The sequence below is a fragment of the Perna viridis genome, chromosome 9, assembly GCF_037379345.1.
Source record: "Perna viridis isolate PV_CMFRI_1.1 ecotype Kerala chromosome 9, ASM3737934v1, whole genome shotgun sequence".
Taxonomy (NCBI): domain Eukaryota; kingdom Metazoa; phylum Mollusca; class Bivalvia; order Mytilida; family Mytilidae; genus Perna; species Perna viridis.
This window is the reverse complement of record NC_142453.1, coordinates 39,875,525-40,019,703: the sequence shown is the minus strand read 5'-3', so window position 1 is coordinate 40,019,703 and position 144,179 is coordinate 39,875,525. Positions and strand designations below refer to the sequence as shown.

At 32.6% G+C, this 144,179-nt stretch overlaps 5 protein-coding genes and 2 long non-coding RNA genes across 12 annotated transcripts; 4 read left to right on the top strand and 3 right to left on the bottom strand.

Moving 5' to 3' along the window:
- The first annotated feature begins 15,587 nt into the window (after positions 1 to 15,587).
- LOC148608489 (uncharacterized) lies at positions 15,588 to 20,161 on the top strand. The gene is made up of 6 exons (XM_088545469.1): positions 15,588 to 15,843; positions 16,110 to 16,249; positions 16,834 to 16,918; positions 17,167 to 17,332; positions 18,419 to 18,554; positions 20,041 to 20,161. The coding sequence occupies exons 2-6, from the start codon at positions 16,201 to 16,203 to the stop codon at positions 20,100 to 20,102; spliced, it is 498 nt and encodes a 165-aa protein (XP_088401595.1). The 5' UTR covers positions 15,588 to 15,843; positions 16,110 to 16,200; the 3' UTR covers positions 20,103 to 20,161.
- Positions 17,357 to 25,264, bottom strand: LOC148608487 (uncharacterized). Its single transcript, XR_015915234.1, has 2 exons — positions 24,957 to 25,264; positions 17,357 to 18,628 (listed from the first exon to the last, which is right to left on the bottom strand). It is a non-coding gene; the product is annotated as an uncharacterized LOC148608487 (long non-coding RNA).
- Positions 21,568 to 23,465, bottom strand: LOC148608488 (uncharacterized). Of its 2 annotated transcripts, none has more exons than XM_088545468.1 (2): positions 23,429 to 23,465; positions 21,568 to 23,044 (listed from the first exon to the last, which is right to left on the bottom strand). In XM_088545468.1, exon 2 carries the CDS (start codon positions 22,891 to 22,893, stop codon positions 21,613 to 21,615), a length of 1,281 nt encoding a protein of 426 aa, XP_088401594.1. In that variant the 5' UTR covers positions 22,894 to 23,044; positions 23,429 to 23,465; the 3' UTR covers positions 21,568 to 21,612. The 2 variants fall into 2 exon arrangements, with proteins under 2 accessions (XP_088401594.1, XP_088401593.1); XM_088545467.1 differs by lacking the exon at positions 23,429 to 23,465 and adding an exon at positions 23,227 to 23,315.
- Positions 25,265 to 29,301: 4,037 nt separating the features above from the next.
- On the bottom strand, positions 29,302 to 34,751 carry LOC148608486 (uncharacterized). The gene is made up of 2 exons (XM_088546690.1): positions 34,695 to 34,751; positions 29,302 to 33,843 (listed from the first exon to the last, which is right to left on the bottom strand). Exon 2 carries the CDS (start codon positions 30,872 to 30,874, stop codon positions 29,453 to 29,455), a length of 1,422 nt encoding a protein of 473 aa, XP_088402816.1. The 5' UTR covers positions 30,875 to 33,843; positions 34,695 to 34,751; the 3' UTR covers positions 29,302 to 29,452.
- Positions 34,752 to 55,281: 20,530 nt separating this feature from the next.
- LOC148608485 (cyclic nucleotide-gated channel rod photoreceptor subunit alpha-like) lies at positions 55,282 to 94,279 on the top strand. 4 transcript variants are annotated; one of them, XM_088544568.1, is made up of 14 exons: positions 55,282 to 55,409; positions 55,792 to 55,984; positions 64,141 to 66,066; positions 74,916 to 74,974; positions 80,191 to 80,252; positions 80,749 to 80,837; positions 83,537 to 83,636; positions 86,781 to 86,935; positions 88,517 to 88,603; positions 89,012 to 89,108; positions 89,912 to 90,447; positions 91,311 to 91,458; positions 92,177 to 92,281; positions 92,726 to 94,279. In XM_088544568.1, exons 3-14 carry the CDS (start codon positions 65,045 to 65,047, stop codon positions 92,807 to 92,809), a joined length of 2,544 nt encoding a protein of 847 aa, XP_088400694.1. In that variant the 5' UTR covers positions 55,282 to 55,409; positions 55,792 to 55,984; positions 64,141 to 65,044; the 3' UTR covers positions 92,810 to 94,279. The 4 variants fall into 4 exon arrangements, with proteins under 4 accessions (XP_088400694.1, XP_088400695.1, XP_088400693.1 ...); XM_088544569.1 differs by lacking the exon at positions 55,792 to 55,984 and having other exon boundaries at positions 55,290 to 55,409; XM_088544567.1 differs by lacking the exons at positions 55,282 to 55,409; positions 55,792 to 55,984 and adding an exon at positions 61,405 to 61,728.
- Positions 94,280 to 97,007: 2,728 nt separating this feature from the next.
- Positions 97,008 to 120,890, top strand: LOC148608484 (uncharacterized). The gene is made up of 13 exons (XM_088543591.1): positions 97,008 to 97,225; positions 98,388 to 98,470; positions 98,764 to 98,928; positions 100,516 to 100,641; positions 100,845 to 101,353; positions 103,436 to 103,491; positions 104,927 to 105,050; positions 117,025 to 117,137; positions 117,359 to 117,441; positions 117,664 to 117,828; positions 118,322 to 118,450; positions 119,499 to 119,642; positions 120,255 to 120,890. The coding sequence occupies exons 1-13, from the start codon at positions 97,128 to 97,130 to the stop codon at positions 120,530 to 120,532; spliced, it is 2,073 nt and encodes a 690-aa protein (XP_088399717.1). The 5' UTR covers positions 97,008 to 97,127; the 3' UTR covers positions 120,533 to 120,890.
- A 12,982-nt stretch (positions 120,891 to 133,872) lies between these two features.
- Positions 133,873 to 135,518, top strand: LOC148608483 (uncharacterized). Of its 2 annotated transcripts, XR_015915539.1 has the most exons (4): positions 133,873 to 134,005; positions 134,238 to 134,402; positions 134,927 to 135,086; positions 135,247 to 135,518. It is a non-coding gene; the product is annotated as an uncharacterized LOC148608483 (long non-coding RNA). The 2 variants fall into 2 exon arrangements; XR_015915540.1 differs by lacking the exon at positions 135,247 to 135,518 and having other exon boundaries at positions 134,927 to 135,095.
- The last annotated feature ends 8,661 nt before the right edge of the window (positions 135,519 to 144,179 follow it).

The window sequence follows — 144,179 nt, the reverse complement described above, 5'->3', positions numbered from 1 at the left end:
AAGGTTTTTTTCATGTCGTTTGTTTGTTTATTCGTTTGTTTTGCGTTTTATGCATTGCCATGATTGTGTTACACGCATACTGTCACTTATTCTATGGTCTATGGGTTTTAAACTTTATTGGGCTCTTCGAATAGATAACGCAGACCACTGACGACTTTAACATATGCATGTGTTACAATGGACAGGGAGGAAACATTGAATATTATTATAGTCGTTTAAGAAAAAACTAGAACAATAGAAGAAAAGTTTAACTCAAACTATCAGTTAACATTTATCTTAACTAACTAGAAAAATAGAAAAAAAAAGGTTAACTCATACTATCAGTTAACATTTATCCTAACTATTTATTTAATTGCTAAGCTGCTAATATTAAAATTCGCTTATGAAGTCGAGTTGCAATTTACTAAGCTTTCAAACGTATTTGACCAAATTGCGTCCTGGGCTCGCATTGGGACTGTAACTGAAATACAATGTTGCTTTATATTTGTATCTATGTCGCAAAGCGTGTTGTCTATACCGTTAACCGTAGAGGAGAAATTCACGTAGTGCCTGTATGTTGAAAATGATATTAAGATCCATTCATTCAGTTAAGATCTTGTTATTGCATTGTTACAAACATGATCTAATGAATGTCTTTTGTGACATTTACATTTCTACATGTTCTGACAATCAGTAAATATTGCACATTATAATAGAATATCATCTCAAAAGGTAATACATGTATTGATAAATTTATTAAAAAAAATAACTCAATAAGCCAGAATCACCTATCACCATATTATATGCTTAAAAACTACACAGGAAAGAATAGCAAGCATTGAATATGTCTTCAATAAAAAAAAACCTTCCTGCTCATTTCGCCATAATTTTAAGACATAAAGTTCGTGCTAAACATGTATCAGAACCAGGAATTACTTAAGCAGCTAAACGACGATGACAACTTTACTAATGGTTGGTACTACACTCGGCTTGTTTACGAAACAGATGAAAGTGGTAATCGATACAAATCCGACATATACGATGACATAAACAAATGCATATGTTCTAAGCCGTGAGATGAAGGTCGAAAACTGTTGAGGACAAATGTAAAATATTCAGTTGTTACATCAAATTCACTTGAGTGTTGTTGAGTCCATTTTTTTTTCATAATGCGCAGTATTTGTGTTTTGTTTTCTGTTTTTTTTTCTTTATTATTTTTTTCTTTTTCATTTATTGTTGTTTTCTTCTCTGTACTTAATCGACTTTTATATTATACTTCCGGAAAATTGTAGTACTGTTCCGCACTCTATATGTTTTAGGTGTTTCATTGTACTTCTAACTTAGCATTTTTCGTTTTTTATAAACTAAACAAATACACCATAAATATTGTCTCAACGATTTTCGGCTAAAGTGTATTGTTTTCTGTGTTAATAGTATTTTATATTCCATATCTGGAAACAAAATTCTATACATGATAAAGACATGTTTCAGGTGTCTCGTATGCTTTTCAGTTAAATTTTGATAAAAGGTCAACTGATTTCTATATATTTTTGGATAATATTTAACCTATAAACCAACCAATTGCCTCACAATTAAATATTTAAACTTGTATGACCTTTTACATGATCACTTTAAACAGTCTATGACAAAAGTGCGAAAGTTATGTTCATAGACAAAATTGTAAACATCACACACAGTGTATTACATGCATAATGTACTTGCATATTAGTCATCTAACAGTCTAATATTAAAAAATTATATTTAAAGTAATATTTGTAGATTTTAGTTTTAAAGGAGCAAATGTACTAGATTCACTCAAAAACAGTGATGTGTCTGGAAAGGTGTCCTTTAGGGTTACTATTACTATGTTAAAAGTGGGGCTTGGGGTATGAATTATATGTGAACCATGATCCGCATAGTATCAAATCGTATTAAATAATATACCGATTACAATTATGAATGCCTTTAACTGTAATCATACAGTAAGATTAAAAATCAAGAAGTGGAAACAATTTAATGGGCGTGGAATTATTTTCAAAGTCAAATAACTATGATAATATCTCCTGGATAAAAAAAAGTGAAGTAATATCCACGAGATAAAATTGCATCCGGATGATATTATGTCTTCTTACAACCCTTTTTACATTCTTTTTGATTTCCTTGATTACTCGTTATCGCTATGATTAATTGTTAGGGCATTATACATGAAGGTATCTCGGATGAATTGTCAACTACTATCACCTCGTTAAAAAAAGCAGATTTGTTCTGGTCTTTCTTTTTAAAACCAATAATAAGAGCCAGGGACGACTAGATATACTACTTTATATTTAATCAAGTCTTGGTGGTCACATAAAAAAATAGAAATAAAACATGTAGAAAGCTATCTTCATTACTTGGCACAGATAACCAAAATCGAGGAAATTGATTGAATAACTAAAAATACCTTTTGTTTTTGTTTTATTTTATTTCATTGGTAATACCTGTATAGGACAGTGACAGGTATGAATTGCACATATATACGCATTCAAATTTACTCAGCAACCAGGTACAAAAACACATGTGATATGTTATGTGTTTAATATTATATATTTGTGTGATAATAACAAACTTTTGCAATCTAACATATATTTCATCTTTAACTATTGGAACTTCGAATAAGATTTAGAGAAATGATACATTCTAACTATGCAGAGAAAAATGGGATATTTCAATTTTGCTTGATACACATGGTTTAAGATTATCAAGTCAAGTTCAAAATAGATATTACATCACCGAAGCAGCTAGTACCGCAATAGTCCTGACTTGGTACAGGCATTTCAAACAAAATCATGGAATTAATCTATTTTTACAGCATGCTAAACTTCCCACTTCCAAATGAGGTTGACTCTTATTTGTTTTTAGAATATATATAATAAGCTTCAGTTTCATGATAACGTATCTATTATTATTGTAGGGACAGGGATGTGGTCCAACATTATGATATAAACAACCACGCTGTAAAAAAACAAAACTTGAAAAATTTTAAGTCACCCGGTACTGACAGCTTTACAGTAGAATTATATAAGTTTTACTGGATAACTACTAAGTATTTTCTCTTAAGGCCTGAATAGAGGTCTGCTAACAGTTTTCAATTAGTCAGAGACAATTTGTTATAAACTGCCTAGCGCTGAAAGAAAAAGCAAAGCAGTTCATGAAAAGCAGCTAGCTATTACCTTACTATGAATCAGCATAGCTTTCACGTGTATAGCAAATAAAATGAAGCTAGTATTACAACATATAATTAGCCAAACACAAAAGGATTTTTTAAAGGTAAATATTTTGGTGAATGTGTCCGACTAGTCTCTGATCTTTTGAAGAAGCTAGAAGATGATACATCTGGTTTGTTACTGCTAACTATTTCAGAAAGCTTTAGATATGGATGAATGGTCTTTCATAAAAAGTGATCTCAAGCTCTGTGGTTTTGGCTAGTCTTTCTATAATTGAGTCAAATCATTTCATACTAAAATTACAAGTGGTGTAACAAACAATGGCCATATGTCTGAATATTTGTATCTAGATAGAGGTGTGATGCATTGAAATCCTTTATCACCCTATCATATTTTTTCTTGTGTCAGAATTACTGGGGCATCGTTGAAACTGATCCCTATGTCACTGGTGTCAAGAAAGATTAAACTGAGTACTTACTAAACAATACGCTGAAGACTCAAAGCTAATTCTTGACGAAATGCTCTGTTCATTATCGATATATAAGTGCTTAATCTAAAATCCTTGTATGACAGATCAAGAAAATATATAATAAATCATTGTTGACATTGCTAAGGAATTATGACTTGAAAGTTTACAGACTTTTCGAAGTGTTTGTCTAATCTTATAAAACTACTTAACAATATTAATGTAACCTAGAAATTTATCGTTTTCAATAAACTTTATTTTGTAGCTACATTCAGATACTTGTGTAACCAGTATGGAAACCACCGCTCGCCAGCTCGCCAAATACGAGTAGACGTGTAAATCTCATGCTTACACTCGTGAATTTGGCGACCGTTATTTGATTGGCGACTTCAAAGGAAAGTTAACCAGCCAACATGTTATTTAGTTAAACATCCCTTTACATCATACATCGTTTACGATATGCCATTTCAATTTCCGGTAAATGGGATGTGTCAAAACCTACGCGACAGTTCCGATCTCGTATTAGTAGTCAAACGAAATTATCTTGGTAATTTTTGAAATGTTACCTTGCAAATTAGTTGTTTATTGTCAAAATAAAAATGAACAAGAAGCAAATGATAAACATTTTTTTGTTCATAATGATGAATCTGTTGAAATATACTTATATATAAGTACTTGAAAAACTTCAACGGGAGAGAGTATTGAAAAACGGGAAAAGTTTTTGATAAATGTAGAAACAAATGAAAAGATAGTTAAAGGAAGGAAAGGAAAGGCAGAAAAGAGTCAAACCCAGGAGATAACAGATAATAGCACAGACAGAAAAAAAAACAACAGCAAAATTGGCTAGTTGAATTTCTATATTGGCTAGCAAGATCAATATTCCACTAGCCAGTATGGCAAGTTGGGAAAAAAATAGTTTCCTACACTGTGTAACGGTTTTTAAACAGCATTCCAGGGTGTCATACGGATGTGTATTTCAATCAGAACACATGGGTATATCGTCTAAACATATATTTTTTTTATTTTCATTGTTGAAGACTGCAACTCTTGGGAGAACTTGGGTGGGTTGAATGAGAATAAAGAATGACCATAACGTTCTTCTCTGTCACAACCTTTGACCCTCTTTATTTAAATGCAGGCGTATACTTAGATAAGCACGTATGCAGTGTCTAAAAGTAGAATTTTACGAAATTAATATCGATCTTATAGGCGGTTTAATGCCAATTGTGACTACCGAACAGGATACATCTTTATTTAAAAGTATTTTCAATTTCGCAAAAGAAGAAACAGATTTTCCTTCGTTTGATTCCTATAACTCCGTATAATATTATGAAAAAAACACAGACACATCAAAATGTACCTGCCCCGTGCAGGTCCGGGTGTTAAAAGAATAGGCCTGCAGCAGCTCTAAGCTTGTCGTAAAAGGCGACAAAATAGTGCTCAGAAACCTAACGGGGGGTTAGGCGCTCTGCCCACAGAGCAACTGGGATGTGTGCACCGGGTGGTGGAATGGGGTACCCCTGGCGTGTTACATGCTTGGGTTGTCAGGCGATGATACGGAAAACCTGACCGCAAACCATAGTGGTGCACCGTGTTGGGAAAGATGCCACGTTGCTCGCACGTTAAAGAACCCTGCTGTGGTATTCGATAGGAGTAGGAACCTTTGCGCTCCGCCACAGGAGGCTAAATTGCCCGACCTTACCCATCCCTCTTTTTCCAGTGGCAATCACAGTTTGTCGACCCTATTATCCTAGTGACCCATCCTTATTTTTTCATTTCATGTTTATTTCATCATCAATTTCATGTTCATATTCTGATTATAGCTGAAATATTGCTGCTCGGACGTTAAACCCCAACAAACAAACAAACATCAAAATGTACCTTCCTTATCTATCTTTACCTCTCGACCTGATATGGTAAAACGTAACAAATACACCGGCATATAACACAAATTCAAAATAGAAATTACTTTAAAAGATCACCTTTGCTAAAAAGTCTTTACTAGGTTTCAACACGTCTTTATTAATTAGTTCTGGGAGGCCAAGACAACATAAGTAATACAATACTCAGTAAATAAGGGTAACAACAAAATTACCGAACAATAATCTGATTCATAATCGAGTACAATTCATAATAAATATGGCAAAATAGATATTACACCACTAGAGCAGTTAGTACCACAATGCTCCTGACTTGGTTGATGCATTTCAAACGAAATAGTGGGTAAAATCTAAATCTACAGCGCATTAAATCCCTCTTCCATTGTCCAACAAGTCTATTGTTAAAAAATAATTCCGACACTCTGATTATATTGTTTATATTTCAGGCAAAAATTATGTCCACTCAAAAGAAACAGTGGCATATTTATTAAAAACCTTTATTATTACGTGGTTTATCAAAGGTTAAAATACCGTTTTTGCGATGTAAATATGTCCACATCTTTTAACCAAAATTTACAATTTTCATCATTTTTTGCTAAATGACATATTATTGTGACCAATGAACAAAGGCCACAAAAGACTTATTTCTTTATTATATTGATTTATTTTGCTACGCTTGAAATTATGCTTATGTTATAACAACAACGTTTGTTGTTGTGTTTAAAATACGTTCAACGCACGTTTTACTGACGATTCAGAATATACGTTAAACGAACCAACATTTTGCTGGAATTAAATCCTTAGCGAAGTTCTCGTGAAATTCTTCTCATGAATTTCATATTAACTTCCCATGAATTTCCGGTGGAGTAACATACTAAAGAATCTGTTCTTGCTATCTTTGTGTTATGGGATTTCTAAATTGAAAAGCAGAGGTATCTTCAAAAAAAAGTTTATGTAATGCCTTTAACCCAGTGTTTGAAGAATATCGGGTTCCTAAACTAACTAACCGATAGTTGAGAACTATTAAAGAAAGATTCTATAGAATTTTATCATTCCAAATGTCATAGTTGCATTGATTAGACATTCATTTCAATTCAAGGAATGTCAGGGAATGGTGAACAATGTGTATAGTCGTATATACATATTTTTAATAAAAAGACGTCAGTACACTACACTTCCAATTGATCTCACAAAACAATAAATCAAATGTCTTATTAGATTGGCCTTTGATAAATCGGTATGTGAATACATTTGATCGAATTCTTTTAAATCATTTTGTAGTAAAGAAAAGCATAAAGACTAATTGGACTTGTTTTGATATGCTTCCAGCACTCACATTCCTTTAAGACTCATTTTCGTTCGTTTTTGCGATATCGTTTATCGTCCAGTTATTGGTACTCCCATAGGGACCAATTTGGTATTGTCGCTAGAAGTATTACGTTACAGAAATATGATCTACCTTATTCAACTGGGCACATCTTCAGGTGAATTGAACATAATTTTAATTTGTTTGTAGATAGGGACAATTGAAATAAACTTAGGTCCAATTCATTTACAAATAGAATCATTCGACTTTTTTGTAACTGGGTACAAATGATTTTAAGAAAGGTATTAATCTTGAAATGAATTGAACATATCTTATTATGTTGAATTTCTATTTTCATAACATTAGCGATTAGGAACCAGAGTTGTCTTTCTTACAACTCATATTGTGTAAATTGATCGGTGCCTAACATTGGGCGGTACTTACAGGACGTTTCGACACTTTCATCAGCCAATAATAAAATCCTTACGGAATAATCATAAACAAAGATCCGCCATATTTGTTTCTACGGGACCTATGTGTTAATAATGTTCATAACATTTCGGAGATCGGAGTTTTTTTCCGCCAAAACGGAAGTAAACAAACAACTTAGTGTTGACCTAGTATGCAATTGCTAACATTCACTGGAGGTTTTTGCTTTAAAAGAAAATTGATGGTCAAAATAAAAAAAAAAAAGAATTTCTTGACAGAACCACAATTACAGGCTAGGTCTATAACAGAACAGACATGTCTTGGTCTGGAAGTTCTGATAACGCGGTGTTTATATTTGTTTTCTTTGCAGGAGAGTGTGGACTGTGATATTTGGTTGATTTTTATAAGCATTTTTCTCCCGGGAGTAAAATTAAAGAATCAGCAATGGGCGAAATTTATTGTATCAGTGTGTAGATGTTTTAAAACATATTTACTATATATTTGACTAAGTAATTTTCTAAACCCCCTCTTTCTACAAAACTGGATGGTATGTTATTCCCTTCCCAGAGCTCCAGAAGTCGGACCCCTACCAGAAATTCTGTTTGAACAGGGACTATATAATAATAACATAAAGTATCTGTTTATTAGTACAAATTCTAGTTCATTGATACCAATAACTAAAAACAGAGTGGATATTTAAGTGGCGGTTCCGGCATTTTCTCTGAAAATATATTTAATCTATCTTTAAAAAAAGCCTGTTTTCAAAATCATTTTCAACTATACAGGAAGAAAGTATGAATGTAAATTCAATATGAGATTTTGCATTGACACAAGTACAATGTGTCATAACATTTGTAGTTCATATAAAACATTTTACCATACAAGTGCCTGCTCGAACAAAAAAAAAAAGAAAAAAAAAAAATGCAGATGTATATGTATGTTCTGTTCATGTGAAATACATGTAGACATTACTTATTAGACCTTAATCTAGATCTACAAAGTACGACATATCTTTTATTTATTTAATACCCTTTTGTGTATAAACGATGCATAAGGTGGAAAGGGGCAGGTGTTAAAAAATCCCTGCCTCATATTAAAATTTTACAGATTTTATTTGAGTTTAGAGTTCATTTATGCTGTCTACAATGTGTGCATGATTATGGTTACGAATTGATTATGGCAATTAAAATGCTCATACGTATATATTTTAGATTATCTGTCAGAGGTATTTACTCCGATGTGTGCATTTAATCAACACTGAATAATCTATCTGCCTGCTTTTAATGAAAATTGCTGAGCCAACTTTTATGTAAACTGATTTTCCTTATTCCCAGTTTGATGCTGTTTTAAAAATGGTACAAACAATCATACCATCATTGATGTACATGTACATCATTTAAGTGTGAAATCATGAAATACCTACACTAGTCTCAATAATGGAAATTAGTTGGTTACTGTGTTATCTTGTTACAATCTAATCCCATAGTATATAGCAATGAACAAAACTGCATACGCCGTATGTTAATCAGTCTACCTACATGTATCCCGTGTTCTGACTGTAAAGTTTTTGTCTATCAAGATCGGTTCAATTTCATGTGGTACACAACCGCGATATAATTCCAAGTACCAGAGTGGGGATCACCTGCACATCCACCCACCCCTTTTCGAGAAGAAGATTGTCAGTGCCTTTTATCAAATAATGTCATTGCAAATTAGAATTGTTTGTCTTATTTGTACATGTAGGAGTTCCGTTGATGAAATGTGAACTGTTCATGTTTGTACATACATACACTCAGACTTCTGTTTCTATTTTTTGTTTGTTTTATTGCTTGAGGAGTCACTAAAACTTTTCATAATAAACTGTCTGTATACTTAACTGTTGGAGAGGAGGCTTTATCTTTTAGTGCACATGGTCCATGTTTTCATGGTATACTTGAGTCTGGGTTTCTGAATTACTTCTGTCTCTTTGTTATCTTATTTGGTATGTAATGTTTTTTTTTTGTATCTATTTTCTCTGCCTAGTCTTTTTCCTAGGAATAAATGATTTTAATTCCTGCAGAATCTTGGTTTCCTTGCTTTATATTTTAGTTTGAATTTACAGCCAAACTATTATTTGCAAATATTTTTTGAATATGATGAAATTTTTTTTTTAACCTTATCCTTTTTACATGTAAATTAAAGAATTGAAAGCATCAGATATAAAAATGATATAATTAAAGAATGGCAAATATTTAACAATAGCAAGGTAGAATGAAAGTACATGCAGTATAAATACATGTACACAAATAATTGAAGATGCAATGATAACACAATAACTGTCATTAACTTACTGTTATAAAAACTTTGTTTTACAATATCTAACATTATATTAAGATATCACGGGAACAAAGCTGTGAACAAACAGTATAATATAACAATCTACCATTTTAGATCGATTTCATTAATAAAAACTATAATTATATCGAAATCTAAATACATTCACGAACAGTATCACAGATGTTGCTTTGAATCACAGTCATGTATCGCATGAAATAATATCACATATCTTAATATCACAGATTCAAGTGTGTTACTGTAACCCATGAACCCCTGTGCACTTTGGGATGATGTAGCTGTCCAAAACGTTACTTCCCAAGCAGTAACTGATAATTAGACAAAAAGTGTGTTGAGAAGAATGATCTAGAGATGTATAAAAATCCAAAACTGTAAGCATGTCAAAACTGCAAAACTGAAGAGTATAATAAGACATGTTATACATACATGTACAAATATACGAAATGCAGTGAAGTTTAGCATGAATAAGAAAAAAGTGTTTGAAATTCACTATCAGGGGTAAGATCAAACTTTAGACTTCCACTTTCTGTTTATTATTTTCTTCTAGAATTTTGTATTAACACATAATGTGGAATAAATGGTATTTAGTTAGCATGTACATGCACAAAAACAAGCTTATTCAACTTCAAGAAGGACATTACTGTTCAGTATCTTCTTGTGGCAAAATCAGTGGTTGACTGAGCTCCCGGTGGTAAAGAAATGAAAAGCACCGAAAACATACATTTCTTGCAGGGGTAGGGTTTGTACTGCATTTGTAATGCAGCAACCGATGAAACATTTCACAATGTAACCTATCAATGTGCGTGTCCTTCCGAATGTTCCGCGGTTGCTCGACGTTGTAACAGGTTCTGCACAAGATCTCACCAGCTGGATCAATGTCATTAGAGATATAGTCACTGTAATTTTCCAGGTCATCACCCTGCCACAGCCTTTTTTTCATTTTTTTTTCATCATAATGAACATGGTCCTTTTAAAGCCATGCCGTGATATCGGACATTTTGGATCTTTGTGTTGGCACTCTAAAGTCAGGATCAAAGTGACAATGATACAGAGAATTATCTATTACGATCACAATCTGAAGGGCAATCTTGATAGGAGGGTGTTTTTGAACCACTTTGCAAAGCGCTCCTTATTTATCTTGCCATGATAATCCTGACAATTGTTTTGTTTTGGATTCAATGTTCAGACTACACCCAAGGATTTTGACTTGACCTTTGTAACCAGCATCAAGGATTATCAATATTGAACATTTACCGGTAGGTATCTTACGAGAACTACCTTAACAGTGTATCCAAAAACTGACATCGAAGTACAGAAAACACCCAGTCAATCTCCCTTGATAATACGATTTGTATTCAGCCAAGACTCATCCGAGTATGATATTGCAATGTAGCGTAAACATACGTATCTTGCAAAGGTAACGCGACTTCACAGGACGCATTGAATTGAATCTTCTTTCTAATGCATTCTTATAGAACCTGAAAATTTAGATGCATTTGAAAAAAATGTATTATTCATGTAAATATCCAGTTTGAAAAATGTTGGCTTCTTAGATTAAAAAAATAATTTTAATTTTTTTAAGGTTACAGTGCAATAAATTGTACGCCACATAACAAAGTAACTATAATGTCTTTTACCGAAGTCCTTTAATCTCGAGTAAATGGTTACTACCAATAAAATCTTGGATTAGATTGACTTTCTGACAAGTAAGGCAAGAGAGACCATTTTTATTGTGTAGTAGAAGTATTAAAGTGTTTTGAAGGAATGCAAATTTTGCCATATTTTGTTTCTTCAAATATCCACGCACATTGATAGTTTTTACTTTAAAACTGTACATATCTACAAATAAGTAACAACTTCATTTTTTTCAATATTTATATTCCATAGATATAGTAAGAAAGATGGTCTATTTGAAGCAAAAAAGGTATGATTTTTCATGTCTGATAAAACGACCGTACAATGAGCCAACTTTGTTTATTCAGACACGAGATAAAATTCAGAATACTACGTGATTTAAAAACTGATACTACGAGCTTCATTTTGAACCCAAATTTTTGAAACAAATAAGGGCATTATTACGTTGTTGATTGGTGGGAAAGTCCTTCATTTCCAATTGTAGGCGATTTCTAAAATCACCTCTAATGGTATTTATCAAGCTTTCCCTTCAAAATCTCAATTAACTTGATTATTATCATATTTAGTTACGAAGATATGTGGATACTAGAGGCAGTGAGTCGGATGAAGTTTATTGTTTTGGTTTTAAAACAGACAATTGCTATGGTTATGAGGCCAGAAACACGACTAGTTTAAGCTCCATTACATGCGATGTCGCAAACAGACAATAAAACTGCAGAATTCTGACATGTAACGGTTTTACGATATCTAATTGATTTATATTGAACGAGTTTAATCATGAAGCAAACCTGAAAAGATTCAAACAATTGGTTTAAGAGTAATCAAGGGAACCAAGGTTATAGCGGTAATCAAAAGAATGTAATCCAGGGACAAAGACCCGACATGGAAAACAGACATACACAACAAAGAACATAAAGTAACTAAAATCATACATACAAAGTAACAAAAGTAAATGAGCAACTCGGACTCCACTAAAAACTGGGAGCATGGACCAGGTGCACCGGTAGGGTAAGCGTCCTCTGCTTTTCTAGAAACACCCACTGAGTTGCTCATAAAAAGTCAAGTCCGGGGTAGACAAACTAGGAAAGAAAACCATGACTCGTTGAATAAATCAGTTTTTATGGTGCTGATGGATACACTATAACAATCCACGAGTTTATGATGACAACCATAAAACTTCTGTAGTGATGACTTCAATCTTTTAGCAACATAGCCCTGTTCCAGAAGCCTATTTGTTAGAGTTCTAGCGCGATACAAAAAGTCTACGTAGAAAGCTTATTTCATTTACACAAATATTAGTCAATAAAGAAGTATTTATTTGCACATATTAAAAGCTAAAATTTGGAATAATTAAAGAAGAACAATTAAACTATTTTTAAAAAAATCCAAGTTGAATACATGTTACTATCAATAAGTTAAGTTTCGCAGTGGTTAATATTAATGTCAAGATTGAACACATCATTGAGTCTGCTAAACTTTATACGAAAAACAATATATTTTACGTTAAATACATGTAACAACCTACACAAGGCCGGATTTAAAAATGAGACTTTTAATATTTTTTTCGTATATTTTTATATATTTTCATGAAACGGAGCCTTTTTCTTTATAAACTAATTTGGTATCTGTGTTATCTATATTGTGGTTAACACATTTCTTCCCCTTTATTTAAAATCAACAAGATAACAAGATTGTCACTATAGAAGTACATGAAGGACGTGTTAATTTGCCAAAGTTTACATTCATATTAAATATTCAAGTAGATACTTTGTTTGCACTTATTAGTCAAGGGCATTTTTGTCTGATAAATTATTATGTAAACTATAGATTAACTAGTTTAATTTCAGCGGTAATTTTGTTATTCGTTCAATTTACTTGGATTGAAAACGATGCAGACTTTAATATAAATAGCCTTTTTATACAAAAAAATCAATGACAAATTCAAATTATTTGTCACATAAAGAAAAAAACATTATTGTCTTTACCGGAGCAAAGAACTACTTACGTACAATCATCATGCCTCTGATATAACTTTATCACTTCTTGAAACACGTTTAGAGACTATAAAACTTACAGTAATAATATAACATTTTTTTCTGTTTTGTTATTTGTGGAACAAATGGGTCGATGACACTTGTGGTGGACCTGACTGTCCCTAGTCATAAACCTATCAATCATACAATTACGTGAGGAATTATATCAGATGGTGTTTACCAAGTTTACAAAAAATCAAAATTTCTTTCCCTCTTAAACTGTAATGCTTCCGTGTATTACACGTGGTAGAACGTCTTGAGGCTAGATTTGCTTTTCTATGTCGATTGATATCTGGATGTCTTTTATGCTTTGAACTTGATTCGTATGATGCTGATGCAAAATAATTCCACGAAACACGTGTACATCATTTGGAAACTTACAATATATATATATAAAAGATGTTTTTACCTGCATTATGAAACTAGTGGCTCGATGTCTGTATTGCTGGACAATAGTCTCTCGAGGATATTAAACAAACCAGTCATTAATTTTTTCTGACTTCAATTGCATGTATATCAAATATTGTTTACAAAAAATCAGTAGTATAAAATAGAATTCCGATAAGAACCACTGATTTATTCCACGTATTTTACATTTTTGGCGTTTTGATTTCTATTTCGATTTCTTTGGTTATGAATATTTTATTACTGATGTTTAGTTGTGTATCAGAATGTACACAAATTTCCACTTTTGTAATTGTATTAGAATAACAGTAATAGATTAATTAACATTGAAGACAATTGGAATTATTTCACTAAACAAATTATTCGATCGTTAGTACGGAAATGTCAACTTTCCTTTCATCTGAGGCAAAATCCCTTCAGCACTTGCGTATGGACTGTTCATATCACAACTCATACGTAATGCCAGAGCTAGCCGAACTTACGCAGACGTTTTGTATCGTGCTAGATTTCTAACAAATAGGCCTTTGGAACAGGTTTATGTTACTACAAGATTGAAGTCATCACTAAAGACATTTATGGTCGTCAGCATGAAGTCGTGGGTCGCAACGATGTATCCATCTGCGTATGGACCCCAAATAAAACCTAATTATTGTTCAGCAGGTAAATACTTCTTCACACGATTTCCCTTCATATTGACGTGACAAACAGAATTTAAAATCTTATTTTTGGAATGCTAGTTTTATGACGGATGTGATATATGGAGATGTACAGATTTTCTGTCGATGTCAACCCATGCTTATTTTATGTTTGGGTTGTTATATTCTTTTTTATAGAGACCGGCCTCTTTTGAATTAAGTTGCATATACAAATTTGCAGATGGCAAATAAATCTAACATAAAATTCAATTTCTGCTACTTTGTACGTATTATTGTGGATATCTAATGTTATTTGTTGTATGTGTCTGTTTAGCCTGTTCGGTCCTTGTCCCTGGATTACATTCTTTTCGCTAGAATCTTGATTCCCTTGATTATTCTTTTAACTGTAACTACAATATTGATGTACATTAAAACGTGTTGTTTATAAAACAATTTGTTCCATCATAGGTTCTTTCTAAAAATCAGAACTCTCTATCAAACAGTATATAGAGAATTCACAAACCAGAAAAAAAAACAAAATGGGAGAACTTTAAACTGATTCATTTATGCTCAAATTGAATATGATAATAGAATTATAATTCAAATTACACATCAACAATACAGTTGTAGTATTTACCGTATAACCTAAATGAGTGACAACAAGAACATATTTAATAAATATTTAAGAATAGAAGTAGTCGTTATATTAATATATATATATATATATATATTTTTTTTGGTCGTTCCCTCCACGGGACTCGAACTCGCACCGCTGTGACATCTATGGCAACACCGCCTGCACTAAATCCAGCGCCAGCTAGGCTATGTATAGCATATGTATATGCATTGAACATTTGACAGTTCTAACATCGTTGGGAATTTTTGAGACCCTTCTATAAGTTTACGTTATCTTTCCTGTATCAATTTGATCCGATGGAGCAGTGTAGCGAATAGAGTCGTCACATATATATATATATATATAATTAATCGTCCAAATAATAGTCAACAACACTCTAACGGGGTGATGGATCGTTAAAAACGATGCGAAACATAACAATAAATTAAATAAACGTCTAAATATGTTTAACATCACCAGATTATTATAAAATTTAAATTGAATATTTCGGATAACAGATATCCTTCCTCAGCATAAAACTCATGAATTTTATGCTGAGGAAGGATATATGTTATCCGAAATATTCAATTTAAATTTTACCATCATCTGGTGATGTTAAACATATTTAGACGTTTATATATAATATTATATATATATAATATATAATATTAAGAGTAAACTATGTGGACTGACAATACAAAATGGCGGAATTCGTTTTAGCTCATTACATACAATGTCGGTACACACCATATACAATGCAGAAATTGTTTTAGCACAACAAAACGATTCACGTACTATACAATCCAGTTGAAAACAACACTGGTATTATTGGTGGGCGGAATGCATACTTTTATGAACTGAAGTGTTTAGAAAAGAAAGAGTATGATGCTAATGCCACAGCCTTATTAACAATTGAAAGGTAAGTACTTATCGTTTCTGATGTTAACAAAAAAAAAAAAAAAAAAAAAAAAAAAAAACAATCACCGTGTCATTTTACCATCCGTTAATCAACTTGTTCGACTATAATCTTCGAGTTAGATCAGATTTTTTCAAACTTCGTTTCGTTTTAGTGTTCTGCAAAAAGGCTAAGTAGATGCAATTTGATACAACATGTGATTTAAATGCTAATTAAATACAAAACAAAAATGTATTATAGCAACTGAGGCTAAATACATATTTTTACAGTGTAACAAGGACTTATATACAACAAACTATTGAACCAACAAAGCCTAGTACATTACTGACTTTGAAAATAGGAGGCAATATAAGCCAAAACATGAAGTTCCATTTGGGCGACGAATTGAATATGACTTTAACTGGTCCGGGTAAGTTTAAATCAGAAAAAAAAACTTGAATAGACTATAATATGAATCCAGCCTTCCAGATGGTTGAAGTTTAACATTAGTCAAAGGCTCTGTATGTATATTTTTAACAGGAAATCATAAGGTCTGAACCTGAACTGGTTTCTGCCAGGATAGTTGTAATTGTCAGAAACTTGTTTTGATGACCTTTGATTCCAAATAAGGACAAAAAATAAAACGTCATCAAAAAGTTTTTGGAGGTTAGACGAATGAGCATGTCATTTAAGACAATTTAAAGGACGGTAGGTGTCAATAAAGTCGTAGAAAATATTTTTATTCAAATTTTAACTGTATGTTATTTATGTGACGCCGAGTATACAGAGGATTGATTTTACAATACAAATGCCGATATTACCTTGTGGAAATTCAACCAACTTTATTTGCATTAGATCTAGATTTGCATAATGAGTTGAAGATTCACAAGGTAAATATAGTGCAATATCCATTGTGATTAGTATGTTCATGATTTTATTGTTTTATTTCGTACTAAACTTTTCTATACTACAACGTCTTGTTCTTGCTGCAAAGATTTTTTTTACAATTTGCAGAGGGTTATACTGTCCAGCCAAAATCATGTGCAGCGTACCCTGGATCGATTGCGAATGGTCAAAATGCCTATGATCTATGGAAAAGGTGATGTAAAAGATGGAAATAGGTTTGAGTTTGAATGAAGTAGAAACTTAACATTACTTTGATAGGTTTTTAATAGGCGTTCTATATAAATAATATAGATAAATAACATACATAGGGTATAAGTGTGTGTAACATATAGGAAAGCATATTTAAACAATGTATATTTCTTACATTTTGATGTTTTCATTGATAGGAACTATCTATGTGTATAATTCATGAAATGACGTAACTTTGTATATTCGTTAAAGTGATGATTGTAAATCAAAGGACAGTGCTGTAATTGAAGACGCTTGGTCAACAAAAGACAACACTGCATCAGTAAAGCTGTTTGCCTTCAGATTTGTACAGAATGAACAAGTAACCATTGTCTGTACAGCGCATTTATGTCCATCATCGAAATCATGTGCATATAATGTGCGTATAAGAAATATAAATATATGTGTGTGTATACAGTTTTATTTCTAATACTCACTTGAAACGATAAAAATAGATTTTAACTGGATATCAATCACATCGTTACTTCATTTTTGTTCTAATTGATTTTATAGCTTTTCCATAATTTCCTAATCTACTAATTTTCCGTTTCCTACTCCCAATACTTCATTTTCCGATTCCAAAGAAGTACTGATTAAATCAACCAACTTTTATTCTCCAGTTCCAACATTTCATTTTCAATTCATATTCATAAAAAAACATATCACGGTTAAAACACATAACGAAATTAACTGATTTATTGTTATTATTATTTATCGCTATTTTGTTAAAAATCCCTCTGAACTTGCTTTACGATAATTTTCAATCTCACGCCAGTCGAATGAGAATGAAAATAATCGCTAGTTTCTATGTCCTTGCGTGACATACAAGCAACAATGTAGGAATATTTTACGACCCAAATAACCGTCTGTTTGTTTACTGTGTATGAAATAATGCCGAATTTGTGGTAATATTTTCTAGTCTACAATGGAAAATGATAAAATAAACTAAATTATCCGATTAGAATGAATAAATCCCAGAATTAATTCACAAATTTTTAACGCAACCGACATAGATAACATAATTTTTTTTTTAATGACGTGTATTACAGCTGCACAACATACGTGACGTCACGCAGCACGTTGCCGAAAAATATTTTCGAGAGAAAACTTTGCAGCGCTAATAAAATTTACATATTTTGGTCAGGAAAACTAAAAATAAATGAAAGGCGCTCGACGAGATAAGCATGAGAAACTCCCTCTCGTTAACAAAATATTAAATAATCTAATATTATCACAATGGTCTATTTTTTTAATTGTTTTCATTATATGCTAAATTATTTTCCATTCCTTATTTCGCCTGCCCCTTTTTGTTCAGTTCCGATCGCCTCATGTCTTTTTGTCAAATTGCCTTATTGTCCTTTTTGCAATCATATCAAACCAATGTGTAATGTTCAGTTAAGTATGTTTCATAACGTAATAGTTATTTTAGAATTGTTTATGTGTTTTATTGTTAACGTTTAAACAGTGTCCAAACGGTACCAGCGACAGACGAAAAAGAGAGGCTAAGCTCACTGAGTCATTAGGGGACGGATCAATCGATGGCACTGCAACTGCTTCTTTCACTATTGTTAGTGATGTGACCACACCAAATAGTTCTCCTGGTAATGTATTAGTCGTTTAAAAACTAACATAACTCCTTCTTTTAACTGTCTTTTCTTTTTTTTCTTTTCTTTATCTGAAATAAAGAACTTGTCAAATTCAAATAAGTAAGAAGTGGCGTGTAACTATTAAAAACAGTGTAAATATATATGGACCAAAGAGCAATTAATTTTATTTTCATTATCGGTACAAACAATGACATAAATTCAAAATACCAATGCAGTGATTTCAAAATCAAATGACAGGTCAAAAAATGGTAATTAGAATCAGAAACAATTCAAATATGAAATATAGAAAACAATTAGGTATATATCTGTAATTGTAAATCAAAATTGAGGTACGATAAACAAGACAAAACCTTAAGCACTCTGAATATAAGAATAATAAATAATTGAACAATAGCCACGTTTAAATATTTAAAAGGTGAAAAGGAACTACATGTAAATTAAATATAAATGAAACGTATATAAATTAAAGAAAAACATGTTGTACGTTTTATTTACGTTTTATTCATATTTTATCTATATGTAGTTCCTTGACGTGGCTGTTTTACAATTATTCATTATTCTTGTTTACATTTAATTTGAGCTACTTCACAACATATATTTGTTTGCATTCTGAATAAAAACTCTCACATAAAACCCAATATCAGGTGTTCCGTAAGGCTACACCAGGGGCACCTTTGATATTGTTTTCGAGTAAAATGTGAATACTAACAAATATGTCTTGGATCATCCGTGTGCCCCAAACTAACCTTGAAGGGTTCAATGATGATATAACTGGTCTTTCAAAAATGCTGTCGGTAATATCGCTCAAAAAATGTTTTAACACGCGCAGTACATATATTAAAACAATTAAAAAACAAATTGATTATTCCTCACAACAAGGCATGATTCTAAATTTATCCCCGATAAATACAACAGCTGCATATAAACTGACAAATGTGACAAATTTTGCTCATTATGTCTTTTATTATAGTGTATTAACATCTTTATCGGTATCGTTGTACATGCCTTTAGACTTATATATAAAGTTAAAGAATTTATCAAACGCTGATTTTAACCTTAATCTACAAAAAATATAGAGTCAGGAAAACAGTTGTTATCTACATTGATTTGAGTAAAATATTGAAACTCATGTACACTTCACCATATTTATTTGTTAGTTAATGTGCAAATCGAGCAGGAGCCTCGGGAATATTAGCAATTCCAAACAAAATTTAAATTCATCTGATGCTCCACCAAGATATCCCGTTACATTTTTTTTCAGATTTCCTTTTTGACACGACAAACTTATCTCTTCTTCATCATTTCTGCAGCTTTTTCAATTTGATTTTTTCTAGTTATGTCGAATGCAGGCTAGCATTTAATGTCTTAAAAAACGTTGAATTGAAAAACGGAAAATATTTAATCTATAAATTTGAAAAGAAATTGTTTAATAATATGAATATGTTTTTTTCTAAACTATTTCTTCATTTTCTGATTTCAGCTATACCAGTTTATTTGTGTGTGTATGTCATATGTGCATGGATCGCCAAAGTCTTTACATGAAATTTCCGTCAAAAGACATATTGAATGTATTCATGAAATTAATAAATACGCCAAATCTGTTTTTGTTTTCTTAAAAAAATCAGACAAACATACGTAATAGAAAGATAAAAGTGTTCATTGAATATAGTCATCAGCGAAATTATTATTATTGAAAACCAGCCTAATCCGATGGAAAAAAATAAGTAATAGATCCTTACAAAAATAGAAAACTAATTACAGTGTTATACAATCTACTTCGTTGGACTGTGTGTTTGTATATAAAACATATACAATAATTACCTGAAACGATGTATTTGTTTGTGTTTGAGTGTTTGCATGTGTGTGTATATGTGTGTGTGTGTATCAAAAAGCGTTTTATTCTCATAGAATGTGTTTATTTTTTTCTCATTACACGTTTTTTTAGTTTTTTTTTTTTTCATTTATGGGCACCTCATTGTCCCAAAGATTTCTGACATAATGAATGCATCTACCTCAAGGAACCCATAATTAAAGATACTACAAACACTATTAGTGAAAGGTAGAGAGAGAAAACTTACGACAAAACTAATGGACTTTTCATTCCACTTTGTTTTCATTAGTGGCAACATTCCTTCAGCACCTGCGTATGAAGTATTTATATAACAACTCATACATTAAGCAAAAGTCCTGAAAATGCACGGTCTTTTTTACCGTGCTAAAATTCTTACAAAATTCTTACAATTAGGCTTCTGAAACAGGGTTCTTTGGCTACAAAATTAAAGTCATCATTACAGATGTTAAATGGTCGTCGTCACGAACTCGTGGGTCGTTACTATGTATCCGTCGGCACCAGTATACACTATTTCATAGTTTCTTTTTCTCTTTCATTTATCTCGGACGACACTACATGAGCGACTTAATCGTTCATAGTGACTTGTACGTGAAATTTATATGTTGTTTCAAGGCGAGAGATTAGTAGAGTACGCGTGTTTTGACTCAGAGGGTTTTAAACAGAAATGGAAAATTAAGAAAAAAGTCATAAGAAACACAGGTTGCAGATGAAGTAAAACATGCTTTTAACACTACACTTCATTTGCAAAACAGAGTAAGAGTACCGATAACGTATATTTCACTGTAGAAATACCAGACAAACTGGAAACAAAGGAGCCAAGAGACTCTACTTCGTCCTGTATCTGTCATACTTTATATTTGTATTGTCTGTCACTGTTTGTCGTCAGTATTTGCCTGTATGTAAACACATTGGTTGTCACCCTGTTGCCCATGACATGTTCTATCAGACAATTTAACACTTATTATGAAGCGAATGCATCTTCACCACATCCTTCGTTAAATTGCTAATTTATCTCTGAATATCTTAACTTATTTACATGAAAAACTTGAAAACCTTCGGACTACATTTGAAATTCAACTTCCAATGCCTAGGTCATGGTTTATATGTATAGAATTGAATGTTTATTAAATGAACAGTAAATAAAGTAGCATGATATTAACACATGTAATATACACTTTAGTCAACCGATAAATTAAGCGATTAACATAATTCAAAATGTCCTTCACGAAGGGATCTCTCCGAGGGTGAGTCTATGAAAGTTCTGTTCACAACAGTAGACAGTTTACACATAAATGACCTTGTGCTGAAATACATGGCATCACACGAAGTATGATGACTACACATGATTACACATTCAACTATCGATGACACTTGAGTATCCAGAATGGTCACTGTTTCTGTGAGTATCCAGGGCTCCAAAGAACAAAAACGTATGTAGTTTCTTTTTAAACTACACGTACAAACAGGTTCTGAAACAGTTCCATTGCAGATTTTCCCATCTCCTTTTACAGATTTAGATTCTAACCACTTGTTAACGTTAACGATTTCGTGATCGCAGTAGATTGGGTTATCGTTGAGCGTTAGTTCAGTCAAAGACAGTAATCGATGGAACCAGTTATATTCAATCCAATATAATGAATTGTTTGCTAGCAAAAGAACCTTCAATGATATTAAATCTCTGAATGCATTTTTCGAAATGTAGCTAATTTTGTTATTTGATAAATCTAGATGGATAATTTTATAGGCATCAGCAAATACCTCATCTCCGAAATAATGAAATTGATTTCCATGCATTTCTAGCGTGTTAAGATTCGGCAATGCATGATAATCGATAGTTCCACCTTCCAAATACGTCAACTTGTTATAGCTTAGATCTACCGATTTTAAATTAGAAAGAGTTAAAAATGTACCGTTATATAAAACATTTAAGTTGTTGTGTTCTAGTTTAATCACTTCTAGCATCCTCAAATTTTCAAATTGCGATATATACAATGCTACATTCAACTGATTGTAAGACAGATACAATGATACCAAATACGTTAATACACTAAAACACATAAAAGGAAGGTCAGTAATACGATTGTACATCAGATTCAATATTTTCAAAGATGACAATCCGTAAAATGTAAACGGCTCAATTATCGATATTTTATTTTTTGACAAATTCAGGTCTTCCAAATAGTAAAGAGACTTAAAAAGATCATTTTGTAAAATGCTAAGCTTACTTTCAACAATAAATAGGAATTTGAGTTCGCTTAAGTTAATAAACGAGGTACTTGGAAGAGTTGTAATGTTACTGTTATTTACATTCAACGCAGTGGTGAGACTTGGTAATGTATTTGGTATCTCCGTCAATTCCTCACAAGAAACTGTAAATTCATTTGTTTCATGTTTCATAGAGCAGTTACAGGCAACCGGACAATTTTCCGACGATGCTCTCTTTGGCAGTAGTGTAAGAACAAGTGTCAAGGCCAATATCATGATGTATATTGAATTGATTTAATGATGCTTCTGATATTTATGCAAATAATGCTGGATTATTCTTTTGTCTTTTTGTAGGAGCGCAATTCAAGTACAAAGTTTATAACATCAAGTAGGATATATATGTGGTTTCATCTTTGTTTTCTTTTGTCTGAAATATGTTATAAAGGGAGACAACCTTTGATAATTGAAGACAATTAATTGAAAAGTTTATCATAGTATTTATGTATATTTTTTTCTTTAAAAAAAATCAAACATTTCATGTTTGTTAGTAAAATAGCATACTAACTGTCGTCAAATGAGAAATATCAGTAATATACGTTTAATACTTACAAGTTTCGCATTTAAAGGAAATAGTATATTCAACTTGAAAATGATAGTTCCCTATAGCTTAAGTGGTATAACAAAAATGTAAGATTATCCTAAGAGTTGAAAAAATATAGATATTTATTTTAATACAAGTAGTCCCCTAAGATAAAAGTATGTAAACATTATTGAACCCACATGTGAATGTCGATGCATAAAAATATCTTACCTTATTCTGGTTTAAAGTATTTCAATCAGGACAAACAATAATAAAAAGGGAAGTCTTTATATAATACGCGATATATAATAAAGCTTAAATTTCGAGGCTAAGATATAAAGATAAAACATTGATACCATTACACCTGTAGCATCGCTAAATTAAAGCATGATACCTATTATGTTTTGAAGAACAAGTGGTTTCACCATTTCATTGCATCAATAATTGATGGATCTAAGTTATATTTTCAATTCGTAAACGCTATTTTCATAATCTACATAAAAATCAGAATGAATCGCTCGGAAACATGGGTTTATTGTTATTGTTTTATTGAAAAAAAGTTGGTTTTTTTTATTTTGAATGATATGGTTGTGCGTTTAGTTGTAACTTCATGATTTATTTTATGTATTTTTTTGTAACAACACCCTGGGTTAAGACGGAAGATTCTCAGAATAATCAAGTGGATTTGATATTTCTTTACACAAACAATGGTATTTTACATACACAACAAGAATAAGTCCAAGATATATTGGTGACAAATTGCATAATTGAATAATATTGTCATAGCTTGCAACATTTGGTAAGAAAATTATACCCCTAAAATATAGGTGTGTTATATATCATCATGATTAGCTCAGGAGTATTTAAAACAATTATTTCTTATAAAAATACCAGTAGTGATCACAGTCCACGGATACGGGGTGGTGGTTACTTCCATATAAAAAAAGGGTAGTATTAGTAAGATAGCGGGCTTTCTGTTTTTCTTTTTTTTGAGAATTTAATGCACTGGAATATTATATGTCTAACTTATATATCAATGGAAAGCTACGTCTAACTTATATATCAATGGAAAGCTTATTTCTAGATCTATCGATATATCTATGTCGTATGCATTGATTGAGGTCACGTCTTTAACAAAATGTGGTCGCAGCTCAATTCAAAATACTTAAGAAAAACAATGCTGTAACATTTTGTATGACTTACTTCCCTTTGTTGGTAAGGAAAAAATTGTATTGCATAAGATTAATTCAAATTCAATGGCATACAATAATCAATGGCTATATTTAAAAAACACAAGAGTAGCAAATAGTGCCACCACAGCAGTTTTTAATAAACATGCCATTTTTTTTTTAAATTTTAGCAGTCCGGAATGAAAGGTCGACCTTCACTTTGAAATATCGAAATGTAAAATTAGAAAGTAAATATTCTGAAATTATTATTTTTTTTTTACAATTTTTGTCATTTGTAGTCAAATATCGACATTTCTATTTAAAAAGCAGCATTGAAAGTGTCAAGTATCCATTAACAAGTTCCCACCACGCCTATTGTGAAATATTTCGCATACTTGCAAAATCAATCACACTCAGGCGAAGAGAAGAAGTATGATTTATTCTTCAAAATTGTTAAAAGAAACGTAAACTGGAGAGTTCAGTACGACATCGTTCGGTTATATCAGTCCCCAAAAAGAAATGAAACAATTGGTTTGTACTTGTTATATGAAGTTACTGTTCGTGCCAAGAAAAGAAGAAAATAATCTTACCTTTTTCTGTAATGCTAATAACGTTGCTTAGAATAAGTGCCTTAATATATACATTGAATAACACAAGCAGTTGTCAAACCCCAACGTTAACTCTGATAATTGGTAATAAATCCTTTTGGCAAACAGTTTTGTAGAAATTTGACACCTTTTATGTTATATTAGTATGGTATTAACAATAATTATTCCTTCTTCTAGGTCCATTCTGTATAGATAAGCAGCTTGGTTGAATAAAGTTTATGTGTAACGTGCAGAGTGCAGAGTGTAATTCAACAACCAATACACTAGTAATTGAGCTGCTTTGGAATAATGATCAATTTATCTTCTTTAAGTGCAACTATTTTTAAGAATAAGGCAAAATGGGAAAAATCTGAAACATGAATGTCAAAAACCTACTGATCTGGCAATATAATTTCACGGAATGATGCTTTCTGTATTTGAAAATACCATTATTTGATCACCGCATGACTTGAATTGCTCAGAACTTTTTCGATTGAATTTCAGAAAAATGAGGTTTTTGCCAGAGTTATATCCCCTTGAAATGTTCATTTTCGGTGCATTTCAATGGGTAGCTTTCAAAAACGTACAACCATATACTTTGCTTATCAAAACAGCAGGAACATAAAGAACTACTCCAGGAAAAAAATCCACAAGAGGGAAGAAGAGGAAAATAATAATGCACTTTTAGATTCATATTTTCACGAATTTTGTTTCGTGCGAAATTGGTTACCTCAGAAAATCAGCAGACACAAGATGGGAGTTGAATGTTGCTAAAAACTGAAACATTATGGATTGCTTTATGCATTTAAAAGTTTAATTTTTGTTTACCATTATACATATTACGTCCTATGTATAAGTGCTCTACTAGATTCAACCAGTGATATATTTTAACTTTCCTTTTTATGTTAAGCAAAACTTGAACCGGTCAGCTTTTCTTTCAAAACAGTGCACATAAATGTACCTTGGCAATGCGCCCTTATGTCAGTCGTTCTGTCCAAAATATCTTGATACGATATATCCATAACCATATTTGTCACTGAACACAATAATTGTCTGTTTATGGTACTTTATATTGATTTTGATTTTGAGAGGCATTTTTCCGAATAATATAGTATAAAAACACACACTTAAATAAATATACATTATGAAACAAAACTTGGCCGACTTATCTCTTTATATACGTATAAAGATATATATTAACACAGGAAAATAAATCTATATAGTAGGATAAAAAAATATTAAGTAAGGTAGCTAAGCAAATAAGACGTGGAATGGTATGATGTGACAAAGTGACATAAACAAAATGAATGTACAATGCACGTTTATAACGTTATACGTATAAGTTCCGGCTTTGGTGTTCATTCGTTCTTTCTTTCTTTAAATCCAAATACATGTTAGTCTGCTACGTATGTTTAAAACCAATGAAACGTCTAGGAAATACAACGTACAATTTGGGTTGAGCATTGCCATTAGTTCCGAGTCGTTGCAATTCAAAGCTATGCTTCGTGAATGGAAACCGTGTCACATTTACCTGTGTCTCACATTGTGAAATGCTTGTGCAATTAGCAAATTGTTCAATAATTCCAATATTCTTTTGAAGTTTTGAAAAAAGATACTTTTGAAGCTTTGTAAAGATAAGAAAAAATTCAGTTCGTAAAGATAATGCAGCCAAGTTGTGTTTCAAAATAGATGTATGAACAATTAGTAACATCAATTAAAGTCTAGCTGACATTAAAGAAAGCCTTCAAAATCTGATATGAAAATCTATTTCTGTTTCGTCTTTTAAATTTGTTTTATCATCCTTCAAATATTCATAATATGCATGTTATATTCTTTTATCAGACCTCATTAGGCAAAAAACAATAATGCTTAACATCTCATTTGGTTATAAATCCTTTTAAAATATAAAGTATTTTTGTCTTTCAGGATATACAGAGAGATATGACCGTACTTTGTTTTTGATTTGAAAATATGTTTTCGCTCCTAGGCAGTTGAATGCAATTATAACTTAGGAACTAAAATTGCCACATAGTTCGAAAACAATTCATATAAAAGCTTTAGATGAAATTAATTGATTTATGATTAAACGATAAACGAAAAACTACTCTACACAAAAGACATTTTTTCCCTTTTCACCAACCAGATATCAAATACGAATCACAGAAGGTTTAACTGATCTCCATATTGTGTTTCAGGACTGCAGCATCATATCATGTCCAACTGACAAGCAACTTTCGATCAGCCAAATTATACTCATAAAAATCATAGGGATGAAATGTCTAATTTAAAAAAAATAAACTCATAAAACAAAACCATTTTTTCAGAATTATGTGCTTTGCAACAATAAAATGGCGGCCATAAACACAATCTTACAGTGATCATTCCTTAAAACCATGTTTAGTACATTAATTACATGTACTTTATAACATCGTCCTTAAACCTTTTTAACAATTTTATACATGTATCAGGTTGACTTTCTTATTGTCTTAGAATACCATGAAGCAGTTAAAATGATATCGTAGCTTTCCAAATTTTCAGATCTACGGCATCAAGTATATTTGAAGCTTTGAGTCGTACGAGCAACTCATCCTAACAGCTTAAGGGAATTGATGAAAAATTAACAGACGTAATGGGCATCATATGGCAATGTGCATGACATAATTACTGTCCGAGGAGTGATAATCCAAATTAAGTCGGAGCAGTTCAGAGGATGATAATTCAAATTGAGTGTTTTACATGTTAAAACCTTGTAAGTACAACTCCACCTAAACCGCTCTAGGGTACTTTAATGAAATTTCATGGGAAAGTTAAGTACGGTATAAAGATGTAGGTGAAGAAATATAATTACTGATGAATCCAAAAGAAAAAAAAATACAAAATTCAGGGATTTTACATGTTAAAACCTTTTAAGTAACTGCTCCTCTACCACTCAAGGGATTTTCATATAAATTTTATAAAGATTATTGTTAAAATGTCGGTTACCAACATGAAGATTAAACCTATGTTAGGATTACTTTTTCGTTTTATTTAAATTTACACAGGATTTTCAGTGATTAATAAAACAAACTACTGACATTGTTATTGTGTATTTTTACCTAGCACAATACCTTAGGTATTCGTCATTCAAAGGTATCAAAGGCATTGTTTACTGCTCATAACTCCACATTTTACAGCGGCCACTATCACAACACAAACATTCGTGGTAGAGGGTAACCTCTCACCATCATCCATTAGAATCAAGTACATAGGAAGACCTTAATCAAAATATCAAAACTATCGCAATGAGAAGCCAAGTCCAGAATAAAAAAAATTCTGTCTTGAAGCGCTAGTGTTTTAGATATTTGAAAATTATGAATACTGCAAATTTTGATAAATATAATAAATAATTATCGTATAAAATATGACCGTCTATGATGAAGACACTGTAAATGTTTCTGATACAAATGTGCACGTGATTATTTGTTTATGAAACATTTGATCACAAAACAAAGGTATACATTTCGATTGTATTTTTTGTTTTCATATTGTATTAAATGATCGTGGTATGTATGATATCTAATTTCCTCTTAAATATGTGTTTATAAGTTTATCATTTATGAAGGACTCAGCGGTTGTTTTTGTCAAAGCAAAGGCCACATATCCTGCCAATGCACTTGATCAGTGCAACCAGTTTGTTGTGAGTCCTGGCTGCTTATTTATGTTGGTGTTGTTTGCGTTTTGTTTGCTTTTTTGTTTGTTATCATTATTATTTTTTTGCTATTTCATGTTATTTGTTGTGTGTATCCTTTTTTATTATCCTTCGAATAATAGTTGATTTCATTGATAAGTACATTGCTGGGATCGTCTCAAACACATTTAGTTTTGATGTTTCAGTTCATCGGTTTCTATTTCATTTTCTCAGGGCAGCATGTACAACCATTTTCTAATTTTGGGCAGGCCTTTCTTTTTGTACTCGTCCGACAAGCTAAGCAGGATCTTTATTGGGCATGTTCAAAGAAACAACAATGCACAGGTCATCATGCGTCCCCATTGGACACATTATTCTAAACCGAGTAACTATCGACGTCTTTTTATACCATAAAAATCACGTACTTGGCAGAAAATCTGTGACTTTAAATTATAAAGTTTCTGAGTAATTCGGCCGGAATCTGAATAAATGTTGAACGTTTTGCTTATGTATTTTCTTATAAAGAACAATTTTTTACATGACGAAATAGATACCAGATAAAAACATTATCATAATTATGTCTTCTTTAATGAATATAAGAAGTACAACATGGAGTACTATAATGGACATATATCTTAAAAATAATCAACTGAAAAGGTTGAAAACTATTTAACAGCAACACGTATAAATTTTCAAAGTAAAGGAAAATCAACTAAAACACGCGTTGCAGAAGATATATATGAATCACAGAATATTTTTAAATATCTTTAAGTCTTTTTCTTTCTTTCTTCTTTCCTTTTCTTGGTGGGCGTTGAAGAAAATATTTTCTTGACTAGCAACGTTCGAATAAATTGGCCAGTTCTGGTACATATTGTTCGGCTGTCTGAAATACATTCAAACAGGTACATTGTGTTCCTCTACAGTCTATGGCATTGCAGTTGACGTTACTCTGACACTTTATAGCACATTCGATCAATGACTGTACTTTTATTATGTTTATTGGTTGGTACACACGAGAAAGTTTGGGTGGTTCACTACAGAATCGTGACGCATAGTTAGACGGACAGACAGGAGAAGGAATATCGTCACACTTGATTCCACTTGCCGAAGCTAATTTGACAATTAGCCAATTTTTCAGCTCAATACTGTAATAGTCACACTCAATGGGGTTCCCGTTTAGCGAAAGTTTATTCAAAAGAGACATGTGTCGAAAAAAACTCAAATATACTTGTGATATGAAGTTGTCATTCAATAACAATATTTTCATGGCAGACAACCCGGAGAAAGTGTCCGTTGTTAGTATACGTATATGATTGCCCCTTAAGTCTAGATCAGTCAATTCATACAAACCATTGAACATTCCATTCGAAACATTTTCTACCCCTATATCTTTCATTTCTAATATTTTTAAACTCAAAAGATTCTTAAAAAGTTTACTCTCTACGTAGTCAAAATTATTATACGAAATTTCTAAATGCACTAAAGTATCAAGTTCATGAAAAATGTCGGATGGTAGGGACCATGCATTGTTACCTTGACCTTTCACCTTTAAATGTTGTATGCTTCTAAGGCCGCTGAAGGATTTATTTCCAATTATATCTATGCTATTGTGTCCAAGATCTAGCTTCCTTAATTTTGATAAAGAAGAAAACGTTCTATCAACTATGATATCAAAGCTGTTTCTATCCAATTCTAGTTCTAAAAGAGAAACCAAATCCTCAAATACGAAGGGCGATAAACTACCATCAAAATCGTTTTTATCAAGTTTTAGATACTCCAAGTTTGCAAGATCGGAGAATATTCCATCCGGGACATGTGTCAAGCAATTATTTGACAGTATCAATTCTTTAAGGTTAATCAACCCTTTAAATACATTAAGTCCGATTTGTGATATCTTGTTTTTCTCAAGGTTGAGCATAGAAATTTCAACAAGACCACCAAACAAATTGTCCGGTATGTATTGCATGTTGCAAGAGCCAAGGGTTAATACTTGTAGGCTTTTGAAACTTTTAAAGGAATCATTTTTTAAAGTTGTAAAGTTATTGTTATCTAATTGTAATATATTTGTATCATTTGGAATACCACTTGGAACTTCTTTTAAACCATCCCCGGTCTGGCACGAGACTGTAAGTGTATTGGTATGTTCATCCTTGTCGCAAGAGCATTGATAAGGACAAGACTGCGTGTTTATTTTTACTATTGCCAATGATATTATTAAAGAAACAATCCGCACTACATACACACTGGACAGCATCTAAAACAGAAGAGAGGAATTGGCAGTATAAAGAATGTCAAAAATATTCAAAAAATTATTAAGAAAATGTAAAAATATACCATAAGAATAAATAAAAGCATGACCTTATTTTGAAAAGCAGAACACGCACATCACATAAAGAAATACATAATTATACACATTGTAAATCATTATAAAATACAATGTAAGATAAAGTTTCCATTTGAACTTAGAGCTTCATGCAAATCGCGTAGCATTTATTGTCAAACAAAAAAAAAAGAATTAGAAAAGCAAAAATGGGTGCATTTGCAGACTTTAAACAATCTAAAGCTTTTACTAAATCACTATTTTTTTCGCTAATTTAAATTTAACTTTGACTGTATGTATAAATCACCGCGTTTACCTTCTAGTTGTCTTACCTTTAACTTTCAATTGACAAAAACGTATCCAAATGTTTCAAAAAAAAAATGAAACTTACAAAAAAGCTAACTTCTTTTAAAGGAATTGAGATGCATTTAACTCTACATATTAATAATTCAAAAACTAATGCATCGTCACTTTATCTTTGAAGTATAATTGGCTGTTTGTTGAATTGGTTATAAAACACAATGTTTTGTAGTTTAAAAACAAAGGAAAAACCATAAAGTTTTTGTAGAAATTGAACACTACGCGTTGTCAAAAACATTACAACTTTGGCTCAATATGTTTTCTTTTCTTTCATACAAAGAATAGTATGAAAACATCAATTATTATTGTTAGTTTACAATCGCGTCACTATAAGGTTAAAACATATATTTTGTATTTTTGCAAGGTCAAGCAAGCGTTTATATAATTAGCTAATTTAATGCAATTTCACGAAAGCCAATTTATTATTGTTTTTCCACTAGCTAGTTTGTTATTTATTTTGCATTATTTTATCCGAACGATAGCGATCGAGGTGTTAAATATTGACTTAAATTGTTAGCCCGTGGTTAATTATTGGGTTTAAAACTAGATGAAAACACCCTGAAGCGTTACTTGAATTTCTTGTTTGTGGTTTATATGGATAATGATAAACGAAAAGACGAATACAGTTTTACAAGTATAGATATTGCACCAGTTGTTTACATACTGAATACTAATACTAAAATTTCTTTTATAAGGTCTTTTTAAAATAACCGTAATGCCCATGATACACACTTGCAAATAGCTTTCGACGCAGGTTATTTAGTATGCATGACGATCTTGAGGTTATTTCGTTATAGACTGAAAAAATATAACAGTCATTTTATAAATAAAGACTTAAATTGTTTTATAATACAATTTCAAAAAAGTCACCGAAGTTTGTTTCTTTATATTTTGATGCAAACGTGTATGAATTTAATGTTCCTACACTCTCCCGGAATGAACGAAATTGTATTTTTGCTTAATACATATTTAAATATTCAAATATGAAATAATGAATTCGTGGGTGGCAATTTACACATACAACGCTCATGTTAGCAAGTGCTTCTCATAAATCATTAGAAAACTAACTAACCACGGTTGCGATTTCAAAGCCTTTTAGGAACGTCATATAATAATATTAATTAATCTATAATTTCGAATCAATATATTATAGTACAAAGTAACATTGATTTGCAAACGACATAAGCGAAGCCGAATGATTACTAAATCTTATTAATGTTGCAATTTTCAGCACACTATGAAAGTGTTTCAATGAGTAAACTCCCAATAGCAGCATGAATATCAAACTAGTCGTTTAGCTACGTTCGTTCCTTCGATGATGTAACTGGTTTGAGAAATTTCAGCATTACAATTTAGTTATGACATTTCTGAAAGTGTTGCTGTATGGTAGTATACATAGAATTGTGTATTTCTTAAAAGTCCTGGATTTATTGAAAATCATAATACACTTTTGGTTCATTTTCGCACGTCTTTAGAGAATTGCAATTTTCGTTACCTCAGAACATCAGCTGATGCAAAGAGGAGAGTCGAATGCGGCTAAGAACTGAAACATCACATATAGCTTTATAAATATATATATAACACCGATATATTCATTTGCACCATAACAACTGGTTTGTTTGATGTGTCATAGTTTTTTTTTCCTCTTTCGTCTACCCCGGACTTGACTTTTTATGAGCAACCACCGGTTTTTAGTTGAGTCGGAGTTGTTCATTTACTTTTGTATGTATTATCTGGGTTATTTTATGTTTTTTGTTGTGTCTGTCCGTCTTGTGTGTCTGGTCTTTGTCCCTGGATTATATTTTTTGATTTCTGTTAGAATCTTGGTTCCCTTACCATTATGCATATCACGACTTACCGATAAATGCTCTACTACATTAAATCAGTACTAGATTTGAACTTTTCCGTTTAGTTTTAAAAACATATTGAACCGGTCAGTTTTGTTTGCGAAAAAGTGCACCTAAATGTAATGGTCGTTCTAAGTGACCCGAATATACATAGATACAAAATAGCGACAACCATAATTATCAGTGAATACACGAAGTGTCAGTGTGTGGTACATTGTATTAATATTGAGAGGCATTTTACTGAATATAAGACTCATACAATTATTCCTTAATACAGAAAAATAAATATAAATAGAAGGACAAGAAAGTTAGTTAGGAAGTGATGTAGCTAAAAAAGTCAGTCGTGAAATGGTTTCATGTGACAAAGTGACATGTATAATGAATGCACAATGGACATAAATGTCGTTAGTATAAAGTGTTGTTTGTTTCTCCATTGCTTTGTTTGAAAAGACCTGTTGACGTTTAAATAAAACATGATATTATACATATCGATGTAATTCTAGGTTCCGGCTATAGCGTTTATTAAATTCTTTCTTTCATTATATCAAAATACATGTATGTCTGTCATCCATTCTGTTTACCAATACACTTCTCTGAAATACAACATGCAGTCTGGGTTGTATATTGCTATTAGTCCCGGGTCGATGCAATTCCAAGTTTTGCTGAGTGAATTGAAATCTTGACACCTTTACCTGTCTAAAACAAAGTGCTCGTACAATTAGCAAATATTTCAATAATCCTGGTTTTCTTTGAAGATTTTGTAAAGATAACAAATAATTTCAGTTCGTAAAGATAATTCGTCAAGTTTTGTTTCAAAATAGATTCATGAACAATTTGTAACATCAATTAAAATCTAACTGACATTAAAAGAAGCGTTCAAAATCAGATATGAGAATTATTTCTCTTTTTGTCTTGCCAATTTTGTATTATCAAATATTCATAGAATGCATAATGGATTCTCTCATTACCTCCCTTTAGGAAAAAGAAAATGACAAACAATAATGTTTAACGTCCCATTTATATATGAGTTTTTTAAAAGTATTTTTCCTTCGAAAGAAACAAGAAAATATCCACATTCAAGGAATGACTGCTATATTTTTTCGGTCTATGAACAAATAACCTCAATCATGTTGTGCATACTAAATAACCTTCGTCCCATACTTTGTTTTTTTTTTATTTAAAAATATATGTTTGTGCCTCGACAGTTGGATGGAATAATAACTTAGGAAATAAAGTTATTGTACGGTTTGAAAACGATTCCGAAATAATGTTAGACAAAACACAATTGTGTATATAGAAAATGATAAACGACGAACCACTCTACATTGACAACATTCTTTTACCATATCCAATATAAGTAGCATATGTTATAACTGATCTCTTTGTTTTGTTTCAGGACTTCATATCAACTTAAACTGACACGTAAATACTATACGTATGAAATGTATTATTCAAACACATAAACACATAAAACGACACTAGGATTATTAGTTACACATCCCATGTTCTACAATTGTTTGTCTGTTTTCCATGTCTGGTCTTTGTACCTGGATTAAATTCTTTTGATTTCCGCTAAAATCTTGGTTCCCTTGATTATTCTTTCTACAATAAAGAAAACAAAAACACACACTTAGTGTGGTCGTTCCTAAAACCAGATTCAGTATAGTATTGTAAAAACTTTAACAACTTTTGATTTATCAAGTTAGTTAACTTTTTATTGTTTTGGAATACAATATGCTGATTGGCATTAAAATTGACTTTGAAGCCTTCCGAATGCTTAGATGCACAACAAATATATTTGAAATTATGATCCGTACATGATCTGGAAAACATTCTGTATTATTTTCTGACAGTATTTTTCTAGGTTTTTTTATGTAAATCACCTCACCGCTCTTGTAAGACTTTCTTTGCTTTCTCGTCATAATGCAAAATAATAATAATAATAATAATAATAATAATAATAATAATAATAATAAATGATTACCGCTAGAACCTTAGTTCCCTTGATTACTCTTTCACTTTGGAATGTGTGAACCATGTCGGGAACGTAGATTATAATTTCATTTTCCCGGCTTATCATAATTGACTTTGCCAGTGTGTACTATTGAATATTTCCTATGCCGATTTGCGATACAGTTCAAAAATTTTATCATTACCTTTGTGTACTCACGACCTACATATTCTCTAAACTATGAATACAAATGTCGCGTGTTCAATCAAATAATTCAAACTAATAATATACATTAACATCAACAAGATTTGCATGTTTGGCTAACGTATCGTGTTAGGTTTTCATAATCCATAGATCCGCATTAAGTGACCAAAATCATTATAAAACCTTATCACGTGTTATGACGTAATAAGGTGTTAAATGCTGCAACAAGTTCGTCAATAGTAAAAGTGAAAACTTATTTTAGCAATATAAGCATAGTCGCTTATTAAGACATTGATGAGCAAACATCATGAACCATAAAGAAACGTACTGCGGTGCCTTGAAATCTTCTATTTCTGAGCCCATAATTTTATTTTATTTTATTGAAAAAAAACGTCCGCCATTTCATGGATTTATATTATGTATTTATTAATACTAAACAAATGCAAGTAACCTCCATTGATCATTTCAAACGACAACATTAAACTAAATCAAACGATTGTCATTGGACTACTAGTTACCTCCCTTTGAATATCTTTTATAAGTATCAAGATTGTTATCTGGTCTTTGTCCCTGGATTACATTATTTTGATTACCAATTCATTTGCCGATTTGGTAAATCAAACCAGATTTTACTGGCTGGATTTTTTTTCTGGTTATTTGTGTATAAAAATGTACAGTCTATGTACAAAGACATACAATATCCTGATCTTTGTTTTGTTTTGTAAATTGCAAATGTTTATTTTAAGAAGAATCTAAAATGTAAAATGACACACTCGTATATATTTACAGTTTGAACATAGTAATCAATTAAAAACATATCTTTGTTCAAGCAGTTAAAGAGCTGAAAGTAGGAGATTATTTCGTACAAGGTAGGAGATTTTTACACACAGAAAGAGCGATAACAATTTGGTGGTTGATTATCAACTTCAAAGGGAAACCTTTCGGTTGTCATACCTCTGAGATGAAAGTGGAATAACATTTACCTGATAGTGAATAATTAAAGCGGTATCATGTCTGTACAATTTTATTTCATAGTAGACATGTTCATACTAAAACTAAACAAGGACTTTGACTAACTTCATATCAGATTAACTGAAATTTCAATGACAAAATGTAACATTATTTTGGAAATATGCATTATCTAAGACATCTAAGTACTTCTTTCATGTCATAAAAAGTAAACATTACAAAAATTGTAACCTGATGGTCATATTATCAAGCGTGTGTTATGACTTATTTTCCTCTAAAAAATATGATAACATGTTACATAAATTTGTAGAGAACTATAACACATGGGAAAATTAAATATTGTTATTTCAACCAGTACATGATTTTCTTTTTTTAATCTATCACACGTCAGTGGTCACCTACTGAAACTGCTAACAGGTATATTTGTCCATGAGAAGGAAATTTTCCCCTACATCAGTTTTACAGCATGAGTGAAGGCATTTGTTTAAATGACCACAGAGTTTAAGATCCATCTTAATTATAGATGATTTCATTTAGCAATAATGGTATTCCAGTTCAAAAGGTCAGAGGTCACGATCAAGGTTTGTAACTTATACTTTAATTATTTTCAATAAATTGATAAGCATAATAGGTGTGACACGGCAAATTTACTAAACTGTACCATTTGGATATTATTCCATGTACTTTAATAGCAAATTGCTGTTGGTGAAGACATGGTAACATAACGTTATTTGTCAGCAAGCAGTTGTATTTGAGAAACGTATATTCAGTTTCTTTATTTCTGTTTTAGTAATGGACTTAGACGTTTGGAACTGATTTGTAAGTGTATTATTTTTTTCTACAGTGACTATACTTAAAAAGGGTGATGGTTGTTATCAAGCCACCCCGTGTCATTTTGTGCACCTATTTTAAGGCAGAAATTTCTAGACTCTGTATGTATTGCTTAGTTTTGAATTTTAGTTTAGTTTAATATAGGCGGGGAATACATTGTTTATAGGCAACTATTCCACTGTACCTGTGTAAAATGTTGTGATTGGGCCAGATCTTTGGTGTGAGGGTTTCCTCGTCAATGGGTGGCCTTGAGCTAACATTTTATCATCCCGGTGAGGTTGTTGTCACCTTGACATTTTCACCATATTCATTTTCGTTATAATGTTGTAAATATAAGAGTAATAAAGGGAACCAAGATTCTAGAGGGTATCAAAAGAATGTAATCCAGGAACAAAGACCAGATATGAAAAACAGACAAACACAACGAAGAACCTAATGTAACTTAGATAATACAAAGTAACAAAAGCAAATGAGCAATTCGAGCTCCACTGAAACTTGGGAGCATGGACCAGGTGCACCGGTAGTGTGAGGTCCTCTGCTTTTCTAAAAATACCCGCCTAATTTCTTATAAAAAGTCAAGTCCGAGGTAGACGAAAGAGGAAAGGAAAACTATGAACCCGTTGAATAAATTAGTTTTCATGGTGCAGATGGATACACCGTAACGAGCCACAAGTTCATGATGACGACCATAAAACGTCTGTAGTGTTGACTTCAATCTTGTAGCAACAACATTACCCTATTCCAGAAGCCTAATTGTAAGAAGTCTAGCGCGATGCAATAAGTAATAACTCCATACGCAGGTGTTGAAGGGATGTTACCAAAGATGACGTCATCACGTTTGCCGAATAGTTTTCTTTTACCATCGATCTCTATGTGAAGGTCAAGATATGAGCTGATTTCACAGTGTCTGTAGTATCCTTTAAAAGAAACTTAAGTACAAGGCACACTCAGAAATGTGTCAAGACATCTCTAAGTGTATTTCTGGAATGTTCATCCACATTGACAATAAATCAGTTTTTTTAAGAAATTTAGTTTGATTAGTTCGTCTGTGTTTCCGACAGATTATATTTGTCACTTTTAGCTTTTGTTTATTTTTTTAGACCGAATGTAATACTCAGCCATTTTAATATTGACTAGGCATTTTTATTGATACACCATTCGTTAGCAATCAATTTTTATTACTTTTTTTGGAATCCGTTTCATACAAATATTGTTTTTATCTAATATTTTCTTTATTTTTATTACATCAGTAGCAATAAATGAAAATCGGCGCTGATTAAGACATATATATGAAAGAGTAATCAAGGGAGCCAAGGTTAAAGTCACCATTTCTTTTTTCAGAAACGGATCAAATTGTAGATATATATCTAAATAAACAATTTAAACATAATCAAAATGTTTTACTCATACTATATATCGCAATGGGTTGTAACGTTTTGAAGAACTGTCCATTTCATCAATCAATAGAATACGCTGGTCAGTGGTGTAGATTTTATTAACCAATAAAACAAAGCAAATGATTTCCGAAAAAAATGTTTTGTATTTTATTGTCAAGTCTTATTACCTATATAAAAAATGATGTCGAAAAAAAGTATTTTTTGATGGTACACTCTATTTTCCATTAAATTATCATTTTTGATTCTATTAATATCTCGATCGAACATTTTGTAAATCAAATTCGTCACATACAGGATACTATTTTTTTCAACACTAAGAATTATTTTTGGAAGGGTAATTGCTAAATTACGGAACTAATAAAATAAGGGCAATGGTCAAAAGGAATTGCAAAACATTGCAAAAGTCCATACAATATATGACATTACATGTAACGAGAAACCGGAAAATCGGAAACCACACGAATGGCACAACACTGTACAGGCATTTCCGAAAGAAATTATGAAAAAAAGAGACCACATATCTTTTGATAACGACATTTCAATTTTTCGCATTCACAAACTGAAAAACACAAGGTTAAAGTCATGCAGCGTGTGCATTAGAAATATTATTTATCATTATTTAATGCGAATTGTAAAGCAAAAACTTAATGATGTGTAAGGAAAAGTTAACTTTGAAAGGACCTCATATCAAAATATAATAACATTTTTATGCAACCACATGAACCTTCCAGCAATAAAAAAAACTGTGATTTAGAGCTCTAGGGAAAGGCTGTTTACATTTAAATAAATTTGGCATTTTTCAATCTCATTGGAATTACGACCAAACGTATCAAAATTACACACGACCAAACATTATCAAAATGTAAAATTTTATACGACCAAACGTTTTGAAATTACGTTGGACCAAATGTATAAAAACTACGTACGACTAAACGTATTAAAACTACATCTTTATTGTTTTTATTTTTATTTTTTTTTTTTCAATTTTGCTATTGTTTTGTCTGAGTAAGTTGACAAACTACCCTTCGCAGAAAATTTGGATGAAAAAACTGAGTAGCCTTTCTAATAATAGTTTTTTGTCATTCATTAAGATATTTTGAAAAGACTTCCTGGCAAAAAAATAAGCAAAGACTACTGTCATCATATTACTAGAAAAGGTACGTGGTCGTATTCAGTAGATAATCAATGCCTTAACCAATCAAATCAATTGCGTGATTAATTGTTATTATATCTCGAAAATATTGAATTCACATGCTAAGTTTGAAGAAAAAGTCTTCTGTTGCATGTTTCTTAGCATTAAGTTGATACAAAATAATACTCTTTGCTCTATAGCATTTCTACAGCATAATTACATGATGTAAATTGAAAGGGTTCTTCACGAATTCAAGTAATACTTTCGTATTAACTTTATGAGATTATAGTGTTATAAACTGTTCATAAATCATGCCTTATGTATAGCATAAAGTAATAATTTAATTCAATGTTCACGTTTTCCAAATTATCTTCAGATCGGTTTACATTTCTCTTGCTTGTCGTTTATCATGTTATTGATACAGTTTACAAAAAGGAAATCTGAATCTTATAAACCTAAAGTAATTGAGATATCATAACTTTCTTTATGGTATGGGTTTTGCCATAATAACCTGTAGAAGTTGAATTATTCGTTGTGTGATATTCTGGGGATGAGTATCTCATTGACAATTATATCACATCTCTTATTTTTATATATTAGTCGGTACCTGTTTATAAAATGTGGTGTCATTGAAAATACACTCGACTCTATTATTTTATTTCTTTTTTTTGTTTCATTTTTAAACCAATTCAAAGAGAATCAAAGTTATAGAGTAATTAAAAGAATGTAATCCAGGGACATGGAAAACAAGCGTACACAACAAAGAACATAAAGTAACTAAAATCATACAAACAAAGTAACAAAATTAAATGAGCAACTCGGACGCCACTAAAAACTGAGAGCATGGACCAGGTGTACCGGTAGGGTAAACGTCCTATGCTTTTCTAGAAATACCCGCCGAGTCACTCATAAAAAGTCAAGTCCGATGAAGACGATTACAATGAAACGATGAACAAAGCACTTTTCATGGTGCAGATGGATACACCTTAACAATCCACGAGTTCATGAGGACGGCCACAAAACTTCTGTGATGATGACTTCAATCTTGTAGAAACATAACCCTGTTCCAGAGGCATATTTGTTAGAATTATAACGCAATTCAAAAAGTCTTCGTAGTATCGGCAATATCTGGCATAACGTATGAGTTTTGATATGAACACTCCATACGCAGGTGCTGAAGGGGTGTTGCCACAGATGGAAGGAAAGTTCATAATTCTGAATGAAAAGTCATCACATTTGTCGTAAAGTTTGGTCAATTGTTTCCCTTACCATCGATTTCTTAGTGTAGGACAAGATATGAGCCTGACTTCACAGTGTCATGTCTGTAGTATCCCTTATCTCAAGTTCTTTGGGATAGATGCCAGGTATCAAATCCCCAAAATTAGGATTGTTCAAAGATAAAACGTCAATTATACAGCAGAAACTGGGATTGAAGGATCTAGCTAAACGATATTCCTCTTTCGGATCATATCAGCTATAAAGTCAGTCTCATAAAAAAGAACGAATAAGTCAGCAAGAAAAGTAAAGCTTAGTTGAAATATTCTCAGCTGATCTGCCGATATTATAGAAATAACGGTCAGCAATGCTACTATAGTGGACATCAGTTCAAGCACATTTTCGATTTTATCATAATTGTTTTCTTCAGCAATTCTTTTATTAGGGCAAAGTTTTTTTTTTATTTTTATGCATTCCTTAGTTTATAAAAAAAACAAGCATCAGCAATAACGATTGATATGCAAAATGAAAAAAAAATCATAATTTCGTACAAGAATTTCCATTGTAATTCCGCCATTTTTTGTTGACAAACTACTGATTATTGTATTTTTTTAACTTCTATGTTGACAAAAATGTAATTTCTCATTAATTCGAAAATAAACAATTATGTAACAAAAAGAGTAACTTTTAGAAGAATTTTTGGCACAAAATAAGGGGTAAATCATTGTTTTCGTCATAATACCAAAAGGCGAAAATCGCCTTGGTAACAGTATCACGGTCGATTTCACAATGTCAACAATATGATCTGGATTTGAAATGTCATTGGATTTCAACAATTAAAGTTTCACGGAGAAGAGGTTTTGTGATATGACAAAGTAATTTAACAAATTTTAAATATCGGTAAGGGTAAAAAAAAGCTGTAAACCAATTTTTATTTTACATTTGATAAAATATACGGTATGTATATAAAGCCGATTATAATTATTATGAAAGCCTGAAGAATTTGTAGTATGTGTAAGTAAAAAGGAGTTAAAAATACAATAAAACATGTTAGCTAAAAACATACTTATACAAACGTGCAACTTCATTTTGGCTATATATTAGCGGAAATGTTTTATTATTTGACGAATTCTTTAAGAATATTGAAATAAAGTTTATGTTACTGGACGAAACAAAATACTTGCAGATGATAAATAAATATATATAAACTTCTCTAATACGTTCAATATACAATGAAACACACACTATTATAAAATATATGATATGATTTGTTCTTGAATTGTATGACTTATTGTTTTTTTCTTTTTTTTTTTTCTTTGTTAAGCAAAATTTCGTTTACGAATACGTATCCAAAGCCCTGATATTATTTATTTGCGATGCCGTTTACACTGCAAGTAAATATGTTCAATATTTTACATGTATGTTGTCTCTTCTTTAGAAACTCGATCGATGTGTAAAACTGCCAAGCTTTGTGTGAATTATTGAGTTCTGTCAAATTATGGAGTAACACATACAAACATATGAAAAGTTGAGTGTTTAATATTTCAAAATTGCAACTAACACAAATCAAGTGAAAAAAACTCATACATTTTCACCGCAATTTCATGAACTCTATCAAAAACCGGTGGTAAAAGTTACTATCCCGTCAACATGTACAAATGGGCTATTACACAGGTTGCGTTTAAAATAATGTTGATCTTTTTATGACTCGGATTTTACTCTACTCCAACTTGTTTTAAGCATTGTCCTATCATTTAAACAAACATGAAGTTTGATTAAAAGTCAAATATTGATTTACGTTTTTGATATTTTTAAATGAGAACAAAATACTAGATTTTATATGACATCTTTAAGTCGTTCTGTTGTAGATGTAAACATTAACTTTATTTACCAATAATTCTTTAAAGCAAGCCTTCAGGTAAACTTGTTTTCATCCTGCTCAAAAGTAATATACGCTATCAATTTATAAATCAAATAGAGTCATCTCTCTTATCTTTAAAAAGACTAATATATAATATTTTTTGTTGGTTTCCAATAAATAAGGATTTGAATTTAAAGATCAAAGCCAATATTGATATTATTGGACTGATTTGAGATGATATATAGATCTGATGAATGAACACTTTGGTTTTTAATTAAATTTGTATTTTGTCATAGCTAATTAACCGATAAGATGTACAATAAATGGGAATATTTGACAACAACTCCTTTCACATGGAATAATAAACTGCGGACATCCAGTAACTTTTATATAATTAGTTAATCAACTACATTCTATACATGTATAACTTGAAAATGATCTCGAACAATTACCACAGGGAATCATGGTACTCCATTCTTCTTTTTAAAATATGATCAAATAATAAATATTTAATACGTACATGGTCTTTGAATAAAGATTTTAAGATTTATTTAGTACAGTAAGTTCTCGAAATTAAGATGTATGAATTTGTATGAACTATAGGGACATGCATTACCTTTAAAACCAACATTTCAATACAGTTAATATGTTAAGAATCCACTCGATGCTTTATCAAACGTGTGCAAATAAAATAAATAATGTACAATCTCCATGTTTCAATGGTCATCACGTAGATCAAATTAAAAAGACCACTTATTGTGATAGTAAATTGCTAAAGTAAACGCCGACGAGAGACACTTGAAATAATAAAGATAACAACATCTGATAATGGCCTGACAAAACGTAATTCATAGGAATAGGTAAAACAAGAGTTAATCAAAGGCATGTTTGCTAGCACTTGGACCACAAAAATGGAGTCTGCTGTTCGAAAGTGGCTCATTATTGAAGGTGAGTTTATTAATACGATAACAATTTTAGTATAACGAGTAACATTAATTTTATCCTTTTTTGAAAAATTCAAATGTGCATAAATGCTGTCACTAAACACATTCAGTTCGGAATATAAAAAAAAATATTATTAAATGATAACAAGTTAGATCAAATACACAAATAAATTAATAATAATATAAATTTGAAATGAGTTTAACATCAATTACGATAACTAATATTGTTAAGCCATAAAGCAAACGTTAATGATCTTTAAGACGAAGACAGTTATTGAATTGATTAATGTTAAACAACATGTCATAAAAAACATTATTGAAACTGTTTGTATACGCAACTAGCCATAAAGAGAATTATTTCACCGCGATATATGGCCCGTAAGATACAAATATTAATCAAATAAGCATCTTTAATACAACATTTTTCAACAAATGATGATTTAGCACTTACAATAATGTTTATAAGATGATAACATTAGTCAAAATTGAATATGCTTCTCTAGATACTGTTAGAAGGTGACAAAGTTTGATGATTTATCTTTTTGTTGGCTCACGGATAATTTGATCTAATATTTATTTAAATAAACAAAGCCAATACGGATTAATCGCAAAACGTGTTTGTGTTTTTACATTATTTTTGGAATCCTTAGATGCCCGTTGAGCTGTTTAAAACTCCTGCAATAAAATAATGCATTGTTTCAACCGCGGAATATTGGTTCTGTTCCATCAATTATTGCATTTACCGTGTAGACTTTTTTTTTAAAATTGAATAGTACGATTATAAAAGAAACTAAAAAAAGAAAAACAGAATTTTGAAAACGAATAAGACAGAAGTTATTTAACAAAAGCTATTTGACGGGTTTTCCGAAACTAAACTATCTGCAGTAGCAGTATAGGTCGGAGTACGAGATGGTATAAAGTAGTTGTAATTTTAAACTTTAAACAAAACCATTTTCATGGCCGAGCTAATTACTATACTCACATTAGCTCGAATATAACCTTATTTACAATAGTTTCATAAAGGCCTTTAATGAGTATGGTATATGTACTTGAGTAAAGCGTGCCACTTCGTACATTTTAAATACTGTGCTAATTGTTTAAGAAAGTTTTCACTATTCAGCAACAACACCTTGGTAAACTTAACATGCAAATCAAAATTTGTAATGTAAATAATGTATGTTTATATTGAACAGCTTTTTATCTGGTTAGCTTTCACCATGCTACATCCAATCATTCGTCTCAATAGAGAAGGTTTTATCTCTTTTGTGATAAATTCTTGTCAATAAATATTCAATGCAACAACAGTCTACTGGACATTAATCTATCGTCAACATATCAATCTATTTACTGCTATTCTACACCTGGATGTTTATAGTCTCTGGCATTTATACTTCTAATCATATAAAGTTCTCTTCTCGTTTTTTGAAATGAAGTAACTTCGTTTAAGGCAGAAGAACATAAATAGTATGGGTTAGAATTGCACTTGTACATTTTTTCTACATTTGTAAAATCATTGAAAATAGGAAGAAAAGCTGAAAGTGGCGAGTGGGGAGGTAAATGTTTGTTATTTTATTATTATTATTATTATTATTATTATTATTTTATTTATTTATTATTTATTTATTTTCAATAATTCAACGTGCCGATCTGGAAGCTGTAAATATTTTTTCTTTGTTTTTCTATTGCAAATTTTAATTCTAAAACCAATATAAAGGCTACTTTCACTTTGAATTCGTATTTTTGTGCGGGCCAGTCTAAAATATTTTCTGGTTTGACTGAACGTCTATCGTTAGCCTCGCATACGATAGTCGTTATTACTGAAATTTACTACATTATCCAGTGAGATTGTAATGGAAATATCATATTTCTATAAAATACATATAACTTTTTTTTTAACGAACGGTAACACATTTTTTTAGAATACAACATATAATTAGTCTTTCACAATATACTAATAGTTTTAAACCATGTGATAATTTCAATGTCCAAAGCAAAGGTAAAAAAACGCAATATTCACACGGTTTTTTTTAGGTGTTTGATTCGCTAGTTTATTTTGTTTACATGATTTGTAAAATCCTAAATATGTTTAATATTTGAACCATCGTTGTTTGTTTTAATTTATATGTATAAAGTATTAATGACCCGTTTGTAATGATTATTTTAAACGGTTTTATTCAATAAATTAGTCAGGGAAGATACTTCGTACAACAGTTGTTTGTTGTTGACTGTTTTATATTAATATAACAGGTTTCGACAAGTCATACAGACACTTAGCCAATGTAAGAATGTTTATTTTTTCCTAAAAACATTATGGGCATAAGCTCCAAACAATGGTCTTTAATCGTGTACACGTGATTGTTTAATTTTGTGCATCGATGCCAGATCATGCTTCTTCGTTGCCTTTATGTGTGTCCTATACTTACGGTCTGATTCATAATGTTTCGTATTTTGTTAACGACATTCAACACGAAGTTGCCTTTGTACCCTATCGGTTACTTCTTAGTGAATCTTTCGTAATGCATTATATTGCTTAGAAGATTCTCAAATCGATCTGTACGTTCTTAGTCATTAATTGTTGATTTTGATTGTCAGAATTATATAAATTTCTTTATAACAATATAAAAATAATTGTCGTATCTTGACATCATTTTGTTCCTTTTTTATATTTTTTACTGCACTATTGTTCTTTTTGTTTTAATCTTAAACAGTTAGAAGCTTAACAATCGGCAATTAACAAGTATGATACATCAGTGTATTAAAACAATTTTAGATATTTCATTTGATTAAATCTTGGTTTGTTTTTCTTAGGCCATTCCCTTGGTAATCGGTATCTTTCAAATTCAATCGTAAGTTGTTTCACGCCTGAATAAAATGCATTATTCCTTAAATAACTTGACATTAAATAATTTGTTTATTGCTTTATCAATTTTTTTAGTTTTCTTTTTTTTATTGAGCAAAATATCTCATTCTCACAGATCAGTTGTCATAGTCGGAGACATATATATCTTGTAATATAATGTGTAATCAGAAATGGCAGAAGTGCAAATTAAAATGATGGAATCCAATTGGGTAATATATGAGCAAAAACGCGTTCAAAACATGTGAAAGGGGGTGGACAGGGGATATTTTATCTCTGTTTCTCACCCATAGACCATCCCATCCTTCTGACCACTGCCTTCCGTCACCTTTCATTTTACCCCCATTTCCAACGTACCGTTTAACCATCCATTCCCGCCTCAACAACCATCCCCCTGTCACCCCTCTCACAATAGCTGACAAGTACAAACATAAATATAAACATTAAACTAAAATACGCACAGACACAAGCACCAGGAATCTATAAAAAATGGGGTGTATTCGTGTGCCCAAACGGAAGGGTGGGCAGTTCGTGTTTCCTGTTGCTCGATAAAGGTCATGCCCCGTAAAGAGGAACAATATCTATTACAGTTCGTTTACCATTCTGTATATTATATACTACTGTAAATAATTCATTTTAGAATCTTTACTTTCAGACGTATTTAGTAACCTACTGTTGTTGATAAGAGGTTACGCATTAAAACACATATATATCTTTCTGATATTTGTAATATTTATGTGATTTGGTATCGTTGTATGTAGTAACAAATAGGTCATTGTGATTTCCAAACAAATGATGACTTTAGTCTTCAGACACCATAACCATTAACGTTATTAACAGTGCTACACAATTGATAATGGATAATGGATAATAATGAATTCCCCAACGTTCAACGAACATGTCTTCACAAATGTTTTACATTTATTATTTCCATGTCTTTGTGTGTAAGTTGTACAATCTTGAAATTGAACTTGTTATAATGAGTAAATATATTACAAATAAGATCTACAATTAGATAATATAACGTTTTGATCTCAATTTGGTGTTCTTTTTCATTGAGTGGAATGATCATATCAGTTCGTATATACTTTTTGATGTATTTACCTTATGATGTTTATTTTGTCTCATTATAAACATTACTTTTATATAAAATGTTTGTCTCTGTGAGAATCTTTCATAAGATATCGAATTTTGATTCAAAATATGATAACATTTACTTGTGATAAAAATAATTATGTTTATTGGTGTTTCTAGAAATGCAGAGGACACTTACCCTACCGGTGCACTTGGTCCATGCTCCCAGTTTTTAGCGGAGTGCGAGTTGCTCATTTGCTTTGGTTACTTTGTATGTATGATTTTAGTTACTGTATGTTCCTTGTTGTGTATGTCTGTTTTCCATGTCTGGATGTTCCCTTGATGACTCTTTCTTTGGTACTACAACAAACAAGGAACTAACATATATTCTTAAATGACTTGCTACACACCAGTTGAGAACAACTTTATGATAAAGTTAAAACATTATCAACCAATGAATGACAAGTTATGGTGAAATTACAGCATACAATGACAAACAAGTAACACATATAAACGATTCGAATTATATTTCATAAACTGTTCATTCTCTTTTATAAGAACTCTAACAGCAATGAGAGAATTAACTGAAGATCATAAATGAATTAAAAGTTTGTGTGTTAAATATTTATAGTAATAACACGCACAGTTGAGATCTGTACTAATCTATCAAAACTATTCTAGAACTGTACAAAAATAGTTGAACAGCCGCAGGTTAGAAGAGTCAAAACCTTTCAATGACAATCCTTTTAGAGCTGTTCTAGAGTCAACTCTCCACGCAGTTGGATCAGTTTACATTAAAATACTTAAATTGGGAAGATTATTTCTCTTTAAAAACTTACGCATACAAAACAAAAACTATGACCTGCTAAATATGATGATTTATCCTGCAAAGGACGCATTTTCTGCAAATATTGCATGTCCAGTATTGTAAATCGATATTGGGTAGTTATTTTTAGAATAACGTGGGAACTACTTTTTGTCTTGAAAACTGAACAATATGGCGGCCTCCGTGTCGATGTCGCTGAGAAAATCAGTCATACATTTTGTATGTTTTCTGCATGTAATGTTTATCCTCACTGGAAATAAATAGTTTGAATAATGGAATCGTGACTTGTTTTTATGTGATGTATACATAAATGGTGTATGTTTTGTGTTATTTTGTTTCCCTATGCTGGTCTATCCCTCTCGTTCCGCATTCCACTGCAGACGGCCAGTAGTCGTCCAAAAATGTCTTCCGACAGTGAAACGAAACCTGTATCACCTGGTTGCCGAGGTTTAACATCCGGAATCTTAATGTTGACATGCATCTACCGCCAAATTCCATGCATGAATGACTCTTTTCGTGACGTAATGATACAGTAAAGGCGTTTGAAAAGACTTGTTGACATTTTTGTCCAGGTGTAAATTAAACAGATACCTTTTCCATTTATATTATTGTGATATGTGATTTTCACGATCTAAAATTCAAAATAAATCATAAATTTACGAACTCATTTCAGCGCCAATTGTCAACAATGTCTTCATAAAAGTGCGTCGTCGGTTACGCAAAAAAAGAAATACCTCAGCTCCACAACGGTAGTGTTGTATAAGAATCATTTTTTGGCATAACATCACAAAAAATATTTTTTTTAAAATGCTTTTAAAGACATTTACATTTATTAAAATATTCAGATTACAAATACAGAAAGCATTTTCTCCCGACTGTATTATTTTAAAATGAATGGACAGACTCGCACGGATTCGCATACCCATATTGTCGCTAACATAGTACTGCGCGCTGCGCCAATAGAGGCACAAAAGAGGTATTTTTTGTAAAGCACGTATAAAGGCGACTTTACATAGACTATAACCAATTTTTTTTTAATTGCAGGATAAACACAATACAAAACCAGTGTACTAGCATATCGGAAATATGAGTTACTCGGTACGAAACAGGGGTAAATCCGTTTCTCAGCGTCCTACCCATATTTTCGATATGCTAGGACACTGAATATGTATTGTTCATCAATGCACTTTAAAATTCAGTAACATATGTATAAGTGGGTCAGTGACTGGTGTCAAACTGACTTAGAGAATCGAGGAATAATAGTGGGTGTTTAGATATGAAAGGGCTTTTTATGGATTATTAGCTTTTCTGTCGATCCAGAAGTGTCTTTTAGCATCTCCTATCATTTAGAATAAGTTGTAATGTTAACCCCCTTTAAGAAAAATTTGTCAACCAATATAATTTATACAAATATCCCATAGATTTCCTTTGATTCAAGACTGATTTTAGACGATTTGAATATCTTTATGTTAAGCATAATAATAACCTTTTACCAATACAAGATGTGTGTGTTCTGTAAAAGCTTTGTAGGTATATTAGTGCCTAGAGAACAATTGGTATTGCTTATTTCTGTTACTTTGGTTTATTGCTATCTCGAGACATGTTGATTATATGTGTCTAAAATATTTCGTCAATAACTAGGTGAAAATTGTTAAATCTTATGAATCATGCGTCAAAGCAGACTTAATACGAGTTTCCCATATTTTCAGCAGTAAAGGTAAGGATTTTTGATCGCTATTTCTTTCTTTATGGGTCATTTCATTTCAGAAATTATATGACGCTGATATTTGTTTTTATAGTTGTTGAATTAATTCAGCGCAAACAATACTGGCAGATATGTCTCTAAATACTCTTAATTCATCGCATTTGCACTTGTTGCTAGGTTCTGAAATGATAGAATTAATGTACAATGTTAGGAATTAAATATATAAGGTTGACATAGGAACCATTCCGGTCAGATGGATATTCACGTTATTTTTTTTTATTTATTTAAAGTATATAATGTACTTTTTAACTAGTGATTCGGAAAGACTTAAACGCCTTTGAATACTTTTTTGTATACAATTCTACTTTTGAATCTTGAACTTTTTTTATAATTTTGTTCAAAGGCTGATGATGAGAGGTTACTCCTTGAAATATGTGTACAGCATATCGAAATTACAATATCTACATGATTGGATTTTTTTTTTTTTTTTTGTAATCATAATTTTAGTAAGGAAATTTTAATAAATCAATGATATAAATAGGAAACCACACAACTTAAACTGACTTATTTGGTCGATGTTGTAAAGAAGTGTTCTTTCCTCGTCCATGATAACTGCAATTGAAATTTGGGTTTTGTAAATTGTATCATTTTAAGTTCTTACTTATAACTTATATACCAGTCGTTTGTTTAAGTAGCAGTCTTTCTAAAAATCAAACAAGAGGTAATTCATGCATGTCAAAAACCCACTGACCTCACTTTTATATCTTGTTCAGAAGCAATTACTGATTACATAACCAGTCCTAGATTTTCATTTGGTTGTTTCCATTTTGAGATAAAAATTGTACACAAAAATTGGCACTTCGCAAAAGTTATCATTTTTGACTTTGCTTGATTTAGTGATTTTAGTGGGAGATAAATGTTAAATTTTCTCAAAAGTACAGAACTAAATATGGAAAAGACAATTGCTACTTAAAGAGTAATCAAGGGAACTAAGGTTATAGCGGTAATCAAAAGAATGTAATCCAGGGACAAAGACTAAACATGGAAAACAGACATACACAATAAACAAAGTAACTAAAATCATACATTCAAAGTACCAAAAGCAAATGAGCAACTCAGACTCCACTAAAACTGTGAGCATGGAACAGGTTCAGTGGTAGGGTAAGAGTCCTCTGCTTTTCTAGAAACATCCGCCGAGTTGCTCATAAAAAGTCAAGTCCGTGGTAGACGAAAGAGGAAAGGTAAACTACGACACGTTGACCAATTAGTTTTCATGGCGCAGATGGATACACCGTAACGATCCACGAGTTCTTGATGACGACCATAAAACTTCTGTGTGATTACTTCAATCTTGTAGCAACATAACCCTTTTCCAGAAGCCTGTTTGTTAGAATTCTGGCGCGATACAAACAGTCTGCGAAGTTTTCGCAAGCTCTGAAATAACGTTTGATTTGTGATATTTACACTCCATAAAAATATAGCATTTGTAGAATACAAAAGCATCTTTTATTGGATGGAGTTTTCTTCATCATGAATCATATTAATATTGGCACTGTCTGAATTTCATACTGGTACTTTAATGGCTGAAAGAACATCTCGATTTAAAATTGCATACTTTAGTGCTTAATCAATCAACTGACAAATACTCGTGTCCCTGATAGTTTCGATATGGTAGAGATATATGCGTATGCATTTATTTTTTAACAAAATGTTTTACTGCAGGTCATTTTAGATCACTCTATACGTATTGGGAATATTCTATAGATCGTCTCTCATTTTACACATCTTTACTATCTTACAAATGTTTTGTATTCGTCTATCAGGTTTATCAGCTTACTTGAAGGTACATTTACTGAAGACCTTCTGGCATTATCTTATAGTGTTTACTATTTGTATCAAGGTTATACGCTGTTTTATTTCTTGATTTTCACCATATCCGTTGTTGTTTCTTTTATATGAATTACCTTCATCGGATAATATGTCAATTCCCCTGGGAATCCATAATAATAACCATCGCTCACCTGGTCAAAAAAAAATCTTTATAACCTTTTAAAGCTTGACCTTACCCGTACTATTGTCATAAGAATCATTTAATCAATGCAAAGCATCTAAGTTATCGATCCAGTTTTCATATTATAAAATAAATTTCTAATTGTCATTTTTTCTCTAACTTCCTAGAAATAGGTCGGTCTCACCATGCTGATCAATCCCCTCTCCCAACTTGAAAATTAGGCTAAACCTTTTGGTTTTCAAGTTATGTCAACAAGTCGTCATTTTTTGTTAGTGGCGGCCATGTTTTCGACAGATAAAAAATTGTTAAGAATATCCTAACAAAATTCCGGCAATGTTTAATTACAATCCATCCTACAAGTTGTCTAAGCTATTTAAAAAAATCCATTTCAGGATTTATAACTGATTCATTTGTCAACGGATCTTTCTGAAGATTTTGGCAAAGTTTTGTCACAATCTCTATTGAATAGTTTCAGAAGAGAAGATGTTTGAAAAAGTTCAGGGACGACGACGACGACGACGGACACATGGTGATGGCAATAGCTCACATGGCCTTTCGACCAGATGAGCTAAAAACCAACATTTTAATTTCTGTAGTCCCCTAGTTAAATCAAATATTGATCTCATGATGGGTGTGGATCGCCACACTATTACACACGTACTAATAGGTTTATGATGACCACATTAGTTTAAGTAAAAAAAAATAACAAGATACTGAAAGTGCAAAGAAGAAGTGGTATTACACGAGTATGTATATATTTCTAGACAATTATTTCTACTCTTTCACTCAAATTAATGGTAACAGTACGGTGTCGAAGTAGCAAAATTATTTTCAATTATTTACATAACAAATAATAAAACGAATGAGGGAAGAGAGAGAGAGAGAGTGAGAGAGAGAGAGAGAGAGAGGGGGTATAAAACAAAAATATTGTTATATAATTACAGTAATGATATTCGAGGTGTATTTAGCCAGATTAAGTTCTGTATTTAAATCTCAATCCCGAGGTCCTTGAAACATTTGGTTAGTCCGCAACTATTTAACTTATTTCAAGTCCTTAATTTATTTTAAATAAAACATGTTATTACATGGAAGGTATTCTGATATTCATCACCTCTTTCTAGTGCATAAATCGATATTTATAAACAAGCAAACATTTAATGGTGTTCTGTTGAACATACAGTATCTGAATTTAGCAAGAATAATGAAATACATTAGGTATGTATCTTGTAGATATTGATCAATGCCAATGTAAATATCACCAATCGTATCCTATTCTTCCTTATCTTCAGTTACTTTCCAGGATTCATACCTAGATGAAAAAGTATCACTTGCGTTATTCATTGAATAAGAATATGTATACCACATTCTAACTTGACGTGCTTCACAAATTCTTAGACAAAAACAGTGGTAAAACGGTGATTAATATATGACCAATATCATTACATATCACGGTCTTGTTTTCGACTCCATACATACAATGTAATATTTCGCAAAGTTCACTCGAATAACCGTTACGGTTAGTAGAACGTTGCTGCACAGTTGTACCTATTGTGTGCAATACATAGGCTGCATTTTTTCACAAACATGAAAAAAAGAAGTCCTATAGAATCATTTAAGCCATTTATGTCATTATTTTACCTCGCGCTATCGGGTTCTGGAAAGGTAAACAAGTCGTTTTTTTGCATTTTTAACAAGTATTGTAAAAGTAGGTAGACCAAAATTACAAATGATGAAGGCCTACCAAAGTTTCTTGGGGTTGAATTTGTATGGTGAATCTCTGTTTAAATCATTTCCCCTTCAAATGTTTTAGAAATGTAGTTGAAAAAAACTGTAAGAAATGTTCCATTGTTGAAATAATCCTTATGATAAGAACTACTTCATTTGGTCAGTATCTTGAAACCATGATGGACAGAAAGAAACTTTCAAGTGAAGTTATTCTAATGATAAGGCCTACACATGCAGGATTTAGCCGAGTCGTGATGAAAAATGCTCCTATAGGATGTTACTACACTCGTAAGCCGGACAATAACTATTTTGTTGTTTAATATAGACACGAACATGTTACATAAAAGGAAAAGATTGCCGTCATCATGAACTCGTGGATCGTTACGGTGTATCCATCTGCACCATAAAAACTGATTTGTTCAATGTGTTATAGTTTTCCTTTCCTCTTTCGTTTACCCCGGACTTTTTATGAGCAACTCGGCGGATGTTTCTAGAAAAGCAGAGACTTACCTACCGGTGCATCTGGTCCATGCTCCCAGTTTTTAGTGGAGTCCGAGTTGCTTATTTACTTTTGTTACTTTGTATGTATGATTTTAGTTATCTATGTTATTTGTTGTGTGTGTCTGTTTTCAATGTCTGGTCTTTGTCTCTGGATTACATTCTTTTGATTACCGCTATAACCTTGGTTCCCTTGATTTCTCTTTGCTGAAGTATGCATTTATTCCTTATCTCAAATACTCATCAGGCGAAAAATGAATTACAGATGAGCAATTTAGGCCTTCTATATGTAAGACCTCTGTTGTATAGGTAAACATACCTATTGTACGTAAAATCGGATTAAAAATACACGGCGTTCATAATGTTTAAGTATCTGCCTGGTCTTTCTATGAGTTTAAGTAACTTGAAAAAAAAAAAACATCTAAAGAGTCTGGAAAATCTTGTAAATGTTTTTGGCTGCTCGGAAATTATCCTTCAACTGCATTGTCATGTTCATTAGTACATCTTAAGTACACTGACCTTCTCAAGGTTGCTAGGAGATTACTGTCAGATGTAAGCACTTCCCTTTCTAAGGGTGTTTGAAATTTGTCGTTAGATGTAATTATTGGATTTTCTCAAATTTGCCTAGTGAAGGCCTGCCAATATTGTGTAATTTGCTCACTGTTTTAATGCATCGTTCAAATGTAAACCTAGTTAATGGTGACTGATGCCAGGTGTCTGTAGAAATTACCGAAAATGATTTATTATCAAGTAGATTTTATCCACCTAGATAGAAACAGCAATTTTCAACTCTTAAAATTAATTATTCTTTCTTTGGTAAACATCTTTGCGTTATAATTTATGTAAATATTATCATATTTAGTTTGCTGTTTTGTCCATTCAGTAAGATTTAAATGTAGTTATGGGTTCGTTCGTGCATTTACAACATACATAGAATGAACCCCTAGATATCACGTCATATTTTTGATAAGGACTCCATAAGAACAGAGATATTTAAGAGCAACTAGCTTTTCTGACAGAATAATGAGAACACACTGGAATTTTGAAATGTTCAGTCTAATGGTAAGACTTATTTAGATTTCATAAAAATCATTAAATTTAATGTCAAACATCCGTGCAAATTTAGTAGTTAGAATACTCTGATTTTTTAAGTGTGTAAACACAGACTGTAAAATGGAAATTATCGTCAATTTAAAAACGAGACCTTGTTAGTCGGGTTAAATCCATCTCATATACAAGTGTAATATACTATGTTTATTATGATAATACATGTTAATTTTTCGTATTAAATCGACATTGTGCTGAATGTATTGCATTGATATTTGAACGAGTAATTAACCGGTAATTGTCGGTGAAAATGTAATATGCACGTATTTTGTTGACATGTTTTGGGATGAACATTTTATGGAAAATAAATCATATCTTTACAACATATGTTTTACAGCTTTTAAGATATCGTTCACTACTGTGTAAGGAGTGTCAGTATACATTGTTGAATTAACAGTTGTTTAACACCCTGTGAAGATTTCATAACAGCTTTTAACTGAGTAGTCATGGTCGATAGACATTCTAGAATCACTCTGTTAGCGGATGCTGTTAATATCATGGCACGCATTTCGCATCAGGGAATAAAAACGGTATGATCTTTGGTTATAACATAGTCATGTAGTCATTAAGAGTTACATGTACAGTATCAAGAGAACCGTGATTCGAGAGGAAATCTAATTTGTGTAATACAGGTACTACATATAGGTCCAGACAGGGTAAACAGGCACACACAACAAATGAAAATAAAAATAACCTAAATGATACATAAAAATTAACAAATGTAAATGAGCAATTTGGACTCCACTAAAAACTGGGAGCATGGACCAGGTGTATCGGTAGAGGAAGCGTCTTCTGCTTTCCTAGTAAACAGACACACACAATAAAGAACATAAAATAACCAAAAAAAAAAAAAATAATAATAATAATATTGATAATAACACGTACAGAGGAACAAAAGTGTTAATTGGCCCAAAATCAGTTTATTGAGTAAAAACCTGTTTAACAATCAGAAAAATTCCTAATTCTTAATCATTTGATTTCTAATAGGGGACGGCCCAAATACTTATAATTAATACGTAATACAAACGTTATATTCTTTTGGATTTTTGGAATCGTGGAGTTCGGACAAATCGACGTTATTGAACTCATACTATAAAGCCAGATTATTATAAAACCAGTTTACACAAAATAACCTGGTTTGCTCAAAGTGAACCAACCACTCAGAAATCTTGTCACAAATCAAATAGTATTCGTGAATATGTGTAAAATGACAAAGAAGGAATTACCACATAATAATGATCAGAGCATTATTACACAATAATGCCATCTTCAGAGTTTTAAATGACATAAACACAGTGGTTGCTTGTGTATATTGTATTATAGATAGTTTAAAGTCCTTGGGAAGTAATATTGACATCAACATTTATAATGCTCTGGACTGCAGTTCGGTCATTATCAATTTTTCAGGCAATGTCAATCTACTTCTACCACGATAATGCTCTCTTTATAAGCAACTATTGTATAATTGTTTAGCTTTGTATGGTCACATTGGACAGTAAACTCATCGGGTAAGATTGATTTTTGTTCAAGGTAATTAAGTCAAGGGTTATATATTTGAGTGTGTTAATTCATTATCCGCTCTTGCACCAGAATCTGGTATATGTTAAGTCCAATTATACTTAACTAAAATACATAAAAGTAAATTAATTGAGATTCAATGAAAAGCAGATACAATACACAATATTTGACTGTACTGAAAGATTTAATATATACACATAATTCCAGTTTGACTGAGAGGTATACGGTGGAAATGTGTTCGTGTATATCGTACAGCGTTATTGGTTAAATGTTAGACAAGTGTTTTACCCTTTGAATCATATACGTTTCGTGTAAAGGATTTAATGTCTAAAAAAAGTAGATATGACGTCGATAGGCTTTTGGTGGTGCGCAGAGTAAATTGGTGAACTAGTGTGTTATTTTCACTATATTAACAGCTGTTAATTCTTTCTATTTCCACACTATGGGATGTAAAGGGTCATTGTTAAGAGCTCAAAACCCTAGCGTTTAACCTTATATATCAACGGATCGTGTTGAAAGGTTCGACATTAATAAGAATTAAATGCATTTCATTGTACAAAAGCATGCGGTAAATATGATGCAAAACGGTATTCTATTGGCCTTTACTGCTCGTCGACTTTTCCATGACAAACACATCATGCTAATTCAATTTTATACTGCGTAGAATGTATTCCGACTGGGAGCATATTTTAATCCGTCAAGCTCCCTGGGTTACTACAAACCATATCAGGCAGCAATTATTTATTTTCTTATGTGAACAGTGATATGAATCAGAACACCAACATAGTCCTTTTTACAAGTGTTTATTGTCGCCTTGTTTTCTTATTGAAAATGTTTTAATCGTTGCAGTGTAATAAAATATTTCCCGCTTTTATTGAATGACTGTTCATGTATAATGTAATCCCGTTTATGTAATATGTGCAGCGATGTTCTTATGAATGTTCATAAAGAGATTAAATAAGTGTTTTTATACATTTTAAATGTCGTAGAGTTAACTATTTGTATAGGGAGAAAATGTGTTAATGATCTGAAGGGAAAATTGCTTCTCTTTTCATTTAGCCGCTTACAAGAGTCTTTTCATTTTAGGGGCGTGACAAAGACACCAAACAACAGAGGTAAACCTAAGTTCGGAAATTATCATTAAAGACGTTTCTAAATGGATTTTCACCTGAATTTAGTATAATGCTTGATGCGGTGTGCATTGGACATACTCTATTATCCATTTACTTTACAATATCTGAAATATTACAAAATTTTAAATGTCTAATCACATATAGAGAGACCGGGCTCTCAACAATTTGCTTTGAAGTTGTTGAAACCGCTATAGTTTGCAATTACATACATGTAGCTTGCGTTTATCAATTGTTCCTAATTTCAAGCTGCCTGAGGTCCTACATTGTATATGTTTACTAGTAGAGTCAATTTCACTTGCAGTCACACTTCAACTGCAAAATATACAAACCTAATTATTGAGCAAAAATTATATTGCCGATTAACTGTCTGATATTCACATATAACCACGAGACAAAGTAGTAAAATTGCAAGGTATGAATCTTTGATCTAAGTCACGTATCTTTTTATCTCATAAAATGAAATTGGAAATACCTTAATGAAAATAAATTTGAAAGGACATTTTTGATTAAGTAGTGTTATGAAGTTTGAGCTTCTGAATGCCGTTCTATTTAAAGAAATTCATTGGGAATCTATCTACATGTATATATTTAGTACTTAGTTGCAAACATACATGTATATGCATGCACTTGCCAAGTATGATAGTCTAAGATAAGTCATACTTATTTAATACAGGATCTTTTTCAATCATTATGCCAATTCATACCGGTGTCACACATTGACGCGTACACCGACGTACATTAAGCGTACATAGAAAATCGGATTAGTTCATCCGCGTTTGAAACACGCTAGACAATCGTTAGTTGCGCCTTACAAGCACTTACAGGACGCCGGAATGTAAACAGTAGACGTCCGGGGAACGATAAATCGCGACATTTTTTTTCATGTAGCATATAAAATTGTTATCAACTATAGCGTGTGTCAAGCGTTATCCGAACGTTATATACACGTTATACATAAACGCGTTGAACGCATTACAAGTTCGTTTGAAATGCGACTTGGATACGTTGCGTACGCCACAATATTTTTCGATTTTTATATTTAAAAAAATCCAAGTTTGTTTAAAAATCTGACGGCTTAGCATATGCGTTGTTTTTTTGTTGTTTTTTTTTTTCTCTTAGTTTGACCTTCAGACTATTAAGTACCTTTCTGTGTAAGAATCGGGCAATGAGTGGCACATCATTTTTCTCAGTTTAGTCTTTTTACCTCTAATATATTTAAATACATTTAGAAAAACAACCGAAAAGCTATTTAAACTTATCCTGAAGCATTGGTGACGAAGGTATTTTTACTACTTATATAAGTAAAACGTTCGGGAAAATGTTCCCTCTATTTTTTTCCATAGTGCATTTCAACTAAATTTGAACTATATGTATCAATATCTAACTTAACAAACACTTTGACAGGAATTTCTTGAGGTTATGAGGTATAAATACTTGCCAAAGAGACAACAACTCTATCGAGATACAAAAAAAAAAAAAAAAAAAAAAACAGCCAAAGTCAACTCGTGTGTATTATGAACAGTGAGGACTGTCTCACGCCACGGGCCACGAAACTACATTGCACACATGTCAAGCGGAAAAGTTGCCTATCTAAACCCCAGCAATTTGATAATAACTGATGGTTCAGTTGCCTGTCAATTGAAGACAGAATGATATAATATTATGATTATACTTTCCCATGTAATAATACGTCACAGGTACGCCAAAAACACGTCAAAGGGTTCAAAGTACGCTCGAGACGTGCCACACATACACTGTACATTCTAGGCACGTTTATCTTGTTACGTACATTCCCAATACGACACTTAAACGCCAGACATACGCGCAAAGTATGCCAGGGTACGATTCACTAACGGCTAACAAACGCTTAAATATATACGCCCCGAGTACGTCTTAAAGTCTAATATAATCAGCGTGTTTTCAGCGCGGATGATTGTTTCATGTGTTCTACAAGCGTCGTAGCTCTACGTGTGACGCCAGTATCATATTGAAATACATGTATGTATAGAAAATGCTCCATCTTTAGAAATATCAATTTATGTAACCTGATGTTTATTTTAAATAACATGAAAATATGTTAGATGACCCTTCATTCATATTTTGAAAAAAAAAAACAATTTTAGATTTTTTGTTTATTATGATAAGATTGTGGAAATTCCATATATTACCTAAATATCTTTATTTTTTAAATGCATTCATTAAGGCTCCATTATCTCAGATTCAAGTTAGATGATTTATATTTTTTTAGGCAAATATTCACCTCTGAGAAAAATTGGGAAAATCTAATATTAGGTATTTATAATCTACATTATAGCACATTGTTTTCTTATTTTTTATTTTATTTTTTATTTTATTTTATTTTATTTTTTTTTTTTTTTTTTGGTTTGTTTGGTTCGGTTTGGTTTGGTTTTATATGCAGTGTTTGTGTGATAATTTGTTTTCATGATATGAGAAAAAGTTGCTAACTGATATAAAAGTGCCTTTAATTGCAATCTATATATAAGCTGGATATTGGGTAATGCCCCTTTAATCCGGTATACATGTTGATATCATTTTACGTGACAAGAAAATATTTCTATCCCAGGATAACTTACAATTGTAATCAAACATGAAACAATATGTATCATACATCTTTATAAAACTTTAACAGTTGTAGGAAGTAGATAAAACCTAGATAACATTCACCGTGTTTAGTGAGAATTCGTACATGTACTACTTTTTATATGTGTACCTTTTTCAGTTACTCTGTGTTATGTGCGTGACTTGTTATTCGTCTGCTCCTGGCTGTCAACTCGACCTTTAATCATTTCTTTTTCCTACAAAAACGGACAAATTTACCAGAAAATCATCAGTAGTATGTTCTTGCGGGTCCTTAGGCGGATTCAAGGGGGACTGTGGGCGGCCCCCTTATGAATTTGAAAATTTATGAAAAATAACGATTTTTTGTTTGTATGTGCATGCATGAAAAGTGTTTGAAAATATTACCTGCTGGCCCCGTGCTCCCTTAAGGTGATTTTCTAGATCCGCCACTGGGGTCGTTCGTAAAAGACAAATCTGCGGGTAAAATGAAAACTTTCACCTTCATGAAGTAAACTGACACATGACCGCAGTAAGGTATTGAAAATAAAGTTTAAACCAGCTTCCTTATCTTTTAACTGTTGGGATGTCCGATACGTAATAATCCTGATTCAACAAATCTAAAATGTAATCAGATCTATTTACATTGAGAAAGTGTTTTCCATAAATGATTTAAAATTTCAACACCTATATCCCAGTGTAAAATTCTTTCGATTATTTCAAACCCTTGAGTCTTTTCTTCTCATCTTTAGTAAAACTGATTTGACCGTTATAATTTATGGTAATGTTTAAATGATTTTTGTGAATTCAATAAGTCCCATACATGGCCATGGACTCACTCGTTCATTTCAAACCTGTATATTGTTAACCCGTGGTTAATTTAATCTGAAATCGCATTTCTCTGCATGAAAAGCGGATGTTAAAGTTACGACATAGGTTTTTAAAATTACACAATTGGTGTCTTGCAATTGAACGCATCCTTGACTATAACGAGTGTTTGGAGTATGTTATTGCTTACTTTTCCGTAATCGTCGCCTGAATTCGAGGTAAGACAGTGTATTACTTTTAAACTAGATGTGATCAATTTTATTTTTTTGGAAATTGTTGAAAAGGTTTTATATTTCAAGAAACGCCTTTTAACAATTAATTTTTATATGATTGTATGAATATTTTTTTAAAATATTTGCCCGAAAATGAATTTTTCACTGGCATTTATAGATGTACCTGTGCATTGCAATTATTTTTTACCATTTGAATTTTGATAACAACACTTTAAATGGTTACAATGTACGTAGTTGCCATTAAAATGTAAAACAAAAATATTGTTTTTGCATTATTATTATTATGTGTCTGTGTGCGTGTGTTACTTTTATTTCCTTTTGGAGATTCCGAGATACATTATCCGTTTCGTATGGACGTGTTTATTCATTCGATTTGCCTACATCCTTTTTATATTAGGTCTTCCTTTCGTATTGGAAGGCAATATTCGTTACATGCTGTTTTGAAATAATGTTGTACACATGTGCATTCATAAAAGCTTTTTGTGATATTTTGTGACGTTTTTCTGTATTGTTATTCAAGACTTGAGTCTATTGTTACTGTAAAGTTTCACTGGTTGAACTGTGAGAAACACACATTACATGTATAAGAACATGCACGCGTTTAAAGATTAATAAATTTCAATATTAAATACATTTTACCTGTATAATTATGATGGAATGTAGGACCTTGAAGTTAAGTGTTTAAAAGAAATCAGACACTCAGTTTATATGACATCAAATACAAGATTTTACTAAATAATTACATAATATTTTATTATCATCGTCTCTTATCAAGATAGCATAGCCACAACCTGTTCCTTACTAGATTCTTTTGAGTTAACAAACATAATTAGGCAGAGCAGCTGTACACCATGCACGTTGACAAGTATCAGTGTAAACAGGGGCACTCTAATTGTTTTAAAGCAAACCTGTGAATATTGCTATTTGATCCTGCATGCTTCATTTAACCTAAAGAGTCTGTTAACGTTTTTTATTTGTATTTTTTTCAATGTCACATCAATCTAAAATTACTTTATTTGTAGTTGCAATGATATGATACTAAAATTACGCGTGATTTTTTAAAAGAAAAAAATAAAAAAAAAAATATTCTGACTTGTCTTTGCAAAGAAACAAAATATAGACAATGTCATAGGCTCTATTAGAATAATGAAAATTCACCATTTACTGTTCGTCTGTTTTTTCTTTACGATGTTCAATGCTTTAATGGCACTGTCCGTCTGCTTCTTTTCAGGTAATTCGTCTTTTCTTTTCAGTACTTAGAAAAATAGTGTGATATTTGGCTCAATGAACACAGCTTCTTTTCTTTCAGATAGGATTTGGTCAAAGTTGCGAAGGTCTTTAACTTATTGTGTTAACTTGTAAAGTGAACCAGACTGAGAAAGTAAAATTATCTTATTAAAACCCGACATCATTAATCATATCAATCTTGCTATACAACAATGAATTACAAATGTAAGCATATTAAAACATATTGATTGTCGATTGTGCCGCCTCTGACAGCTTGTACGCTGTACTTTGATGTGTATTGGTGAGTGGTTTATACCTACTTTGTGGTTTCCTTAAACATCAATTTGTACAATGTTTAGTATTGAAAGTTACAGATGTGGTAAGTGAAATGTTTTGATTTTTTTACTAATCGTATGTGACTAAATAAGGCTCTGGAATTACTGATTAGTTTTCGTAGAACATTTTTAAGACAGAAAATAGATTGTACTTTTGATTGCAATATAGGTCTTAAAAAGAGAAAATAGAAAGATAAAAAGTGACTACGAATGTCAAGGATATCACATAGTGAATCTCATTAAATAAAATTATTGTGGCATCTGTTATGTACTAATAGTATAAAAGCTTGGTCTGTCTCTAGAAAGAAATATACAAGGTGTTTATTTCATGCTATAGTTCATCCTTGCACGGCATAATATTGGAAAGATTTATAAGTTTGTATACTTTATTTTAAGAGGCAATAAGAGTTAGTCGTTATATCTTTGTATTTGCTACATGAGAAAGGATATTGGTCGAATTCCACGATCACATCAAAGGCAAAAATAAAGTCCTTTCTTAACCAGTTAAAGACTGTCTTGAAATATTTCCGGTGAATGTAGCTTACGCTATGACTTTTAACATACACTGTAAACATGATCTGTACCAAACCTTCTTTCGTACTGCTTCTGTCATTCCGGAAATGATAAACAAACTCACTTAAAGCGAGAGTATACTATATGATTTTAAGTTAATAATTTTATCCGAGATCGTATTGTAATGCTGTGTATTAATTTATCTGTGTTTCACTTACAAATTTGTTTATCTTTTTGAATATTTTTTTCAATATCTCTATAAACTAAACCAAGTAAAACAACCCTGGCTGGTCGTTCTATATCCAAGTGCCTATAATTTCAGATTTAAAGAACCAGTTGATGGAATATTAAGATGCTAAATACTGCATATGTGACGACAACCTCTTAAGGAATGAAAGAAAATTGATCAGAAGGGACGTAAATAGACATTATCACTAAAATACCGGCTATTCATTAATAGTTAAGGGAGAAAGAATTGGTATATACATAGTATGTTGTCTCCGTCCCCAAATTAATCAAAAGAAGTGAAGAATTGTAAATACTATCAATATTTGGGCAAGCTTGACAAAGCGTTTATCTAGCAAGTAATTAGTTGTCAAATGCTACAGTAACCTTCTGGACTATTCAGAGTGTTATTAGTTTCTGTTGAGAGTCCGATATCGGATTATTATTCCAATTTTTACCAAGCAACATGTTCTCGAGTGATATCTGTGGCGTTAATCAAGGATTCTAGAGATCATAGTTCCCATATCTCCAGTTCTCTAATCAAGGATCGCTTCCAAACATATATCAATTTAAAGTTCTTAGATCAACTGTATTCTACTTAATTTGTAAAATCACTGTATCATCTGAACAAATTAAATGAATATATCGTGGTGATATTAAGTTTTGGGAGTTATTCAAGTGAGTGAGAAAAGATAAATAGGTGATAAAGTATGGGATACGGTCTTACTGCAGATAATACAAGGATTACATTTTTTTCTTTCTGTGCATGGAATATTAACTTGTATGGCTTAATGTAGTACTCATTTCAAAGTTCGTGTCAACGGATTTATTAGACGCCTTGAGATGTAATTATATTTTAACAAGAACAAATTGGAAATATTTCTTTAGAATTTGTAATTTCGTCAACTTCATTACCATGTGCTATTACAGGCATGCGTATTACGATATTTAAAGTATACTTTTTCTCAAGAAAAAAATAAACATCATCACAAGCTCACAAGATGTCTATCAGCATTGAAGATAAGCAAAAATTAGATGATAATATAGAGTTAGAAACTAAAACGCATTCAAGCAAAACCAAAAACGGTAGTTTACAAAATGAAAAGATAACGACGTCGTCAGAGCAATCGACTCCAATAGGAAGCTTCCAAAGAGAAAGAGGGAAACGTCGGACAAGATGGGCAAGTGTCAGGAATGCTATAAAAGTGACAAGTGCTGTTAAAAAACCAATGAGTTCAAAGAAAAAAGCTTCCATAACAAGACAGGATTCGTTTCTCAAACGATTTTCTACGAGACAACATTATCGGACAGATTCTGAAGAATCGCTTGATACCGAAGATGAACCCCCAGATGTAGTTTACGTACACGATAACGTCACAGTTTTTAAGCCTGACGGTTCTCCTATGTTCTATTGGCTGCTATTGGTAACCATTGCTGTATTGTATAACTTATGGACGTGTATAGTAAGGCAAGCTTTCAGAGAATTACAGACTGACCATAAATATTTGTGGATAACTCTTGATATTTTAAGTGATGTTATTTACATTCTTGATATCATCGCTCAACTTCGGACAGGGTATTTAGAACAGGGCTTAATGGTATTAGATGCCGTCAAGCTGGCTCAACGATATGTTAGTTCAGTAAATTTTAAAGTTGACATTTTAAGTTTGTTGCCATTAGATTTTATTCAGTTTGGAATCGGATGGCAACCTTTACTGCGATTTCCGAGGTTTCTGAAGGTTTATAGATCACTTCGATGGTTATATATGTTAGAAACTAGAACTGCGTATCCTAATTTTGTTCGTGTTGCTAACTTAACGCATATGCTTTTTCTCGGCTGTCATTGGTTTGCTGCATTCTACTTCATGATATCGGAAGCTGAAGGTTTTCATAGTGAATGGTCCTACCCTAAACCATCCGGAAGTCATCAAGCTTTGACCCGGAAGTATTTGGCATCATTATTTTGGTCAACACTAACGTTAACTACAATAGGTGACCTGCCAGCCCCTGAAACTAACTGGGAGTGAGTATTTTTATTTATCTTCATATTATTAACACATGTGTATTGTCTATTAGGGACGGTCATTTGATTTTCTTGGAGGGGGACGGGTGGCTGGAATTTCTTTAAAAATCATGCCCTGACAAAACACTTATTAGATCTGCTACTGAAGTAGAAAAAAATATATTTTGGCTAAGAATGGAATACAACAGATTCTCCAAATAAATCTTCTTGTGTTAATTCTGCGAAAATTATTCTTGCCCACATTAAATTGCCCGCCATCCCACCCGTCTACTGAAAATCAGATGGTCTGTGCCAATGTATTCATAATTATATCTGACTCTGCTAAAATGGGTATACATCGGTATACACGGGTTTGCCCCCACTATCAAATATGTATCCCAACTAGTATACTAGTGGGGCTACATATTTGATAGTGGGAGCAAGCTCTATGATAGGAATGAAAAGCACACCGTTTTCAGTCATGACAAACTTAAAACTTATGACTTGCCAATGTTTAGAAATTAGAAATCAAGGGTCAATGTAAACGTAAACAAGTCAAGATCGCCTCAATTCACAGGTGTGCTTTATATTAATCGCTTCTCGTGTTAAAGTCACTGGTATGTATTATCCACTTGTCGACACACCAATAGACATCGTATGAAGATCTTACTTTCCTTTTGGTTAATGTGTTACGCTTATTTGTAAAGAATTTGCAGTGCCAACGTTCTTAAAGAAATTTTAGCCTTCAAATAAAACTAGGAAATAGAAAATACGATTTGAATAGTTATATGTGTACAAATACATGTTAATTGTAATAGTACCTCAGATAAAACAGTAAGAGTAAACACAATGGCTCTACAATCACTAAGTTAAACATGTGTAGATGTGCACACAAAACAATTATTTCAAAGTCGGAAAATCTGGTTATGACGTACCCTTGTAACATTTTGATATTGAGGCATTACATACTGTTTTATCATGTTAATTTTCATCATTTGAGTTAGATTTAATTTCTAAATCTATAAATAGACTTCAGAAAAGAAGTTCCGTCCTTTCTAAACCGAGCACAATTTATAGATATCCTTCCATTTCTGACACAATGTACATGTATATCAGTGGCGGATTGCGGGGGAGGGGTACAGGGGTTTGGCACCCCTTCTTTTTATTGGAAAAGTTGTCATTTTCTTGTGTAATATTGACAAAAAATGGTAAATAATGTTCTAGCATCCCCCATTTTCAGGAATACCGGCTGCCGGGGCTCCTTTTCAAAGTGTCTTGACCCGCCCCTGGTATATTTAGTATATACACATATTTATGACAATAAGATACGTTAGAAAAAGATTTCTCTCGACCATACTCTGGAACTGTTCGAGTCCATGTATATTAATATGATAGAAAGTTCTGCTCCCTTGTCTCGCGGGTAATGAATAGCTCACCAAAGGTTATGGTATCAACAGAAGAGAGTCAAAAATTGATTTATTGATAAATCTTTGTTTTATACATAATTTACCGCTCATTAACTATGTATACATCATGTCAAAGATTACGATACTACATGTACTTGTAAATAAAGAAGGGGATAATTGATATTATAAACTTTTCAATGGAAATTGAGTTTGAAATGTTTCAATCCTTTTCGATTGATTATTTTGTACAAAACTTCCACTTGATATTTATTGGCTTCAATGTACGCTGAAACGATAATTAAATTATTATATTTTAGTCATCTCTTCATCTTATTACATAGATACATCTATCTTATTGCGGACGTAGTTCACTTAGTGTGGCCACAATGGCATCAAATATTATTTATTTTACTTTAATTAGACTAGCGGCACTGCTAATCAGATGCAAATAATATACAAGGAATAATAACAATTGATAATGATAAAAGCATGTTAATATGGTTGCTATAACAACATTGAAAATTAAAAAAAGAATCATGACAAGAATTTGGAAAGTACCTCCATAACCATTTTACTATTTGTTTCCCATGTGGTGTAACATCAGTTGGTCTATGTATTGGTATTCTATAGAGGGTGTTCAAAGTTGTTTCCTATACAATAAGTTAATGATCTAATAGAACATTTTATGTTTAATTTTTATTAATCCCACAGTAATTGATTTTTCTCAATAAATCATATCAATTTTTAAAAATACATCAAGAGGAACATGAAGTAAATCAACGAATGGAGTATGTTTATAATAATTGGAAGATACTCTGTTTTTATTTGAAACTACAAACCAAGATCTGATTTGCAGTAGCCAAGTTTCAAGCTTATTCCATCTACCTAAGGGACATACATGTACATGTACAACCTATCGACCGTCACGTTTCACATTGCCCCAGGGGATATATCGTCTTCCACAAACTCCTTAATTTTTTGGTAATTTTTTATGGTATCATATTATTTTTCAACAAATGTTTATGAACAACAAATGTATAAATAGATTAAACTGTTTGACTTTCCTACAATTTATATCATCTTGATAGAAATAATTTGATTGGCATTTTACATTAACAGTTAGTAAATTTACATAATGCTTTTCAATTACAATTGTATCGATTAATTCCATTACAATATGTAAAGATTTCATAAAGTCTTATTTAGAAAGTTTTCATATGATAAATGTGGATAATGTTAGAATTCTGCTTTCAAATCTCCTTTTGATGAACAACAATGATATTGTGCCGGCTTTCCTTGTCAATTAACTTTTCCTTATGGTACCAAACTTGTATCCAGGCTTGACAATCTATCCCATTTATCTTGTCCACCAAACAACATATTAATATACAAATATCAATACTGTACAGTAGTTAACGAAGCTATATTAATATCCAACTGAACATGAAACCTTTACTAAAATTCTTTGATGTGTATGCCGTCCGGATATCGGACTACCAGAAGTCATGAACATAAAACTGAAATTTTAATTACCACAATACATCTTCAATAAAGGTACGTAAACTATTAGCTATACCATGTGATACTTAAATTCGTAATATAAATTTACAGCTTCCGTATGATTAACACGTCTTATTGGATAAATAGTTAACATCACACATGCCACTGGGTCTTCTACAATTGGTCATCCTGACACACATGGCGAAGAATTTTAATTCGTCTCACCCTAGGGATTTATAAATACATGTCTTAAATTTGTTATACATATATATTGAATTTCATTAAGTGCATATTCTTTCCATGTATATATCTTTAAAATTATATTATTGATTGAAGAGTACTTAAGTGTTCATCTTAGCAAAAACGCTACCTCGGAGTGGAAATAATAAATACAATATAATTATCAATATTCCTGAAGTGGCAATGGATATTTATTCTAAGCGTAGCGTGTACATTTGTACATGTATTTTAATTAAATGCATTTTATTCCACTAACTGTACCCTCCTTCCCCACCAGAAAAAAAAAACAAAAAACAAAAAAACAAAAACAAAAAAAAACAAAAAAAAAAAAACGTTGTTTTGTTTCTAATAAGCTATCACATAGGATTATACATGAAAGTAGGAATAAAAACATGACATTTATTATTCTTATCTAGAATTAATACTGAATATCAATGTTATCTTTAAAGTTAACTGAAATTTATAGTTTGTTCATCACTCATACATACTTGTACAGAGTATTTTTATACATTTTAAAATATTCAAATTTTGTTAACTGTCAAATCATCATGTTTTTTTTTCAGAATAACAGTAAGATTATAACTTGTTTTTTTATATCGTAGCGACTTTATTCGGCAAATCGTACTTCGACTTCTTGAGAACAAAAATGCAATAACGCTCGTACACATTAGCAATATTTATAGTGAAATATATTTTTAATGCATACTCTATCTTCCCATTTCTACGTATAACAATCATTTCTTTTTTATTCATCTTTCGAAACATATTTGATTATTCATTTATCTGATAAAGGGAAAGAGAAACCAAGAAATCATTGAAAGGACAGTTCATATTAGTTCGAACGAAATGGAACACAATGTAGTGATTGACACCATATTTGTTCTCTTGTTTAAAGTCGGATACAGCTTGTAACAGACCGAATACGGTTTGATTGTGATTTCTCATTTGCAGTATTGTTCTTAAACCCCGTTGTGGGTAGCTGTCCTGTAGATCCGCTGCAAACAATAGAACCGCTGGACAATGAATTTAAATACAATTAGCTTATATTTTGTAGATCATTACTGACGTTCACTCCAGCGACGGTGAAGAAAATTGTCTATTTCACTTGATTTGAAAGTGGCTCATAAAAACCCTTTTACATTTAGTGACACATGGCAAAAAATTAGGCGTTGGATGTTGGTTTGTTAGTCAGTTTTATTGACTTGTTAAGTTTGAGGTTTTCGAACTCTAAATTTGCTGGAAGTCAATATGTGAAAGTAAATTCCCTTTGCTGTTAAAGTCGTAAATTATAGACCGATGGTAGCGGTGTTGAATCCTTGCCTACATTTTTAAACCTAGGATGCTTTGAATATTTGCTCTAGATCCTTGCGATGCTGAATTCTTTTCCTAGGGCATGTTGACTCTCAGTTTTAAGGCTAAAGATCCATATCATAATTTAAAAATCAAGAAGAATTCATTGGAAAAAGTATTAATCTGAATGCATATTTCATCAATCAAAGATTTGTTCAATCAAATGTTTGAAGAAAAATTATTTCCAAAATATCATTTAAATCCAATATGAACGATAAGTAATGCCAAAGCTATAATACATGTAACAAGAAATAATAATTTGAATAAAATATTAACACAAACTGTGTGCCTTCTGGGTAAATTATATGTAATAAATGATATTTCTGTATGATTTACAAAAAAAATTGGAAGCTTAAATAATATAAAATGTTCATGGTCTCATGTAAACATAAAAGATCTGTAGGAATAAAACTTAGCTTTTTGAAAAAAGAAAAGAACTATATTGGTTCATCAAATACACAATATTTGGTTAAACTTGGAAATAATGAGTATATTCCAACAAGTCACAAGTTGTTTGTGACATACATGTATTTGGAATCCAGGTCTCAATTTTTAGATCACATGACCGAAGGCCATTTGAGATATTGCCATCATTTGGCGTCCGTCGTCGTCGTTAACAATTTTTCAAAACTCTTCCCCTCTGACAATACTTGACCAATAGAAACCAAACTTGGTATAAATATCCCTTGGGGTATTCTGCATAGAACTGATTTGGGGATTTTTGATCCATCGAAAAAAATGGCCGCCGTTACTGAAAATAGAACATAGGGGTCAGACAGTAATTTTTCACATACATCTCCAAAATACCAGGTTTAGCCGAATTCTGGGAGGGTAAAATTGTATAACAGGATGAGATCTATCTGCCGTAAAATTTTCATTTTAATCGGTTAAGCCATGTCGGAGTTATTGCCCTTTTTAGACTTTTTTTTTTTGCTATTTTTAATGTTATTTCTCCTCCTCTGACACTACTTGACCAATTGAAACTCAACTTGGTATGAATGTTCCTTGGGGTATTGTTCATAGAACAGATGTGGGGATTTTTGTTCCGTCGAAAAACATGGCCGCCATTACTAAAAATAAAACATAAGGATCAGACAGTAATTTTTCTCATATATCTCCAAAACCGGTAGGTTTAGCAAAATTATTTCTATAGCTGAAATGACCCTTATTATGAGGCTTTCAAAAGTCCTCAGGGATCAAAGTTGTCAGGAAACTCCTTGTAAGAGTTATTGCCCTTGAATTTTTTTTTTTTTTTTTACAGTTTTCAGCCAATATCTTGAAAACTATAATTGATAGAAAGAAATTTTCTATCGCTGAAATCATCCTTATGATAGTCTTCTCGATTCAAAATCGTTGGACAACTCCTTGTTAAATTTATTGCCCTTGAAAGACAAACTTTACCAAGGTGAGCGATTAGGCTCCTGGGAGCCTCTTGTTAGACAATTTGTCCGTATCATTAAAAAAAATGAAATTTTATTATATTTCGTATTTCATAGTTTCCATTTAGTCAATGTATTTCTGACACAATCATATATAGTGTTCGTTTTGATTACAAGTGATATTGTATGGCTGATGTGCAACATTTGCCTAAATTTGCTCACTTTGAAAAAAAGGGCATCCAAAAAATAAATACATACAAAATGTGGTTATAATTGACTCGATCACACTAAATGTATACTTAAATATTTCATTTTTTTTAATCGTGATGAAGAGAAACTCACTCAAATGGAAATTCTTAAATTTTCTATAGATAAACAAATGTCGGCTTGTTGTATGCAATATCATGTTTTATGGAACACGTAAAAGAGTTGTGGACCTCGACTGTATGGGTCTCGGTTGACATTTCTTTTATTTGCTTCATAAAACATGCTATCGCGCGCACTGAGATGTTATAGTTGAGTAATACCGATATTGCAAATTTCGATGGGCTGGTCACGTGTGTCCACGTGACTCTATTAGCAGCGTGATCAGAATCAAGTACCTAGGAATATCTTAATCCAAAAATTAGTATAAAAAGAACTCAAAACCAAACCTATTACATCACGAGCCCAATCAAGTACCAAGAGGTTATACCATGTACAAAACATGGACTTCGTAGTATGCTGAACATAAATAAATACCGAATCGAAGACGTTCAGCAAAATTTACTTTCTTTCAGAGAACTTTTTCTTTGAATAATTCTTTACAAAGTCATTATAAGTGTATGCAAAGCACACAGAAGACCTATACTTGCATGTAATTCTTTCGAATTGTGTTGGAAAACGGCAAAGTTTACCGAAAACTGGTGTAAATGTAGTGATACTTTCATTTGTAAATTTGTATTAAAATAAAAACCGCAAATCATATGACAGCTTTTAAAATGATTAAATTTATTAGAGGGAAGAGTTTTATCTTTAATAGTGATCGCCGAAATATAAAAGTAACTAATGAATGAGGCATAACTGAGGATATCTTGTCTCTAATGGGTGTAAAATGTAAATTATCGTATGTACATCTACCAGTAAGAACATTATGGTGTATTTAATATATTCGTGACGATAAGAAAAAAAAGTTTCCTGTTTAGGTTTACTGATGCTGTTTCAGTATATTGGAGTATCTTTTTTTCTCGTAATTGAACCATAATTCCTTTAAAGCAATAAAAAGGGGTAAGTTTTTGACGTTTTAGCTTTGATGTAAATTTTGAATAAATTTATATATTATGTACATAAAATTATGATGAGAACGTGCCTTACAGTTAACCTATATCGAAAACAGTTATAACCGTAATGGAAGCGGGACGTTTAATGCGTTATAAAACCTGGTTTTATACTGCCATGCCTGCACTAAAGCTGGACCGTTGCAATTTTTTCCAACATTTCGGATTTGCTTTGATATTACACTTTCCTTTCTAATTATTCTTTTTCACGACCAGCCTGGTAATTTTGTTATTACCCTCTACTAAAATACATTGAGATAGAGTCACTAATAAGATTTTAACCAATGAGGACCCTTGCACTACCTTTTGTTTTTTGCCAGACTTTATATCAAAAAAGCATCCATTGTGTGATTGTTTTAACTATGTTAAAATGGACACAGGAGTAAGCGCATTTCAATCTGTTATGACTTTGAAGTGTTCACACAAAAACAAATAATGTATAAATGGAATACACTTGCGCAAAGTATTTTTTTTGGTTAAAAATTGATAGATGTCCTTTCTAGAATTTGAATCTTGCATGTTACATGGCTATAAAATAAAATCATGTACAAAATGCTGCAAATGATTTGGAGGAAATAAAGTGCTTTTAAGGAAATAGATTCGTGCATTTTTAAGAGTAGATATACTTTTTTTACATTAACAACGATTTTAAAACCAATTGAGCTTTCAGCGATATAAAACAACATATATTTGTATCTCATTATGGTACAGTTTGATGTTATGTTACATAAATAGATTTCACAGTACGGTATGATGTATTTGTAAGGTTTTAGTTCAGATGCAATCATATCTGTACTGATGTAAACAATTACAGAAAAGATTGCATGGAAGTGGAACATTAATGCACACGAAAGAGATTTTTTCATAGAATGTAAAGATGCTAAACATGACTTGATCTCGTTTGTATTTTCGTAAATTAGGCTATCCTTTCGTTTGTGGTTCAAAAATGACTATAATGAAAATATTGCAATTATTTTTTTTCCTAACATGTCACTGTTGCATTAAACAAGTAAAAGACCACAATAACAGTTGATACTAAATGATATAGTATGATCAGTCTATTCATTCTATCACCAATGAATAAACAAAAAAAAAACAAAAAACAAAAAACAAAAACAAAAACAAAAACAAAACAAACAAAAACAAAAACAAAAACAAAAAACAAAAACAATAATATGAATGTTAAACCAACACCCCCCAAAAAAAATAAATAAATAAATAAATAAATTATTGGTTTATAGATGTATATAAAATAAGATGATGGATAAATGCTTGTCCCGCATTGTTCATACGTCTTTCCATAAGTGGATAAGTTTCTATACATGGAAAATTATATTTTTGTTTTAAGATTCAAACAAATGTTTGATCAGGTCAAATCTCTACTTTGATAATGTCGTTTTGTCTGTCGTGTTGTTATTTGTTGGGTGTGTCTACTTTCTCTGCCTGTTCTTAATCAGCGAATCATGTTCTTGTTTATAACCGCTCGAAACCTAGACTTCCTTCTGATTTATCAACATCACATTGCCAGTAGAAATCAACAGAGACGAGACTCTGCCGTGTATATACATTATATAATTACTAATAACAAAAGAGGAGCTCCTTTTGAGCTGCATTTATTGAGAAAAGTTGATTTATTAAGAATATTTCCTGTTTTACTGATTGATTTATTTCTATTACAGGTATGTGTTTGTAATAGGGAGTTATCTAATCGGAGTTTTCATATTTGCGACAATTGTTGGTGAGTAAATTTATCAGTGAATAAAAGTAACAACTAAATTAGAGAACACTAATCTGATTCATAATTAACTCCAAAATAAATCTGGTACAATAGATATTACACCACTGGAATAGCTGGTAAAGCTATGGTCCTGACTTGGTACAATAGATATTATACCACTGGAGTAGCTGATAAAGCTATGGTCCTGACTTGGTACAATAGATATTACACCACTGGAGTAGCTGGTAAAGCTATGGTCCTGACTTGGTACAATAGATATTATACCACTGGAATAGCTGGTAAAGCTATGGTCCTGACTTGGTACAATAGATATTACACCACTGGAGTAGCTGGTAAAGCTATGGTCCTGACTTGGTACAATAGATATTACACCACTGGAGTAGCTGGTAAAGCTATGGTCCTGACTTGGTACAATAGATATTATACCACTGGAGTAGCTGGTAAAGCTATGGTCCTGACTTGGTACAATAGATATTACACCACTGGAGTAGCTGGTAAAGCTATGGTCCTGACTTGGTACAATAGATATTGCACCACTGGAGTAGCTTGTAAAGCTATGGTCCTGACTTGGTACAATAGATATTACACCACTGGAATAGCTGGTAAAGCTATGGTCCTGACTTGGTACAATAGATATTGCACCACTGGAGTAGCTGATAAAGCTATGGTCCTGACTTGGTACAATAGATATTATACCACTGGAGTAGCTTGTAAAGCTATGGTCCTGACTTGGTACAATAGATATTACACCACTGGAGTAGCTGGTAAAGCTATGGTCCTGACTTGGTACAATAGATATTGCACCACTGGAGTAGCTGGTAAAGCTATGGTCCTGACTTGGTACAATAGATATTGCACCACTGGAGTAGCTTGTAAAGCTATGGTCCTGACTTGGTACAATAGATATTGCACCACTGGAATAGCTGGTAAAGCTATGGTCCTGACTTGGTACAATAGATATTGCACCACTGGAGTAGCTGATAAAGCTATGGTCCTGACTTGGTACAATAGATATTATACCACTGGAGTAGCTTGTAAAGCTATGGTCCTGACTTGGTACAATAGATATTACACCACTGGAGTAGCTGGTAAAGCTATGGTCCTGACTTGGTACAATAGATATTACACCACTGGAGTAGCTGGTAAAGCTATGGTCCTGACTTGGTACAATAGATATTGCACCACTGGAGTAGCTGGTAAAGCTATGGTCCTGACTTGGTACAATAGATATTACACCACTGGAATAGCTGGTAAAGCTATGGTCCTGACTTGGTACAATAGATATTACACCACTGGAGTAGCTGATAAAGCTATGGCCCTGACTTGGTACAATAGATATTATACCACTGGAGTAGCTTGTAAAGCTATGGTCCTGACTTGGTACAATAGATATTATACCACTGGAGTAGCTTGTAAAGCTATGGTCCTGACTTGGTACAATAGATATTGCACCACTGGAGTAGCTGGTAAAGCTATGGTCCTGACTTGGTACAATAGATATTGCACCACTGGAGTAGCTGGTAAAGCTATGGTCCTGACTTGGTACAATAGATATTGCACCACTGGAGTAGCTGATAAAGCTATGGTCCTGACTTGGTACAATAGATATTGCACCACTGGAGTAGCTTGTAAAGCTATGGTCCTGACTTGGTACAATAGATATTATACCACTGGAGTAGCTGATAAAGCTATGGTCCTGACTTGGTACAATAGATATTGCACCACTGGAGTAGCTTGTAAAGATATGGTCCTGACTTGGTACAATAGATATTGCACCACTGGAATAGCTGGTAAAGCTATGGTCCTGACTTGGTTCAATAGATATTACACCACTGGAGTAGCTTGTAAATCTGTGGTCCTGACTTGGTACATGCATTTTAAACGAAATTGTGCGATAAATCTAGGTTTTACAGCGCGCATATCCCCCCTCTTCCATTGCGGCGTGAATATACCAATGGTGATTGAACAGGATTTGCATGCTATTGTCATAATCGGTAAATCAGCGGTCACATCAGGACAAAAAACCATTTACAAAAAAAAAACAATCAAATTGAATAATCGTTATTTTAGAAGAAACTGAGTTTTTTCAAACAAGGACTGATATCTAAAAAATAATTTGGTAAGAGACCTTTTAAGACACATTTCTTCATACCCCTGATTCACGAGTCTGTTACGCAAATATTTATGGAGTTCAAGGAAATCAGAGTGGTAAGTACTTGCTCTACGTAGCGAATTAATTGTGAAATATAAACACTATATGGAAGAGATGAAGGGATATTGCTGCACAGGTAAGGAAAATATATGATATCAAAATAAAATGTAAAACTAGCTGTTCCTGTAGTCTTCTTTCTTTATCTCTAGCTCTGGTGGATATTTTGAATGATTTTTTCTGATTTTACATAATTCCGATTGCATATCTAGTAGGTGGATCGGCATCGTTATAAAAATCAACAGTCGAAACACAAGGAAAAAATCATGCCGTCTTGTTTTGTTTTTGCCAAATTTTAGTTGTTGTCTTAAAACAGACAGAACGACGCCTTCAGTAAAAATTTAATTAATAGTTTGCTATTTGTACCACGGTCTATAAGAATCTCTAAAGGTTATTGACCTTCGGTGACCATCAAACAATATAGACAAATCATTTGGTTCATTGACAGTGACAAGATTACATGCTACATGAAGCAATACTCATTGACAATCAACTATCATTATTCCATCCATGTCATTAGTCTGTCAAGCGTTTCTGTATTTATGACCTAACTTAATTTGAGATTGTTTCGTCTATAGAAGCAATTTGCCTTTTCAAAACTATTCATATGCATGTATTCACATTACTCCTACAACGTAGCAGGTTGGAATTCCTTTCCTCCATACCCCAATCTCTTACTTCCGAGCGCCATATTGCATACCGCTCGTTCCGACGTTCTTTAAAATTGGCAGAATTGTAGTAAAATGTTTACCATTTAAAACAATTTATACAGTTTTCTTTACCATAACACGGAAGGAGGTGACTAAACAGAAGAAAAACAAATGACCTACCGGTTGAAAATCCAGCCATCCTGGAAATCGTTTGTAAGAGTAATCAAGGGAACCAAGGTTATAGCGGTAATCAAAAGAATGTAATCCAGGGACAGAGACCAGACATGGAAAACAGACGCACACAACAAAGAACACAAAGTAACTAAAATCATACATACAAAGTAACAAAAGCAAATGAGTAACTCGGACTCCATTTAAAACTGTAAAAGCAGTTTAAATGAACTTTACATTTGGTTTTCAACCTTTTGAATGTGTACAACCCACTGATAAAAATTACGGATTTAAAAATGTGAGAAAACGAAAATATTAAATAACCAACGAGTTGTCGTACCAACTTAAAGTATGTCAATAATGAATTGTATTCCGAAAAATTAGTGGTCTAATTCATACTGGCTGGTCACTTTGATACATGTAACTGTCTTCATTACAAATGTTTTCTAGGTATTTAACAAAAATTAGGATTTTTATTCGCTTGATTTCCGGTGATTTAAACTTCTTTTATGTAAATAAAAAATACTTGAAATATTTTAAAACACATGTTAAGCTTATTCACATTTGCTGTGGCTTTCAACATGTCAGATGCAAGAGGTTAGGATGGCCCAAAGTCCGAAAATAGCTTGCCAGACAACCTCTAGCACTGCTGGAGTTGTATTCGTATAAGGTACATACTATTAAATTCTCGAAAATTGGAGGACGAATGAATTTTTTTGTTGAATAAGAAATTTTATTTTTCGTGTCAAAGCGAAACGGAGACGAATCACTAGTGTTTTTTTTTAACTACAGCAGCAGCTGGAGATATATTTTTTATTTGAAGATGTGCATTGTGACTCAATGTCGGTGGGTGAAATATTAATTTTAAAAGTACTTTTTGTGCATTGTCCCTCCTCGCTAACAGTATGGCTGATGTCTATGTGTCTTGTTTATTAATACTACATATAAATACTAATATTCCAAATCTATAGAAACATGTTATAACTCATTGATTAATGTGCTGCTTTTAAATACACAAATTAAGAAAATTACTCAAACTCTGTGCTACAAAATGACCAAAAACTCATGGTAGTTTAGTCAATTTGGATGTACATACGAATCACTCTGTCTGTCTGTCTTGTCTTGTCTGTCTCTACGCTAGTCAATTCGTCTGTACACCTTACTTGTAAGCCAAACCCCAAAATGAGTTTCGAAGAAGTTTGACTGGAAATGTGTTCAAATATGAAGTAAATTGCTTAAGATTTGTCACTTACGTGCAAAGAATTTTCTAAAAAAAAACTTGTTAAAACTTGTACATACTTACGTATATTCGCAACTTCAACGAAATTTATATACGACTGTAAGACAGCAAACATTGGTAAGAATAAAGAAAAATAATTATTGTCAGGTACTAGTATAATTCAACTTAGGTTTGTGAATGTTTAAACACTCAAAAGCAGAAGGAACTTCTTCAAAATTGCTCATTCACATGATGGTTTGGTATCCATAAGTAGATGTACAATGAGTTGGGTCTAACTGCATCCAAACTCTGGCATCGATGCGAGGCTGCGAATTTGCAATGCAATTTAACATGTAGTCCCTCAATCAGCTGGATTATCAGCTGGATTCGAACCCTTCTGTACTCTTGACTATTCGTTCAGCTAGGTTTTTTTACACTATTAGGTTATAAATGCCATTTTCGCTTGTAGTTTATATTTCAAAAGTACTTAACTTTGCAACACAGACAGACATTGGATAACTGCTTTTTTTTCAAAAATTGTTAACGAAATGAAAAGAATGCGAAAATTTAAAAACAATCTACTATTTTCATTTGTTTCCAATTCACCTTTGCACCATCCAAACAGTCTATCCTTGACGGGCTCATACTGTAAAACTGGTTACCAAGCACATCCAAACAATCTATCCATGACGGGCTCATACTGTAAAACTGGTTACCAAGCACCTGCAAACTTAACTAATGTACGTAGAATATACAAACATCAGAAATCATAATTTGCAATAAAGAAGTACCAAGAAAACATCAATAAAACGTAGATACCACAATTTGAAGCAACCTTAAACTTTAAGTTACTTACATCAAAACTTCAGGGAAGCAATCGGTGACATTATCAAACATGGAATCAACAAACGTGTAATGCAATATATAGAATTAATTGACAGCTAAATTTGATTGATTACTCTCACAGGGCAAGTAGGCAATGTGATCACCAATAGAAATGCCAGCCGTCTGGAATTCGAACGTCTCCTGGTAAGTTTATCTATATTTGTCTTTCAGGAAGGCTTTTAATTGAAAATATGTAGATGTAATTCACACTGCAGGAGGATTGTTTTCTGACTGTTTGTTTTATTTAGTTTTGTTTGATTAGCCCATGTTTTGATGCCTTGGTAAGACATGTAATCAATAGAGACAATTCAATGGTAGTTCTCTGAACTTTTAATAGAAATCCAAATACTGTAATTGTTCTATCTATATGTATTTCAAATATAAAGTAAGATAATTGATTTGTTTTTATTGTTTGTTTGTTTTTTTTATACACGTACTTACACGTACATGTAAATGTATTTTTGTATTTTTTTCAAATACAATACAAATACATTAGTATCAAGTCTAGAAACCTTTCTATGAGCTTGTAACAAATTCGCATTTTTAATATTATACACTGTATACAGAAGGGACATGGAAAATAAACAAATTCTATGCATTCTAAATTCAACTTTAGATTTTCCTTTTTGTTTCCTGATAGGACGGAGCCAAACTGTACATGAGGATGCACAACGTACCAGCACCAGTACAGAGACGTGTACAGAGATGGTATGACTATGTCTGGACAAGGTAAAATATCTTAGCTACATGTATATGTCTGGGCAAGGCAAATTGTCTTAGATCCATGTGTAGGTCTGGACGTCAAGGTAAAATATCTTGGCTACTTGTATAGGTCTGGGCAAGGCAAATTATCTTAGATCCATGAGTAGGTCTGGACTTCAAGGTAAAATATCTTAGCTGCTTGTATAGGTCTGGGCAAGGCAAATTATCTTAGATCCATGTGTAGGTCTGGACGTCAAGGTAAAATATCTTAGATACATGTTTATGTTTGACGAGGTAAAGTGTCTGAGCTGCATGTGTAGGTCTGGACAAAGTAAACTATCATAGCTAAATGTATAGGTCTGGACTAGGTAAAACATCTAAGCTACATGTATAGATCTGGGCAAGGCAAACTACCTTAGCTACATGTATAGATACATGTATCAACCAAGACAAAAATATCTTAGCTACATGTATAAATACATGTATCAACCAGGAAAAAAATATCTTAGCTACATGTATAGGTCTGGACAAGGTAAACTTAGCTAAATGAATGAGGTTGGACTAGATAAAATATCTTAGCTACATTTGTACAAATGTACATGTAGGTCTGGACTAGGTTAACTATCTTAGGTACATGTAAAGGCCCGGGCTAGGTAAAACATCTTAGCTACATATTGGACGAGAGAAACTACCTTAAACGCAGTATAAGTATTGGCAAGGTCAAATACATTAGATAAATATATAGGTTTGACAAGAAAAAAAATATCTTCGATACATGTATAGACATTGACAAAATGAAATATCTTTGGTTCATGTATACAAATGTAGGTTATTTATAAGTATAGATTTGAACAAGGTTAAATATATAGCATACATGTATAGGTTTGGAGAAGGTTAAAATATTCCTAGTTAGATACTTGTGTATGTCTTGACGATGTGAAATACCTCAGATAAATATATATATTTTGGCAAGGTCATATACACGAATCATAAATATGTGTTAATGTTTGGACCAGGCAAAATATCTCGGATACATGTAAAGGTTTGGACCAAGCAAAATATCTCGGATAAATGTAAAGGTTTGGACCAGGCAAAATATCTCAGATGCATGTAAAGGTATGGACCAGACAAAATGCAATTTATCTCGGATAAATGTAAAGGTTTGGACCAGGCAACATATCTCGGATAAATGTAATGGTTTGCATGGATCAGGCAAAATATCTCGGATAAATGTGAAGGTTTGGACAAAATAAAATTACACGAGTCCTGGATATCTGTATATAATTGACAAGATCGAATACAAAATGGGTCTTGGATCTTGTATATGTTCGGAAAAAGGCGAGATATCCGAGGTACATGTACATGTAAAGTAAGATACACGAGTTCTAAATACATGTTCTTATTTATATTTGGACAAGGTTAAATATATGAATTTACATGTGTTTGTTTGGACTAGGTAAAATTCATTATAGATACATGTATTTGTTTGGCCTAAGTAAAAAAAAAAATTTGGTACTTTTTTTATGTTTTTAATATTTTAATATACATCTCAGCGTTCAGTGCAGAATGTGTTTGGGAAAGGTGAAAATTCTTATAACAAGTATGTTTAGACAAGGCTAAATATCTTAAGCTCTGTATATTTTTTCTCAAGGCACATCTTAAATATCTGTATATGTTACATGTAGTATCATCTTCAATTAGATTATGATAAAGAAAGAAAAATGGAACGACAAACATATATTATATACACACAACATAATACTTGTGTAATATAACTGTATGTACAGTAACAAAAAATAAATAAATAAAATAAATAGATAAAATAAAACATGAACGACCATATGTTATTATAGACAGCAGTGTTTTATCGAATGTTCCCAGTGAAATAAATTTCGATAATTCACACTGTGAAATAAATTCGGTAATTTCACTCTCGGACTTTATCCCGCCAAAACGTAACAACTTTGATATCAATTCGCTGTTCACAAAATTTGAAATTTATGTCGAAAATAGCAACGAATATTCGAGGAAATCTATATAAAAAATGGGATAATCAATTGGTCATCGTGAATAAGCAAAATATGATCACTCATGCCAAGAATGCAGTAAGATTTAACTCGTGTGCCTAACAAGTTCTGCACACTCGTTAAATCTAGGCGTTCTTTGGCACTCGTGATCATATTTTGGTTATTCACTCCTTGCAATTAATTATCCTATTATTCTCTATATAAAGGGCCAGTCTCTTTAAGATTCATAGCTAGTGAAACGTAGTATACAATTACCTACCACTCAGACAGTGTAATTTGACTGTTTGTACTATCCGAACCAAGGAATAAAAACACGATATTCCATATCAGTTTGGTCGAATGAGTTATATTTTCGTTGAAATGCAAGTTGCAGTTGAATATTTCAAGTGCATACAACTCTATATAAAATCTCTACATTCTATTTGTTAATGGAATATATGTAAACACCTCGAGTGATACAGAAATAAAGTTGTCATTTCAAATAAAAGAAACATCTTTGAGTGAAATACTAATGTCAGATTAGTGGGGTTTTGACATACATGTTTCACATATTTTCCCATTTTATCCTATTCTTACAAAGACGGGCATTTGAGCTATTTTTGACATAGTAAAGTACATTTCATTATGTAAGTCTTCGTGCTGTCTAGTTTGTTTATTAGTTTCATGTATAATTGAAATTGGATATTTATTTATTTGTAGAGGAAGAATGTCAGGTTCTGATATTAACTCTCTTGGACTGTTACCAGACAAACTAAAGACGGAGCTGGCTATACATGTCAATCTAGAAACTCTCCGAAAGGTAATTCATCATGAATAGACAAATGTCAAAATGATTACTCTCTCAGAAAATGATCATACATGCACTATCTATAAAGATATAAAAATGTCTGGAGCAGTCTAGTTTCTGTTATTCTTTTCCTGTCCAATAAGAAGTTGATAGCTCTCGACACGAAACGAACGTAGGAAAAACTTGTCTTGTTTGATTGTTAGAAATTATATTTATCAGATCAATGAATGGGATTGCTAGTTTCTGCAGTTATAAGTCCCTTTAACATCGTGCTCAAGTGTGAATAACGAGCTAACTGTACAGCATAGATTAAATACTTTGCATCATTTATCCATTACGAGCCCATATTCCAATCTACCGAGTTGTACTAATATGAGATAAATCGGCAAATTAAACGCATCCGGAAGCACTTGTTATTGTATTAAGCCGATGTTCTATCGACAAACCAATATTCAAAACAAATTAATCATATCATACCGAATGCTTTTGTTCAGGCAATATACCCATTAGTTAGAATAATATCATGATCAATCAGACAATATGCAGATTTATTCAAAAATACATTTACGCTGTCTATTTAGATAATGTACAGTTCCCTTGAAGTATGCTATGAATAAAAGATAAATGTGAAAATACTTGTAAGCCGATTCTTGCTTTTCTTGTTGATGTTTTGTCAACTTAAATTAAGTTTTTGCTAAATCTTGGCGACTAAACCCATATTTCTATTCCCGGGGATGCAACATTTCTATTTCAATGTAGAGCCAATTTTACATTTTTTTTTAGATATTTAGTGTGGACGTACAGAAGTAATCTACTTGTAAAACAAACATTTTTTTTTCTGAAGCCGAGTTGGTTGTTTCATGTACACCTACGTATTTTTTTAACGTTCTAACTAGCTTTTTGGCGAAGATTTGTTTCATCTCTAAGTTTGAAAGCCTCATAACAAACATTCTACGACAACTATTACGAACTTCAACTGATCTCGTTGGAGTGATAAGAACAATCTGACTGGTGTTTCTATATAAAAGCAAACTTGCGTAGATATACTTAGCGATAAATAGGCCAGTGTAAAAGATTGTCCTTTACCTTACTATTAATTATCAACCCCACCACATGATGCAAATTAGTACTTTCATGTGAAGTCCACCAGATTCAAGATGAGTAGTGCTCATCATACATGTACATGTACTATGTGAAAATTTGAACAGCCTTGCTATAAGAGTTCGTAAGTTGGCGGATCGATATGTTGTTAACTAAGAGGCGGTTATAAGACCTGTCGATGATATGTTTCAATCTTGTCTTTCTTTAATACCTGTTTACGATGGTAACGAAACTACTCTAACGTGGCAACAGTAATTTTTAGATATAAAAATAGGAGATGCTTTATGATTGCAAGAGAGACAGTCAAGCAACGAAATTTAACTTACAGAGGTCACCACACGGTTTTCAATGATGGGCAAAATTTATACCATAAAACGAGCTGTAAAAGACCCCAAACTAAATGAAGTAAAACTGAAGACGAAAATCGACCTTATCTATAGAAAAAAAAAACAAGTAAAACAAACTATAAACAAAAAAAAAAAAACAAAAAAAAAAAAAAAACAACGGCATCCACTAGACTACAGTTTTCTGGCTTGGACGGGGACTCAAAGGATGTGCACGTGGCTGGGTTAAACGTGTTTGTGAGCGCTCAGTCCCCCTAGCTTTGAATAATGGTGGGAAAAAGCACAATAAAACGAACTACAAAAAAGCTGTTGTATTCAGATACATGTATAACTCTTGTGATCAGAATACAAACATTGTATCAATTAGAACAACAGCTGTATCTACCTCGAAAGAACACTCGCTTTTAAAAGTAAGGTAGTTCAAAATCCAAAAGCAACTGATGAGCACATCTTGTTTACATGTACTCAAACAAAATGACAATCACAACCATGGACATGTACATTTGACCCTGTTCTAAATTAAAGGTGTGATTCATTCCGGAGTCTAAAAGATTCTGTCCCTGGTATCAAAATGCATATTGTTACTTAGAATATGTTCAAAATGTATTTAATTAGTTCACGTACAAATTGCCCTTGTAAAAAGCCCATTATCGTTTTTTCTTCGTCACGTGATATAACAGCAGCTTTCGGTACAAATAACTGTACTTTGAAGTCGAATGATCGTAAGTGATAAATATGCCACAAGCTGCCTTTAGAAATCATAATTGATGTATTTTATAATGAGTGTTCAATACTTTTGAAATATTCTCAGAAAGAAAATTATGTAATTATGACAAAACGTCAAATTAAAACTGATGGTTCTTTCTTGTCTATGTGAAACTATAATTACGAGACTCCCATTTTGATGTGTCCGGAGCAATTTACAAAATTTAGATATATAGCGTCTGTTCTACCGAATAGATTATGTCAGAAGATATATGTTTAAAAAATATTCAAACTCTGTAGGCGGATATACATTTTTTTTTGTACCAATATAGTCCTATTTGATAAACTGAGTGCATTTTCTTATTTTACATATATTTTTGTATTTAGTCGAAGATTAAGTTACACTGTTCGTGCTGTTCTCATACATTTGTATCACGCGATACAAGTTACACGTAAACAGTTTAGACTAAAGTAGAAATATAAAAAGAACATGGATAAGACAACTACATGTGTAACATTGTTGTTGAATTCTGGCGTCGAATTCACAAAAAGTCGTAAGTGTGAAATTGATCGTAAATTATGATGTCACAATGCTATTTTCTGTTATGACGTCATTACTTACGATCAACTTTACTCTTACGACCTTTTGTGAATTCGACGCCAGATTTTCAAAATTAAGTCGCTCGATCTCAATTTATATATTCATGCCCCTGTTTTTTGTTTAAACAAAAGAAAGGTATATACATGCACATGTAGTGATCACGTTTTCCGTAAGTCCTCAGAGACCGCTGAATGAAATTTTGATGTCACCTTCACAAATTTTATGTCACATGGTGTTATAGTGCATCTCCTATTTTATTTCCACTAACATGACTTGTTATATTCCCTATATGGTAGTGGCCCGTAAAAATCCCTGAAATTATACAAAAATACTTAAACCGACCTAAAAACTTCATGAGTTGATACAAAGGTGATACAAGTATATAGTTTACTTGATTTGTTGTAGGTGACGATATTTAACGAGTGTCAGCCCGAGTTTCTCCATGACTTAGTTCTGAAAATGAAGGATTATATTTTTACGCCAGGTGACCTGATATGTCGGCGAGGAGAGGTGGCCAGGGAGATGTTTATAATAGCTGACGGTGTTGTAGAAGTTATCAGGTAAATTGATAATACAAACCGCAATTTGTGCCAATGCAAGATTTTTGTGTGTATACATGTTTTAGTCATAGAAGACAGCAAGAATGAGCTTACTAAAACAAATGGTTGTATGTAGTCAAATTTTGTTCAAAATTTCACACGACTTTCACCAGGAATTTTGTGTTATGACTGTTCATTTGAATCTAACATTCCTGTGATATACCCAAAATTTTCAATTGGAAATCATGTATAGTGAATTTCACATGAAAATCACCTTGATTTTATGTTAAATGTGTGAGGATTTCAATTGAGTCTCAATTCATGTGAATTACATGTTCTGCGGGTAGTGTACTATTTTCATTTCCGATGAATAGAATAAAGATATGAAGTACCAATTCCTTTTCTTTAGTTGATACATATACATTTTAAAATAAAGAAAATACTCCAATTTAATAGTTAACCCATATATTCAAGCTTCATAAACTATATTTTTAGGGCTTCGCCACAAAATGTAGCAGTTGCCTTATACATGTAGTATTCACCCTGTCCATCCGTTTGTCCGTTCCTAAGTGGTGCAGGGAAGTGCCTCTTCAATGTAGGCTTTTGACATTTTGCATGTGGGTTGATCACATAAAGACCATGTGTCGCGTAACATTGAAAGTGGCCTATGACCTTGAACTTTGACCTCAAGATCAAATTCATGCTTTTTTCAGTGACAAATTCATGTTGGGGCTGTTATTTTATTGTCTTTCGATGTTGACTTTTATAATTGGCATTTGAAAAGATCACCTAAAACGATGTGTTGTGAACCAAGGATAGTGGTTATGACCTTGAACTCTGACATGAAGGTCAAATCCTTTTTTGTGTGTGACAAACTTATGTCTGGGCTGTAACTTTTTTTGTCTTTCGATATGGGCTTTTGATATTTGGTTTGTGGGTAGATCATCTCAAAGACAATGTGTTAGACACCATGGATAGTGGCCTTTGATCTCGAAAATTAACTTCAAGCTCAAATTCCAGTTTTTTTGGGTGACAAACTCGTGTCAGTAATATATTTGGTTCCACACTTCTTTCTTATCTGGTGAATATATATATATGTTGAATTTAAGTGTCGCATTAAAAACGGGAAATTTTGAGGTGGTAGGTTTTTCCTAAAAACATTTTGTGTATATGGCTTCATTGCCACGGCGGGGCCCACAGAGAGGATTCCTTCTCAATGATTGCCAGTTGATTTCAAACATCTGTTGTCTTACAAGCTTTTTAAAGCTCTGTGGCCTGTTTTATTTCAGCAGAAAAATTTTACAAGTTTTACGCAATAAATAGATAACAAAATGCCCTATATACATTGCATATTGAACTTAAAATACGTTTAATGTCGGCGCATTATACTTGTGTTCGTTTGGTTTCTGTCTAGCATACATAAATGCCTAATATGTTTTATATATACAAATGTATATATCCTCTTAGACAAGTTTATATATTTAATGTTTTGCCCTATCGCTTCTCATTTTTCCTAGAAGTTTCCATACATATGATGTACGTGGCTTGATTATAGTAAATTGTACATAATCGCGATGTAATATTTGTTAATTTATTTTACAGCGAAAGCGGAAGTGTCTTAACTCAGATGGGCACGGGTAATTTCTTTGGAGAGATTGGTATATTGAATTTAGATGGCGGAATAAATAGGTCAGTATAGGAGGAAACCATGCATAGATTTTTAATATACCGTAACTAAAAGTACATATGAAAGTGTAAAAAACATGAAGAAAATATAAAAGCAAAAAATCTTGTTCGAAATGGTATAATAATTTAGGCATATTCATTTTTGTTTCATTCTATATTTACATTTATGTCTAATTATGTACTATAATCCGATTGGTCAAATTTATGTTTTTGTAAAAACAATCCTGTAACAATGAACCATCAATTACATGTATCTGTTTAGTAAAAAAAGGATTACGCTTTAAGTTATGTCTACATTTTGCCTCTGTCTGAGCTTGATAATAAAAGCCTAGTAACTAAAATCGCAGCATAAATGATTAACAGATAAACAGATTAGAACAATCACACGTGTAGTTTATGGTATAATTACAGACGAACAGCCGATGTTAAGTCCGTTGGTTATTCGGAATTGTTTGTGCTGTCCAGAGAGGACGTTCTGAATGCTCTTAAAGATCATCCTGATGCTCAGGTGACGAATTCATTTTTGTATCATTCTTACATACTTCTAACTTACCGATAGGGAATATGCTACACGAATCAATAAAAACCCACTTATCTGGTAGTATGCCTACAGATAATTTTTTTCTTGTCTATATTAAGTGTAGTTAGTGACACATCAGTTGATTTAGACAGCAAGAAAAACTTGTTAAGATTCACATACAATTAATTGGATATGTGTACACGTATGTTATACGCTTTAGATATAATTTCTGTGCAAAATAAAATTATAAGTAATCTGTACGTACTTTGTACTAATTATAGCTATATCAAAGCCTGGTAAAAGATACTCATAAATACAATCGTCCGATAACTTTAGTACTTAACTCAAAATGTTACCTCATGTAAGATCCGAATTAACGACCATTTTTACGAAAGACTACATTTGTACATGTATATTCATAAAGATGGGGGTTATACGATATTCTTGTTTTTTATTTCATGTAAAACGTCAAACAATGACCACCAATATTAAACACCAGCTGCACAATTGTTTGCTATCTTACACAAGCTAATTAGCTTTCCGCTAGGTACATGTGTCCATACATTGGCATACACTCAGACAAAGATGTGAAACGCATCCGGTGCTTATAAAGATTCCACCTCACATTTTTCTGTTAAGTTCTTTTATTCACCTCATTTACTTGACAATAGTTTCACTATTATTGTGAACTTAACCAGATGATTGTGTAAATATACTTTCTCTGAGTACTATACCTTTCTTTTTGCTCCTTCATATGTATTTGAAAATGTTTTTTTTTTTTTTTTTTTCAGGAAATAATTCGCAAGTATGCAGAACAAAGACTCAAACAAGTTCTCCAGGAGAGGAAGAAATTACAAGCACATCGATCAAATTCACCAACGGGCGAATCAGCCATAAATCACTTGATTGTTTGCCCACCAAATTCTTTCTTCCCTCCAGGAAAACGAAAAGGTTCGGCAATAAGCCCGAACAATGTTAGAAGAAGAAAATCTGAACCTTCAAAGTATTTAGACAAAATTATTCAAGCTAGTAAGATTAAATCAAAATATAGAGTTGGTTCTTCCAGTGACACAGAACCATCAAATGTTTCTGTCAATGACGATGTTAAAATGCATCCCATTTCCAGGGTGGACAGTCCGAATGTGTCCACTAAAAGGGGGAGACATTCTTCATCTAGTTCTATAGAAATATCTAAAGATAAATGTATACCTAATGAATGTGCAAGTGACGCTTCTACTAGAGTATGGAATGATGAAGACAGTGAATGTCCTTGTTATGAAAATGGTGATTTACCTAACTCATTAAACGATAGTTCTGACCACTGTTGGTAAGTGACACTATTGTAGTATATAGCATTGAGAACAAACTACTTCTGGTATTTACAGATAAGATCAGTTCTAAAAACGCCTGAATGTAGCTAAATAATTGCTGCTCTGACATTAAACCCCAATAATCAATCAATCGTCTAACCTCTCAGATTAACTGTCAGAGGGCCGGGTTTTGAACTGTTCTTCTCACAGTTCTCAACCCGGCCCTTCTAACAGTTCATCTGAGAGGTTAGAACAGATCTCATCTGCACTTATTTAAAATTCCATGTCTCGTACAAGCCCTAGTCTATACATTGTACATATAAAGAAAACAGAGTGAGAGGCGTAACAATACTTCATTAACATGTACATGTACATTGTACAGGTATGCTGGATATTATCAAACCATTTCGATATACCAGCTTATGACGGAAGACTTGAATTATTAAAAAATACAGTGAGACAGAACCCTGCTAAAAATCATCTCTTTGGCACCATCTATAATACAGTGAGGCAGAACGCTGCTTCCAATCATCTCTTTGGCACCATCTATAATGCAGTGAGGCAGAACTCTGCTTCCAATCGTCTCTTTGGCACCATCTATAATACAGTGAGGCAGAACGCTGCTTCCAATCATCTCTTTGGCACCATCTATAATGCAGTGAGGCAGAACTCTGCTTCCAATCATTTCTTTGGCACCATCTATAACACAGTGAGGCAGAACTCTGCTTCCAATCATCTCTTTGGCACCATCTATAATACAGTGAGGCAGAACTCTGCTTCCAATCATCTCTTTGGCACCATCTATAATACAGTGAGGCAGAACTCTGCTTCCAATCATCTCTTTGGCACCATCTATAATTCCTATTTTCTGTATTTTAAGTGTTCCTAGTGATATTGATATGACACCAACAAATGAAGAAGACATTGAACATGTAGATATACCCGATGACAGTCTTCTATCATCACCAGAAAAGTGTTGCCGGTGTGGACAGCTGGAAGCAAAGCTCTGTCTTATAGAAAAACAATTGGTACATATAATTGGTTTATAATTTTTTGTGGGTATGCAATAAAACTAAGTACATGTTGCAATAGGTTATATACTACTTTTGAGGCTATATTTTGTACTGCAATTGCAATAATCATTTCCTTGTTTGACGTACGTGTGTAGGACATTCTTTAAAACCAAATATTCTGGCATACATTCTGCTCATGGGTAGGAAATAAATTGCCAATATATTTTGTTTAATTAATTTCCATGTCCCTCAGAAAATTAATTAGCCCCTACCTACTGTTAGATATTGTTACAATTGTGTTTTAGGTTTACTTCGTGGATTTATAATGTATAAAACTTAATAAAATAAATACAAAACGCACTAGCACCATTTGTGTCAATTCATTAATCGTATGGTTTTAAGTAGAGTTAGTGCTCTTTGACTATACATTAACACCTGTTATAAACCTAATATAACTTACTATATTTTATTTATTTCATTATCATGTTCGTGTATACAGTTACATGCATGTAGTAATTTGTAATTTAAGCGCCGTTTTGACAATTTTGTTACCTTAAAATAGACCTTTAATATTTTGCGTCTGGTGTCAAGTACAATGTACAATGTATCAAGATTACAATGTTATAGATTATGCAACCTTTTGACAAGCACAATCTTTATTTTACATGCGTTAACTATTCAACTATCTTTTCTTATTTCATATAAAGTTTGAAATGTTTCTCTTAAATTCCAGGTTTCCGTTGAAAAATTATACATAGAAGGAATAAAACAATTGGAAACATTCAATGGAATTAATGAAAAATATATACAGATGTTGAACATGTTTCCAGAATGTGACGTAAGTATGTTAGTACATGTTCGTAGGTGAGTTGTATTATTTTGGAACAAAAGTATTTGCATTTGGACCGCCTTTCTTGACATTTTATTCATTCGTGTGTCCTCATTTCTGTCATTTTATCAATGGTTAGGTAAACACACCACTGCATTCTATTCAGATGGTGTATGTTTCTAAACAAGTCGTCAGTGTACATTTGTACAATGTATACGACAACACTTTAAAACGTCTTCATAAATTATTCAATGGAGACACTTGCTAGAAAAAGAGTGTCCAAGATCACTTTTACATGTAAAGCTAGGAGAGAAATGATAAGAAGTATCAATTAAGTTCAAGTAAAGATTTTCTTAGTTTCTAGCCGCTACTCCTTCCATGTTGATTTTTAGTACATGTAGCATATAGCATCAGTGCATAATAATCGTATCTTTTTTACTCTCCCTGTGACAGGACGATGTCAACGAGGAAGCAGACGACGAAGATAGTGAGACATGTCATCAACAGTCGACAATACTCGAGTCTACAAAGCTATAAACACTCTAATTTTAGATATTGCAATTGACCAGGAAGAATGACGAGAACAATGGCACGTTTCCATGGAAACCCATAAGTGCTGGTCTCCGCATTATTCAGAACCGTTGGTTTTGTCATTTCTATAAGTTATGGTTTGAAATGAAAATAATATTTGCAATTTAAAAAAAATCATAATCGTAGTCTTTAAAAATAACGGATTGAATTGCATTGCACCTAAAATTCTTAAGGGAATTATTCAATTCAAGGATTTATATATAGCAAGGATTGAATCTGGCGCAATTTTACGTAGTACGACAACAAATACGTTGCGCGTGGCGACATACAACGAGATTATCCGTGCTACAGTTCGCTGATGCTCAGCGTACCCTGTTTAAGGCTGACGATTTTCATCGCTTCAACATTTAATCACGATAAATGTTGGTATTCTGACCCATATGGTTTGAAAAAAATTAAAATACCCCACCTCAAATTGCCTGCAGACTTTTTTCGGTGTTTTGTTCTGATCAATACCTCGATTCGAGACCTTAATCTCTTATAAAATTTTCAACTTGATCCTATCTTCGAAGGCGGTTTTCCTTCCTCATTTAAATTCAAATCCTTTCATAAAATCTGATTAATCGTCACAAAATTGGTTTAAAATTGATCAGAAATAGTATGAGGGTATACATATAGAGTTTTATAGCTGTAGCTTTCCCAGCATTTGCGATATCAACGTTTTTATATGCCTTGGTTTTGACTCCAGATTGCCTAGCCCCGCCTTCCAGGGCGGTTTCTCTCCTCGTTTAAAATTCCAACTTCTTCAAAATCCGTATTATCATTATAAAATTTGTTTCATTTTGATCAGAAATGGTCCTAGGAGGTATATAAATAGTTTTATAGTCGTAGCTTCCCCTTCCTTCCTGACATCAATGTTTTTATTTGACATACTTTTGACTTAAAAAATGGCGACCGGAGTCATTCCCTCGAGGATAATTTTCCCTCCTAAATTAAAATTTAAGCTGTAGCTTCCCCTGCTTTTGTGATATCAATGTTTTATATGACATACTTTTGACTTAATAGCAGTATCGATCAGGTGACTTGCGTTTCCATGGAAGGGCGTCTTTAAGGTCGAAGAAAACTATACCGACTGGGTCGGAAAAAATGTAGAATGACTATTTCACATGGATTCTGACCACTAGTTGGCCACTTTCAAATATGTTCACCCAAGCCGAGATGTGTTTAAAAAGTTAACTTTCAATTTTATAAATGTATGATAGGTTATTTATATGTAGAACTCTAATTTGATTTGACAACAAGCTGCTCTATATTCTTTCGTGTTGTATTATTTTGTTTCATTATTTCCACTATATATATATATACCAAAATTGCAGTTAAACAGGTTTTTTTAATACAAATTAGCTATGAATATGTTTATGATTTTTGTACTGTTGTTTTATGACATGTTATTGTTACAATAAAAAAATAACCAAGTTAGTTTCTTCATGCCTACAAAAAGGGTTAGGCGTTATATATTTTAGCGTTTTGAAGAATGTTTCTTTTTGTCAATAGAAATGGTGTCCATATTTATAAAAGTACAATCAAAGTATGTATTCCCGATGCTTGGTGACTTTAATTTACGCTGCTCAGGCGTTAAACCCCAACAATCAATCAATCAATCATTTACAAAACTTGCACTTCAAATAAAAGTGAGTTTTGAATTTTTTTTTACTCTAGTGTTTCTGCTTAAGAACAGGTTTAAACCTTTATATACAAATGTACGACCTGCTTGGTGGCATCCTGGTTCGAAACTTTTGATTTTGAATGTTTTTTGTTTACAAGTTTTACTTTTTTATCTTGAACTTCCAAAGTATTTGGTTCTAAAGCTGTTGATGAATGGTTACTCTCGAAATGTGCAATAATATGATGGATATTTTTGAATTTATATACATTGTATGGCCGAGTGGTCAATGGCGTTGCACTTTCTGCAGGCGGTGTTGCTATAAATGTCACAGCGGTACGAGTTCGAGTCCCGCGGACGGAACGATCAAAATTTGCTTCGTAAATTTGACAGTTCTAACATCGTTGGGGATTTTTCAGACCCTTCTTTATTCACATTATCTTCCCTGTATTAATTTGATAACCAATATCCTTCTTCAGCATAAAACTACAATGTAACAAAGTTCAAGATCAAACCATTGAAGCTGAAGCTGAATCACGCAGTGGGTCATTGTACCTTTATCAAAGGCACACTTGAGCAAATGTTTAGGTGATCTGAATTAAAAACGAGAACGGGAGTGTTTTTATCAAAAACTAGAAATGAATCAAATGTGGAAAACAATTAAGAAAAGTCAAATTACACATGTAGTAGAATGGCGTTTGATGTATAGCATGTAGTGCTGTACCAGCTTTAGACCTGGGTCTAACAATGAATTATTTTTTCTCGTTAATTACATTTTGAGAAATTATTTGTAATTTTTTCATCCAAAAGCTTTCCCGAGGCACTCTTTTACTTTTTGACCAGTTGTTATTACGATGATTATATCATGATCGTAACAACAATGTTATGGAGATCGTCCTGGGTTTGACCATTTATGCGCCTGTTGAAAGGTTGTTCTATTTCGCCAACGTACTGTATATACCACATCGACACTGGAGAAGGTACATGATGTTTTAGGTTTTGCAAGTTACGTTGCAAAAATGGCGTATTCTTTTCCATTGCAGTAGCTTTTAAACGTTTGGGTGTGCAGTATCTGGGTATAGGTCTTACATCTTTTATCTCCACATGGTTGACACTGGCCTGTTGTATTTTGTTTGGGCTGAGATGAAATCTCTATACGAGTGTTATTACTTAGACCGGATAACTAAAATACCGAAGCGTCATTGGTGGGATACTTCAAATATGTAAAAATCCCAAAACATGGCCTAAATGTGAACACAGGAAGCAAAGACGATTAACATACACAATGTAGCGAACCGACTAAAAAAGACTAACTTAAAAGATAAAGGAATTTAACAAGACTTCATTAAAAATAACTAAAACACAAGCAATATGAACTCCAACAAAAAAACGGGGAGTGACATCAGGTGTTTCAGAAGGGTAAGCATACTGTCAACACATAGCTTCAGATGCATGTATAGTTTGATTAACTTCTGTTTGGTTTGGTTAAAAGATTTTAAACACAGAACTTGCCTCACCTTACTCTCAAAAGTTGATAGTCTATACGGGCTAACTAGAATTCATCAACAACATTAATAAAATTACCTGACATTTGTGTGAAGCATATATAAATCTAAATATCCTGTAGTTACAATTCTATTTTTTAAGAAGCTGCACGAATACGTTATAGTATACAGTAAGTAAGTAAATAATGGGATACCTTTTAACTGATGAACGGACTTGTAAATGATAGAACTAAACAAAGAACTGAAGCTGGTCCTTAACTGAGGAGAAAAAGTACATTTGCGTCCGAAACATTTCGGCTGATTCAAAAGAAACTCTAAAGAACTAATCTTGCACAATAAAGATTGCTTTGATATTTAAGTAGCAGTCATTGTAAGAATCATATGCATGCAAAATTCTGTAAAATGTGGCACATCCCCAAAAAGGCTACACATTTTTATTTTTGTACTTAATCTGCTTTATACATGTAGGGCTATATGATGGAATGTATAATCATTTATTCCTATCTGTCTGATCTAATGAGATATTTCACATTAAAAAATCCAATAGATTCCATTGTATTTTATTGTCATTTACAGAGTGTCTCCCATAACTTAGAGTTTTATAGTACATTTTATAAGATGTTTATCTCCTAAGAACAAGGGTTATATGGAAAGTACATGTTGCTTTCTATTCAGTGTAACAGTTTGAATAAAATATCAAAAATAAAAATATGTAGGCTGAATCACATTTTGCAAGATTCATATCTAGAGTTCTTCTTCATTAAGACACTACATGTACTTTCAATTTTTTTTATGATTAACAACTGCAATAATCAAACAACGTGGGTTATGAAGAACGAACTTTGAACTTAGTGTTTATTCCATTTCTTCCTTTCTACATAAGTGTATACCCTTGTTAAATCAGAACACATTTCCGGGACATTCTGTGGATATCGATAAGTTATTATAGTTATGGACTTAGTAAACCTTAGTGTTTACTATTTAGACTTTGGCGTTTGATAAATGTAAGCACTTGGGAAAAAAAAACTCAATTGTAATGATCATGCCAAAAACGGAAGAATTTAAACGTTTCAATGAAAATAACTTTGTGCGGAAGTCCTCTTCTCTGTAAAAATGATGATGCAAAATTTGTTGAATATCCAAAGTAGGTTGAAGAATGAAATATGTTGTGTTCGTGATTTCTTTGTTTTATCGGATTGGTGTATTTCTAGATCCTGATGGAAAATATGTATGTTCCAGAAAAGCCACATCTGAGTAAGAACATAGAATAACAACGTTTTTTTCTGGAGAAAAACCTACTTTTTTAAGGAAATGGTTACACGAAACTGTTGTTACTTTGAGATTTATTTTTACTTTTTTTGTTTTGTTTTGTTTTGTTTTGTTTTTGTTTTTTGCTTGTACATGTATGTTTCAAGGAAAAATTCCATGATCCATTTTTATACTACAATTTGAAAACATGTTTCAAATAATACATGATATGTTACGTTAATCAACACTCACGGAACTTAAACCATTGTTGTGACGTCAACACATTGTTTAAATAGTGGATTAAAAAAAAATACCGGTCATTTTTATTAACGTTGATCGTTTGAATCAACGGCATTACACTGTATCTCTGTATCTATGAGCCCCGTGCAGGTCCGGGTGTTAAAAGAATAGGCCTACAGCAGCGCTAAGCTTGTCGTAAAAGGCGACTAAATAGTCCTCAGAAACCTAGCCGGGGGCTAGGCGCTCTGCCCACAGAGCAACTGGGATGTGTGCCCCAGGTGGTGGAATGGGGTACCCCTGGCGTGTTACATGCTGGGGTTGTCAGGCTATAATACGGAAAACCTGACTGCAAACCATAGTGGTGCACCGTGTTGGGAAAGATGCCACGTTCCTCGCACGTTAAAGAACCCTGCTATGGTATTCGATAGGAGTAGGAACCTTTGCGCTCCGCCACAGGAGGCTAAATTGCCCGACCTTACCCATCCCCCTTTTTCCAGTGGCAATCAAAATTTGTCGACCCTATTATCCTTGTGACCCATCCTTTTTTTCATTTCATGTTCAATTTATCATCCATTTCATGTTCATTGTCTGAATATAGCTGAAATATTGCTGCTCGGACGTTAAACCCCAACAAACAAACAAACTAACTGTATCTATGACAATGCTAGTGAATCATACAACCCCAAGGGTGTTCATCAACCCAATAGTCACAAATTCGATTTCACTGAAACACCAGGGCTTCATTTCTTGTATAATAAACAGACTGAACTATCTAATGAAGTTCATCAAGCGATTGCCATTGGACAAAGGGACGGCCAACTATATGTCATGAAGTTTACTATATTACTCGCTGTAAATTTTGTTTTGTTTTATATTCGTTTTCGCGTTATACTATTGAGTAAATTTTTTGACGTTCATGATTTTTCAGAGCCAATGGGACCATAATAGACCATGACTATTTGATTCACGAATGTTGTCCTGATTACTTTGAACGAGATGGCGAATGTCGAGGTAAAGTTAATTATCGTATATTATTTCAATGTACATTACGAAAAACACGATTAATGATATACAAGTATTCGAAATAAAAACCTTTACAATAGGCAATTGAAAAAGCGATGGTATACTGTAAGGAGAATGGATATGGTGAATATGTTAAAGAGAAACAAACCCACCGAGATGAAAAATGTCAGCTCTTGTAAGACAAATTAGCAATATCTTATCGTCACAAGAAGCATTCATTAATAAGAGTATCAAAGTATTTTTGGGTACGATTATGGCTTCAGTATAGCTGTTCATTCTAGAATGTTCTCCGGGCAGATTTGGCAGAAATTGTGAGAACACGTGTTTAGCAGGCAAATACGGACCTATGTGTAGTAATACTTGTAACTGTAATCAACATCAACATTGTGATTCAGTGCATGGATGTGTTTGTAATTCTGGGTATTCAGGACCACAATGCAGCCCTAGTAAGTGAAATACTGAAGTTCTCTTCTTTCAATGTATCTCGAATATTTTGTGAAATATCAAATCAGCTGAGACCTAGATTAGGTTTCAAAACATATTGTTAGAACTATGATGACAGGAAACAAAAACTGGTAAACTCATTATACGTCTTTAAAAATACATCACAAAGTATCTAAACATCTTATCTTTTTTTGTAAAATACCAATGCATTTGTTCTTATTGTCGGCAAAGTACTCTTACTGAGATAATCCAAAACTGTTAACACAACTTGGAAATAACATACAACAGTTTTATCCAATACTGTTATCTATATTACAAACATCGTCTTAAATTTGTCGTTATTAATGACGTTAGATTGCTAATGTCTATCATGACAAAATAAGGTTATTAATGCATTAACGACTTATATTATTTTGCCTCATGTTAATCTGATTGTTTATATTCCTCATCCGGGCAAGCAGAAAATAACTCACAACTTTGACGTCATTAACATCGATCTATCCGCAGCCCGCAATTCAAATAATTTTACAAGAAAAAAAGGGCTTTGATTACGAGAGAAAATCTGATGTTGACTTAAACCGATTAGAAAAAAAAATTATAAAGATTGTTTAAACTTTTGACCAAGTTATGTTCTCGTAACAAACATTTGAACAGTTCATGAAACATTAACTGTCCCCCCCAAAAAAATCCCTAATATATAATGCAACCTGTGTTTTATCCACCATCAAGAACTGGATATATTTTTACTTTATTTTAAAGCAATAAAAATGATATACCTATATTTTCATGATTCATAGGTGAAACTAAACTTTTTTGTTCGTTTGTTGGGCTTTAACGCCCGAGCAGCAATATTTCAGCTATATTCAGGCGATGAGCATGACGTGGATGATAAAATGAACATGAAATGATAATGAAATGAAAAATGGGATAGGACACAAGGACAATGGGGTCGGGAAATTTTGAATGCCACTGGAAATAGGGAGAGGTGGGTAGGGTCGGGCAATTTAGCCTCCTGTGGCGGAGCCTTATGGTTCCTACTCCGGGAGAATTCCACAGTAGGGTTTTTTAACGTGCGAAAGAATAATCAAGGGAACCAAGGTTATAGCGGTAATCAAAAGAATGTAATCCAGGGACAAAGACCAGACATGGAAAACAGACATACACAACAAAGAACATAAAGTAACTAAAATCATACATACAAAGTAACAAAAGTAAATGAGCAACTCGGACTCCACTAAAAACTGGTAGCATGGACCAGGTGTACCGGAACGTGGCATTTTTCCAAACACGGTGCACCACTATGGTTCGCGGTCAGGTTTTCCGTATTATAGCCTGACAACCCCAGCATGTAACACGCCAGGGGTACCCCATTACACCACCTGGGGCACACAACCCAGTTGCTGTGTTGGCAGAGCGCCCTAGCCACCGGCTAGAGTCCTGAGGACTATTTAGTCGCCTTTTACGACAAGCTTAGCGCTGCTGCAGGCCTATTCTTTTGACACCCGGATCTGCACGGGGGGAAACTAAACTTAATTTAAGTAAAAAAACTTTGGGCAGTAAGGTAATTATATTTCAACATGTAATTTTAGTTTGTCCAACGGGTTTCTACGGTGTGAATTGCCAAATGTGTATATGTGCACGCCGCGCCACATGTGACCCAAAAACTGGCCAGTGTTATTGTCCGGTAGGATGGACAGGGCGCTACTGTATGGAACGTACGTATTGATTTCACTTACTTAGATAATTATTGCCTTGTTTTTGACAAGGGTACCTTCTTGTCTGTTAAAAGTATTACAGCGCTTTTTATCAAGCTTTATGCTTAGATACCGGTAACGTATTACATGGTATAGTCACAAATACAATGAAAACGTATTTGAATGAAGCTTTCTGTTTCAAGTTACTAACGTTTTCTTTCTAGAATGTGGTAAAGACAGGTTCGGAGAAAATTGTTCACAGGTTTGTGAATGTCGAAATGGAATCGGGTGTGATCCTGTTAACGGGAGTTGTTTTGATGGAGTACAGAAAAAGAACAAATCGGTAAACTGTGATGGAAATACTGTCATTATATACAAGGCAACAATGTATGGTTTACTAGTCGTTTTGTTAGCAATTATTGTCGTGCTTTTAGTACGGTATCGAATCCGAAAGGGAACAGCACCACTAACAGAAGATGGTTACAATGAAATATATCACTATAATGAAATGTCACGTGATAATCAGGCAGTGGCCTCTGTAGAACAAGGGGGAAGATGGCTGCCAACATGTAATATACAATCACGCTTGAACCGAACTCTTTCATTACCTAACATGTACTCTCCTGATGGGTATCTCCATCCCTACACCCCACTTATTGCTAATAGGGGCGACTATCTTAACCCTTACTCAGCTCTTCATATACAGATGCAAGGGAACATTGAGAATTTTTTATAAATGTCAGGAAACTACCACTCTAATAAAAAAATGAAAAAAAAAAATGTGCGTTGCAAATGTAAAACCTTCTGGATAACAAGAAAAAAAACAAAAACAAAAACAAAAACAAAATCAAAAACAAAAACAAAAACAAAAACAGAAAAGCCAAAAAAAAAAACCCAAAACAAACAAACAAACAATCAAACAAAACAAAACGATAAAAATTATAACAACAAAACAAAAAGAAAACGCCTGCACTATTTGCCGTTTCAACATTTAAGTATACTGCCTAGAAGAATGAATTCTTTGCCCTTTTTAAATTCATAGTTAAAAAAAAAGCAAACGCTTCAACGACAATTTGAATTAAGTAACGTTTACATCCGGTACAAAAAGTATTTTTTGTATACTTCTCTACTGTTAGTTAAGTTTGGTTTAGGTTGGTTAGTTTGATCGTTTAACATAACAAAATGGATTGGACAAAAGTTATCTCCTCATATCGGTGAAAAAAAAAAAAACAAAAAAAACAAAAAAAAAAAAACAGCAACATCAAGAACAACAAAGACCAGACAATTATGAACATATCGGTGTGCAATAAGGTGATATATACGCAAGTAATACTCTTACCGCATTTACAGTTTGTTTATTATTTAATTCCATATTTCGGCGAATAATTGATTTAAATCTGTATTTGTTAGTTTAGGGAACAAGGTTGGAATTATTAAGGAGATTACTTCTGTAATTTTTTTTATGGGGGACATTGAAAGAAATACATGGTAAAGATGTACATTTTCTGTAAAAGTGAAAAAAAAAGATATTTTTTCCTCTACAATTCATGATTTACTAATGATACTTACTAAAGTAATAGAAGAAGAATAAGGATTAATTTACATGACCCGTTTAGTGTCTTGGCACCTAATTTCCTAGCGCCAGTTATTCCTCTAACAGTTTTGAAAGTATCAATCCACGGACTTATCTTAGCTGTAATAAAATTATATAATATGGGAGAATAATATTAGTTATATTTTGCAGTGGATAAGCACTCAGCACCTTGGGTGGGATTAGTGTGCTTATGCAATCATTGACACTTTTCAATAAACAAAATGAAACACTTTGAGTCGTCGGCTCATTTTCCTCTACAACAAATATTTCCAATCAATTTTATATAGGTCTCAATGTTTGTGATTAAAGGTACTCTCACTCGATGAAACTTTCTTCAATCTAAATTTGTTCAATGTTACAAGCTTTATTAGTAAACAACTTCAGAGGTGCGTTCAGGTAGGATTGAGTTTAGATTGATTCTACTTAATACGTGTTCAAACTTTACGGGTACATTTACATACTTTTTTCTAATCATGAAATATATTTCATATCTTGTTTACCAAACTTTGTCGTCAAACTTTTTAAGAATAGAGCTATAAACGTGTAACTTCCTACTTATTTGGTTCCAATGCTGCTGATGAAAGATTCCTCCTTTACATACGTTATGAAGTATGAATACATGAAGGGTAATAACAAAACGATTTATACTGTAGGTACATTATAATAGTAAAAACAATGGTTAAAAAGGGAAGGTCGGTATAACAAATGACAATCGAATAAAACCTGGAGAATTTGAAACCATTTTGATGGACCTGACTTAGTACAGACATTTCACACGGAAATGGCGATTTAATCAGTTTTTATAACACCCTAAACTTTCTGCTTCAAATATGATAATTATTTCCATGTATATACATTAAAACGGGCTACATAAAACTGCGAAAAATATCGACCCCAAAGAAAAAGAAATACCGAAGCGTTAGTAGTGGGATGATTCAATTACGTAAAAATCCTCTAACATAGCATAACAATGAACACACGAAACAGAGACGATCAACATACTTAATGTAGATAACCGAATAAAAATGATTACACATAAAAACTGAAAATAAGAGTAACCAAGACGTCAAACATAAACACTAAATCCAAATTTGTAAAATCGGCAGTATATGTAATGAAGATCCCAGTACGGATCCTTGAGGCACACCATTAAATTTACCACAAAAGACTGATTCAGTTGAATGTATGATAACTTATCATTATCTTCTGATTCTACTACAGTGTTTTGAACGAGATAAGAAAGTCGCTTTAGAAACAATCAATAAACTGTTTTGCAGGTAAATACACTTAAAGCATATCAAACAGAGTGTTACAAAGGTTGGACAAAAAGTTTTTTTGATATACGTCAAAATAATAAAAAAAAATTACTAAATCATTAAATGAGTTAATTCTTATTTTAAATTAAATTAAATATAATAATCATCATAAGCTCTCAAGTTCTACAAATTTGAAGTAATGCTGTATGACAACTCATTATTCTGTAGTTGATATTCGTTCTACATATTTACATTAGCAGGAAGTGCAATGTTTTTTTCACACGCCTGTTCTGTAATGAGAATGAACACAATTTAGCTTTTTCACCAACATAAACAATCGACGGGTCTTCCTTTCCACACCGATATTTTAATGTGATTGTTTGTCACAACATTGTGTCAAAGTGCGTATTGTGCACGTTAGTTTTATGAAAAAAATACATCCATGTACATTTGAACATTTGAATACCGTTCATCCTATCGTTAGACAATGGACAATAAATAGTTATGTTCTCACTGTACCATTGTACATGACATTAGTGATCAAATTACTCCAAAAAGAAAATAACAAAACAAAACAAAACATAAAAAAAACATATTTATTTTTCTTGTTTGTGCATTTACTTGGTAAAATGTTTTCAGTATAGATAACGTGGTTAACCATGCAATATGTTTTAATTAACATATTTCTGTTATTTTGGACTTGTTTAGGCTAAAAACCACTAATTCCACTTCCCATAGGCTTCTATGCTAATTTCACAATATTCAATGGCTTCTCTGGACTTTACCTTAACTTTAACCTGCAGAGGACTATATATCAGCATGATTCTACATATGTCAGCTCACAATCCTCAGAATGGCATGTGGGGTTAGCAGACTTGCAGTGCAGTACTGGTCACCGGAAGTGAAGGGTCTATAAATAGCATGGGAAATCCCAGTGTTTTCACAAGATAGGGGTATATTTAAAAATCATTATGGAGATTAGGCTTCACATCACAAAAAGCAAAATGCACCTATAAAATGTACAGAAATGTTTTTACTTTCAGAAACTGTTTAAATTTTTTAAATAAGATGAGAACTTTTTTCACAGCACTATGAGGAACAGGGGTAATTTTTGCGTAGGACTATTTTTGCGTACGTTCCAAATGCTCATTGGTTGAATTGGTGGTCTGTAACCTGAATTTAGGCTTAGAGCAAAGCGGACAAAATGTGTGTAAAAGGAAAGCAACAACTGAGTAAGCAGATTTACGGTCTGCATTTCTACCAGGACTTATTCTATAGATTTTCAAAGTATTATATCAAAGATAATTTGATTTATATTACTAATCAACTTTGTTTTTTTTTTAGATTTATCTAAAAATTATTTAATTAGCTAGGTGCAGAATTGATTTTATTTTCAACTTCAGTAGTTTAGCCACTCTGAAGAATACTAGAGTGTTTTACTCACTGTTCATTGCAGAGATGATGCTGTAAGATTAACTGTTATTAGATATTTCCTCCAAGACCAATTTCTTATTAGTGATTACAACGAGAATAGATATGGTGTATATCTCAAAGATACAACAGCCCGACGGGATGAAAATGTCAGCCGAAGGCCATCAATCGGTCTTCACAGGAAAAAATCCTCATACCATTGGGCAGCAATCTGTTGACCCCAAAACATTATTATACACAGGAACAGAGAAAGGGTTGCTATTATATATTCAAGTAACATAAAAAAACAAAACGTAGCTGAAAAGAAACAAAGCATAAGAGTCAGAAATTCCCGACTTCGGACAGGCGCCAAAAAATACGGCGGTGTTAAAATACTTCGGCGTAATCATAACCCTCCCCTTTCTAAATCTGGCCTTTGTGGACAAATATTACACAAGTAAACACACATAGAATTCAGTTCAAAAAGGTCTGAGTCTCTTATTACAACGGAAATAAAGAAACTGAATAAAATTCACACAAATGTAAAAACTAAGGACAACTAGCAGTTAATTGACATGCCAGCTCCAGATCACTCAGTTTAAACCTGCAAAAAGTTATGTCCCCTTTGTATGTTAATTGACATGCCAGCTTTATGATTTTGGTGTTTCAATAGTGGAACTATGCCATCACCAGTATTTGGAGTATTATATGAGTACTTTAATTCATGGATACCAATTTCCGTGGATTAGGGAAGAAACACAAGTTCGTTTTTTAAGGTTTTCAGTATACACTTCAATGGAAATTTGCTTTTCGTTAGGGGGCCAAATTTCATTGTTTGGCCTTCCCACGAAAACCACGAGAGTTGGTACCCCACGAACAATAGTACTTTCACAGTATACATTTCATAATTGATTCGTTCCGGTCTTGTATGGGAATTGTAGAAATGTTTATTGTAACACAAAAATAATGCCAAAATGCTTCTCAGACTGAGATATTTTCAGCTTTTGATCAAAATATGAGTTCCAGGTAGGCGACTCAGCTGCCCTAGACCCTTAAGTGTCATTTCATGAAATGAATTGAGTCTTATTTCCATTACGAGCCTTGGAAAGTCAAAGGTCAAAGGTCACAATCAACTAGCATTTGATCAGTTAAGTTGAAAATATGGAAGAGATAATAAACTAAGTATACCATGGAAGACATAAAAATATGGAAGAGATGATAAACTAAGTATACAATGAAAGGCATAAAAATATGGAAGAGATGATAAATTAGGTTTACCATGGAAGACATACAAAATATGGAAGAGATGATAAACTAAGTATACCATGGAAGATATAAAAATATGGAAGAGATGATAAACTAAGTATACAATGAAAGGCATAAAAATATGGAAGAGATGATGAAGTAGGTATACCATGGAAGACATAAAAATATGGAAGAGATGATAAACTAGATATACCATGGAAGACATAAAAATATGGAAGAGATGATAAACTAGGTATACCATGGAAGACATAAAAATATGGAAGAGATGATAAACTAGGTATACCATGGAAGACATAAAAATATGGAAGAGATGATGAACTAGGTATACCATGGAAGACATAAAAATATGGAAGAGATGATAAACTAAGTATACCATGGAAGACATAAAAGTATGGAAGAGATGATGAACTAGGTATAATATGGAAGACATAAAAATATGGAAGAGATGATAAATTAGGTTTACAATTAAAGGCTTAAAAATATGGAAGAGATGATAAACTAAGTATACCATGAAAGACATAAAAATATGGAAGAGATGATAAACTAAGTATACAATGAAAGGCATAAAAATATGGAAGAGATGATAAACTAGGTATACCATGGAAGACATAAAAATATGGAAGAGATGATAAACTAAGTATACCATGGAAGACATAAAAAATATGGAAGGGATGATAAACTAAGTATACCATGGAAGACATAAAAATATGGAAGAGATGATAAACTAAGTATACCATGAAAGAGATCAAAATATGGAAGAGATGATAAACTAAGTATACAATGAAAGGCATAAAAATATGGAAGAGATGATAAATTAGGTTTACAATTAAAGGCTTAAAAATATGGAAGAGATGATAAACTAGGTATACCATGGAAGACATAAAAATATGGAAGAGATGATAAACTAAGTATACAATTAAAGGCTTAAAAATATGGAAGAGATGATAAACTAGGTATACCATGGAAGACATAAAAATATGGAAGAGATGATAAACTAGGTATACCATGGAAGACATCACAATATGGAAGAGATGATAAACTAAGTATACAATGGAAGACATAAAAATATGGAAGAGATGATGAACTAAGTATACAATGAAATGCAGAAAAATATGGAAGAGATGATAAACTAGGTATACCATGGAAGACATAAAAATATGGAAGAGATGATAAACTAAGTATACCATGGAAGACATAAAAATATGGAAGAGATTATAAACTAAGTATACCATGGAAGACATACAAATATGGAAGAGATGATAAACTAAGTATACCATGGAAGACATAAAAATATGGAAGAGATGATAAACTAAGTATACAATGAAAGGCATAAAAATATGGAAGAGATGATAAACTAGGTAACAAAGCTAAGTTAAAACAGTAATTAATGAAGTCATTAATAATTATGATACAATAGCTAGGTTCATCAAAAACGCATCATTGTAAATTAAAATATATAACACAATACATACAAAACATGACACATTTATTCTTCCACACTTGCAATACAGAGCAAGAAAATCTTACCCTTCTGCTGCACCTAATGTCTCTCCCAGTTTTTGTTGGAGTTCATAAAGCTAATCATATAGTTGTTTGTGATATTGTTTTTTTCCTATTTCAGTATTGATATGCTGACAGTAAAGTCGTTTCCTACTTTTGACGGGAACCAAAATAATTGAACACCGGAAGGTTGTATAAAAATCTTTTTGGTTTAAAATTTCTTATTTCTTATACGCTTTCAATTAAAATATTAATATGGTATATTTGGGACAGTCTAAAATTTGGCTTTAATAAACTCCATATTCTACAATTGAACCTTTGTCAATGAAATACAGATTGTCCATCATGCTATCTGACGTTGCTAACTGTCTGATGAGAATCGGAAGCTTATTCATTTTTAAAGAAAGAATAGATGCTATTAACATCAGGACTATTCTTCATCGTAAAAAGGTTATATTCAAAATACCACCGTATTTAAAAAATTTGATCAACTTACAGCCAACTAAGATAGACAATTAGTAGTAGAGTTTTTATCCATAAAAAGACATATTGGAATCTAAAGATAGAGGAATACTTGCGACTGTACTGATTATCGAAATAAAAAAAAAAACAGGAAACAATTGAAAGAAATAAATATTAATGAGTAATAGGAAACGTGACTTACTGTAACCCACATTGATGAAATCCAAATATTATGCACAAACTACATTAAAAAATACGAAGTTGTCGTTCTTTCTTCCTAATTAAATTACCCAATATAATAAAAAATAAACAAAATATAAAGATTGGATTGTTGGTGATAGAGGCTTAAGTTGTTGGGGTGTTGGGGTGTTGGTGAAAAACGCCTAGGTTGTTAGAGTGTTGGGGTGCTGGTGAAAGACACTTAGGTTGTTAGGGTATTGGGTTGTTGGTGAAAGACGCTTAGGTTGTTATGGCGTTATGTTGGGGTGTTGGCGAAAAACGCTTAGGTTGTTGGGATGTTGGGTGTTGGTGAATGACGCTTAGGTTGTAAGGGTGTTGGGGTGTTGTTGAAAGACTCTTAGGTTAGTGGGGTGTTGGTGAAAGATGGCTAGGTTGTTAGAGTATTGGGGTGTTGGTGAAAGACACTTAGGTTGTTAGGGTGTTGGGATGTTGGTGAAAGACGCTTAGGTTGTTAGGGTGTTGGGATGTTGGTGAAAGACACTTAGGTTGTTAGGGTTTTGGGGTGTTGGTGAAAGACGCTTAGGTTGTTGTGGTTTTGGGGTGTTGGCGAAAAACGCATATGTTGTTGGGATGTTGGGAAGTTGGTGAATGACGCTTTGGTTTTTAGGGTGTTGAGGTGTTGGTGAAAGATGCTTAGGTTGTTAGGGTGTTTGTGAAAGACGCGTAGGGTCTCCTCATGTTTGCAATATAGGATAATCAAAACTGAGAACATTGGAAATTCAAAATCTGCATGCGCACAAATATCTCAGTCTTTGTTTTAAATTACATGTTGAAAGAAAAAAGATTAAATTATGTAAATAATAATAACTTTTTTACCCTATGATTAAGTTTTGGAATAAAGCATTAGACACTATAATATACACAAGATTCAAAATATCATATAACACAATTATTCAGATATTGTTTTTTTTTCTCTCTTTCAATTGTTATTTTAACAGTTCAAATAATTATAAACAATTTAATAATTTGATATTGGTTTCAACCTCACTTTGTTTGTTATTTATTGTGCGTGTTTGTATGTATAACCTTTATTTGATTTACAACTCATTATTTTTGTTATCATTATCATTTCATATTTCTATATTTTGCCTTTAGTGCCTTGTCATATTATGATTTCTATTACTTCAACTGATGCTGTCACTTCAACTTTTGGCAGCGTCAATGGAACCTGAGTGGCAATCTAGTGTTGCTCAGACTACTATAAAACAAATCAAAACAGAGATAAATAAGTTTCCATAGAAACAATAAAATCTTACGCAGCAGCTAAAATGTTACTCGATAGCACATTTTTGTCAAACGATTAAAGACCCCATAGAACAATCGATTGGTTTATGTATACTATATTTAAAGCTTCTACATATTACCTCACAAAGCACTCGTAAGATTTAGGTATAAGTAAATCCTTAACATAGCAATGAAAGATGCGTAAATATTAGTCTTACATGTAAATTGTGAAACAATGTCTTGGTCTTTAGAATTGAAAATACACAATACAATACTATTAGGTATTGAGTCGGATTTTACATGTACATATTACATTTACGAAAAATGATATCATAAATTAAATTTTAACAATAAATGTCAGTGATTGTTGAATGAACAAGCCCAATATTACCACATTGAAAGTGTAGAACAGATTCATCGGTAGGTCAAGTTGTACATTCCTCTGTTAAACACCTTTGTTGAAATTCCTTTAAATATCATCTGCATAAATTGTAGAACGGCAAGCAAAATATATCTAGTTATAGTCTGTTCAGGCTTTATCAATATAAACTTATAGTCATGCATCTGTTTTTCTCATAGAATGTTCTCCCGGTACATTTGGGATAAACTGTGAGCACGGTTGTATACCAGGGAAATATATATGGACCTAAGTGTTCTAGGACATGTGACAGTAACCAAACACAGCATTGTGATCCAGAACGTGGCTGTGTATGTAATGCCGGATACACTGGAGAAATTGTACTTCTAGTTTTTATTTCATGACAAAGCTCCCAAATTGTAGTTGAGTTGCTAATGTACTGTTGTATTTTATAACGAAAATAGGAACGGTAAATATGTGAAAGAAAAAAAAAACCCATCTGAGGTCAAACGTCATCCATAGATCTGCAATGAACAATGAGGAAATCATCACACCACGAGGCAGTCTGCAGCTAGCTTAAGCCCAAGTTAAATAAAAAAATAAATAAAATACTAAAGATGAAAACCAGTTACAGTACTTGGGTGTAATCACTGCCCTTCCCCTTTAAAATCTGGCCATTGTGGAACAAATATTACACACATAATCAGTTCATAAAGGTCTTAGTCACTTGTTACAAGGGGAATAAAGCAACTGAATATAAATTATACAAATGTTCGAACTAAGGACCACTAGCAGTTAACTGATATGCCAGCTTCAGATCTGTTAAATCCAGACAATTTATGTTCCAATTGCATGCTATATCAATCCCAATTCTTCCAATGCCGGTTTGAGAACCATCGCATATCACAAGTCATACAATAAGAACATAATCCAGGTCATGTCCAAAAAAGCTTTCAAATATGTGTATTTTTAATTTCTATCTAAAAATCCTGTGAGTGAATCAATGTTAATACCAAACGATGCTTAACGATTTACAACAATATCATAACTATATCCCTTACGAAGAAACATATTCAACGGTTTAGTTAACTTATTGAGTGCGTATCGAGCTTTGAGTAGAAAATTGCCGTTAAACAAAGGGTGAGAGATAACAGCTCGCATTAATCACTTACAAGTACATCTGTATTAATTGAAAATGGATTTCTTGTATCGGTTGAAACAATTGTGAATGTTTTTTACGAGCTTGTGATATCGAAGCATCCAAAAAGTTTCTAAAGATCTAAACGTTTAATAAAATACCGATGAAATATTTTTTTATTATCGGCAAAGTACTCTTACTTAAATGAGTCAAAACTGTCAACAAAACTGCATTGAATTTTTATCCAATATTGTTATCTATCGTGTAATATGTCGTAAGTAATGGCGTCTCATGGTTATTGTCTATCTTGACAAAATAAGTCACGGCTAGTTTCATCTGTGGCAATATTCCTTCAGCACCTGCAGTTTTAATATCATAACTCAAACGTTATGCCAGATCTTGCCGTAACTACAAGGACTTTCTGTATCGCGCTAGACTTCTTACAAGTAGGCTGCTAGAACAGGTTTATATTGCTACAAAATTGAGGTCATCACTACAGAAGTTTATGGTCGTCACCATGAACTCGTGGATTGTAACAGTGTATCCATCTGCACAGTAAGAACTGATTTATTCAACGTGTAATAGTTTTCCTTGAATCCCTGGAAATCACACCAATTACGGTAATTGCTACAGGTACATTATTAAAAGTTAAATTATGACTTTTTCATCGAGCTCAATAATACGTGTATGATACCGGTAGCACGTATAAAATATGTACTACATGTTATGGTCACAATTGAAATATCTATGTATTTCAATAGAGAAGTTGCTTTCTGTTTCAAGTTACTTACATTCTCTTTCTAGAATGTGGTAAAGACAGATTCGATGTAAATTTTTTACATGTTTGTGAATGTTGAAATAAAATCGGTTGTGATCCTGTTAACGGGATTTGTTTTGATAGAGTAAGAAAAAGAAAACATTGGTTAACTGTGATGGAAATACTGTCATTATATACAAGGCAACAATATATTGTTCACTTGTCGTTTGTTATCAATTATTGTCGTGCGTTTAGTACGATATCGATTCCGAAAGGGAACAGTTCCACTAACAGAAGATGTTTACGATACGATATATCCGTATAATGAAATGTCAGTAGAGCGACGTGATAATCAGAAAGGGTCCTCTGTAGAACAAGGTGGAATATGGCTGTCAACATGTAATATACAATCACGCTTGAACCGAACTCTTTCATTACCTAACATTAATTTGCTTACTCAGAATTTTATATACAGATGCAAGGGAAAATTCAGAATTTCTATAAATGTTATGAAACAAAAGAATGCTATCGCTCTGATAAATAAAAACAAATAAATTAAAAACAATGCGGCAAATGTTGAAACTTCTGAAAACAACAACACAAATAACAATAACAGCATCATCAAGAAATCAAACAAACAAAACAAAGCGAAAACGTGTAGAAATATGTTACAAGAAAAACGGAAATCAAAGTATCAAGCGTTTGTTTTTATCCCTATTATGAACCTATCGATGTGCAATAAGGTTATAAACCTAAGTAGTAGTGTCTGTAAAGTGTTCCGGAAACCAAAAGCGCCAGTTCGTCTTATGACAATTTTGAAAATATCAGGCTTGACTAATCTTAGTTGTAATAAAGAATTAATCAGTGAAGGAAATTATACTTAATGGAAAAATAATCTTAGTTATATTTTGCAATGAATCAGCTCTTAAGCTTTGAATTTTAAGCGGAATTAGTCTGCTTAGGCAGTCATTGAAGCTTTGGATTTTCAATTGAAAATAAGAATACTCTTCTAGTCTTTAGCTACGTTTTCTCTAAGACAAATTTCCCAAATCAATTTTAATGTATAAATTCTCAATTTTTGTGTGATTTAAGGTAACTTTCTGCTGTCTGAAGTTGTTCACGGTTTGAAGCCTTTCCAAAATAAAAGTATGAAAAAACCTTAGAGATGCGAAACCTATCAAATACCGAGGCTTCGGTCTTTCTTTTGAGTATAAACTAAACTGATGTATAGAAATGTAACTTCCAAACTTATTTGGGTCTAATGCCACTGATGAGTAATTTCTCCTTGACATACTTGTAAAACATACATCAATTCAAAATTTTTACTGGATTGATATTTTTTTTAGTTTTAAGTGCACAAGTACAGATTAAGGGCCTTTCACACAATTAAAAAGGAAAACGTAAAGTATTTATTTTTATCGAGATGAAAAGAAAACCTCCATCTCATCAACTCCCAAAAATAAATACTCCTTTAGATGATTCAATCTGGACTTATTTGTGATCTAAATAGTTTTAAAAATGCGTCGTGAGCAAACAGTCTTCATAATTATCTAAATATCTAAGCAATATCGTTATATGAATTATGAATAAATGAAGTGTAATACAAAACTACTAAACTGCGGGCAATAGTTAAAAATGGTTTAAAAAGGGAAATAGCAATATTAAGGTAAAACCCCGAGAGATGGAAACTATTACGATGGCCCCATTTTAGTACGTAAATTTCAGACAGAAAATGGAGGTTGAAAGCTCTCGCTTGTATATTGTAATTGAAACGGGGAGCATAAAATTGCCACTGGTGAAAATATCGGCAAAAACATAAGCGTCAGCAGTGGGATGATTCAAATACATAAAAAAACAAAAAAAAAACATAAACACATAAGACAAAGACAACCTACATACACAATGAAGCAAAAACGCAGATAAACACATAAAAACTTGAGAGAAACAAGATGTCACATAAAAAGTGAAATAACAAATTTTCAAATCAATAGTACAAATGTACATTAAATGAAGGTCCCAGTTAAGATCCTTGAGGTACGTTATTAAATTAACCACAAAAGATTAATTCAGTTGAATGTTTTATATCTTGTTATTTCCTTCTGGTTCTACTACAGTTTTTTAAGTAGCTAAGCAGTGACAAAAGGAAACACAATCTAATTTTTAAAGAATTAGGTATACAATAATACACTGTCAGAAATTAGATGCAGAGTAGGATAAGGTTAGTATCTTAACTAATAAATGTACGCAGAAATAAGACCATTTTTGAAAACAAGTGAGTATTTTCATGTCCATAATCAACCCCCCCCCCCCAACTAACCATACTCTTAACGACACAACATACAAATGATAACATTGAAAATAATGAAAGAAAGGATCGGCCACCATATTTAAAGTATAACATTAACCATATTTGTGTGATAGAAATTAATATTATTTAAGTTTTCTATTAGAATTAATAGCGGGTACTGTATTGGTCTGAGCACTGTCGTCACCATAGCACATGGCCATGAATGATATAACTAAACTATTCCAATTACGTGTAACATAAGGACAAAAAAAAAAAATAAAAAACAATTAGCAATATTTTATTTCTTAACTTTGTTTTTTGCAGTTGAGTATGCTTAAAGCATATTAAACAGAGTGTTACAATGTACAAGAGTGGGGAAGATATGTTTCATTGGAATACGTGATATTAATAAAAAAATGATTAATTAATTGATTAAGTATTTTTTACTTAAATTTATCTTATATATAATAATCAACATAAGCTTTCTGGTTCTACGAAACGACGCTGTATGAAAACTTATAGTGCTATAGTTGATTTTCTTGCTAAATATTTATATGAGCAAGATTTGTCATTTTTTCACATGCCTGTGCTGCAATGAGAATGAATGCAATAATCGACGGATCTTGTTTTTCCTTTTCACACCGATATTTAAATGAGGATGTTTGTTACAACAGCTGAGCTGGGTCAAAGTGCATTAATACAATTTAGTTTCATCAGGACAAAATACCACTAAGTGCCTTTATCATTGAACATTGAACTTCCCATTACCCTATCTTTTGACAATGACCAGTATTTATGCTATCACTGTACCAAGGTTACATGACATTAACGATAAAATCACTGAGAAAATACATCAAGACCAACAGAAATTATTTCATCGTCAGTCAGTCTTTTTTTTTATAAAATGTTTAGATTGATATTGGTCATGAGTTACCGCAATATCTTAAAAATTGGTGTAAATTGATTAACTACCCACTATTGTCTAGATACAAGTTGTTGAATTGGAAAAACCAAAAAACAGTGAACAAAATGTTTTGGCTAGTATAAAATAGCAAATATAAGATTGTCTGCAATTGTTATAAAAATAAACTTACTTCCATCCATAATTTAGCATAACAAACGAATGCTAGATTTGGTTACATATAAAAGCAGAGTCAGTCTGTTTATATAAAAGGAATCATTTTCAGTATGTCTTTGACTAATCATTTATAAACAGGATTCAAACACTGCATACCATTTGAGTTGAGACAAAATTAAATGTATACATGTCCTTGAGTTTTACAAAGGCTTGAAATATAGATATTCCAATTTCAATTAAAATCTAGGAAGGCTACAATGTTTAGAATCTGCAATGAAAAAATATACTAATAATTGTCTTAGTATAGGTGTAATAGATAAAAGGTACAGATTTATTTTTGAAATGCTGTGAAATTTTGGAAATAACCACTTTATGATAAACAATATTGTTGATGTTAATAGCACCTATATATTCCTTTGATTTAAATGGTGCATAGATAAACTTCAGATTCTCATTGTGAAGAGGCTCAGATTTAACAGGTTTATAACTTTAATTCCCTTGATTAATCTTTAAAAAAGACAAACCGAGTCACGTCAGATACAATGCTAGACAACATGTATATCATCTAAGAAAAACGAAACGTTTGAAAGAACTGGATAAAGGATAAACATACTGGAAATACTTTTATCTTCTATATTTTTAAGTATTTACATAGGATTAATGCCAATATGAATGTAGGTGGTACTGTAATTAGCTTGCTGTTAATCCTTCACTGTGGACAATATTTTTTTAAGACGAATTGACATCTCCTTTGTGGACCAAGATGAAGATTTTGAAATATAACTTTCTTTGTATGGATCCTTACAAAGTTTGAGAACTTAATACAAGTAAGGCAAGTCCTCACATTGTGTTTCAATGTTGAGGGAAGACATGGATGACTTGTTGTTTTTACGGATTTCATCTTTATGAAAAGTAGTACGTTTTTATATCAACCAAAACACACAAGTGTTTTCCTGTTATGCTGTTAGTAAACTTGCTACGTCACTATAAAACCGGAAATAATTGTATTAATACTTCGAACATAGGCACGAACATTTGTTTCGAATTATTTCCCGTTTCAATTAACTTTGGGGATTAACTTTGTAGTGTGCTTTATTTACATATAGACCAAATATAATACTGTACATCAACTGTAGAAAACAATATGCGTTGCCAAAAGTTTCAAGAAGTATATCATTTGTACATTTTCAAAATTAAATTAACGTTTCTTCAGTTTTTCGATAAAGTAGCAATAACATGGTCATGATGGTCATCCTTTTGACTTTTTTTATGCAATACAATTCGATAACCCACATTTAAATTTTGCAATGTCACTGAAAGAATTATTCTGATACATCTCAAAACTTTCTCTTGTGACGCCAACATTTTTTGTTTTGGACGGAGAAAATGGAGCACCGCAAAAACTTAATTCAATAGGAATGACGTTAACAAGGCACAACAGAAACAACAGACGAAATTACAGAAGGGAAACAAATCACACGTTCACCTACAAGGACATTTATAAAAAAAAAAGTCAATACAATGTCATATATATTTTATTTGATTAACATCCCGGAAAGATATTGAAATAATATTAAATGGAAATGAGAAGCACTTTTATTTTGTTTATTGGATTGCCATAGTAAAAAATAGTTTGTTGCAGCCAAGATTAAATTTCACATATATTGTACTTATAATCAATTGACACAAATGGTCTCCAAACAGGAAGCATTTAAAGGAATCCAACAAAAATAATGTTTAACGTAGTTCCTGTTATATATAAGCTGATGTTTGTGAGCAATGCATACAGATTTATAGTTGTTAATTCATTTATTGGTAAAATGTGTCAGTATAGATAACGTGGTTAACCATGCAATATGTTTTAATTAACATATTTCTGTTATTTTGGACTTGTTTAGGCTTAGAGCTAAGCGGACAAAATGTGTGTAAAAGGAAAGCAACAACTGAGTAAGTAGATGTACCAGGACTTATTCCATAAAATTTTCAAAGTAGTATGTCAAAGACATTTGGCGGATTTTTTTGCCAAACAGATACCATTTATGAATATATGATATGAGTATATTTTATGTTTGTTTGGCAGTTATGTATTAATATGATTTGAACGCCATTATAAGTAAATACGGTGTTTTCTTTTATTTCAAGCCTAGATAATTTTATATTTTCTCTAGGATAAATGGAACTATCAAAGTCTTGGAGATTTTCATCAACGAATGTTGTCCTGATTACTATCAACTAGATGGGGAATGTCGAGGTTATATTAATATTAAACGTTGAACTACTTTATTTTATTGAATGTTTTAAAATGTACATGTACGGTTCCCGATTTTGTTTAAATCATCAAAACTTGAATGAGAATGACAAAACATCAAATAAAGACTAAGGTCAATGACAGTATTATTTACTGCACTTCTGAACTACTATATTGATTAAATACTCATATCTGAAAAAAAATATTATTAATTACTCATTTTAGAATGCCCGCCAGGCACATTTGGCAGATATTGTGAGAGCAAATGCATAGGTGACACATATGGACCAAAATGTGCAAATAGATGTCATTGTAGTCAAGCTCAAAGATGTGATCGAGGATTAGGATGTGTATGTGCCGCTGGATACGAAGGGACGACCTGTCTTTCTAGTAGATATGATATTTCAATAACCACTATCAAGAATTTTTGCTCTTTACATATGTTAAACGGAGACAGTGCTTAAGTTCAGTTTATTTTGTTTTCGTTAATTATTTCCTTGTTGGACAAGGAAATTTTAAATCAAACACTTTAACACATATATAATCACAGTGATGAAAAAATTAAAAAAGGGACCTTAATTAGACATTTCCTCCAACGACCATTTTCTACCTACAGATTGTAATTAGAAATTGGTCGTATCCAGTACTCCTCCTCTCTTTCCCTACCATGGTTTTTACTTAGAACGGGACTGTTCGTGAATGGTATTTTTTTTTCTAAAATACGACACAATTTCTGACATATATAATCACAGTAAAAAAATACAAAAAAAATGAACCTAAATAAGACATTTCCTCCAAAGACCAATTTCTAATTACAGATTGTATGCATAGCGTCATGTCAAAGTATGCTATTTTGAATTATTATATTATGAATATGTTTTAGTGTGCCCAACGGGATATTACGGCGTGAACTGCTTAAATGAATGTTTATGTGCAAATGGTGCTAGTTGTGAACCAATGACAGGGCTTTGTGTCTGTCCACCAGGATGGATAGGGCAATACTGTACAAACAGTAAGTGTTCATTACAGAAATTGATCTTAAGAAAGACAACTGTTTCTCTACCTCATACCTATACCTTAACGTAAGCATAGAAGACACAATACGTTTAGAATTGAAACTCTATGCTTAACTGTATGCTTTGGGCATTCCAATAGTAACAGTACACTAATATCACCAACAGTTGGAGTATACACTTCACCTGTCTTGTATGTAACTTGTACACGGCGATTTTATATTTGCTTTGTTTGTTTTTTAAGCAAGATTACTTTCAAACTGCTCAGATTAGGGTATGTTTAGGATATGTTCAGCTTTTGATGATATTAATACTACAGGTTTTATTGTCGCCATGACAATTTTATTGACTAATACTACATTATATTGTTCTAGATTAATGTATTCTCGTTTTTGGCCATGTATTTTAAAATTTTGCACGCTTCAATATTTTGCTGATACAATTATATTAAATAAGTTGTTGTTTTTTAATTAAATTCTATTAATATAATTTTTATCAAGTGTTTTATCAAGTGTTTTACAAATTCAAAGATTGAATAATGTGTGTTCTTGTGCATCTTTTAAGGAGGTAGACTTAGGGTAAGGGACATAACTCATGACATCAGTGATATGTTTGTATTATATTCAATTTCACCGACTCCTCTCAAGCTATCATTTGAAGCAGATTGAAACGAATCCAAGTTAATCAAATGCTTACATAAGATTGATGTAAAATGCTGAATACAGACGTTCCAATGATTTTTATGAATTGTGTCCCTTTCCCTAGGTCTCCCTCCTTAAATCTTGTAGATATCACAAGCTTGATATACTTTGAACTGTTGACAATATACTGTTTGTATCGCGATACGACGTTACAAACAGAATATTGTCATGGAAATCTGCATTGATTACATTATTGAATCATAACAAATCTATTTCAATTTAAGTTCAGTGCAAGAGGAAATAAATCCTCCTTTGACTTTGAGGCAATGCCTTTCTAACATTATTCCATCAACTATCGATTTTTATAATTTACTGCTCAACGTAGTAGATTCGTTTCTTATTTCAGGATGTGATAGCGGTATGTATGGTACCAATTGTTCAGCAAATTGTGGTTGTTCGGTCGATGTTACCTGCGACCCTGTGACTGGTAAATGTATTGATGGCACTTTGGAGGAAAACTCCACTAAATTATCCAAAGATGACAATAAAGGTGAAAATCTCAAATAATGGATGTTAATTATTATGTTTCATATGGTTTCTTGATTACATTTTGTCTTTTAAAATAGTTTCTAAAGGAATGAACAACTTGATAAACCATATTGCGAAAAGGTACACGTTAACACAGCTTCTCTTTTTTCACTTTAGTTGTCAAACGTATCTAATGTATTTACATTTTACAATTAATGCATATGAAAGAAAGTTTCATTACTTAATTACATTATTACATGTATTATTTCCCTCAATTTTAAACATTAATATTAAATCTGAAAGGCAGTAATATGTATTGAAAATCTGTTTCTCCGACAATTATAACAACTATCGGCAAATAGAACATAACAACATCTAATATTGTGACATAAATTAAATAAATTATTGATGCTTTGGCTTCGTTCAAAGTTTTTTTATATGTATGTCCGGATGCCCGTGTCATGTTTAAATCTTTATAACTCTGACATAAAGTTCTCTGTTATAACCAAGTGGTCATTTCAAACCGATTTGAGTGAAGGTACTACTCCTAATGTCACTGTTTTTGTTTGTCTACTGTGACTCACGTTGTATGTTTGCTTGTTTGTTTTTAATGGCACATGTGATCTTTTGACAGGTCAGTCATCATTGACAGTATATATACTTATGGCGGCAGCTGTTACTGGGCTTGTTATACTTGTCACAGTAGTTATAAAAGTTAAGGAAGTCGTTTACAGATCTATTAATCTATCGAGGAAGGTGACGAATCAAATTCAGGTGCAAGAAATAACAACTGTTTCTGGCGATTACCGTCAGCAGCCTGAGACTGCCGTTACAAATCTACATTATACTGCTGACCAACTTAACGTTGAAGCTGTCTCTGAAGACATTTATTGTGAAATCGAAGAACTTTGAGAGACATATAGATTAAAACAAAGCTTCACATCGTTTTTACCTATTTTATCTGTATATAGATTTAATTATCGACATCTTTGGACGGTAGCTGTGTATGGCGCAGGGTAGAACCTCAAATTGATGCATTTCTATTTTGATAATTTTATACTTGGATACAATTACTTTTTTATTTAGATCGTCATGTTGCTTGCATAACTACAGTCACTTTCGTTCCATATATTTACCTCATCTTTATTCTACTGCTCTTTCATAAAGTTTTACTTACGTTTCAATCACACAAAGACTGTATAAACCTGTATTTTTAGGATTGGTAGTTTATAGTTAATCATTTTAAAATGAAACCACTTCTGTAAATTTTTACTTGAGTTTGACTACAGGACATTTGGAACTTGCTAAACCATAACGACTGCTAAAAAAAGAGGTAATGTAACTTCGACATTTGATTAAATATCGACACCAAATCAACATATTTGGATTCAAAATTGATTTTTCAATATAAAAGGGTACTTTGTTATTTTCTTAAACCTTGCATAAAACGAACGAGATCTGATGATAATAATACAGATGGTTTTAAAAGTTAAAAAGTGACATCGGTATGTTTTATAAAATTTGTCACACTCCAGTGAATTGCAAGTCTATGGACAAAGATACTAAAAAGAATTCACAAAAGATCCGTCAAAACAAAGTGTTGATCAAGTGATCAGCAATAATAGCGGTCAAGGCGAGATCGGTGTGATGGATGACCAGTGATGGCTACGAGGGCCTGTTTACAATTTTTAACAAACAAGTAAAATATAAAATTTAATAAAAACAAATATAAAAAAATATTACAAAGCTATAAGAATGATATACTGAGTTGAAACTGTCCAAAATCAAAATTTACTAAAGACTTTGAAAGTTAATCAGACGTAATACTATCGGTAAGTCTGTCGACACTGCTTTGGCTCATCAGAGGAAGCTGCCGGCGTGTGCACACGATACCATGATAGATGAACGAAAGTAAAGACATGGAATTAATGGTGATTCAATCACAGGTATAAAGTTACTACATTGTTCAGAACGGCTGTATACTGGTAATCTACATCACACGGGACATCAGTTACTGTACTACTACTGCCACACAGGCTAATACTACGGTCCCACAGGCGACTACTACTGCCACACAGGCAACCACATAAACATCAGACCGTCATCTTGATCTGGCTATACACCCGGATTGGAACTCAGACATCCAGTGATATCCGCAGCAATGAAAAAAAAAAAAAAACACCTGTTTATCCTTCAAGGTGTAAGCTCTGAATGCCGCCAATTTAAAGCGTGCGGTCAGGTATTGATTGATTACCTGTTACACACGGTCTAATAACTGACCAGGTATTACCTGTACTTTAACATATTGTGGAAAATACCCAACAGATACTGACCACTCACAACACACAGAATTATACAAACCAATTATAAAGCCACATTAAAAGTATTTACAAGTCACAGTGTGACAATCGGGGAATTGAAACAATAAGTGGTTGACTTAACTATTGACCAAACTTTACGATAAACGTGATGACTTTTCATTCAGAATTTTCAACTTTCCTTTCATCTGTGGCAACATCCCTTCAGCACCTGCGTATCACAACTTATACGTTATGCCAGAGCTTGCCGAAACTATGCAGACTTTTTGTATTGCGCTAGAACTCACTCTAACTAATCGGCTTCGGGAACAGGGTTATGTTGCTATAAGATTGAAGTCATCACTACGGACGTTTTATGGTCGTCGTCATCATGAACTCGTGCACCATGAAAATTGATTTATTCAACGGGTCATACTTTTCCTTCCCTCGTTTGTCTACCCCGGACTTGACTATGAGCAACTCGGCGGGTGTTTCTAGAAAAGCAGAAGACGCTTACCCTACCGGTGCACCTGGTCAATGTTCCCAATTTTTAGTGGAATCCGAGTTGCTTTTTTGCTTTTTTTATTTTGTATGTATGATTTTAGTTACTTTATGTTCTTTGTTGTGTTTGTCTGTTTTCCATGTCTGGTCTTTGTCCTGGATTACATTCTTTTGATTACCACTATAACCTTGGTTCCCTTGATTACTCTTTAACGAAAACAATGGTAGGCAAGTACCGAACAAGGGATTTCGAGGTTTTTTAGTGCACATACCTAACACACGGCTATATTATATGTCTTTAATCGTACTTTCAGAATTGCTTAAAAATGGGAAGTAGTCATAATTTTTTTTAAACTGCAAAAACAGCAAAAAATGAATATTTCAAAATGATATACATTTAAATTAAAACGTCGTTTAAAAATGAACCATATTTTAAAATATATCAAAATTGTTTTTAATCAAAATTTATCTATGAGATATTGTTTAGAATTTAAGAAAAAAAAGCATTATTTTGTGAAAAACATATTAACATATTAACGGACATTTTTTCCTTGCCTTGTAAACATAAAAAAATTATGTTTTCTTCACAAAAACATATTTATCTATTTTGTAAACCTAAGATCGTGGTTGATTTGCCCCTTTATTGCTCAAAATGCTGTTTTTTTAAACGCAAAAACTTGTAATCGAAGACACTTATTTATGCAACAAAACGTTGCGGATATTTGATGTTTTCGTCCGTTCAAGTATCTGTCCGTACATCCGTACCTGTGCCCTTGCGTCCGTCCGTCTGTCCGTGCGTCTTTCATAACGTCTTGTGGCCTAGATAACACCTTCGTTTTTTTTACCGATTTAATTCAAACTTTAGTGAATGATTAGTAACAATAATATCTTAGAGGTTATTCACATACATCGGTCAATAAGCAATATTTTATTTAGTTACATAGATGTAAAGGATTAAAGTGTGTTAATATTTGCATGTTGGGTATAGCGAGCGTGCTCGCTAAATTTCTTTAAATTGTTCCCCTTTTAGTTTGACAAACATACAACTACGGATATCTTAATCGGAAGCTAAACTAACGCAAAAAAAAAAAAACAAGTTCGAGAGCCACCATCAACTTCAATAGGCAAACAAAAGCATGTCGTATAAGCCGACAGGGGTCCATTGGGGACCTGAGGGGCGTATTTTTTTTAGAGATTTAGAGACAGAAAAGTAGGGCAACAATGAAAATAATAAATGAAAATGAAAGCCATATATATGTTTCACTCTTCACTATTAATTAGCAAAATTTATAATGCATTAAGAAGTCAGAGGCTAATTATAAATGCCCATGCTTAAAATTTCTTCATATTTTACCCGGGGTTACTTTATTGCTATTTAATGATTTTAATTTTGATTATTGGCTAATGTGAGAGAACAGCTCATAAAACTCTCAAAGGTTGTATAAGGCATGCCAAAACACTATAGGTATTTTGCGACATTCTTGTTACCTAATATAACCTCAAAAGGAGCAGCTCCAGTCGGCTATATGTCTTACATGACACTTCGTACGGCACAGTTAGATTGCTTTCCTGAAAGCATTTGGTAAATAGGAGTGACTGCATATAAATCTGTATTTACCAACAGATATCAAAGATTCCCATTTCCCATTTTTTCTAATGATGAATTAAAACACGGCAAATGGTCGACATGCCTGCTCACATCTACAAATGTATCAGCAAACCGCTGATATAGTATTTCTGCTTGTTAAACACAGTACACAGAATTTGTTGTTTGTCAATTGTTGGTAATTTGCATGGTAGCTCAACAATAGTACGTGGTAAATTTCTAAAGAAGTACCAAGTATTGAGAGGTTTCGGCATGGAAAGGAAACCTTCGAATAGCTCAAAAGCTTAGAAAAAGCCTAGTTGTTCTGAACAGTATCGTCTCTATGTTGTAGTTGCACCAGTATAAAGCGATGCAACTTTTTTGCCTATTGGCTGGCTTTTCATTTGACAACTGGTGATTCTCTGATTGTGTTGCCAAGTATTTAATAATTATTGCGGCTTACCTCCTCACAAACATGAAATGCGGCACCAACTATTGAGTAAAAATAATTCTTTCCATCCACTTTTTTAGCATTCATGTCAACTTTGATATCGTAATGCCAAAAAACTGTGGGTATATCTCAACTGCAAACATGTAAAGGTTGTCAGCTACGATGTACAATCAAACCTTGTAATATTGTAACAAACTCCAGTTAATTGTCGTTTACATTTTTTCCATACAGGACTATTTAAACTATCCTAGCTTTAAATACCACTAACACCGGTAAATCGAATCAAGTAGACCTTTTGTGAAATCACGAGATTGTACACGTATAGAAATTTAACAGGTGAGTTTTATATCAGTCGGCACATGGTCATTGAGTGAAGCATTGAGTTTGGTAAAGTAGCAGTGGGGAATTATAATTGTCAATTCAGGACATGGATATCCCTAGGCTAATGTTTACAATACTCAGGGGTTTTTAGACCCGGTTTTGGTGTGCGTCTTGCACATAGCTAGAAGCGTCGACCTGTCGGTGATAAAATGGTTATCAACCTGATGTTCCCGAGATGGTGTAATAACGCCTAGAGTCGGTGAAGTAATGTCGGTGATTAAAAAAAAAACCGTTGGAAAGCTAGGAATTTATTATTTTTGGAGCACAAAGTCCGTTATATTAATTTGTAAAGTAACCGAGAAGTCCGTGCTAGATATGTTCGTTTAACCAGTCATGGCTTACTGAATACAGCATTATAGTGAAATATATATCATCTGGTGTTCTCTTCGTCAATATAGAAATCTACAAAAAATGTGTGAAATTAGTCTATATTTCGTCCAGTTATAATTATAACAAAAGTCCAAGGGAAACAACCCATTTCATTCGTTAATTTTACAGTACATGCAACGTTCGACCTTACCGGGAGGTGTGCAGAAAAATGGTGGTGTGTTGAGACTGCGAATCATTTAGTTTATGTGTTTATTTCATTCCATTATATTTAGTTCTGTCTTGTGCGTGTATATTTAGTTACATTTATGTTTATTCATTTCATGATGTCATTTATCTTGAATTTACTTTAGTTTGTTTTGTTTATTAAATTTATGTTTTACATTTTTTGTTTTATATGACATTGGCCACTTGACAATCCAAAGAACTTACTTCTTTACAATTATGAAGCAAGGAATCTATGACAGTATAAGTGCTCAATTAGAAATTATGTCCTTCGATATAGTGCAATTGCAAAGAGATGTCAATACAATGTGTGACTAGAGCCTTTGTGAGCAATGACACAATGCATTCGAACGAACCTTTACTTTTTCCTATATATACAAAAGGAATTCAAATAAATGTTCCTTTTTCTACATTTCTGTAAGATTCATCTTAAAAAGTCAAGTAATAAACCCTGTCCATAAAGAAGGCAACGTCTCTAAAGATTTCATCAGTGTCAATTTGTTCACCGTATGATATTTATTGAACAATAATCCTGCGTCTTAGAACTAAAGCTTCCAAGTGCAGTAATTTGGTTTCTTTTTCTGAAGTTTATGCAGACATTCGTAAATTTAAACATTCGTTTTTTTTTTCAATGTTTAAACTAATAACTCTGAGTGCCTAAGACAGAAAAAAATACGTGATACAAAGTTTGACTTCCCTTGACCATGATTCACATCAACAACTATGTTGTCCAAGAAATATCTATAAAGAAATAAGTTGAAGTCCGAAACACGCGTATTTGAATAACTTGTCTGTATGCAGAAAGCGATATTTGTATTTTATTTTTAGCAAAATACCTTTCCTTTCAAAACGAACAACTCTACACTTATAGATTTGAGAAGTCACGTAAATGGTACACGAAAATGTTCTCATTTGATTGTTTTGTCATTTCTGTATCACGACAAAGTTGTGCTGTATTTTGAAATACAAATGAAAACGATGGAGTTCCCGATCTGTTTGCATAAAATGCAAGACGATTAATTGTGTAATTAGATATAGACAATTGGTTTGGACATGTACCCAAGAAAGTAGTTTCTTCGAGTAAGTTTTTTTTACACTTTAAATGAAAAACTCGATTGAGATTGAAGAGTAATCAAGAGAACCAAAATTCTGGCGAAAATTAAAAGAATTTAATCTAGGGACAAAGACCAGACATTGAAAACAGACATTCACAACAAAGAATGTAAGGTGTCGTTTACTTGTATGAGTCTTGTAACAACTTTTGTGATGCCTAACTTTGTTTGAAGGAATGTCGTCATCGAATGGATGAAATTCAATTAGTAACATTCTATATACATCACCTTTCCTGCATGTATAAATGTTGGGAGTATTTTATCAGTTGATAAGCGGTTATTTTCTGCTTTGTGACAGTTTGGCATATAATACAACGATGCCAATTTATTGTCTTTGTATACCTTTCATGGGCAGGGTATGCATTTAACGGGACTGAAACTCGATCATGATATGAAAATATTATGTCTTTTAAGGAATATTTCAATTTACACAATGAGTTAAACGAGATCGGGATAAACACGAAAAGCAATCCGGAAGACAGCTCCACTGCTATTTATTTTAAAGGTTTGTAAAAATATTAAGTCGCATCAGTGATCTTCATTACGTGAATAAATCGCTCAAATGTATGCGAAATAAGATTAAAAAAGACTTATGACAGTTCAAATAGGTTATTTTGATAAGAAATCTAAAGAAATATAATGTTTTGTGATGTTTTAACGGTGGTCGACAATAATGTCGTTGCATTTGATTATTTATAGCTTGATATCGTTTTTATCAAGATTTTCTCCTTTTTATGACAATGTTCTATCTTTCTGGTAAAAAGAGAAAAAAAAATAGCATCAAAAGTTGATCTCCTGAGATTTTTAAGAAACGTGACCATGGCAAACTTTTACATCCAATCAAATCTTAAGCTATGATGACTTTTTGTTTTCAATCCATACCAAAATTAGCCATGTGTTAGGTAGGTGCATTAAAAACCTTAACTGAAGGCCTTTTTTCCAAATTGGCGCTCGCCTAAGGGCAGATAACGTGATATGATTACGACACGGATGGACGTCTTTCAAATAAAACATAACAGGTCAAATAACATCTATTATTGATAAAAGAGTTTCAACATAAATAAAAAAAAAGTTACTAAACACTTTCAAAGGTGATTTGCAATCTGTTGTTGAAAACTCGTGAAAAATCACATTCAAATATGTTAAACCAAAAAAACAGCCACGAACTATTGAGTAGAAACACAAAATCGTCATACGTAACATTCCTGAAACTCAAAATGAAAATCTGCTTAACAAAGCAAATATGTACGGTTGATTATGCATTCCGCGCTAGCGTCGCATGATTGAAAACCGGTTTTGGGACCGAGGCATATATATACACCGGTTTGCGCGATTTTCGGTATCGAGAAGTAAGCTGTACACTACGTTTACACGAAGTTTGATTTTTGATTATGGCCGATTCTGATATACTAGCTGATCATATATCCGACCGTGGGAAAACAGAGAGAGTTAAAAGAAAGCGTACGCGTACTAAAACAGTCCGTTCCTGATATAAATGCAATATCGAGGATCATTTGTCGTACATGAAACGTAGGTTTTCTGGCATAAAAGTAACTCTTAAGAGGCGAAAAAGTCGTCAGAAAAGAAGATAAGCAAAGCGAAAACTTTTTTCCAGTTAAAAGGACACAAGGTACAATTTGAATTAAGTTAAGAGGAAAATATTTTACATGCGTTAGCTATGGACTATATAAACAGAAATCGTTTCGACAGAGCAGAAGACGTTATTGAGGATTCGTTAAAGCTAATCAAAAAGAGGAACAAGTTAATCCCTATAACAGAAAAATCCGAACGTGGGAGGAAAAAGTTGAGGTCGCAAGCAACTTAGAGGACGAGAAAAGAATCCGCAGCGCCAATTCAAGGGCAGTCAAGAAGCTCAAAATTCTTTAGACTTATGAGCAATGGGTCTGGAAACGTCCGACAGAAGCAACTGGTTGCGGATCCCAAACACCGGCTAATGTTGGTTCTTCTTCTGCTATTTACGATCACCAGCAGCCCTTTCGGATGCCCACAGAAAACGCTCAAAGCAAGGGATTAGTGTAATATCTGTGGATACTACGGGTATTGGGCCCGTGACTGTTAGAAAGGAGCAGATTCCACAGTTGCCAGGGTTGGGAATACCAACTAGCAACAGAATCGACGATACGTTTCAGGTGTTTTATAATTTTGCTCAAAAATCTTACTTTAAATATGAACAATACGACGCTGATTTAAGCGTTAAAAGCAGATTAAGTATTGAAAGCTTCTTATTTTGTATTATATTTGTATAGATATAAATTTGGATATAAATTGCCTCTTTTGTCGCAACCAGAGAGTGTAATTTAAAAAAAATTAATAATAAGTCCGCATTAGTACAGAGCGATTTCGTTACAGAGGCAATTAATGAACTGGTAAAACATGGACTCGTAAGGCCAGCAGAATGTCAACCCTGTGTAGTTAACCCTTTGTCCTTTTCAGTCAGTAACAGTGGTAAGAAACGATTGATCCCCGATTTACGACACCTAAACAAACATATACAGGTGACTAAGGTCAAATTTGAAACTGGTATTTTTGTATTGGAGTGAGCATTTAAGCATATTAAATTCAGTAAGTTCTAATTAAAAAGTGTTTTCAGACGCAAGCGCTACTAATGACGCTGGGCACATTAAAAATCATAGCATGGCGACTCACTATATGTGGTCTCTTTCAGAACAGAATAAAAGCTCCACCTGGGGAGAGTAAAGTTATACTACTGTGTATTTCTTTTTTGTCACATCTTTAGTAATAGAACGGTTACTTTTTTATACAGATAGCCAAAACGCTGTTAGTGTAATTTTAAAAAAGCACGCAGAGTCCCTGACTGACAAATTTTAGCTTTCGATATTCAAATTTTGCATGCAATATAACATATCAATATTTATAAATTGGGTGCCCTGACAGGATAGCTTTATAGAGAGAGCAGATCTGTTAAGTTGCATAATCGACATACACGACTGGGGAATTCACACATATTTTTTTCAGTTTTTGGAGGAAATGTGGGGTCCTCATACCTATGTCGCCTATTTCTCCCGCATGTAAATGCAAAAACTTGTTGAATTGTAGAGCAGAAGGTACACTAGTGGTTCCAAAACAGACTTCGTGATTGACGTACTGGCGTTTAGTGAACCTGAAAGGATTTTTGTTGCGGGCAATAATATGGACTTTTTATTTGCTAATGGTAAATTCACAGGGACGGTACTGGCTGTTAGATTATGTGCTTAACATGTATGATATTTCTTTTATATTATATTTTGTCAAGTATCTGCACCTTTACATCGGGCAGTAAAATTACTAGCATCACAGGATACGGATTTGGTCACTGGACCTGAGACGTACTTCCACTGGGCGTTTGATTTAGGTCACTGGGTCTTTAAGACTGTTTGGTTATATCTGGTAATGTATAATTTTAGTCATTTAAGATAAAGTTTTGACAAAAAATAATTTAATTTTGCAGACCATTTTCAATTTTGGATTTTGGAGGACAGAACAAAATTGACACCCAGATTTAAAAGTACCTCAAAATAACTCAAAACAAACCGTAATCAGTGGTAGAGCAAAATCTGCCGATACAAAGTACTACCCAAGGATTACCCCAGTTTAGCCAGCTAATGAACTTTACGTCAGTTTATATTTACAACATTTATCTCAGACAAAATTACATTAGAGTACAATGGAGGCAGCTTTTAATGTCATTAAATGGACACATAAGTTAGCTCATGCAGGATCCGTGTAATACGGATATTGTTCAAAGTGTTGTAGAATCGGCTAAGCGTAATCTGAATAGACACGCTGTAAAAAAAGGACACCGACTGACGAGACAGTCATGGTTATATTGTACAATTATTAACACACACAGAGTTTACAGAGTTTCAATCTGAAAGACCTTCTTATGCTGACAATGTTAAAATGTGTTCTGTTTTTAGGGTCCCGTTAAAATATTATGAGAGTACTAATAAGAGTACTATAAGCCAAAATTAGTACAGGATCTTTACATTATAAGACCTTTCAGTTTTTGTAAATCTAACGGCAATTGTGTGCTAAGGAAAGCCGATTGTTGCCTTTTGTATTCGCGATCGCATGAGCTCTTAAGAGAATCTATATCATACATTGGTTTAGATCCAAATAACTTTGGCACATATAGTTTCCGAGCCGGTGGTTGTACAGTTGCTGCTAAAAGGGGTTTTTCAGATAGATTATTTAAGATAAGAGGCAGATAGAAATATGATTTAGCAAAAGATGGCTATGTCGAAGTGAAAATCAATAAGCGATTATCTGTATCAAAATCGTTATCATTTTGATTTTCATTTTGAATTTCGATTACCTTTCTTTGTACTATTGAAACTGGTCAACGCACCTATATTCTCTACAAAAGATTGGTTAATACTTTATTTGTATAACAAGACATGTAGGGATCACTTCATTTGAGTTCATTGTATGCAAAAGCAATCTGTGCATTGGTTCCTTAATAGTTAATTGTATATATGAGCTATTGTTATCTAAGCAGGATATGGGATAAGGCATGAGTACAAAAATACTTTATTTATGTTTGAACATAAGTGAAGTTGGAAAATAAATAGCTTGATCCGAGATGGTTTACATCTGAAAGGTATCCATGTTATTTCGGTGGAACGTAAAAACGAAGTTTCAAGAAAGGAAAATGTGGCAAAATTATCGCGTCGATGGGCGATAAATCTATAGGGCTGGGCGGAAAAAGAAATCTGAAGGATTTTAGAAACATCATGGATATGTTTATCAAACATTCCATTCCGAAAGCTCAGCGGATTATCAATGCGAATATGCGTCATATTGTGAATGCTATCGGAGGTGACAAACTAGAAATTAAAGGAATCCGTTTACAGCTGAAATCTACATAAAACAGAAATAATAAAGCTGCAAAGTCATTAGATAAGCCTAAAATACAACCCGGTCCAGTGAACAACGAAACATCAAATGATGGTTGGGAAGGGTTCGAAATACTGGCTGGGGAAATCGTAGATATGGCAATCGAGGAAATGGTTATCATGGAGGTAAATTCTTTGGCAATAATTGAGGCCGAGGCCGCAATTAGGTTCGATGCGGATTTAGGAGCATAAATGGCTGGAATAGTGATGTAAATGGCGATCAATTTAACCTTTTAGTTTCTTGTATTAATCAAAGCGATTTGGATATATTGGTCAAAGCGCAAATGTATTTAATCAACTCGAATGTCATAAAAACATAATGAATCTCTATTGTCACGAAATGTATAGTAAGTCGGTAAGTTTGAAATTAGTCTGTCTAATTAAAAAATATACTACGTTTTTCATATTTCAAAGTTAATTTTCATATCTTGAAAAGAAAATTAATCACTTCCTGAAAATCATTAGCCAGAAGAACGTTTCATTCATTTTGAATATTTTCTGGCAAAAGTAGTCTATTAATTAATTAACGATACATGTCACAACAGTGTAGCGAATAGAGTAGACATATTCTAAGACGTATGTATAATATTGATTTGTTGTGACATGTATCGGTTACTTGAACCTCTATCGTACTAAACAACACCTAGATGGGCTGTCTTGTACTACCCTACATCGTGTACTAAGTTCACCCTAGATTCATCCTACGAGGTGGAATGATCCAGCCAGCGAAAGCTTTCTTTTATATAACCTAGCTGGCCGAGTGGTCTAGGGCGCTGGACTTGGTGGTGTTGCCATAGATGTCACAGTGGTACGAGTTCGAGTCCTGTGGAGAAAAAGAAAAAATCCAAACGATGTTAAAACTGTCAAATTTGCAAAACAAATTTTTGGTCGTTCCTCCCGCTGGACTCAAACTCGTACCGCTGTGATATCTGTGGCAACACTGCCCACTTGAGTTGAATAATTACGGCGGAGGAAATGTAATGATGTTAGATGACATATCCTAAGCCCAAATAATTAACTCTACGGGTACACATCCTTGGTAACATTTACGCTGCTCGATGCAGAGATGGGTTAATGACGACAAAATTACTGTCTGCAATAAACTTCCGAATGGAAGTCTTTTCATCCCGAAAAGGCTTACCCAAAACAAGCTCGTGCTATGGTTGACTTTCTTACTTATTAGAACGTAACATTGCCCCACTGGTCGTGCAAATTATTGGATTTGAAACCAAAATAATATTTGTTGGATGATTTGAATCGACATGTGCGCAGTCGTCGTCAATCAGGACCGCAATCCCTGCATGAACGTTTCTGCAATACCGTATTCATCGTTTGATCCAGTTTATACCGAAACGGGCCCGAACTCTGTTTTAGTAAAATTGTGGGCACAATAGTATTGACTTCTCAAGTGATGTCATCTGAACGTTATGGACTTGAACTGGTAATTTTAAGACATGACAATAAATTATAAGGTCGGAACAACCAGAGTGCCAGTGTAATGTAATGCTTATATTTGTACCTAAAATTAATTTGAAATATTTTTCACACATCTTATGTTTCCTTTGTTAGAGATTTTATGTATGTTAAATCGGTTGCCATATATGGATATGAAGCAGATTATTGTGCATGATTAAATTTTACATCCTATTACATGTGACATGAAATTAGAATGCAATAGCGTTTTAGAAACATGCTTTGAAAAAAAATCAGGAAACATTTTTCAAAAATCAATCAAAAGAAGGTTTTAATTTATTCTTGTTGTTTGTTAAATGTTATATGAAAACAACTATTTATGTGGTTGTTTTATTTTTAGTAATACATAAACGAGTGAAATGAGTCAATTAACATGACTAAAGTGGCTATGAAATATGTTTTATTTTACATATTTTTGTTCTTCCGGAGTTGTTTATTCCTAGACCCAACTGGGCAAAATGCTTGTAGAAGGAAAACAACAGCCAAGGAAACAAACGTAGTGGTTTGTTACTCCCGGAATAATCTAATAGATTTATTTTTGATTTAATTTCATTTCATTTATACCACTGTTTACAGAACTAGTTTTTTTTTATAATTAAGGAGTAGCCAACTTTATAGACGTAGTAAACTGCTCCTGATAAATGGTTTTACCTTTATAGTATGCTAATAGCAATTGGGTTTATTTTTCTTTCTCAAAGCATGTATAAATCATATACTCAAAATACCGGGAAACAATTGTTTGTGTCTTATAGTGAAAAATAGTTTCTTAAAGTAAACTATATGTTTCAAGGAATTAATTGGTTCAATCATTGTGAAAATTGTATTGAGTAGAAATAAAACAGCAATTTTGCCCACATTTCTTCTATCATGGAAAAAAATTTGTTTTATAATGCTATGTTTACCTTAGTTATAGCGACTTTATTGTGCAAAGTTCAGACAACAATAAACAAAAACTGCAAAATTTTGAATACTGCTGTCGGATAAGCTACTCCAGGACTATGTGTTTGATTCTATTGAAAAATGTATTTTTTCAGGGTTAATGGTCCCATCAAAACCCTACATATCTTCATTAATGAATGCTGTCCTGATTACTACGAAGTTAATGGCGAATGTCTAGGTAATAGTCATTTTTACATTGATATGATTTTTTTTAAATCTGAGAAAGGCACGGGTAATGATTTATCAAACAATTTTCGGAATGCAAATGACGCATCATAAAAACAGGTTAATAGCACAACTATAATATAGAAACAAAGGAAATCAAATGCTTTTCTGAAATACCTAAGGTATACCCAAATGAATCGGGATGAGCAGTTTTTAATTCGTAATTTGAAAACTTGAAATTTTAGAATGCCCTCCAGGTACGTATGGCAGAAACTGTGACATTAAGTGCATAGGAGGAAGGTATGGGCGTAAGTGTGCTGGCAGCAGTGACTGTAGCCATGCTCAACGTTGTGATCCAGAATTAGGATGTATATATAAACTTGGATACACTGGGACAAACTCTCTTTCTGGTAAACATATCTGGATTAACTCATCAAATACCGATTGAAAATAAAAACGTACAATGGGATTAAGCTTTTTTTTTGCGGGAAGCATTCTTCAGGAAAAAACATAATATAACGAGAATGGATATAGTGAGTATGACAACAACACGAACGGCCTACTAAAATGTAATAGACGAAAAAAACGTGACTAAACGTTCAACGTTTTTAAAAAGTTTGTGTGAGATAATTTTAACGATAACTCTGATCATGTAAAAAAATATAACAGTTTTACTCTCACTCATTATACTGGACTTAATACAAAAAAAAAGGAATCGTATAACGTATATTAATTCATGCAAGTTTCAGAATGCGGTTTAGTTGTTCATGAACTGATTAACAAGTTGTGCAAAACAGTGACGTGACCTTAGTACAAGTTCTCAGCTATGCTTCGGTCATTTTATTTTTTTGGGTAACCAACCGGTAAATATATAGCCAAATGACCCTCGCCATCATGAACTGTTTGTTATGTAATGTTCGATATTTTTTTAAAGATTGTGCCGAGGGACTTTAAAAGATCAGAACTGAAGGTAATTTTTCTGGAATATGTCGGTGTACAAAGGATCACTTCAGCTGCAACCACAACTCTGGGAAGTGTGCATGTGACTTGGATACTGCCATGTGTAGAACGCTTATAAATGCCAAAACCTTTAGGTATACAACTTTTATATCGAACACTCATGCTTCACGTTTCTGCATAAGTTTAAGATAGATCATTGCAAAATTATGTATATAAATTAAACATTGCCTTACATTTCTTGGGTTTACACTTAATTTGTATATATAAATCTCCGAAACTGAAACTTTTTTTCAGAGAAACAACTCCTATCATAGCAATTTCGGTAGTGGCTGGAATGTGTGCTATTGCAGCAGCAATATTTCTCACTCTACTTTTACGAAACCGTCATCAAAAGCGAACATCTTCACGAAAAAGACATACCAACCACAACAAAAACGATGAAATAAATATGTACGATGAAATACCAGATCAATTACCAGACAGTCGGCCACCAGATCTATCACAGCAAAGACAAATGTTAATGTCATCTACTAGTGTAGAGAGAGCGCAAATATCTACTGGTTACCTTGAGCCCTACGTCACACTTACGGATGAAAGGAATGGTTATCTTTGTCCTTATTCTACAGTGTGGCATGACAACCGACACAAGATAGAACATTCTAAAAGTTGTAATGATGTTCATACATATTGTAGCAAAACAAATCAAACATCTGTCTAACTAATTCTAGAAATGTTATATGTTCTTCAAAGTAATGGTTTGAATCATGCAAGTCGTCACCACAGAAGTTTTATGGGCGTCATCATGAACTCTTGGATCCTTATGGTGTATCAATCTGCACCATGAAAACTGATTTATTCAATGGGTCATAGTTTTCATTTCCTCGTTTGTCTACGTTTTTTCGATACCATTTAAAAATCATATCGCTCGATTTGGTAAGACCTCGTTCGTCTACACTGGACTTTTTTATGAGCAACTCGGCGGGTGTTTTTTGAAAAACAGAGGACGCTTATCCTACCGGTGCACCTGGTTCATGCTCCCAGTCTTTGGTGGAGTCCGAGTTTTCTAGAAACACCTGCCGAGTTGCTCATAAAAAGTTGCATGAAAAACAAAGTCCCCAGATCTATATATTAACTCTTCATGTAACTTATACTCAAAAGAATTTTTAAACAGAATTGCAACTCCTCTGCTTGAGCTGGAATGACAGCTGACCTTTCCAGTTTACCCCCCCATGTAAACATTTTTGTTCTTTTTCACTAGTACAATGAATATCTACAACTATAGTTAAATAAAACTTTATATTTAGAGATAATATCACAATTTTTTACATTATCTCCTAATCCCTACAATTCACACTACGGTATATTTAAACGAGTAATCAAGGACACCAATGTAATTGCGGTAATCAAATGAATCATACACACAAAGCAACAAAAGTAAATGAGCAACTCCGACTCCACCAAAAACTGAGATCAGTTTTCTAGGGGTAAGGGTAATATTTTTAACATTTTTTGAAAATCCTCTCTTTATTTTTTCGTGGTTTATTTATTTCAAAAATTCAATGATAAATTTGAGACGTTTTTTTTAAGTAATAACATGTAGAGTCGAATTATGTGACTTTTGACTGAAAAATCGAACATTCAATTTTTCGCATTTATGATAAATTCTTGCTACGAAAATCATCAAAATTTATCATAACCCAAGAAGTATAAATTTTGATAATACTAAACAGAAAATACGAAATAAACCATTTGTTACTGAAGCATAAATACTGTAGTGGTTTTGACATTGAAAAATATGCCGATTTAAGCGATTTTTCAGCGGGGTAGGGATATATTTTCATTTGACCGCAAAACCCTAGGTGTTACCGCAACTTTCTTGGTACCATTGCAAAGCTGAGACATTGTGCTATACGGTGATATCTACAATTGTTTTATTTGTTTACACGTGCTACCCCAGGAAGGCCGTGACCTTCAAACAATTAAGTAAAAAATATCTTGGCTTTTCGACCCAGTGGGGTACAAATATAGGCTTATACTGAAAAAGAATCTAAGAATATTCTTTGGCGATAAACTGATTCGGTAATGGGAGGTATAAAGATACCTAAAATCACCATGAAGTTGATGAGTGGAGGGGCTGCACGGTGGACCCTCCCAGCCCATGGACTAATGGCAGAGGGAGCATAATTTCTGGTCCAAGCACTCACAATCAACGAATTGAAAGGCTATTGGGGCATGCTTTTGATGGAGTCTTAAATTATTTTTATAATTGTCTCTACCATATCTACCATATGGAAGACATTGGCGCACTAGTTCCACATGAAGAAGTACATTTGGGTGCTCTTCATTACACTTATCTAGAAGAATTCAATAGAAGATTAAAATTGAGTGCTCAGAAATGGGCAAATCAATGAATTTGCATACAACAAAAGCGTCATCAATTAATAGTATTTTAACCGGTTTATATCAAAATAACCAAGTTGGAAGCCATCTTTCTGGAGACGAAATCCAGGAAATAAGAATTGAAAGATATGTTAACGAACAAGATCCTGGCAATAATGGACAGTCAATTTTCAAAGCAATGAAAATTATCACAAAAAATGTACACTGGACCTTAGACAAGAATTTTTACCAGCTGTCTCGATATTATTGCAGTAAATAATTATCAATGATTTATATCAACTTGCAGTCAAATACAAGAAGAGTGTATACATTCTAGGGTAAACCGTTGTGTTTGTTTTGATAATATCATTTGCTACCATCATTTGATACATTCCGTTGTCACCTTAAAAGATATATTGCACTCTTTGTTATTCTTGAAAGTATATGATTTGTTTGTGGGTTCGTGTATGCGTTAACAAATAGAAATGTGATGACACATTCTTGATCTTGATACAATAAACATGGTCTAATAAACAAATGGTTAGAATATAGAACATCTCTCCCTGTTGATTTGTTATATTTGACGTTGCCTTGAAAAGAAACTTTTCAGTACTCAAACAGTATCCATGGCTTATTGTTCGCTAGCGTAAGTGTTAAATGTTGTCAAATGTTTTGCGGACCAGCTGCAGTCATCTTTGATATAAAGGTAATGATTATTTAGAAAACGTATCGCCCTTTCTACTACAATGAGTAACTGAACCTTATCCAAAAGAATTGATTTGAATCTGTTTTTAAAATTTTTGGAGATGAATCATAACATTCTATTTTTTCGTTATCAGTAAGTCAGTTAACGTTCAAACATTTAAATTAGTAAAATGAAATAATAATAAAAAAATACATGGTGTACGTATGCAATTCGAAACAAAATATATATGAAGTATGAATTGATAATTCTTCAGTCTTCTACAGAATTTTTGAATGACCAATGACAGAAGTAGAGAAATGAAGGACAGACATTTTCTTTTAAATATAACAAAAGAAGAGTAAATCGAACGAAATTTTGCTGACAACCTTGAGCCTTAAGAGTAATTTGTTACAAACGTCTTACCATTAGTAATAAAAAGCAATAACAGGACACAATTGAAAGAGAGTAATGATATTTAAAAAAATGTGACTTCTTTGTTATATCTTACATTTGGCTCGGGCAATAAATGACGTTTACGTTTTAATGTTTTATGTTTATTGTGTATTGTGTGCAAAATATTCAATGATGATTTCGCTCAAACATTTGCTTCCAGGTTTATCGATAAAGAATTTAGCATTTAATTAACTTCTGTTGTTTCGAGTTTCTTTGTCCCTAAAGGACCGAATGTGTGCCCAAGGAAACTGCCGTAGCTAGTGAGTAAGTAATATATCAACAATATCATGAAGCAATATAAAATATGAGATCTATCGATGGTATTATTTTTAAGTTTAAAAAGTTCAATGATGTGGTCTTTTAATTTGTCGTTCTATTATTGATATGTTTAAATATGCGTTTCCATGTAGACCTCTTGTGCGCAGAGATAAGATCCGAACATTCGCAAGACAATAATTCAAAGTTATCATTCTTTTATTTGTGCAAATATTTGAGTTGTGGCGAAAGAGGTTCGATTTTTTTTTCCATTCAAGAATAATCAAAACTGAACATTATATATTATACAATTTCATAGTTTACAAGCACACATATGTGTCAATGAATGATTGGTATACTTTTTAAAGTGTATGAAGGAAAAATATACCTTTTTAGAACGTCAATGAAACCTCATTATCGATTGATTGTTGTCCAGGTTACTTTGAAAACAAAATGAAAAATGTCAAAGTAATACTTATTACAGATACATCAAATGTTGATAGACAAGTTACTCGATAGCACAGTTATTAAAACAAGTAAAAATCCTTTCAAATGATAAGCAACTGGACTTCAAAATTGACACCATCCTTAATAAATGATTACTTTATGTCATTATGCAAGTATTACTTAAATGAATACCGATGTAAACGATTAATGTCAGTGTTGAAAGGGAGATTGATGAATGACCAAGTCCCATTCATCACATTTTCTTTATCTTTGAAAAGCATGAAGCAGAATTGTCGGTAGGTTATTTTTGCAAAAACAAAAGCAAATGAGCAACTCAGACTCCACTAAAAACTGGGAGCATGGACCAGGTGCACCGGTAGGGTAAGCCTCCTCTGCTTGTTTAGAAACATCCGCCGAGTTGCTCATACAAAAGTCAAGTCCGGGGTAGACAAACGAGGAAAGGAAAACTATCTCCCGTTGAAAAAAAATCATTTTTATGGTGCAGATGGATACACTAAACCGATCCACGAGTTCATGATGACGACCATAAAACCTCTGTAGTGATGACTTCAATGTTGTAGCAACATAACCCTGTTTAAGAAGCCTATCTGTTAGAGCGATAGAGAAAGTCTGCGTAGTTTCGGCAATCTCTGGAATAACGTATAAGTTGTGATATGAACACTCCATATGCAAATGCTGAAGGGATGTTGCTACAGATGAAAGAAAAGACAATATTAAATGAAAAGTCATCACGTTTGTCTTAAGTTAAAATACCTTTGCAGACACTATTTAAACATCTAGTTATCAAGTGTACTTAATTGTTAGGTATACAGTAAATACTTAAAAACCATTCGGGTTTTAAAAATATATAGTCATTAGACTGTTCCTTATATCCAGAATGTCCTGCAGGTAAATATGGGAGAAACTGTAAGTATAGATTTGTAACAGGAAAGCACGGACTCAAGTGTGTCTTGTCATGTACCTGTAACCAGTCATAGTATTGTGAACCAGAACGTGGACGTGTATGTCATGCCAAATACACTGGCAAAAATTGTACTTTGGGTAAGTTTATCAAGCTAAATAATTTACATTAAGAACCTTACTCTGCGTTCTAGGGAATATGGATTTCCTGTCGTGTTTTTTGTTTTTGTTTTTGTTTTTGTTTTTTGTTTTGTTTTTTTTTCAAATTTATTCTTTTCAGCGTAAAAACAATAAACAGACATCCAAATCATTTTGTGCATCACTCCTGTTGATCTGTGTCTATATATTACATTCTTTTGATTACCGCTATAACCTTGGTTCCCTTGATTACTCTTTCATATGAAGCTAATTGGTAACTACAGCTTTAACAAAAAAGGAAAAACGATTGGCATTTTTTTGAATTTCAGTTTGTTTGCCATTTTTAAAGAGTGCTAGATTATGCAGTTGATTTTACCAAAATAAATCTTAAATCTAAATTTAAAAGACAACTAATAACCCTGTTAAGTATAATACCAATTAAAATGATACATAACGTTTGAAATCAAAACGCAATGATAGGGGAGATGGTTTTGACATATTTAAGGAATCTATAAATTACAGGGTCACTATTTTACTACATTTTGTGTTTTTTTGACTGACCGACTAAAATTTTATATAAACAATTAGATATTCTCTTTTCTACTGATCGAAATATGCTAATATTTTTAATACATGCATTTAAACATTTACTTTTAGCACGACTACAAATTAATTATCATGCAATACATAATGTCATATCAATATGAATAAAACGTCTGGGGCGGTGTGTCTATTCTCTTGGATGGACGGGCCGCTTTTGTGCTGAAGGTTAGTAGACAAGTTGAATATGACTATTGTTATAATGTTTCTAGTCGGTTATTCTAAGTCCCAGATTTGAAGTTAAGCGTTTTGTACAAATTGCAACATTTGATCAATTGATGCCTCGTAGTGGAATATTACTTTTGGAAAATCTGAACTAAAAATAATGAAATGACAGTTATGTCCGTTCAATTGAATCAATAAAGAATCTATGCAAGCAAATTGATAATTGACATTGTTTATACATTAATTCGGAAATTGGTTATGTTTTCACGAACCGACATGACATTACTCCTAATTTCAATAATATCGTACGTTAGAAAATATAATATTTTATGCAGTTTTCATTTTGTCTTATAATTATAAAAAAAAATCATCAAAGTTTTTGAAATAATGTTTTACCAATATTTTTTGTAAATCCATATTCCACAAAAATAATATGCTCACACTTTATAATATCTTTTAAGTGCAGTGAATAAATCTACAATTTTCGTTCATTTCTTACAAAAAATAACAATATTATTTTCATCACTACATGAAACGACAAAAATAACGAAATCACACGTACAAGGAAATCAGAGTCAATAAACCACTCGGACACCACTAAAAGTTAGGAGAATGGCCTAGGTATAGGATTAACTTTATCTGTTTTATTATACACCCACCAGTTGATAGAATATGAAAATCATTGATTGATATGAGGAGGTAGAACATTGTATTTATACAATGAAATCAATAAATTTGCGTCAAATTTCATGATGTAATGGCATAAATCATAAGCTAATAACAATGAATATATATACGCTTTGTGTTTTTTTTTTTTTCTCTCATGAAGTTATGTTGACAACTAAAGTCACATTAAGACCATTATCTTAATATTTGAATCATCAATTTTCTTTTTACGTCAATGTCTAATTTAGTTTCTTTTCCGTTTCTCAGGATGTGATTCAGGAAGGTTTTGATTAAACTGTGCAAAAACATATGATTGTTCTGCGGGTGGTACATCTGATCCAGTGACCGGTTGATGTTCTGATGACGATTTAAAGATTGGTTCTCCGAAACGTGAAGGTCAATTTACATATGTCCGGTTTTAAAACTATCTTTTTATGATATACGCATTTAATTATCCTTGTTATGTACAGGAAAGGGACAATTGAATGACAATGAATACGTGAATTAATAAATGCTCTACTTTTTTTCAAATTAATGCAAATTAGGGTTGACTCCATATGTTTTAGTTCACAATATCATTAATGAATCAAGATTCATATGGATTAACGTCCAAAACAATAATGTCAATTAATGTTTATGATATATTATCATTTGGACATCTATGTTCTAAAGCTGTGGTTACAACGGAAACATCGCTATATACACACATTACAATTAATGCTTGATATTCAGAAAATCTTTTTTTATCAAAAATTTGAATTTGTAGGAATCAATGTAGTCTTCATCCGGAAATAATGTATTCAATCGTTTAGTCACATTTAATTTGATAAAAAATACTTATGTTTTATTTTCTTGTTTTAACCTGTGTCTTCCTTGTTCACCTTATCAGACCAGTCATCATTGATAGTATACATATCAATGACAACAGTTGTTATTGGGCCTGCTCTCCTTATCGTGGTGGTACTCAAAGTAAAAGAGGCCATTTTGAGATCTGCTCGCCTAACAAAGAAGATCATAGTTCAAACTCAGTTTATGAAACAATACAAAATGTTTAATTGTATACAAAATATCAAAATACGGATGTAAAATACAGAAAATAAACATATCTTTGATTTTTTGCCTCGAACTTATTTATTTAATAGGTATGTTCATTTGATCTATTAACACCATGTTTTGTAACTAATTAATGAAATTTTATATAAATTTATATAGGCGTTTGTGGTATGTCTGTATACGTAGAATTCTTTTATTAAATGTTCCTACTTTTCGTTATATATTAGGTCCCGCAAAACATTTGTGGTAAAACGCAAAATCACAAGCGCTAGAAAACATTTTCATTAACTGTTTTTTAAGCAATATTCGTCGTTTTGACATGTTTTGACATTCTGCTTTCAGACTTATAATACAGTTAAGTTACAGTTTGTGAAGATCTATCCTTTTAATAATCATTTTACATATACGGTATTATGTGTATTGTTTTTGAACATTACTTTAATGCGTTACGTTTTGTTACTACTAAACTTTTTACTTTGAATAGTAATTGTTAAATGTTCGTGTTATGGTAAGACTCAGTGTACTTAGTCGGTATCATTCAGAAAGACATTAATTCATAGTATCATAAACATCAAAACAGTATTCACTTCTTATCATCTCAACCAAAAAGTAACGCAATCTAGTTTGTGAATCAAATAAAATGAATTGTGTCAAAAACAGTTTTTCAATCAGAAAGCAACAAAAACATATTTGCTAATTCAATATTGTAAATATAACCCTAAACTATACTTGAATCCACTAACATATCGGGAAGTAGATGATTAATCAGGAAATTAATCCATATGTTAGTTCTTTTTTTTGCGCATGATTGTTTTAATATTTTTATAGACTTTTATCACTGACTTTTGAACCCGGAAACTCAAAACCTTAGTGCCAGTTGCTGAAACAGGAAACCAAGAAAATGTCTATTAATTTAATGTTGTGATAGAATGCTAAGTCCTTGATTTGTTATTGCTTTTGAAAGTACAAGTACAATTGTTTCACAATGATATTCTTAATTTTTGTTTGTTCAGAGTTGACCATGAATTAATTTATTATCAGCACTAATTCGAATGTGTTTGTTTCTATACCCATAAAGGACCAAACATTTGTGCAAAGAAATTTACATTTGGGGAGGCTTGAGTATGGCATATTTGTTTCAGAATTTTACGTTTTCTTTGTTATTAGATTTGGTTGGCTATTTGTGAGCACATTTTAGACAATTGAAATAATTCCAAATCATTTTTCATTTACCCTCTATGTCCTAGATTCCTACACTCCACAAGAATCCATACAAATAACGTTACATAGCTGAATCTGCAAAATGTATCACCAAACCTTTTTCAAAACTGTTATTTTTTATACTCACACCTGTCAAAGAGCGTCTGGAGTCCTACCACCGTAGTGGTATTAATTCAATGTGGATCCTGAAAAATTCGAAAGATCTTTTGGAGACAATCAGTTCAAGAGTATAATCAGAATATAA

Excerpts from the sequence above, each read along its gene's own strand:
- LOC148608489 (XM_088545469.1), top strand. The coding sequence starts at position 16,201 with ATGAAGTTCCATTTGGGCGACGAATTGAATATGACTTTAACTGGTCCG. Across the intron at positions 16,919-17,166 it reads GCCTATGATCTATGGAAAAG|TGATGATTGTAAATCAAAGG; the intron begins GTGATGTAAAAG and ends TATTCGTTAAAG. Across the intron at positions 17,333-18,418 it reads CGAAATCATGTGCATATAAT|TGTCCAAACGGTACCAGCGA; the intron begins GTGCGTATAAGA and ends ACGTTTAAACAG.
- LOC148608488 (XM_088545468.1), bottom strand. The coding sequence starts at position 22,893 with ATGATATTGGCCTTGACACTTGTTCTTACACTACTGCCAAAGAGAGCA.
- LOC148608486 (XM_088546690.1), bottom strand. The coding sequence starts at position 30,874 with ATGCTGTCCAGTGTGTATGTAGTGCGGATTGTTTCTTTAATAATATCA.
- LOC148608485 (XM_088544568.1), top strand. The coding sequence starts at position 65,045 with ATGTCTATCAGCATTGAAGATAAGCAAAAATTAGATGATAATATAGAG. Across the intron at positions 90,448-91,310 it reads GATAGTTCTGACCACTGTTG|TGTTCCTAGTGATATTGATA; the intron begins GTAAGTGACACT and ends CTGTATTTTAAG. Across the intron at positions 92,282-92,725 it reads ACATGTTTCCAGAATGTGAC|GACGATGTCAACGAGGAAGC; the intron begins GTAAGTATGTTA and ends TCCCTGTGACAG.
- LOC148608484 (XM_088543591.1), top strand. The coding sequence starts at position 97,128 with ATGAAATATGTTGTGTTCGTGATTTCTTTGTTTTATCGGATTGGTGTA. Across the intron at positions 98,471-98,763 it reads ACGAGATGGCGAATGTCGAG|AATGTTCTCCGGGCAGATTT; the intron begins GTAAAGTTAATT and ends TGTTCATTCTAG. Across the intron at positions 103,492-104,926 it reads ATCAATAAACTGTTTTGCAG|AGATGATGCTGTAAGATTAA; the intron begins GTAAATACACTT and ends TGTTCATTGCAG.